Source organism: Aquarana catesbeiana, linkage group LG01, assembly GCF_042186555.1.
Source record: "Aquarana catesbeiana isolate 2022-GZ linkage group LG01, ASM4218655v1, whole genome shotgun sequence".
Taxonomy (NCBI): Eukaryota; Metazoa; Chordata; class Amphibia; order Anura; family Ranidae; genus Aquarana; species Aquarana catesbeiana.
In genome coordinates this window covers 241,379,368-241,523,546 of record NC_133324.1, presented here as the reverse complement: position 1 = coordinate 241,523,546, position 144,179 = coordinate 241,379,368, and the positions used below count along the sequence as shown (strand labels likewise).

Sequence of the window (144,179 nt, the reverse complement as noted above, 5' to 3'; positions counted from 1 at the left end):
CTTTAAGTAACTTTAAATTGATTGATTTTGCTGTACAATAAATTACAAAACGACTACAGGTGCCAAGCACTTATGACTGTGAAGCACAAAGCTAGATCAGTAAAGTCTGGAGTATCTAGACATACTACACCTGAAACTGCCACCGATTTGCTCTAAAAATTGCAAACTATGCTACTTGTATTTTGTACTTTTTTTTTTTTTGTAAAAAATGCATTTTTATTCTCTATTGCCTATTTTAAATCACCACTTTATCTTTCTTTCCAGACTGCAATAATGTTACAGACCAGTGCCTGACTTACTTTAAACGCTGTGGCAACATCTGTCTGATTGACCTCAGGTACTGCAAGCAGGTCACCAAGGAAAGCTGCGAACAGTTCATTGCCGAAATGTCAGTAATTGTACAGTTTGGACAAACAGAAGAAAAGCTTCTTCAAAAGATTAGCTAATGTAATAGGAAGAAAAAAACTTTCCTTCAAGCTGCACCTGAAAGACAATTTTGGCCTTAAAAGTAGAGAGGTTTGAGGTTCACCTCTGAAATGTCACATTTTCATCCAATGGTTTCTCCAGCACCACAAACACCAGCTGTTAAAGGTTGACACTGGAATAAGGGTTTGACCTTTTCAAGGACTTTTTTTTTTACTTTGACAAATCCAAGGGCATGCGCTTGGTAATGTTTATTGTATTGGCTCTTAAACTGTTCAACTTCCGAGCTTTGTGTGTCTTTAGAAGTGGACCATACAGAACACGGAAGCCTTCCAAAAGCTGGTGAAAAAAAATACTTTGTCATACATTATGCAGAAATATTTTTCTACACATCTATTTGAAAGTTATATTTGCAGTGTAGGATACCAGTGTTCTTTCCTGGGGGATATAAAATATAGGTATGAGAACTGCCAATCTTTCCATGTACAGTTACTGAAGGCAGTGGTACCTTATTAAGCCCACATTGTGACCACTTCTAAAGCATGTTTAAATTGGCTTTTTTTTTTATTTATTTTTTTTACATGAGACATGTGCATGCTGAGCAAACATGTATGTTTATTTGTTTGACACGCATCCTCTCTGCACACAAAGATCCAGCATCGCATGATGATTTGTGGCCTGTTGAACAAACTTCTTGTAATGCAGGGCAAACTGACCAGGCAGTCTCCACTAATGTGCCATTGGACAACCCGTCCAAAACGTAAGGCCCGACAGTAACATACTTGCCTTCAGAAGTGCCATTGTTGTAAGGTGTTTTTCTTGTAACCAGTTTAACTTCTAGTTTAACTGTTCACAGGACAGAAAAAACATGTTTTCCATCATTTCCTGGCTACAGATTGTTAAAAAAAAAAAAAATTAGAGCCAGATCAGGTACAAAGAAGAACTTGGGTCTCTTCAATCACCACTTGTAAATCTCCTTTAATAAAAGAGATGCCCCTTGCACTGGAAACTTAAGAATGGGGTCATCATTATAAAGGGAGATTGAACAGGTAAATGCATTTAGACCAATGCATTACAAGTCTATCCCACTCCTAACCCACGGAGTCAGATGTATACTTTTTTAATGTAAGTAATGTTGTTGGATTTAAAGTGTATCATGTTTATTTATGGACACATTTATTAAATTGTTTTACTAAATGTCTTTAGTCTTTTATTGTGAAACTGACATACAGGATGATGATTAAGGGCTTATGTTCGTAGATCTTGAGTACCAAGAGTTTAACACCTACTTTATTTCTGGCCAAAACGTAACCCTCCTCTAACCCATTCAGCATTATTTTTTTAAATATCTTGTGCATCTGTTTCTCTAGTGAACATAATTTGCAGGTGCTGGGGATTGGAAATCCAGCACTGCAGATGTGCTCACACAGTCAACCTGTCCCCTTGCACTGACATCATGACTTCAGTCCATCTTCTTGATCCTGAAATGTACCTGCCACTAGACAGCAATTGAAGTGTCTGTGTGTAGACTACACTGAAGAAGGACTCTGCCTCCTGTGCGCAAAAGAGAGAAGACTTGGGACTACAATACCACATGACCATCCTGACATGTCACATATCTAGCAACAGTATAGTTACTGTATAACAGTTAAAGGAGAGGTATAGGCAAAGCTTTTTTTTGTTATACTTCACCTATGAATCACAGGAGTGCAGTTCGTTCTGTACTCCTGTGACCCACTGTCGGCTGACATTGCAGACCTGGTCCAGGCTCTAAAAAGATCCTGACCATATGGTTGGGATCTGCCCAGAAGCCTGGACTGGCAGCTGGCTCAGCCTCTCAGCGATGCGCTGAGAGCCTAAGACCCCATACACACTATACAACTTCTGTTGTCTGTTTTTCTTTAGATTTATCAAAACCATGTAATGCAAGGGCCTGCCTGATTGCATACAAATTGAAACTCTTAAGGTTTGACCTCGTATTATGGTTTTGGTAAATCTAAAGGAAAAAATCTAAAGAAAATTATATAGTGTGTATCCAGCTTAAGCCAGCTGCTTCCGACTCCTCCACAGCCCAGCGCATCCAACCTTCCCAGGACAATAGCAAAAATTCCCAGCAAGATTTACCAGAAATGCTATTTTTAGAATTCTTCCAGGATAGCCATGTGAGGGATGATTTGTTCCACTTACTTTAGGAAGCATAAGCAAACACCCCTCCCACCCCCTAGGCCCTCAGGTGAGTTTGGAGTAGACTACCACCACAAGAAACAGAGTGAAAAAATGTAAAATACAAACCATAGAAGGATAGCCCAAGGGGTGGGAACTGGACAACTGTGTCTTGAAAGATTCCTAAAAATACCAGCCCAATCTTCTGCATTTGTCAGCAGTATACATTGCAGGTCTACATAATGAACAAGTGGATTACTTATCCAGAGTTAGCAGAGACCACCACAAGTGGGCCTACTTGCCAGAGATTGATCTCTTTGCGACCCCAAAGAATGCAAAGTTGATTTATGTTCAAGATTTCCATGTCCACATGCAGTCTGGTCAGACGCACAGAGGATGGAGTGGAACTTGGCCTATGCCTGTCCATCAACTCTCATAATCTTCATGATCTACTGGGAAAGAAGGTGCTAGTCCTAGCAATAATTCCAGATTGGCCAAAACCATCATGGTATCTGCTTCTGCTACAGCGGAGTGTCTGGAACCCTTTAACCTTACCAACCCTTCTGACTCAGGCCACATTTGCCATCCTGCTACAGAGAAGCTCCTTCTGTGGTGGACACACTTTTAAAATCCAGGAAAAATAGCACTATTTCAACAGTTTCAACTGTTTGAGGTTGCCCAAGGTTTTTCATCATTACACAATGTGCTAGAGTTTCTACAGAAAGGCATTGATAGGCGCCTCAGTACCTTTTAAAAGGGCACGTTTTGGCTATCTCTGCCTTCTCAACAACCTGGTGAGTATCAAACGAGTTGATGTGATCCAATCCTTTAAGGCAGAGTAAAGAGATTAAGACCACCAAGAAAACTCCTCTTTCTAAAAGCCAACACATCTTGGGGGAAAGGACCCCCCCTTTCTTCAGGGCGGTCACTGCATCCTACCCCCCCTTTCTTCAGGGCGGTCACTGCATCCTATTAAATGTATATTTGCAAAGTAGAGAGCTGACTGACAGCTGCTATTGCAGGTGCAGCTTTTAACCTACCTTCAAATTTGTGTTCCTTTGGACACTGGGCAGTCCTTTGTTCATTCTTTTTTTTTCAAATCTTACACTGAAGACTGCCTTCTAGTTGCAATGACTTCGGCAAGGAGGGTTTCAGAAAAAGCTGCTACTGGGGCTAAGGAGCCCTTCATCACTTTCTTTGCTAACAGGGTAGTTCTAGTTCCAATGTTAGAATTTACACCAAAGGTGACTTTGGACTTTTAGTTAAAGCAGGACATAATCCTTCCTAGTACTAGGAGCAAGTAAGCAGTGGGAAACTCCTTTCAGGTCATCTGATCAACTGTTTGTATTGCCAGCTGGTGCAAATAAAAGGGAAAAAGGCTTCCAGTTGGGTGATCACATCCTGATTGGCCAAGACAATCTCCATGGGAAACAGTTTCAAAGGTGTGGCAGTGCCAGATGGAGTAACAGCTTGTATGGTAACAGCAGATTGTGTCTCCAGAGATCATTTGTAGGGTGGTGTCAGGGCTGGGCTCAGCCCTTCCTTCTCTGAGCTGGTCGCCAGCTGTCAGCTAATTGCCAGCTCCTATCTCTCCACAGTGACTCACCTGTTGATGATATCCTGCTCGTCACTCCTGCCTACTTAAGCCATCCAGCCCAGATGATCTCTGCCTTCGCCTTGGTCAACATCACAGAGACTATCTCCTGCGTTCCTGTTAAAGGCTTGCTTGGCTGACATCGATCTTGCTTGCTGTTCCACTACGCTGATCTCTGGCTTCCTGACTTATTGGCTTGTCTGACTATCCTTTCCAGTTACCAAACTTTGGCTATGTTTTGACTAAGTTTTTTTTATTTACTTTTATTATTAAACAAGTGTGATTTAACTGTACTTCTGTCTCGGTCAGATTCATGGTTTCTGACAGGTGGCTTCTTGGTCTTTATACCATACCTTTTTAAGTGCATTATTGTGTTGAACCAGCTTCCCTTGCGACTGTTGCTTTTGGTCAGCGAGTACTTTCTTCTGTCACCTCTACTGCTTAAAATATTTGCATTCCCAGCCTATCTAGTTAAGTTGATAAACGAATGAATGCGGCGCTAGCAACTAGATTATAGATCAATAATGACAAACCTCGTTATTTTTGCATTGCTATTTATTTCATTTGATAATTTTATGTGTTTATTCTATTCACCCACAGACACGCATTGAGGTTTGTCATTATTGATCTATAATCTAGTTGCTAGTGCCGCATTCATTATCACATGTTGAAGTTTTAGCACTTTTTTATGCAGCAGCTGCAATAGCTTTAACCCCTTATCACTTTTGTTATTTATTCACTTCAGCGCCAGTTTTTGTTATACATAGCTTGTTAAGTTATTTCCTATGTGTATGCCGACATGTAGTCATCAGGAAATTTGGGAAATTGTTTTTACACCAACCATCAAAAACTATTTTTCCTCTTCCGTGAGCTCCATGGCAGCACAGTATCCCACCCCATTGAAGTCGGCTAGTGATGTAATGCTGTGTCTGGGGAGGCGTACAAATTTTTAGCTGGTCCTATGGAGTAGAGGAGGAGACTACCCATGTGCATGCTGCGATGGAGCCCATCTTGAAAGGAAAATTATGGCAAGTATGAAAAAAGTTTGATTTTACAGTGAGTACATAAATTGTATTATATATAGTTCACCTCTGTGAGCATCAAAACACCTCCCCATACGTTATGAATCAGAGAAGGTATACTCCATAGAAAAAGTACAGTGAGTCAGTGTTGTTAGCATAGGACAGGGAGTGTGTTACTCTCCCTGTCTTATGCTATGTAAAAATAAAAGGAAAAAAGCCTGAGCAAAGAAAATTAACACAACCACCGCATCTAAGGGCTTTTAAGCTGTAATAGATTCCATTTTTGCTCTTGGCTTTAGATACTATATCCCTACCTAAAATGATGGTGGTAGATTCCATTCTGTAAAAAAATAATAAAAGACCATTTCCTTTTATTTTATAAATAAGTACCACTATTTATGACCAATTTACTCCGCTGTGTTGGCCTCAACACGCATCTGGCAGACCCAAAAATATTACTCATAAATGGAATCTTATTAACATAATAAAGGAGAGCAACAGCAAGTGCTTAATTATGATTTGTACAGTAAGGAATCTGCATTGTTTTAGATAATCACAGGGTTTCCAAGCGATTTTGAAAGTATCTCTTCTTGAAGGGTATTGTATACATTTAGCCTTGCGTGCCACCATTTAAAGATTATGAATAGTTATATTGCCATTTTATCATCAATACCAACAGTAGTTGGTATGCACAGCTCCGTGTAGAATTTGAGAGGTGTGCTAGAAGGATCCCTTATTGCAAAAGAGACAAAGTACTGTATGTCTCTTCTGTAATTAAAAAAATTTTCTTCCTCAAGTACACATGATGAGAATATCGGATGAACGAGCAACTTTTTTTTTTTTTTTTCCATCAGTCTCATATCGAAAGTGAAGAGGCTACTAAACTTACCAAAATACTCGTACGACAGAATACAACTTCGGAAGTAATGCAACATGTTGTATCGTAATGTGTTCTTGCATTTATGAGCATGCATGGTCTTACTCTTCCCATTTTATTTTTCAGACGAATACTGTACTGATTAAAACGAAAATCATACAAGAAATTTTCGTGTTTGTTCCTTCAGATAAACGGTTGGCTCTTGAAAGCAGTGTTTCCAAAACGTCTTTCAGGACAGCACCCGAGAGATCATGGCTCCTCCTCCCACAGGAAACACCTAATCAATTAAGTCTTTAATTGGAGTCCTCCACGTTGCCTCGTCAGTTTTTTGTGTTTCCTCCAGCTGGAGGAACACCTCTGGTGGGAGCCATGATCTCTCAGGTTATTTCCTGGGAGACACAGGTTCTCACCTGTTAGCTCTTTTTTTGGCTAGGAGAGTGAGCCTCCCACTTGCCTCCCAGATGGACGGTCCCGTGGGCTCCCTCTCCTGTGCTCGGGGAGAGCCTGTACGCCTGGGGGTGCTGCTTCCAATTTTTTGCCAGACAGGCGGCCGTCCTCCGTTCCCTGCTGGCTGCATTGGAGGAACGAGCGGTGGTGGCCGCCATGTTTCTGGTGGCAGAGGAGCGCCTCAGCCACGTCCTGTAATGGGAAGAAACAGCACTTCCGGGTCGGCGCACGCGTCATTTCCGACCACAAAGCGGAGAGGGCAGGGTCACCTGGTGCCTTATTTCCGGTTCCAGGTCAGCGCAGCGGCGTTTTCGTATCTGGAACCGTTCGTTTCACCACGCGCCCGCAGACAGCTATGGATAGCGATGCAGCGGATAAGGGGGCTGGTCAAGGCACCAGCAAGACTAAGGTAAGGGACTGTGTCCTCTATTACCCTGGGCCGTTTTCTCCTGTGGGGGGTTACTCACCCTTAACTCCCCTTCCCCCACCACCCCCCTCCATATCCTTGGGAATGTATGTTGCAGTGGCTAGGTTTAGTATATCTGCCCTGCAACAGGGGATTTTTAGGTGGTGGTGGCTTGCTGGGCACATGGAAGTAAGATGTTATCTTCCTTAGTGCACCTGGGTGTCTTATTTGTGCTGTATTACAGCCTTTTAAGCGTGGTTCCTTGTCTCTTTTCTGTTTGTCCAGGCCAAGGGTTCTGCCCAACCAGTCAAGAAAAGGTGCCCTGTCTGCAAAGAGAAATTAAGCGATGTTTGGACCAAAACGCTTTGTGCAGAGTGCATTACAAAGTTGGTCAGAGAGGATACTCCATCCGTATGTGGCGATTTGGTTACAACAATAAAGGATGAGCTCCGGGCCACCTTTCAAGCTTTTAGGTCAAACCTAAGAGAGGAACCAGGTCCCTCTAGGGATTCTTCGGTTCCGCAGCCATCTTCAGAACCCCAGGGTGGCTCTTGAATAATTTTGGGGGGTCCGATATCCCAGGACACTTCCCAAGAGTCCGTTTCCCTCGCTCCAGATCAAACAGATTCTGAGGAGGAGGAAAATTAATCAGATGCTGCTTCTAAATACTAAATGTCGCTAGAAGAGGTGGGAGGACTCCTGAAAGTAATCCATGCCACTTTGGGGATAGAAGAGGAAAAGAAGGAACTCTCCCTGCATGACCGCATGTATGCTGGTTTAGGAGATTCAAAAGGCCGTTCTTTTCCAGTCCATTCAGTTATCACTGATATGATTAAAAAAGAGTGGCTGGAACCTGAGAAAAAGCCTTTCTTTTCCCGGGCTCACAAGAAAAGATTTCCATTTGAGAAAAGTCCGGATTCTATATGGAACAAGGTTCCAAAATTGGACTCCGTTTTTTCTCAGGTCTCTAAGTCTACGGACCTCGCCTTTGAGGATATGGGCACTCTGAAGGAGCCCATGGATAAAAGGATGGGCCTGCTTCTTAAAAGAACCTGGCAATCAGTGATGAACAATCTGAAACCGGCAATGGCAACAACCTGTGTGGCAAGGAACTTAGATCACTGGGTTAACCAGTTGAAGGCCCATGTCACAGCAGATTCCCCAAAACAGGAGATTCTAGACTCCTTTTCAACCCTGTCTGCAGCAATATCATATATTGCGGATGCGTCTGCGGAATCTATCTGCATGTCAGCCAGGTCAGCAGCTTTAACGAATTCTGCTAGAAGGGCCTTATGGCAGAAAACGTGGCCAAAAATAGACTGTGTGGTATTCCTTTTGCAGGTGATCTACTATTTGGTTCGGAGCTAGAGTCCATTCTTGACCGTACGGCTGATAAGAAGTCGTTTCCGGTTAAGAAAAAACAGGCGCAAACCCGTAAGCGTTTTTTTTGCCCCAAAAAGGTAAGCAGGAAGGAAAAACGCAGGGCAAGAAGAAGTCATGGCCTTCTCAGAAGCCCAAAGGTAGGGGTGGAGTGCTCTTCAATCTTCCTACGACCTCTGGAAAACCACAATGACTCCCTCAAGGTCGGGGGAAGACTCCAGGAGTTTCTTCTTCAGTGGAGAGCCATTTCTTCAAATCAGTTCATTGTAAATATGCTCTCCCAGGGGTATGTGATAGAATTCACGAAAGAACCTCCAAAAAGATTCTTGGTGACAAACGTCCCAAGGGATGCAGTCAAGGCTTTTGCCATGAAGTTCCTAATTCAGGAACTGAAAACTCAGAAAGTCATTGTTCCGGTCCCGGCAGGGGAGTTCTTCTAGGGGTTCTACTCACATGTTTTCCTCGTTCAGAAACCTTCAGGAAAGTTCCGTCTTATCCTGAATCTCAAAATGCTGAACAAATCAGTAGAGTACAGGTTTTGGACGGATTCCATATTTTCAGTAAGAAACCTCCTGTATCAAGGGTTCTACTCACATGTTTTCCTCGTTCAGAAACCTTCAGGAAAGTTCCGTCTTATCCTGAATCTCAAAATGCTGAACAAATCAGTAGAGTACAGAAGGTTTTGGACAGATTCCATATTTTCAGTAAGAAACTTCCTGTATCAAGGGTGCTATATGGCATCAATAGATTTACAAGATGCCTACCTCCACATTCCTATTGCCGCCAGGTCGCAGAAATATCTGAGGTTAGCACTGAAAGAAGGGAAGAAGGTGGTACATCTGCAATTCAGAGCACTCCCGTTTGGTCTGTCATCATCCCCAAGGGTGTTCACGAAAATAATGGCCGAAGCACTGGCGCTTCTGTGTCTAGAAGGGATCTCAGTTATTCCTTATCTGGATGACCTGCTGTTTTTTGCTCAGACCAGAGAAGGTCTTCAAGGAAACTTGCTCAGAGCCCGTGTTCACCTAGAATCCATAGGGTGGATTTTAAACCTTCAAAAATCAAATCTGATTCCCTCACAGGAAGTGTTATTCCTGGGTTTCCGTATCAACTCTTTGGAACAAAAAATTTTTCTTCCAGTGGAAAAACAGAAAAAGTTGGTACAAGTGGTGTCACTGCTACAGTCCAATCAGTTTCTGTCCATCAGGAAGGTCATGTCAGCATTGGGAACCCTGACCTCTTCCATACCAGCCGTCCAGTGGGCAAAGCTCCATTTCAGACCTCTGCAAAGTTTCCTGTTAAAAACCTGGAATCACCAGCAGGATTCACTAGTGAAGATCCCTACTTCAGTGAAAAGGAGTCTTTGGTGGTGGAAGGACCAGACAAGATATTCAGAGGGTCTGTTATGGTCCTTCCCAAACCAGGTGAGGTTGACAACCGATGCCAGTTCCTGGGGTTAGGGGGCTCATATGAACGGTCGGTGGGCCCAGGGCTTGTGGGCCACAAAAGATGCACTGAGGTCCTCAAATTGGAGGGAACTAAAAGCTATAGAGATAGCCTTACTGACCTTTGCGAAAGAAGTCCAGGAACAGCATACTCAGATCCTGTCAGACAACGCCGTGGCGGTGGCCTACATAAACAGACAGGGGGGAACCAGAAGCAAAGTTCTGCAAATCCTAGCAAAAGGCATTCTAAGTTGGGCAGAGCTCCATACTCTATCCTTATCCGCGGTCCATTTAAAAGGGACCCTAAACAGAGTTGCGGACTTCCTAAGCAGGAACCAGGTATTAGAAACGGAGTGGCAATTGAATACAGAAGTCTTCCATTTGATAGTGCAGAAATTGGGGCGCCCAAGAGTGGATCTCTTTGCGACCCAGGAAAACTCACAAGTGTCTTGTTTCTTCTCCCTGAACAGGAACGAGGCATCACTGGGAGTGGATGCTCTGGCGCACAATTGGAAATTTCACCTCTGTTACGCATTCCCCCGTTTCAGCTTATCCCTCTGGTCATAGCAAAACTCAGGAAGGAGGATACAACAATGATCCTCATCACTCCCTTCTGGCCCAAAAGGCCTTGGTTTTCATCCCTTCTTCAGATGCAACTAAAACCGTACTGGCACCTTCCGTTAAGGAAAGACCTTCTGTTACAAGGTCCTCTGCTTCAACAGGAAGTAGCAAAACTAAAACTGACGGCCTGGCTACTGAAGAACAGCTCTTGAAGAGAAAAGGTTTCTCGGATAGATTGGTGGCTACCCTCCTATCCAGCAGAAAGAAGGTTACAAGAGCAATATATTCCAAAGTTTGGAAAGTCTTCAACTCCTGGTGCACAGCATCTGACAGATCACCAAAACAAACTTCTTCTGTTCTTGAGTTCATGCAAGAAGGAGCGGACAAGGGCCTAGCGGTCAGCACCCTCAAGGTTCAAGTTGCTGCGCTGAGGGTATTTCTGGAAAAATCCATTTCATCAGAACCCTTAGTAATTAGATTCTTCAAAGCTCTCACCCGGTCTCGACCAGTGCTGATCAAAAGCTGTCCAGCATGGGACTTATCGGTTGTTCTTCAGGCCCTGACCAAGGAACCTTTTGAACCCATTAATTTAGCCTCCCTGAAATTAGTTACTTTGAAAACAGTTTTTTTAGTGGCTGTTACAACAGCTCAAAGAGTAAGTGAGCTGCAAGCCTTATCAATCAGGGAGCCTTTCTTTTCCATCTTTTCAGACCGAATTGTTCTGAAGACGGATCCTATTTTTTGCCGAAAGTCGCTTCGGTCCAGAATCGAACCCAGGAGATAATACTTCCTACCTTTTGTTCTAATCCATCGGGTAAGAAGAAAGAAGAATTCCATACCCTGGATGTTAAAAGAGCAGTCTTGAGTTACTTGGAAAACACTAAAGACTTTAGATGTTCAGATGCTCTATTTGTTTTATTTTCCGGTAATAAAAAAGGAAGACAAGCTTCTAGAGGAACCATTGCCAGATGGTTGAGAATGGCTATCTCAGAAGCCTATTCCTTTACAGGTCAAGAGAGTCCAGTGAATGTCCGGGCTCATTCTACAAGAGCTTTGGCGGTGAGTTGGGCAGAAAAGGCTGGCGCCACCCCCGAACAAATCTGTAAGGCAGCTACTTGGACAAGTCTGACAACCTTTGCCCATCATTATAGGTTAGACCTCATGATGGCTGGGGACCAGGCTTTTGGAAGAAAAGTCTTACAGGCTGTTGACCCACCCTAAATGAAGCAAGTCTCGATTATCCTCTCGGGTGCTGTCCTGAAAGACGTTTTGGAAAATTGCAAGTTAGACTTACCGGTAACTTGTTTTCCAATAGGCTTTCAGGACAGCAGTAACCCGCCCTTTTTTTATGCTAATGCTGTAATACTATGATATAACTGTCGCTTATGTGTTGCAGCTGGGGCTGGAGTTCTCTACAAACAACTGACGAGGCAACGTGGAGGAATCCAATTAAAGACTTAATTGATGAGGTGTTTCCTGTGGGAGGAGGAGTCATGATCTCTCGGGTGCTGTCCTGAAAGCCTATTGGAAAACAAGTTACCGGTAAGTCTAACTTTTTTTTTTTTTTTTTTTACATCTGACTTCATAATACGTGTGTACTAGGCTTTAGAGCAGGGATATGCAATTAGCAGACCTCCAGCTGTTTCAAAACTACAAGTCCCATCATGCCTCTGGGTGTCATGCTTGTAGTTGTCAGTCTTGCTATGCCTCATGGGACTTGTAGTTCTGCAACAGCTGGAGGTCCGCTAATTGCATATCCCTGCTTTAGAGAATTTTAAATGCTCCACTTTAAGATTTGAAAATCATCAGTAATGTAATGTGGATATTTACTTTAATAAATGTGTTTTTAGCTTTCCATTCCAGTAAATTTTTTATTTCTTAGAATGAGAGCATTCATTCCAGATTCATAAACACACACCAGCATGCAGTTGTCTGAACACTTCTCATGTATACATCCTAACTATATTACAAAACATCTCTAACAACATATCACTCAGAAGCTATACAGAAAACCATTTTTCCTTTTTTACACACTTTGAGCCCCAAGACGAAGAGCCAAATCACACACATTTTATTTGGTCTGGATATTTAAGATTTGAAGACGTGAACAGCCCGCACCACGTACTGTCGGCAGATTGGACACTCGCTCATCCTCTTGCCACATTTGGTACACGTTACCATATGGCCACACTCCAGGAGAACGCAATCGATTAAAGCATCCATGCAAATACGGCAGAGGTTATCGTCATTACCAGTCAGCTGCAGCCGATCTCGTTCTAAAAGAGACAGATATGTTAGAAATTGTATCCAGAAGGAGGTGGGGAGAGCTGCAAATATGAAAAATTATGATGGGCACAGAACCCATATTACTTCATGAACAGACTAGTGTTATAATGAGTAAGAGTATCCATGGGCATGAGAGAATGTTTTGTTCTTGCTAGGCAACCATCTCATGTCTGGGTGGTTCTGAAACCCTTCCCAACCAGTATTATCCCTCCCCCTTCCACTGTTGATTTTACACATGAAGACAAGCCCAGGGAAAAAAAAAAAAACAAACAAGAGAAGATACATCTCTCTCCTTTATATTTTCTATATCCCACAAAGTCCTGCAGCCAGCTGGTTTTGACAGTGCAGATTTACTTTATGGGGAAAACGAAAATGCAGATCTCTGGTGTTCAAGTTTTGTTAAGATAAAATGTAACTAACCTTGGTCAGGTCTGAATTCCAGATGTTCCACTGAAAAAGAAAAAAAAAATTTAAGATAACTACAAATATGATTATATAAATAACACCATACTTTTTTTAAAGCTGATTTTTATATAGAACGCACAAACTATATACAGATGTAGATTATGCACAGGATATTTTCAATTACACATGAAAGCCAATGCAAAAATTGTTCTGAAACAATACAAGTGCAGCTACTGGATAAGAATTCCTTCCTAGATGATTCTCTAGGTGGCAGCAGTGACAATGGATCAATTTGCTAATTCACTCACTCAGCCATACAGAACGTAGTGAGAATATAAATCTGCAGTAAAAAGCCAAATGTACTCTCCCCATAACTGGAGGTATATCTAAAGAGTGCCTTTAGCACACAGAGAGAAAAAGAAGTAGCAGAGGAAGGAACAGCTGTGCACAGGGTATCTCCTATGAGAAGTGTGCTCAAAGTTCTTTCCTATATGTGCCACTGCATCAGACTAGAGCAGCCTTTTTTTCAATCAGTGCCATAACAAAATGCCCAAAAATTGTCAATATGCTGGCAGGTGGATCAAGCCTGCCTTTTTATGTTACACAAGCCACGGATTGTTATTGTGCAGCTTTGGGCACGATATAGGCCAGCTGCCGGCGTTTTAACCACTTGCCGACCGCCTCACGCCGATGTACGTCGGCAGAATGGCACGGGCAGGCAGAATCACGTACCTGTACGTGATCTGCCTCTCGGTGCCCGAGGCGGTTGGCTTGTGTCTGGGAGCGATGAGAGGCGAGGGGGAGACCATCCATTCGTGGCCCCCCCCCCTCGCGATCGCTCCCAGCCAATCATGTTCTTCCTCTGGTGCTGTATGCTAAACAGCAGCAAAGGAAATGATGTCATCTCTCCTCGGCTCGGTATTTTCCGTTCCGGCGCCGAGGAGAGAAGACTTCATTGTGAGTGCACAACACACACAGATACACAGTAGAACATGCCAGGCACACATTACACCACCGATCCCCCCCCGATTACCCCCCAATCACACACCCCCCCGTCACACTAACACCAAGCAGTTTTTTTTTTTTCTGATTACTGCATGGTGTCAGTTTGTGACAGTTAGTGTGGTAGGGCAGTTAGTATTATCCCCCTTTAGGTCTAGGGTACCCCCCTAATAAAGTTTTAACCCATTGATCACCCCCCGTCGCCAGTGTCGCTAAGCGATAATTTTTCCGGTGACGCTAGTTAGGGAGGTAAATATTTAGGTTCGCCGTCAGCGTTTTATAGCGTCAGGGACCCCCATATACTATCTAATAAATGTTTTAACCCCTTGATTGCCCCTAGTTAACCCTTTCACCACTGATCACCGTATAACCGTTACGGGTGATGCTGGTTAGTTCGTTTATTTTTTATAGTGTTAGGGCACCCGCCGTTTATTACCTAATAAAGGTTTAGCCCCCTGATCGCCCGGCGGTGATATGCTTCGCCCCAGACAGCATCAGGTTAGCGCCAGTATCGCTAACACCCACGCACGCAGCATACGCCTCCCTTAGTGGTATAGTATCTGAACGGATCGATATCTGATCCGATCAGATCTATACTAGCGTCCCTAGCAGTTTAGGGTTCCCAAAAACTCAGTGCTAGCGGGATCAGCCCAGATACCTGCTAGCACCTGCGTTTTGCCCCTCCGCACGGCCTGGCCCAGCCCACCCAAGTGCAGTATCGATCGATCACTGTCACTTACAAAACACTAAACGCATAACTGCAGCGTTCGCAGAGTCAGGCCTGATCCCTGCGATCGCTAACAGTTTTTTTGGTAGCGTTTTGGTGAACTGGCAAGCACTAGCCCCAAGCAGCGTTAGGTTAGCGCCAGTACCGCTAACACCCACGCACGCACCGTACACCTCCCTTAGTGGTATAGTATCTGAACGGATCAATATGTGATCCGATCAGATCTATACTAGCGTCCCCAGCAGTTTAGGGTTCCCAAAAACGCAGTGTTAGCGGGATCAGATACCTGCTAGCACCTGCTAGCACCACCTCGAACCGGTTACAGTTATAAAAGTTAGTTACAAAAAAAGTGTAAAAAAACAAAACACAAAAAATATATAAAATAAAAAAAAATAGTTGTCGTTTTATTGTTCTCTCTCTATTGTTCTGTTCTTTTTTACTGTATTCTATTCTGTAATGTTTTATTGTTATTATGTTTTATCATGTTTGCTTTTCAGGTATGCAATTTTTTATACTTTACCGTTTACTGTGTTTTATTGTTAACCATTTTTTTGTCTGTAGGTACGCAAAAAAAAAAAAAAAAAAAAGAGTACCTGTCACTACCTATTGCTATGATAGGGGATATTTACATTCCCTGAGATAACAATAAAAATGATTAAAAAAAAAAAAAAAAAAAAAATGAAAGGAACAGTTTAAAAATTAGATAAAAAAGCAAAACAATAATAAAGGGAAAAAAAAAAAAAAAAAAGCACCCCTGTCCCCCCCTGCTCTCGCGCTAAGGCGAACGCAAGTGTCGGTCTGGCGTCAAATGTAAACAGCAATTGCACCATGCATGTGAGGTATCACCACGAAGGTCAGATCGAGGGCAGTAATTTTAGCAGTAGACCTCCTCTGTAAATCTAAAGTGGTAACCTGTAAAGGCTTTTAAAGGCTTTTAAAAATGTATTTATTTTGTTGCCACTGCACGTTTGTGCGCAATTTTAAAGCATGTCATGTTTGGTATCCGTGTACTCGGCCTAAGATCATCTTTTTTATTTCATCAAACATTTGGGCAATATAGTATGTTTTAGTGCATTCAAATTTTAAAAAGTGTGTTTTTCCCCCAAAAAATGCGTTGCTGCGCAAATACCGTGTGAAAAAAAAATGAAACACCCACCATTTAATCTGTAGGGCATTTGCTTTAAAAAATATATAATGTTTGGGGGTTCAAAGTAATTTTCTTGCAAAAAAAAATAATTTTTTCATGTAAACAAAAAGTGTCAGAAAGGGCTTTGTCTTCAAGTGGTTAGAAGAGTGGGTGATGTGTGACATAAGCTTCTAAATGTTGTGCATAAAATGCCAGGACAGTTCAAAACCCCCCCCCAAATGACCCAATTTTGGAAAGTAGACACCCCAAGCTATTTGCTGAGAGGCATGTCGAGTCCATGGAATATTTTATATTGTGACACAAGACAATTTTTTTTTTTTTTTTGCACAAAGTTGTCACTAAATGATATATTGCTCAAACATGCCATGGGAATATGTGAAATTACACCCCAAAATACATTCTGTTGCTTCTCCTGAGTACGGGGATACCACATGTGGGAGACTTTTTGGGAGCCTAGCCGCGCACGGGATCCCGAAAACCAAGCACCGCCTTCAGGCTTTCTAAGGGCGTAAATTTTTTATTTCACTCTTCACTGCCTATCACAGTTTCGGAGGCCATGGAATACCCAGGTGGCACAAACCCCCCCAAATGACCCTATTTTGGAAAGTAGACACCCCAAGCTATTTGCTGAGAGGTATAGTGAGTATTTTTCAGACCTCACTTTTTGTCACAAAGTTTTGAAAATTGAAAAAAGAAAAAAAAAATGTTTTTTTCTTGTCTTTCTTCATTTTCAAAAATGAATGAGAGCTGCAAAATACTCACCATGCCTCTCAGCAAATAGCTTGGGGTGTCTACTTTCCAAAATGGGGTCATTTGGGGGGGTTTTGTGCCATCTGGGCATTCCATGGCCTCCGAAACTGTGATAGGCAGTGAAGAGTGAAATCAAAAATTTACACCCTTCGAAATCCTGAAGGCGGTGATTGGTTTTCGGGGCCCTGTACGCAGTTAGGCTCCCAAAAAGTCCCACACATGTGGTATCTCCATACTCAGGAGAAGCAGCTGAATGTATTTTGGGGTGCAATTCCACATATGCCCATGGCCTGTGTGAGCAATATATCATTTAGTGACAACTTTTTGTAATTTTTTTTTTTTTTTTTCATTATTCAATCACTTGGGACAAAAAAAGTATTCAATGGGCTCAACATGCCTCTTAGCAATTTCCTTGGGGTGTCTACTTTCCAAAATGGGTCATTTGGGGGGGGGGGGGGGGGTTGTACTGCCCTGCCATTTTAGCACCTCAAGAAATGACATAGGCAGTCATAAACTAAAAGCTGTGTAAACAACATCAAAAGAAAGCTCTATTTGTGGGAAGAAAAGGACACAAATTTCGTTTGGTTACAGCATTGCATGACCGCGCAATTAGCAGTTAAAGCGAAGCAGTGCCAAACTGTAAAAAGTGCTCTGGTCAGGAAGGGGGTAAATCCTTCCGGGGCTGAAGTGGTTAACAACTGTCTCAACCAACCTCATCGGTTGATAAATAAGGAGCACGTCGGGTGCCTGCACAGCATCCTTGTTTGCTCCTTTTTTTTATCACTACTGGGGTCATGTTAGCTGCACAAGGAAGAAAAACCAAGAGAGAAAAGATCCATTGGAATACTAGTCAGTATCAGTGTACAAAAGGTATATTTTTATTGTAAAAATAAACCTCTAATATGTGTGCTACATGTGTGTATGCTGCCGCGTTACGTAAGTTTATTAGTTGTTTTTTTCACATTTTAAACTGGGGTGTCTCAAGATTAGGTGCATCATTTTAAACGGTGTCTGAACTGAAAAAAGGTTGAGAAACACTGGACTAAACCATCACTGTGGATAAACTGTACTACTGCTATCTCATTTAGATGCAAGTTTTAGCATGAACATTTTCTTACAAACATATGACTTTGCATAGCACAAAGCAGTTCCTCTTTTCTTTTTTTTCTTTATTTATTTTAGTTTAGTTTATTGAAATAAGGCTGATACATCAATACACGATATATAGAGATAGAATAAATCCTGACGGATAGACATGTGTGTTGATGTCAAAATAGAATAAAGGATACCATGTTTCTCCTAAGACTTTTGAGAGTGAGAGTGTGCAACCAAACCAAGAAAGGAAATGTAACAAAAGACACTGTGCAGTAATTGAGTGTATCAGAGTGTATTTTTTAAAAAATATTTTACCATTTAAATTAAAAATAATTGGATTTTTTATAACAGCTTACCTGTAAAATCCTTTTCTTTCGATGGATATCACGGGACACAGAGCCTCAGTAATTACTGATGGGTTATATAGGTATCACTGGTGATTGGACACTGGCACACCCTATCAGAAAGGTCAACCCCCTATATAATCCCTCCCCTTGCAGGGATACCTCAGTTTTGTAGCCAAGCAATATAGTGTATTAGAAGAGGGGCGGGACCTCTGTGTCCCGTGATGTCCATCGAAAGAAAAGGATTTTACAGGTAAGCTGTTATAAAAAATCCTATTTTCTTTCTCGAACATCACGGGACACAGAGCCTCAGTAATTACTGATGGGATGTCCCAGAGCAATGCTACCTGAGGGGGGGAATCACAACCAAGTAGGGTGCAATCAGACCTGAGGACCTTGTACCGCTGCCTGCAGCACACTACGCCCAAAGGCGATATCCTCATGCCTTCTCACATCCACTTGATAGAATCTGGTGAATGTATGGACTGAAGACCAGGTTGCGGCCTTGCAGATTTGAGCCATAGAGGCTCGGTGACGCACTGCCCAAGAAGCACCAATAGCCCTTGTGGAATGTGCCCTAATCTGAAACGGAGGAATCTTCTGTTTCAAACCGTAAGCCTGAATAATCAACTGTCGAATCCATTTAGAAATGGTAGCTCTTGACGCTGCCTGTCCTCTATTGGGACCGTCTGGCAGTACGAACAAAACATCCGTTTTGTGAATCTGAGCAGTTGCCTCCAGATAGGCCCTGACTGCTCTTACTACATCCAACGAATGTAGTGATCTCTCTTCCGGAGAACAGGGATCTGGAAAAAAGGAAGGCAGAACAATGTCCTGGTTTAAATGAAAATCTGAAACCACCTTCGGTAAAAAACTAGGATGAGGGCGCAGTACCACTCTATCCTTGTGTACAATCAAATAAGGCTCCTTACAGGAAAGGGCTGCTAATTCTGATACTCTTCTAGCAGAAGAAATGGCAACCAGAAAAATTAACTTCCTTGTCAACAAGACCAAAGAAATCTAACGTATTGGTTCAAAAGGCTGTTTCTGTAACACAGACAGAACCAAGTTCAAGTCCCAGGGGTTTAGGGGCGCCTTAACCGGAGGATTAAGACGCGTCACCCCCTGTATAAAGCTTCGGACCAAAGAATGCGAAGCAAGTGGCCGTTGAAATAATACTGATAAGGCCGAGATCTGGCCCTTGATGGTACTCAAGGCCAGCTTCATCTCTAAACCCAATTGTAGAAAATCCAGAATTCTACCTATCACATATCTTCTGGGATGCCAACCCCTGGATTCACACCAGGATATATAAGCTTTCCAGACTCTATGATAAATCATTCTACAAGCTGGCTTCCTTCCATTGATCAAGGTAGATATCACAGAACCTGAAAGCCCACGACTCTTCAGAATGTGGGTCTCAATAGCCAAACCGTCAAATTTAGTGTTTGTAAGGCAGGATGGAACACTGGACCTTGAGATAACAGGTCTGGGCGCACCGGTAGTGTCCACGGGGAACCCACCGTCAGCCTTACTATTTCCGCATACCACGTCCTTCTGGGCCAAGCAGGGGCCACAAGAAGTACTGACTTCCTTTCCTGCCTGATCCTGCGAAGGAGCCGTGGCAGTAGCAGAATAGGCTGGAATGCATAAATCAGTGAGAACCGATGCCACGGAATCACCAACGCATCTGTCCCGCATGCAAGAGGATCCTTAGTTCTTGCCACAAATCTGTCTATCTTTTTGTTGAATCGGGATGCAAAGAGATCTACATCTGGAACCCCCATCTTTAGGCATATGGCCCAAAAGACATCGGGATGCAGAGACCATTCCCCTGGAAGTAACTGCTGGTGACTTAAATAGTCCGCCTGCCAGTTCTCTATCCCCGGAATAAAGACTGCCGATATGCATGGCACATGCTTCTCTGCCCAGACTAAGATCTGGTTCACCTCCTTTTGAGCAGCTCGGCTCCGGGTGCCTCCCTGATGATTGACATAAGCCACTGCTGTGGCATTGTCGGACTGGATCCTGACCGGGCAACCCTGTAGCCTGATAGTCCAGGCCTTTAGGGCTAGATATACCGCACGGATCTCCAGAATGTTGATGGGTAAGGTCCTCTCTGTTTTGGACCATACCCCCTGAACCGCAGACTGTTCCAGAACTGCCCCCCAACCTGACAGACTGGCATCTGTTGTTACCACCGTCCAGGTAACCGGCAGAAAGGATTTCCCCTTCTGCAGGTTTTCGGGTCTGAGCCACCAATTGAGGCTCTGATGCACCGCATGAGACAGGTGCATCGGAAAGTCTAATGCCTGAACCTTCTTGTTCCAGGCCGACAGAATACTGTGTTGTAGCAGTCTTGAATGAAACTGAGCATAAGGAACTGCTTCGGATGAAGACACCATCTTTCCTAGCAGCCTCATACAGAGGCGGATAGAAGGACCATTTTTGGTCCTGACCGTCAGAATCAGCTCCCTTAAAGCAGCGATCTTTGCCTGAGGTAGAAATACTTTCTCCTGGCTTGTATCTATGGTCAGACCTAAATACTCCAGTCTTCTTACTGGTTTTAGGAAAGATTTTTCTAGGTTGAGGATCCAACCTAGGTGTTCCAGATACTTGACTGTGGTTCTCAAGTTCCCGTTCAAGGTGGCTACCAACCGGTCTATCAGGAGCAGGTCGTCTAGGTATGCTATGACAGCTATACCCTGAGCCCTTAATCTGGCCAGAGGAGGAGCCAAGACCTTCGTGAACACTCAAGGTGCAGTGGCTATCCCAAAGGGCAGAGCCACAAACTGGAAATGGCGCCCTCCTATCTCGAAGCGCAGAATCTTCTGATGAGCAGGAAAAATGGGCACATGCAGATATGCATCTCTGACTTCTATCGATGCCAGAAATTCTCCTCCCTGCAGGGTGGAGACTACTGTCCGAATTGATTCCATGCGGAAGGATTGAATCTTTAGGAATCTGTTCAGATCCCTTAAATCCAAAATGGGTCTGACTACCCCATTTGGTTTTTGGACCGTAAACAGGTCGGAATAGAAGCCCAATCCCTGGTCCTGTGCCGGAACCATCATAATGACCTCCTGCGACAAAAGTCGCTCTAATGTTAGAAGGAGCGACTGCTTCTTCTCTGGGTCTCTGGGGACACTTGATCTGAGGAACCAAGGAGAGGGAACTGCTTGAAACTCCAGCTTGTACCCTAAGGTTACTGTGGAGATTACCCATCTGTCCTGGAAGTCCTCCTGCCAGAGCTCTGAGAACTGTCACAGTCTTCACCCCACTCGAGCGAGTGGGGGCGCCCCTTCATGAAGAGGTCTTAGTGTTTGGTCTTGTAGGCTTCTTCCCCCAGGACTTCTTTTGTCCCTGGGGTTGACACTTGTTTCTGGGCCCAAACGGAGGAGCCCATCGAGACTGCCTGGAGGCTAAAGCCCCTGGCGCTGGGGAAAGAGTCAGTTTGAAAGAGGGATGCTTACTCTTCTTAACAGGTAAGAGAGTACTTTTCCCACAAGAGATTCTCTTGATATAGTCATCCAAGTCTTCTCCAAACAACCTTGCACCATGAAATGGAAACCCAGCCAGCAGATTCTTACATGGTGCTTCGGCTGACCAATTTTTGAGCCATAGGATTCTACGTATATGCACCAACCCCAGTGAAAGATGAGAGATTTGCACGATAGAATCCCTGATGGCGTCAACAACATAACATAAGGCCGCAGGAAGGTCAGCCAACCCCTGGGCCTGCTGTTCAGGTAATACTTTGATAACCTGCTTAACATCGCTGCAACTGCAGGTTGAGCCACTGAACCTGCCAAGGAGAAAACATCCTTCAATAGGGATTCCATCTTTTTATCTACAGGATCCCTGAGCATCTGAGCATTGTCTACAGGACAAGTCAGACTACTATTGACGGAGGAAATAGCCGCATCAATGGCCGGTATTCCCCACATGTTAATAAACTTTTCTTCCATTGGATAAAGTGTTGAAAACTTTTTCGGCGGAAAAAAAACGTTTATCTGGGTGATTCCACTCAGAATAAATGAGCTTTTCAAGTAAATTATGAACAGGAAAAGCCTGTGCTATATGAGGAGGTTTCAGTGACCCTAAAGAAGAAGAGGGTTCTTTAGTTGATTCAGATATGGGCAACTTAAATGTGGAGCGGACCAATCCAGTAAGGATCTGCACTAAGACTTTCTCCTCCTGGGAAGTCGCAGAGGGTCCCTCTCCATCTGAATCCTCCGAAGAGGAATCATCCGTCCCATCCCGATCCTCTGAAAGGGATTCCTCTCCTTTATCCCAGAGCTCCTTTTCCTGAGGGTCTTGGGAAACAGAGGAAGGCCTAGTGCGTTTTCTTCCACTGAGTGAAGATGTAATCACGGCCATTAATCTTTCCTCTAAACCATTAATAGCTGAGGAAAAAACCTACTGTGTAATGTATACAGGGGCTGAAGTGCCGGAGGCAGGTATAGCCCCTGACCCCAATGGCTCTCCCTGGCTAGCCATCCCTGGCCCCTTGGGGGGGAGGATGCTGCAGAAAGGGGGTCCTCAGAACCTGAACGAGATCCCATAGAGTCTCTGGTTCTTGGGGTGTTTGAACCTCTTCTACCCATAGTGCAAAGCTGCAATGTGGAGGTATCACAAAATGAACACTGACTGCTGAGTGATGTAGTCCGGCTAAAAGCCTTGCTACCCCAATGCCCAGTCTGGTGTTCCCTAGTAAATGCTGCCTAGGAGAATGCCTGTGTCCCACCTTACATGCGACCGTCAACTCTGTGTCCCTCCGAAGGCTGTGTGCACCTGTACAGAGTGCCTTTAATAGCCTGCAGCTGGCCTGTGTGGGCGTCTGAGCATGCTGTGCTGATGCACCGCCCCCCTCCCCCCCCCCCCGTATTTCAAAAAAACGAGCGCTTCCCGCGTTGGGCGACCCTCCGGACACAATATGGTGGAAAGGCTGGGGGAGGGGGAGGAAAGAGAGAGGCCGGCAGTGATGGGCCTGCACGTGTGTAACGGCGGCAAATGGGGGCGGTGATAGAGCGGTGTACAACCGCCTCACAGATACCTGCGGCCTCCCCCTAGCCTGGGGGAACATTCCTGAGGAGAAATCCCCCCATCCCATCCTACCTGGAGCCGGCCGGAGGAGCTTGTGCAGCGTGGAAACACAGAGACAGACATCAGCATGAGAAGGTATGTGCTCTTGGCAGCTCCTGGTGGTCACAATAGGCATAGCATGCATTTACCTTAAAGGAGAAATCCTACTAGAACTAAAAAATTCTGTGGAATCTCCTCTTACCTTATCCAGCCGTAGGGTTCTGTTATACAGACCCAATCTTCACCTCTCACGGTGGGCTCCGTTTGAAAAAAACGTCTGAGACTGGGGCCTCCTACGAATAGGGGGATCCACAGTTCTGGCCCTGTAAAGCACCCGGCTAGAAATTAAGCTAGAAAAAACATTTTCTAATCTGCGGGGTCCAGCTCTCTAAACAGAGAAGCGTTACAGGTAAAACCTCATTTCTTCGGACACGAGGCCCGGGTACCATCCAATTTGGCCTAGAAAGACACTTTGAATGAATCTGGTTCGCCTGGCCTGCCCCAGTATAGGATATAGGATAATCCCTTTGGAGCTCAGCACAGGACATCTTTACACATCCATCACCTAAGACACTGGCGTAAAAACTGAGGTATCCCTGCAAGGGGAGGGATTATATAGGGGGTTGAACTTTCTGATAGGGTGTGCCAGTGTCCAATCACCAGTGATACCTATATAACTTATCAGTAATTACTAAGGCTCTGTGTCCCGTGATGTTCGAGAAAGAAAAATAAATTTCAAACTTAGCAGGGCGACCTCAGGCCTCATATTTTATTCAATATACTATAAGAGTAAAATCTAATTTACTAAGCACTTCCAAGCATTCATTTTTAAAGAGTGTAGTGGAAAATCACAGTAACACCACTATTTTTCTGGCATAAAAGAAAAAACCTAAGAATATTTTATGGAATTTTGAGAAATGAAAGTATGGAATCTGTGACCAGAAGGGTCCAATTTTTTTCACAGGCCCAAACCATATGTAGCATATCATCATCTGCTTTTTGACATCTCTGACAAGTAGAAGCCTTTTGACTATTTTAGAGTGAGAAGAGGTAAAATAGGCTCTATGAAAGTAGCTTAATCCTCTTTTATTCTTTGCCTACAATAATTAATGCAGAGCTAAACTGAACAAAACACTAAATGCCCTCACGTACAGGACTTTCTGTTCTCCTCATTCTCTCTGTACAGTCGGTTGACTTTCTCCACGAGCTCCCACTTTTCACAGCAGCCTGAGTAGTTGACAAAGTTGCGAGCCAGGATTTCTTTCAGCTGTCGGATCGTAAGCGCCTCAATTTCATCCAGCGTTGATAAGTCAGACAGCGAGGCTCTCGCCTGTTTTCGTGGGGGATCATTAGCCTAAAGAGATGTAGCAAAGAAAAAATGTCTGGATAGCATGTATGTATGTACACTTTTCATATTCTGTTGCTACCTGCAATATCTAATGTTTATAGAGTTCCTTTCTGCCAGTGCCTACATCCCTGGTATATAATATAGGAAGATATACTGCTCTGAAAGACAGCCAAGGCCCTCCACTGCATTTCTTCAGAACCACAAATATGATCCTTTACACCCCTCCTTTAAGCCACTGACTTTCATGTGAGGGAAGAATAATTTCCCGCAAAAAAAAAAGGAGTATATATACAGTATCTCACAAAATTGATTACACCCCTCATATTTTTGTAAATATTTTATTATATCTTTTAATGTGACAACACTGAAGAAATAACACTTTGCTACAATGAAAACTAGCGAGTGTACAGCTTATATAGCAGTGTATATTTGCTGTCCCCTCAAAATAACTCAACACAACAATGTCCAAACCAATGGCAACAAAAGTGAGTACACCCCTAAGTGAAAATGTCCAAATTGGGCCCAAAGTGTCAATATTTTGTTTGTCCACCATTATTTTCCAGCACTGCCTTAACCCTCTTGGGCATGGAGTTCACCAGAGCTTCACAGGTTGCCCCTGGAATCCTCATCTACTCCTCCATGATGACATCACGGAGCTGGTGGATGTTAGAGACCTTGCGCTCCTCCACCTTCCGTTTGAGTATGCCCCACAGATGCTCAATAGGGTTTAGGTCTGGAGACATGCTTGGCCTGTCCATCACCTTTAGCAAGGCAGTGGTCGTCTTGGAAGTGTGTTTGGGGTCGTTATCATGCTGGAATACTGCCCTGTGGCCCAGTCTCCAAAGGGAGGGGATCATGCTCTTCTTCAGTATGTCACAGTACATGTTGGCATGGTTCCCTCAATGAACTGTAGCTCCCCAGTGCCAACAGCACTCATGCAGCCCCAGACCATGACACCCCCACCACCATGCTTGACTGTAGGCAAGGCACACTTGTCTTTGTACTCCTCACCTGGTTGCCGCCAAACACACTTGACACCATTTGAACCAAATAAGTTTATCTTGGTCTCATCAGACCACAGGACATGAATCCAGTAATCAATGTCTTTAGTCTGCTTGTCTTAAGCAAACTGTTTGCAAGCTTTCTTGTGCATCATCTTTAGAAGAGGCTTCCTTCTGGGACGACAGCAATGCAGACCAATTTGATGCAGTATGTGGTGTATGGTCTGAGCACTGACAAGCTGACCCCCCACCCCTTCAACCTCTGTAGCAATGCTCTTTGGTTGCCCAAAAACAACCTCTGGATATGATGCTGAGCATGTGCACTCAACTTCTTTGGTGAGGCCTGTTCTGAGTGGAACCTATCCTATTAAACCGCTGTATGGTCTTGGTCACCGTGCTGCAGCTCAGTTTCAGGGTCTTGGCAATCTTCTTATATTCTAGGCCATCTTTATGTAGAGCAACAATTCTTTTTTGTTCTTTATCATGAGGTGCCATGTTGAACTTCCAATGACCAGTATGAGAGAGTGAGAGCGATAAAACCAAATTTAACACACCTGCTCCCAATTCACACCCGAGACCTTGTTAACCTAACGAGTCACATGACACTGGGGAGGGAAAATGGCTGATTGGGCCCAATTTGGTCATTTTCACTTAGGGGTGTACTCACTTTTGTTGCCAGCGGTTTAGACATTAATGGCTACGTGTTGAGTTATTTTGAGGGGACAGCAAATTTACACTGTTTGCTACACTGTAAAGTAGTGAGTGTACAGCTTGTATAAGTGTCATTTCTTCAGTGTTGTCACATGAAAAGATATAATAAAATATTTACAAAAATGTGAGGGGTGTACTCACTTTTGTGAGATAAAATATATATATATATATATATATATATATATATATATATATATATATATATATATATATATATATATATATAAAATTATTCTCTCAGAGGGAATTGGGAATCTAGCTAGTTTTCACAAATAAGCTGCACTGTACAAGAGTTTACTACAAAGGGACCCTTCCTCAAATAACTTTTCCCACAGTCATACTAGTCTGAGCTTCTTTGTAGGTCAGTTAAAAGGTACTTACTTGAGTTTCCAGGGCTTCTGTATCTGACGCTACTGATATGTTTTCACTTGTTCCCTGAAAACACACACATAACAAACAAGTGACAATCAAATCCTTTTTATAGGTCTGTTAACTTTATAATCGACTGGCAATTTCCCATTCCACTTGTCTACAAACATTTAGTGGTTTCAGGTTCAGATGCTGCCTGTAGCACCACAGCCTATTTTCTAAAGCAGAAGATAGCTGGGAGGGTTATAAAGAATCCCATCACTCAATAATACAGCACAGGCAGATCGAATCACTAGAAACCACAGAAGGTGAAGAGATAATTACAGGCCTCTACATTAACAATTCAACTTCTTTCAGACAAAGAAGTCATACAGTCATATTTATGCCCTTATGCACTAGTATGAATAACACAGTGACATAACATGTCATGGATTCCAAACATATCCCTTTCGATTGTAATGCAGTCAGGGGGTGCATACAGTATGCTTATAGTGTCACATTACTACACTGCAGTAAATGAGCTTAAAAATAAGGTATCCCTTACCCCTGTAGCTATAGGCACTTTAGAGCACTTCCTCCTCATAGCAGAAGCACTGCAGTTACAGAGGAGAGTGAGGATTTCCTTTAATGTGGTTGCAAAGGCTCAAGTTTTTATGCGTGAAGGTAAAAAACCTTCTGTGGGCAGGAGCCCCCCCAATACTTCCCTGAGCCCCATCTCAATCCAGCAATGTGCACCAGATCAGCAGCTCTCTGGGCTCTTTGCCTCCTCATTGCCTGAGACAGCAGCGAGAAAGACTGGCTCCTACTACTGTCAATCACAGCCAGTGAGCAAATGAGGAGAGTGGGGAGGCGGGGCCAGGCCACGCTCTGTGTCTGAATGGACAGGCAGAGCAGTGGCTTGGGCGCTCCTATAGCAAGCGGCTAACTATGGGGGGCAGGAGAGAGGAGCCAGGATCGCCGGCTGGGGATCCGAAAGGAGGATTGGGGCTGCTCTGTGCAAATCCACTGCACAGAGCAGGTCCATATGTTTGTTATTAAAAAAAAATCTGCCTTTAATGTCACTTTAAAGCTCACTTACTGCGTCTTAGAGCAGGCCCTGCATAAAAAAGGCAGAGTCTGCTTATCTGGGAACTGGGAGCCCCCACCACTTCAGAAAAATGAACTAAAAGATATTTTAAAAACAAACCATTGAAAAACACTGCAGACCCCTGTTTTCAAGCCAACGTTCAAGGAAGGTGCCTCTTCTGTATTGCAGTGCACTCCTGCAGGATCCAGCTTTCCTAGGAGACATTGGTATGGCATAATGACATCACTGGTGCCTTCAGGAAGTGGTCAGAAGCTAAGGTCTGGAGGTATTTTTTTTTTACTGGTTTGTCATTTAAAGTGTATGTGAAACCAAGACATTTTTTTAAATAGAATATAGAAGGTTTAAAAACCTTTTAGACCCCTTTCACACTGAGGTGCTTTACAGGTGCTACAGCGCTAAAAATAGCGCCTGTAAAGAGCCTCTCCTCTCACTCCAGTGTAAAAGCCCGAGTGCTTTCACACTGAGGCGATGCGCTGGAAGGACACCAAAAAAAGTCCTGCAAGCCGCATCTTTGGAGCGGTGAAGGAGTACTGCTCCTGCCCATTGAACTGAATGGGCACCGCTGCAGCGGCGCTTTTCAGGTCGTTTTAACCGTTTTTCGGCCGCTAGCGAGGGTTAAAACCGCTCCGCTATCGGCCGAAAACCCCCCATTAAAAAGGCGTTAAAGCGCTGCTAAAAATAGCAGTGCTTTACCGGCTGACGCCCCAGTGTGAAAGGGGCCTTAGATTTATTTCTCTGTGTCCTGGTTCAGAAAATCAAGAGGAAGCAAGAAGAAATATCTCCAAAACAAGAGGAACTCCCCTCTTCAGCTAACCATACATGGAGCTGATAGAAGAAGCTGGGTGGAAAACTGTCAGCATGAAAAGCAGCTGCATCCAATCAGATGCAGCCACTGTTTGGGTATTCTGACAGCTGTGGGGCTGAATGAAAGAAATCGTACAGTGCGTGGTCCGATTAACCCTTCCAAAAAATATTGTAAAAAGTTCTGCATTCACTTTAATTAGTGTTTTTTTTAATTCTGGGGGTGGAATCTGTAATAAGTAGACCTTGATTTCCCCTGTGAAGTCCTTACTAGGAATAAGTAATTATTTATGCTATGAAACATGGAAATCACCTCAGCCCACATTAATGCTTCATTGTACCTTACAAGCCCTTCCTTTGTATAATTAAAAATGGTCAAGCAATAGATCCATTCATATCAAGAAGAGTGTATGCTTTATGTTTGTGTATAGAAACTGCTCAAAGGAGTTTATTACATTATTGCTCTATGCTCACCAGCCACTTTATTAGGTACACCTTGCTAATATCGGGTTGGACCTCCTTTTGCCTTCAGAACGGCCTTAATTCTTCGTGGCATAGATTCAACAAGATGTTGGAAACATTCCTCAGAGATCTTGGTCCATAGTGACATGATAGCATCACACAGTTGCTGCAAAATTTGTTGGCTGCACATCAATTATACGAATCTCCCGTTCCACTACATCCCAAAGGTGCTCTATTGGATTGAGATCTGGTGACTGTGGAGGCCATTGGAGTACAGTGAACTCATTGTCATGTTCAAGAAACCAGTGGTGAGATGATTTGAGCTTTGTGACATGGTGCATTATCCTGCTGGAAGAAGCCATCAGAAGATGGGTACACTGTAGTCATAAAGGGATGGACATGGTCAGCAACAATACTCAGGTAGGACGTGGCGTTTAAACGATGCTCAATTGGTACTAAGGGGCCCAAAGTGTGCCAAGAAAATATCCCCCACACCATTACACCACCACCACCAGCCTGAACCATTGATACAAGGCAGGATGGATCCATGCTTTCATTGTTTACTCCAAGTTCTGACTCTACTATCAGAATGTCACAGCTGAAATTGACTCATCAGACCAGACGTTTTTTCAACCTTCTATTGTCCAATTGTGGTGAGCCTGTGCGAATTGTAGCCTCAGTTTCCTGTTCTTAGCTGACAGGAGTGGCGCCCAGTGTGGTCTTCTGCTGCTGTAGCCCATCTGCTTTAAGGTTCGATGTGTTGTGAATTCAGAGATGATATTCTGCATACCTTGGTTGTAACGAGTGGTTGAGTTACTGTTGCCTTTCTATCATCTCAAACCAATCTGCTCATTCTCCTCTGACCTCAACAAGGCATTTTCATCCACACAACTGCCGCGCATTGGATATTTTCTCTTTTTTGGACCATTCTCTCTAAATCTAGAGATGGTTGTGTGGGTAAATCCCAGTAGATCAGCAGTTTAAGAAATACTCAGACCAGCCCGTTTGGCACCAACAACCGTGCCACGTTCAAAGTCACTTAAAGCCCATTTCTTCTTCATTCTGATGCTTAGTTTAAACTTCAACAAGTCTTCACCGCGTCTAGATGCCTAAATGCATTGAGTTGCTACCATGCGATTGGCTGATTAGCAATTCATGTTACCAAGCAATCGAACAGGTGTACCTAATAAAGTGGCCAGTGAGAGTATTTAAACAATATAGGCTGTAGCATATACAGGGTCAAATGTGAATAAAGATGTTATTGTATATGTTACAAGATACTGTACATCATACCACTGAATATTCAATATTGTGATTTTTTGACACAAGACTATCAAAAATCCCATAGAGTATTTAAAGGGGTTTCTTTAAAATGCATTATAGAACTGGGAACCTAAAGGTACAGAATTCACTGATTATATTGCTATTAACTATCAAATTTATAATTCATTTATAACAAATAATTGTTATAAAGTATCTTCAGTCAACTGATGTAGGAAACATAGCGGCAGAATCATACAAATGGTAAAGTGAAATATATACTGGAAATGTAAGGTACATGTTACATCTATACACAAACATTTCACTAAGTTAGACAACTCTTATTTGCAGAATTACTAGGTGAAAAAAGCCTAGAAAAAACAAATGCAGCCACCACATCTAAGGACTCTTGAGAACTGGTAAGCTGCAATATATTATATTTTTGTTGTTGGACTTGGATACACTTTTATAGTTTGACACTTGCCATCTGTCAACTGATCAACCTTACATGTGGTTTCCCAGGTTCTAAGAGTGCAGCATGTGAGGTCAGGCAGTTGACAAAAGAGCAACTATGAAACTTGGGAATGGATGAACCTGTATCCATTAAGCTTTAAAAGTTAAAGGGATTGTAAAGGCTTGTTTTTATTTCTTTCAAAATAACAAACATGTTATACTTACCTCCTCTGTGCAGTTAGTTTTGCACACAGCAGCCTGGATCCTCCTCTTCTCAGGTCCCTCTTTGCTGTTCCTGGCTCCTCCTCTTATAGAGTGACCCTCAGCCAGCAGCCTGCTACAGGGGACACCCGAGTGGAGTCAGAGCTCCGTGTATTGATTCAGACATGAAGCCCCGACCTGGCCCGCCCCTTTCTCCCCTGATTGGCTGACTGATTTTAATTGACAGCCGCGGGAGCCAATGGCAGCGCTGCTGTGGCTCAGCCAATCAGGAGGAGTCTCTGGGACAGCTGACACTCGTGGACATCGCTGGAGAGAGAAGGGGCATTTAGGTAAGCAATTAGGGGTGCTGGGGACACTGCTACACACAGGTTTTTATCTTAATGCATAGAATGCTTTAGGATAAAAAACATTCTGACTTTACAATTCCTTTAAAGTCCTGTCTAAAGATGAGAGTCACAAGACAGCTGGAATCTATTCTACGAGCCAGAGAACCATCATATAAGGCAGTCTCACTGGATAGGAGGATTGCAATTATCATGGCTTAGTCATAAAAGGCAAAGTCATTGAAATCTAATGAACACCAAGTCCTCACTGGCTCCAGTCCCAAATTATCAGGTGTCATGTGTTATGATTAAAGGGGTTATAAAGGCAGAAGGTTTTTTTTATCTTAAAGCAGTTGTATACCCGCACAAAAAAAAAAAAAAACCCTGTAAAGCAAAAATGCATAATGAGCTAGTATGCACTGCATACTAGCTCATTATGAAATACTTACCTTAGAACGAGGCGTCGGCATCTGATTCCGATCACCACCGAGGGAGCTGACATGTTACCCTCAGAGTGTCTTCCGGGTTCGCGGCTCCGACGCTGTGAGTAGCCTGAGCCACGCTGACATCACTCCCACGCATGCGCGCAGGAGTCTTGTTTCCGCTGACCTCAGTGGCTGCATGCAAAGTGAATATCTCCTAAACCGTACAGGTTTAGGAGAAATTCATTTTACCTACAGGTAAGGCCGATTATAGAGTTACCTGTAGGTACAAATGTAACAAAACAGTATACAACCAATTTAATGCATTCTATTCTATTATGATAAAAAGCCTTCTGTGTGCAGCAGCCCCCCTAATACTTACCTGAGCCCCATCTCTGTCCACGAATGTCTCAGCCGTCTGATTGGCTGAGACACAGCAGCGGCGCCATTGGCTCCCGCTGCTGTCGAATTCAGCTAGCCAATCAGGAGTGAGAAGGGCCGGGGCTCTGTGTTTGAATGGGCACACAGAGCTGTGACTCAGCTTGGGTGCCCCCATAACAAGCTTTTGGCTGTGGGGGCACTGAACAGGATAGAGGGGCCAGGAGCAGCAAAGAGGGACCCAAGAAGAGGAGGATCTGGGCTGCTCTGTGCAAATCCACTACAACAGAGCAGTTAAGTATAAAAAAACGAGCCTTTACAACAACCTTAAGTCTATTTTTGGGTGAAACGTGTCAGAGAGGGAGGATCCAGGAGGGGCTTTGTTCTAAAGCACCTGGTTCAATAAAAGGTGTAATTTTTATTGAATGCTGGACAAGCAGGCAGAGTGCAACTGTTTCTTTTCAAGAGAAAACCAGACCCTGATAAAAAAAAAAAAGGAAAGGACAGCAAACCTTCAGAGCTTGGTGACATCATTGTGGCCCCGGCCATTCATACAGCCGGAGCACGCATACCCAGAAGGAAGATTTGGTGAAGATAGAAGCGCCGGATAGCCGTGACAGCGCTGCAGGCAAATCTGTGCACACTAGCACATTATGTCATAACGCTGCAGGGGGCACGACTGTTTTTTTTTGTTTACTACCGCTTTAAGCTATGACAATAAAACCTAGGAGCTAATTTATTAATATGCACAGCTGCACCAGTTTAAGTAAATCTCCCCACTGTCTCCGTGCAAGGCAACAATACTCGCGCCTATACATCTGTCAAAATTAGGATGTGTGACTGTTTACATATATCCGCTGCTTCCCCATTCAGTAACAGACTGCTTACATGCAGCTCCAGTCACATAAACAAAACTGTTCATACTGTTCATGAGCTCTTAGGCATAGTGTATTAAAACATTGAAATAGAGTACTGGTTTACCTTATGCTCGCTTTCGATCCCCTGACATAAACTGAAGTAGCACGCTCAATAAAGGATAGTAAATGAAAACCTTCACAGACAAGGTAAGATTATAAAGCTTTCTTAAGCAAGTTTAAACACAGACTTAGTCAATTTAAAATGAAATAAAGGGGATTAATTCCATTTAATTCAGCTCCACATTTAAAGGATACGTTCACCTAAAAAAAAAAAAAAAAAAAAAAAAATAATAATAATAATAAATGCACATATTTTAGCAGGTAAAAAATGTGCATTTATTATTTTTTTTTATATTGCAGCCTGTAAAGCATTGCACCTGCGATCAGCAGATTGTGGATGCAATCCCTAGATTCTGCAGACTCTGAGTCAGCTGTCTGCTCATACCTCCCATACTGGTAGACAGTTACTGAATTGCAGGAAGAATCAATGAAATACAAGAGTGCTAACCAGCGCCCTCTTCGGTTAATTGAAAACTACAAGAGCTGCGACTGCTGGTGGTAACTACACGGCTGTGTTGGCAGAACCCTGCACAGCCGCGTAGTTTTCAAAAAGTGACAGCGGGTGTGGGGAGAAGGTCCCTTACCCACTCTCACACAGGGGGAGGTGGGAGTATAGGGGAATGTTACATGTTAGAACCCACATATGGGTGTAACATGTAACTAAAGGTGCCTTTAAACTGGTGCCCAAATACATAAATAACTCAAGAGCCAATCACCCAAATTAGAAGTTAGCAGTTGGGGGGGGGGGGGGGGGGCACACTAAAAGTATTTGTCAAAAATTGTAACATTATACCATAGAATGTAAATGAAAAAAGTTAAACTGAATCTGTGATTTACCCACACAAAATAACATTCACTTCAATTGCGGCTCCACCGGCAACATATTGCTTTTCCATTGCTACCCTTCTGTTCCCTGGCAGAGCTGGTGCTTGGCGATTGACCACCCAGGCACACAGTGCTGTCAAATGGTGTTGAGAGTCCTCAGCTCCGTGTACGCTCCAAGTAAAAACTTAGAGCTTATACAGGGACCTGGACTGGATCCCGGCAGGTGACAGCGGACATCTACCTCCCCCATAGAGAACAATGGGTGGTCCGATCGGGTCCACCTGAAAAAAACAGACAGGCGGACCTGATCAGTCCGCTGGTGTGAAAGGGGCCTAACTTTCAACAGCCAAAAGAAAACAGAGGGTAGGGGAACAAGGTTAGTATAAACGAATGGTATGGCCTGCCATAAATGGATTACTTTAAGGTGGTATTGAAATTATAAATCATTTATCCCCAATCATTCCCTTGGTCTCCTCACCACATAAGTGCTCAGTACCAGACCTCAGATCATTCCTTACCCCATTTTTTGGTGACCAATGCATGTGCTTTCCCAGCTTTTTTTTAACCTTGGATTTCTAGTGCCTTGTTTGAAGCACTGTACAGCTGCCCCCTGAGCATGCAAGGACTGCCTATAGATTAGTAGCAGTGAATAAAGCTATGGTAGAGTCCAGGATGGTCACAGCTAATCTGGGATCTGTTACTGTGCACTTATATGTACTGTGGGAATGGATGGTTTATAATTTCCCTTCTGCTTTAATGGTAACAGAATAGATAACTGGGCCCAGGGTACCTTGCAAATCTTGATCAAGCCAGCACACAAAAATGTCTCAAACTATCCCAACAGTTCATATTAAAGCTGGCCACACATTATACAATTTTCTTGTTCAATTTCCTTTAAATTTAGCTTCAACTATGTAGCGCAAGGTCCTGCCAGACTGCATACAAATTGAAAGTGTTTAGGTTTGACCTCATAGGATATGGCTTTGGTAACTCTAAAGGAAAATTGTACAAGACAATTGTAGAATATATGGCCAGCCTAGGCCAATGTTACTTAACTATAATTGCTCCATTATCAAGCTATTTTTATAATTATATAGATGAAACACTGGAACAGTTTCAAATAAAATGTTGCAGTTTACAATGCAGCTTTACATTAATCTGCAGACTAATTCATGATATGTTTTAATTTGTGAATGGTGCCATTTTTGATACACCCATGAAGTTGCAATCCCAAGTACCTGGGATGTAGAAGCACTTCCCATGCTCCCACTTCTATCAGATAGTTCTCCCTGAGGTGAGGATAAGGAAGATGAAGGCGCTGATAAAGCAGAAAAAAAAGAAAAGGCAGATGTCTGTGATCGTGCAGAGCTGTCCATATTAACATCCATCTCCTCTTCAGGACATGAGCCATGGTGGCAAAGCACCAGTTCCACCAAGTCTTCCTTCTCCCTGCAGCTGTCAGTGGGGATGTTTCTTAGAGTCAGATACTGTCGCAGATCCTTTACTTTTAGTTTCATTAATTGAGGCCTTTGAAATGCAGTTTCTTGTAGTAGATGACAGGTACTGCAACGCCTGAGGTTCTCGTGAAGTGTTGAGCAAACTGAACAGAAATCTTTCTTGCAGTAACAGCAGACATGCTGAAAAAAAAAATAGAAAAGCATTCCATCATAATGGGGATGTGAATGCCAAACTCAGAATATACATTACACTACATATAAACACAGATATATTAGAGGGTACATAAACCTCAACAATTAACCTCCTAAGAACAAGTGTCCTCTTTGGAAGGTCTTCTTTCACCTTCTGCTGCAGTGGCAATCATAACATTTAGGATTCCCTATCACTTTTCATTAAAATGACATTGGTCATCAGGACAAATAGGAGTGAATTAACTCAGGGGGACACAGACAGCAATAAAGGGTTGTTCCAACCCTTTCCTTCCCAATCCAAAATTGTTCAATAGACTTTAATAGGTGTAAAGACAAGTGCAGGGTAAAAACCTCATTTACACCTGCAGGTTTATAAAAAAAAAAAAAAAATATATGAATGCTGCGCTATCACCATTAGTTTATCTGTGAGTAATAAATAACCACGGTCTTTGAACTGATGTTGTATGTGTTTTCAGCAGAAAAAACAATCAATGGATAAAAAAAAAAAAAAAGATCACTCCTAGGTAAACTCTGCAAATGAATCCCTTTTGGGCAAACTCACTGTATTGACCCCCACAACATGCGCTCCAACAATAAACAAACTCCTTTCCTTCTTAATCAGGAAGGACTCTGGCTCTTGGAAAACCTCAGAAGCTCATTTATACCTGCGATTATTTGTGAACACTGATTGAGCCAAGGGCGGATCATCTGTCCTTAACCACAGGTAACCGCTGGATGTGCGAATAAATACAAAACAGCAGTGGACAGTCACCAGCTCTCTGCTCAGAGAGCCCAGAGATCCGAGTGATTGGTGGTGTTAGATCGCTCGGTTCTCAGTCTTAGAGCCGACGGGGGACAGATGCAGCATCGGACCCCCCCAGCTAAGTATGATTGTGAACCCCCCCCCCCAAAAAAAGACACTTTTCTTTTAAATGACTATTTGTGTGGTCTAATGGCATAACTGCCTCGAGAGTACTTGCTAAGTCACTGACCCAGACAAGCTATGCAGATCAGACACTCTCTCTTCCATTTAACTTTACTTACTGCATGCTTATTCTAGGCCAGTGACTCAGGAAGTACTGAAACCAGAGACTCTCAGGCAGCTAGCATTTTCACAAGGTGTTCAGCACTGGTATTCTACACATTTCAGGTTTTTTTTTTTTTTTTTTAAGCTTTTTCTGACAGGTGTTAATTGAGATGCATTCCCTATCTCAGCTGTTGGCTCCAAGACTGAACTGCTTTTAGATCAGTGGGTAATTCCTTGGAAAAGCATGTGATGCAGGTTTTAACACAACCAAATGGAGTTTTCAGCTTGGTAAACTGCAGAATCAAAAATGGTTTAGCTATTCCAATATACAGCCATGGACTTTAAAGGAAAAGTTCACCTTTGGAACATGTAACATGTCCCAGCTTTTGCCTCTCCTCCCCTTAAATCCCCTCCTCCCCTGTGAAAACGGGCGGAGGGATCTTCTCCCCACATCCGCTGTCACAATTTGAAAACAGCACAGACGTGCAGAGCTCCGCCCACATGGCTGCATCATTCAACAGTTTCCTGTGAATGAATGCCTACAAGCACCGTCAGCCATTGCAGCTGATGGCTTGTAGTTCTCAATGAGCTGTGGGGGCGCTGGTGAGCACTCTAGTAGTCCATTGATCTTCCTGCTTTCAAGTAACTAACTGCCCATACAAGGCACAGGCAGACAGCTATCATGGGTGCAATGCTCTGCAGGCTACTTAGAAAAATAAAAATATATAAATGTACATTTTTTTTTCACCTGCAAAAATATGTGCATGTAATTTTAAATTTCTTTTTAAAAGGTGAAGTTTAAGCCTTTAAGTGCACAAAGTATATATGAGTTCTTATGCATTATTAAAGTGTTGCCTAACCCATCACTCTGTTTGAAACTAACTAGCAAGGACACAGACCAAAAAAAAAAAAGAGTTTTTCTATACATTATACTTTAACTAGTGGTGCACATAAAATTAAAGTTTCAGTACTGAAACTGAAAATTCAGGATGCACTTGGCCGAAACCCAAATTGACAGTTTTTTTTTTTTTTATAAATAATTGTATTATATTCGACTTTTAAATGAATATAATGAATTTAAAATGAATATGAATTCATTGTTGGCCATTATCGGCACCTTTTGAAGCAGTGTTAAAAATCCTGCTTGCAGCATTTTTTGTCAGTTAAACAAACCGCACCAAAACCCACCTCCCATGGAAATGCATTGAAAACGCAGCAAGAATGCATCAAAAATGCACTTGTGTTGCGTTTTTGATGTATTTTTTGTATCACATGACCTATGAAAAACACATCATAAGCACAGCAAAATGGTAAAATTGCGGGCATTTTCGGCAGCCATTATTGGCACTTTTTTTTCCTTTCGACACAACGCTGAATGCTTTTACATGGGGCGAATTTCGTCCAAACAGGTTTGCCTGCTCAGCAGAGGAGCTCTCCACTGATCCCAGGTCCGTGTCCAGTCCGCTATGCAGAGCGGACACAGACACAGCCCGCTGTTCTCTATGGGATGGTTGGATAGACTGCATGTCTGTTTCCATCCTAATGTCATCTGATCCGTTCGATGGATGGCGACACATGTCCGCTGACATCCGCCGCCCCATAGAGAATAATGGGTGGTTCGATCAAGTCCGCCTAAAAAACAGACAGGCGGACCCAATTGGTCCCCTGGTGTGAAAGGGGCCTATTTTCAAAATTTTAAAATTTGGTGCATCACTAACTTTAACACTAAGTTTAGGAGAAAAACAGCCCACCCCTACTGTACATCTACTAGCAAAACCTTATATAGACAGTTGGTAAAAAAAAAAAGCCATTTGCTGCTAGTGCTGACAGAACAATACATTCTATTCTAAATTGTATTTAGAACAAATCTGAATGTTCTGTAATCTGGTGTGTTAGCTTCTTACCAGCTGTCCCATTTGGCTGTCACACATTCAGCCAATTACAGAATTGGGACAGTCATTCTGCTAACTGTGCATGAAGATTCTTTCCATGGTTTGGCCACTTTGTAGAAAGTTATTGAAAGTAAAAATCCTCTGCATTTAGGTTAAAGTTAGAGTTTCACCCATTTAAAAGTCAGCAGCTACAAAAAGTGTAGCTGCTGACTTTTATTAATCAGACACTCACCTGTCCCACGGTCCAGCGATGCGGGTGCAGGAAATCTCGCTCCTCTCTGAGGTTCCGGCATTCTAACTGTGGGCACCCGGTTGTGCCTTCACACTGCGCATGCGCGAGCTGCGCTGCGAACGGCCAGGCAATCTTCTGGGACCTGTGACGTGTCCCAGAAGATTGCAGGGAGGGAGGGGGGGAAGAGGTGAACTTCCTTCCGGCGCCGCAGAGCCAGGGGAGGAAGTGGGGGCTGGGTGCCCGTAAAAACAGGGTACCCGCTCCTCCCCAAAAAAATGACATGCCAAATGTGGCATGGCAGGGATCACCTGCACTTAAAGCAGATGTTCCATTTTTGGGTGGAACTCCGCTTTAATAAGTAAACCCTTTATCAAAAATTTGAAAAAAATTACATTTTGGATGAAAACTGCACCTTTGTCTTAAAAATCAACCTTGTATCGAGCTTAGCACACATTTTAATTCAGCAATACATCCACTATACCTTTTTTCTACAAAGATTTTCCCAGGGTCTGCCTAACTAAATAGTAACAACTAACTATTTTTTTTTTAAAGCCTGTGGTGTGTAAACACACTCCAGAAACTCCACCTGCTGCCAAAAAAAGTGCACACACATAAAGAGTGATACACAAAACGTACAACGGGTGTACACATAGTCCTCTGAAATCGAAGGACCTTGCCCTGATCCCCCTGGGCATTAGGCTCCAGACAGGGACAGGGGTACTTACACTTAGTCCATCTGGCCGAAACCAGATGGACCCCATTCTTTGGAGGGTCTGCCGAAACAGACTCACCCAAGTATTAGTTAGGGCTCCCCCCCCAAAGGGAGACCCCTAGAGAGAGGGCGAACTAAGCCAGAAGGCCATGTCCACCTCCTCCCAAGACTTTCAGGGCAGGCCCGAGGACCTACACCCTACCAGTCACGCGTGCAAAACCGTGTACAAACAAAAAGAAGACTAAAAAGTGACAAAGAGCAATAAATAAAGTTGGGGGGGGGGGGGGGAGTGGAGAGAGGAAGTGAAAGTGACCATTGTGCAATACAATGTTTGCCGCTTACATTATCACCAAGTTACTGTTTAGGTCCCTCTGTAGGAATTAGTGCACAGGTAGTACTAGCACAATTTTGTTAAATTATACCTAAAAATGAAAAGGAACTTATTTCCATTTTTAATAATGGGAGGGTTAAGACCAGTGTCAGGTGTGCATGTGTGTGTGTGTGTGTTTTTTTTTTTTTTTTCTTCTTCTTTTGCCATCTGTTTCTCATTAGGAAGATTTTCCTTCACTTTCTGCTCTGGAGACTCAAGGCAATATCCATCTTTCCTCTTTATATGGTAGGAAATCTCCTCTTAGCAGTTGTCATGGGAACAACCGTCACCATTGGAAGATTTCCCACCAATTCCTACTCTGGTGGCAACTCAAATTTTGGATTCACCCTCATTTTTATTCCTGGTGAAATGGGGGCAATTAGAAATCTCTCCAACAGGGCACTACAGTTAAAACCGGGCAGTGATTATAGTTTAGTTTTTAGTTATACTAGTTAGTTGCTATACACACACACGACACACACTCTGCTTCTACCTCCAAGAGCGGTGATTAACAGCAGCTCTGCCTCAGGAGCTGCTTGTCAATCCTTTCTTCTAGATCGAGGGACACAGAGGACCTAATATTCATGACTACTTGGGTTATGCCACCATCTTCAGGTAAATGGACCCGGGCAGAAAAAAAAAAAAAAGGCAGGAACCCAGGCATAACTCCCAGACAGCTAAGCTTTAATTTTGTAGAATGCAATGAAGCAATGAAACAGTCAAGATGGGAAGGATCTCAGTGTCCTTTGATGTACCCAAAGAAAAGGATTTTACAGGTAAACAAAAAACCCTACATAACTATTACCACTTAGCATGTCCCAGCACTGAAAATGACCAGTGGACAACATAGCAACAAGGCTAAACATACCCAAAAACAGAATAGGGGGAAACCCTCTACAAAGCCACCAGCAAGACCTTTTACCCACAACTGGAATCCACAGAGGCGTGAAAATCGACCAGGTAGAACTTGGTATTCAAAGCCAGGTAGATGCTTTACAAACTTTAAACAACAGAAGCTTGATGCTGAATTGCCTAAGAAGCACAGACACTCCTGGTGGAATGGGCTTTGACCAGAAAGGGAAGAACCTTGATACCATAAGCCTGAAAAATGAGCCGACAAACCCACCAAAAAAAAAAAAGTGGGCAGAGATAGTAGCCTGACCCTTGCGAGCACCCTCAGGAACATAAAAAAGGAAAAACAAAACAAAACAGGGAAATTAAGTGTCCAAAATGAAGCTGTAGACTTCAGATAAACTCAAACAGTTCCACTGATGGCAAGACCATGTAGACAGACAGACCAGGTTAGGATAAACCAGCTGAATCACCCAAAGTTTCAGGATGTTGATTGGCAACTTCTGCTCCAAGGATCATATTACCCAAGCCAACAGGTTCTCCAGAACATCCCCCTTGCCCAACAGGTTGGCATTTGTTGTCAGGATCTTCCAATTCATCAGGGGAAGAATTTTCTGGTATCCAGCATCTGTGTGGATATCCACCATTCCAGAGTTGACCTGGTCCTGGGAGTTAGATGCATTGGCAAATCCAAGGACCTCTGATGTTTGATCCATATTGACAGGATATGGAACTGAAGAGCTCTGAAGTGAAAATTGGCATTGGGGACCGCATTGAGGGAGACTAATCTTCCCCAGCACCTTCATGCAGACCTGATTTGAGAGATTTTCAAACAACCTCATGACGCCATCTGGGACCGAAGTGACAGGCATTTCTCCAGATGTCCAGACAAGAACTCTAGAGGTTGTGTCAGAACCATGGCCGCATTCTGAAGGATTGACACCCAACCGAACCTTTACAGGACCTGTAACATCTGCTGGATATTGGATGACAGCTTCTGAACCAATTGCACCCTTAGAAGCAGGTCAATCAAGTACCCTACAACAGGGATACCCATGGGTTCTAAACAACCCCAGAAAGGGAGTCTTCATCTTGACATGTTGGGGGCTGTGGACAGGCTGAAAGGCAATGCCTGAACTCGAAGTGGCAATCCTACTTGCAAATCGCAGAAACCCTTGGCGAAGCCAAAATTGGGATGTGTAAGTATGCATCCTTGATGTCTACTAATGCCAGGAAATGCCCTTGATGCAGCAAAGTAACCACAGATTAAGTGGATTCCATCCTGATTTTCTGCACTTTCAGGAACTTGTTAAGAACCTTGAGGTCTAGAATAGGCTGGACGTCTCTGAGAACTGTACCAAGGTTGAATAGAAGCCGTGATACCTCTCCCCCTCCAGTGTGGATTGGATGATCCCCTGGGACAGCAGGCTTTCCAGAGCTGCAAAGAAGATCATTCTTTTTTGTGGCTCTGAAGAAACCATTAGGTGCAAAAAGCATCAAGGGGGAAAGCAGATAACTCTAGTTTGTAACCTCTGGACTTTCTGAGTACAGATGGTCACGAAGGCATATAGACCTCTCCCTACCCGCACGAGTTGATTCACTATGAGTAGGTCTTTCCTCTGGGGCTGGAGGAGTTAGGAATCCAGTTCATCTTACAGACCTGGAATGCAGGCTTTGCTTAGTGCCAGATGCTTGTAATTTTATTTTAATAACCTACGGATAAAAACATCCAAGGCTAGTGCAACTGATGTTTTTTTGCAGAGAAGTTCTGCCAAACAACATCTGAGCCATAGGATCCTTCTCGTGTGGCTCTCAAAAAATCTTCTGGGAACCGCCAGATGGCAGGATCTCCTGGGTGTGACTCTCTGGAACAGATCATACACTTTGTAAACTCCCACCGCAGCCACTGAAGACTGCAGAGTCCCTCCCACCAGAGAGGATGTATTAAAGAGGGCCTCTAACCTTTCATCTGTAGCATCTTTATAGACCAAGAACATCACCCATCGTGTACTGTGCAGGGGGTCCTCTCTAACTGACAGATGGATTTAGGAGCCCACCCCTCATCTTTCCATTACAGCAGGCACGCCCCACAGAGCTCTTAGGAACTTGACTCCCCCACCAGGAGATCATTACCCTGGACCTCTACATCACCTTGCCAGCAAATTTACCTGGTACACTATATCCTGAAGACCACCACCCATAGGATCCAGTGCCCACTGGCAGCATTATAGGCTTTCCCCACTCTTGCATGCAGGGTTCAGGTACAGTCCCCTCTTGGTCTACTGGCTGTAGTGACTAATCCGGATAAAGCCCTAAAAATAGGCCAGGAAATGGGTGAACTAAAGCCCACAGAAGAAAGTTTCAGGGACATGTAGGTAGGCACATTCCTCACCTAAAGACAAACGCTTTCAACTGAGGCTTACTTGAGCTGGAAGGGGATTTGCCTGGTCAGGAATTCCTGCCATTTGGGCACTGTCCATGAAGTCCTCTGTGTCCTGTGATGTACAATTAACAAAAAGGTATAACAATTTTTTGTTTTTTTTTGCAGATCTAACAAAAATGTGCTAGTCTCATTAGAATACAGATTTTTAAAATAAAGTAGTTGTAGTAGTTGTCCTTTTGGAGGAAATTATTAAAGACCAATCTATCCAAACTTTAATAAAAGTTTTGGCTTGAGATTCAGAGTAGTTAAAACCCTTGTCAGGTTTTCATTATTATCTGCTCCTCCGTTTGAGAGATACCCTCTCAATTTGTCCAGGTAACCATTGTCACTGGGGCTAACGGTGAGGAAAAAAAAATTTGAGCTGCAACCAGAACAGAAATAGGGGGGAAATCTTGTTATGACGGAATTATCGTCACATTAGGAGAGATTTGCTCTCACTTTCTTTTGTGTCTAGAGAACAGGAAATCTCCCCAATGGAGCACATATGTAAAGGAAGACCAACAGGGATTTTCACTATTCCCCACTCTATCCAAAAACAAAAAGAAATGTTTTGGCTTTAGTCAAACTTCAAATATCTGAAATGATTGCTGTAGTTAATAGATCAAAAATATCTTTTTTGATAGTGATAGGTCTTGCCAGTAAATACTCGCCTCATATTTCGGCATACAACTGCAGTTCTGTAATTTGTTCCATTGTCCAGGTGCTGAAAAGGACGTTTAGAAGTTCTAAAACCTAACTCGTTTATTATGAAAACTCAACATGAATTTCTTTTGAGTGTGACTCTGCGGGGTACATTTGGAATAATGAAGAGTGGGATTTCAGACAAATGCACTATGCACAAAACAATATATAAAGTAGCAGGGGCGTGCAGCTGTTCCTACATGCCTCTTCATCTCACAGGAAGCCACAATCATTTCTACCTAATGGATGCATACAATCAAAGCTAAATCACCCTGTACGGAAAAGAAAAAGGGTTTATTTAGGGCTTTATTTTTTTCGATAATTGTCAGACACCAGACAAGTGTTGTTCAGGGACCTCCATAAAACAGATTGATTTTCAATGGAGGAAATGGCTGGTCATAATTTACTACAGCTTTCTGGTTTGTACTTATTGCAGAACCACTCTTGAAACATTTTCTCTCCTCCCTTGAAACACAAGACAAATAGTTTGCAGTTTTGCCATGATTTGTTTAGTACTGTGCAATAAACATGAAATATTTGATAAATTAACTTATCACCAAAAAACTTCAGAGATTTACAGAGTATGCACAAGTAGACTATTCACACCCAGTCCCAAAAATAAAGAAGCTGACCATTTAAATATAATTGTTTATTATGGATACTTATATAGTACCATCAATTCATGCTGCTCTTTACATATATTATACACTCACATCAGTCTCTGCCCTCCAGAAGCTTACAATCTCAGGTCCTTAACGCACATTCATACAGTGAGGGAAAAAAGTATTTGATCCCCTGCTGATTTTGTATGTTTGCCCACTGACAAAGAAATGATCAGTCTATAATTTTGATGGTAGGTTTATTTTACAGTGAGGGATAGAAGAACAAAAAAATCCAGAAAAACGCATTTCAAAAAAGTTTTAAATTGATTTGCATTTTAATGAGTGAAATAAGAATTTGAACCCTTTGCAAAACATGACTTAGTACTTGGTGGCAAAACCCATGTTGGCAATCACAGAAGTCAGACGTTTCTTGTAGTTGGCCACCAGGTTTGCACACATCTCAGGATGGATTTTGTCCCACTCCTCTTCGCAAATCCTCTCCAAGTCATTCAGGTTTTGAGATTGACATTTGGTAACTTGAACCTTCAGCTCCCTCCACATATTTTCTATGGGATTAAGGTCTGGAGACTGGCTAGGCCACTCCAGGACCTTAATGTGCTTCTTCTTGAGCCACTACTTTGTTGCCTTGGTCGTGTGTTTTGGGTCATTGTCATGCTGGAATACCCATCCACAACCCAATTTCCATGCCCTGGCTGAGGGAAGGAGGTTCTCACCCAAGATTTGAGGGTACATGGCCCCGTCCATCATCCCTTTGATTCGGTGAAGTTGTCCTGTCCCCTTAGCAGAAAAACACCCCCAAAGCATAATGTTTCCACCTCCATGTTTGACGGCGGGAATGGTGTTCTTGGGGTCATCGGCAGCATTCTTCCTCCTCCAAACACGGCGAGTTGAGCTGATGCCAAAGAGCTCGATTTTGATCTCATTTGACCTCAACACTTTCACCCAGTTCTCAAGTTCTCATCTGAATCATTTAGTTGTGCATTAGCAAACGTCAGACGGGCCTGTACATGTGCTTTCTTGAGCAGGAGGACCTTGTGAGCACTGCAGGATTTCAGTCCTTCACAGCATAGTGTTTTCTTGGTGACTATGGTCCCAGCTGTCTTGAGATCATTGACAAGATTCTCCCGTGTAGTCCTGGGCTGATTCCTCACTGTTGTCATGATCATGGTAACTCCACGAGGTGAGATCTTGCATGGAGCCCCAGACTGAGGGAGATTGACAGTTATTTTGTGTTTCTTCCATTTGCGAATAATTGTACCAACTGTTGTCACCCTCTCACCAAGCTGCTTGGCGATGGTCTTGTAGCCCATTTCAGCCTTGTGTAGGTCTACAATCTTGCAATCAGTGCCTACCACTGCCAGCAAGTGCCACCAATCAGTGCCCATTAGTGATGCCAGTCCGTGCTGGCTATCAGTCCTGCCTATCAGTTCTGTCCATCAATGCCCATTAGTGTTGCTTCTCAGTGCCACCCATCAATGCCCATCAGTACCGCCTATCCGTGCCCGCCTATCAGTGCCCACCAGTGCTGCCCATCAGTGCCCAGTGTTGCCAATCAGTGCCACCTATTAGTGACCATCAATGCTGCCTATCAGTGCTCATCAATGCCACATATCAGTGTCCATAAGTCCGGCATGTTAGTGCGTCCTCATCAGTGCCACCTAACCAGTGCCTATAAGTGTCACCTCATCAATGCCCACCAGTTCAGCCTATCAGTGCCGCCTTTATCAGCGCACATCAGTGAAGGAGAAAAATTACTTAATTACAAAATTTACTGACAGAAAGTAAAAAAAACATTTTTCAAATATTTTGGTCTTTTTTTTTTTGTAAAAAATAAAAAACTCTGCAGTGATTAAATACCACCAAAAGAAAGATCTATTTGTGTGAAGAAAATTATAAAAATTTCATCTGGGTACAGTGTAGCATGACCGCGCAATTGTCATTCAAAGTGCGATAGCGCTGAAAGCTGAAAAATGGCCTGGGCAGGAAGGGGGTTAAGTGCCCTGTAGGCAAGTGGTTAAAATATAAACCAATTTATAACTTTTTTGAAATGCGTTTTTCTGGATATTTTTGTTATTCTGTCCCTCACTGTTAAAATAAACCTACCATTAAAATTAAAGAAAGATAATTTCTTTGTCAGTGGGCAAACGTACAATATCAGCAGGGGATCAAATACTTTTTTCCCTCACTGTATATAGTGCCAAATTAGACAGAAGCCAATTAACCTACCAACATGTCTTTGGAATGTGGGAGGTAACAGGAGTACCTGAAGGTAACCCATGCAGGCACAGGGAGAACATGCAAACACCGTGCAGGTAGTGCCTTGGCTGGCATTTTTAACCGACGACCCTAGTGCAAGCCACTTACCTACTGTACTGCCTGCGATATCCAACGTATATCAAAAACCATATTTTTTGATAGAGTAGAAAAAGGCTAACACCTCTGTCAGGTTTTTTTTTCTTGGGATTTGTGTTGCATTCAAGAGATATGCCTTAACTTTCTGCTCTGGGGACAAAAATATGAAGCAAAATAAAATCTCCTTCTTAAAGCGGAGTTCCACCCAAAAATGGAACTTCTGCTTTAAAGAAGGTGACCCCCTGACATGCCACATTTGGCATGTCATTTGTTTGGGGGGGGGGGGGCGGAAAAACTCAAAAATGAGGGTTCCAGCTCCCACTTCCTCCCTGGGCTTCGAGGAGCTGGAACTCAGTCCACCTCTCCCCCCTCCCTCTGGGCAATCATCTGGGACACGTCACAGGTCTCAGATGATTGCCCGGCCAGTCACGGTGCAGCTCACGCATGCGCAGTGGGTGCCCGGTTGTGAAGCCACAGCCGGGCGCCCACAGTTACAATGCAGGCGCCGCAGAGAGGAGGGGGAGACGAGCAGGGCTTTGTACGCCTGCATCGCTGGACCTTGGGACAGGTAAGTGTCCCATTATTAAAAGTCAGCAGCTGCAGTATTTGTAGCTGCGGACTTTTAATTTTTTTTTAAGCAGAACTCCGCTTTAAGCTGGCCATACATGGGTCAAATTTCGTAAGAATTTTCTTTTAAAAATCATAACTAAGAATTTTCATTCAAACTTTGCACCATTAGTGGGCCACAGCAACGGCAGATTTTCGTGTGCCCATCGAATTTGAGTGTTCGGGCATGTTGGAAATATTATGAAAAACTAACGAATTTCTAATCAATGATGGAAGAATTGTGTGAGAAATATAATTGCAAAAGAAATGCACATGAGCTGTGACCTGGAAAAAAAAAGAAGATTCCCGGCCATGAAAATTCTTTTCTTTAGCAACACGAGGTGAAATTGAAGGCTTGGTTGGTCACTTCAAAATCAATGGTGGCACCATCGGATCACAAAATGTTTTTTCCTAACATCTTGTTCTGTTGACAACTGTAAACTTTTGGAATGTAGGGTCATTTCCCATCTCTATGACAATGGTTACCAGAACGAATAAAGAACATGAATCTCCTCAGCAGTGACACAGATAGCAATAAAATTCGGACAGAGGTTCAAACACTAGGGTCAATATGGGTATAAAAACAAAATCAATCTATAACCAAGAGTTTTCATTGTGGAGTGAGTGTCAGGACACACATTAATATGAAGAACTCCATATAGATGGTGTCCTTAGGAACACAGAAACACAGGACAGCATTATTAGCAAGAGTACAGTCAGTCTAATAGCAATCACATTTTGGTGTCAGAGTGAGACCGAGCTTCTTGGTACACCACTATCATAGGTGTGCACCAAGAACCTACTCCCATGGGTTCTAAACAAAGGGAAGATTCTGGTTCTCCAGGACAAATGGAGTGTCACAAGCACAACTACCACATATAAAGGCCCCAAAACCCATTCCACGTGTCAGCTTACATACTTTTACACCATCTGAAAATCTACCACTACAGTACGTAATTAGTTAACTCACCGGTGTTAAAATAGTCACTAAAGTATATGTAAACCCTCACATTGTAAAACTACCCATTCAGTTTAAAATAGAAATGAAAGGCAAAACATTTGGTTATACCGTAGATATAAAAACATTATAAATACCTTTTTCTTTCCCCTTTTTTTAATAAGTGATCATATTCCCTCTGTTCTCAGCTGCAGAAGAGCTGGGGAAGGAGAAATAGCAGCTCACTTATCTTCCCAGTGAATGGCTGCGTGGGGGGGGGGGTGTCAGGACACGTCTGATCATTGGAGGAGAGCAGGCACAGGAACTGATCACACTGTGCTCTCATTACAATCAAATGGCCACCTCTAACAGACCTTCGCAGCAAGGAGCACATGGAGGGGAGATGCATGTCAAACAGAACCAAATAAATTCCCAGCTCAACCTACCGACCAGCCTGCAACCAACCAAATCATTCTGTCTAATGCCCTGTACACACGGTCGCACATTGATCGGACATTCTGACATCAAAATCCATGGATTTTTTCCGACGGATTTTGGCTCAAACTTGTCTTGCATACACATGGTCACACAAGTTGTCGGAAAATCAGATTGTTCTGAACGCGGTGACGTAAAACACGTACGTCGGGACTATAAACGGGGCACTAGCCAATAGCTTTCGTCTCTTAATTTATTCTGAGCATGCATGGCACTTTGTGCGTCGGATTTCTGTACACACGATCGGAATTTCCGACAACGGATTTTGTTGTCGGAAAAATTTATAGCAAGCTCTCAAACTTTGTGTGTCGGAAATTCCTATGGAAAATGTGTGATAGAGCCCACACACGGTCGGAATTTCCAACAACAAGGTCCTATCACACATTTTCCATCGGAAAATCCTATCGTGTGTACAGGGCATAATGGTATGCATTAAAAACAGGGGTTTCGTTTGCACACATTTGCAAATACATGCATAAGCTGCAGAGTCACTCCACGGCACCCCAGTATTATCTGCAGTCCTAACTCTATACATTTTTGAGAGCCTCCAAAGTAGAAGCACATGCATAAAAATGGATAGATAGAGGGCAGGTGAGCCTGGAGGGAACCTACCCCTCCTTAAAGGCACAGAGACGCACTGGACACTCAGGACATTGCACACTGTGCTCTTTTGCTTAGTGTGGCCAGTTTTTAGTTAGGAAAGCAGAGGGACTGGCAGGAACACCAGGGATTTCACATAAAGGAAGTAATACAATGACAACAGAGTCATTTTTCATACATGTACATGGTACAGCAGGCACTTATCAGGAATATGAAATGTTGGGTTTACATATTCTTCATATATATATATATATATATATAGATATATATATATATATAGATATATATATATATATATATATATATATATATAAATTGAGGTGAGAAATCATCTTTTATTGCATACCATCTTTATGGCAATATACTGTACACAAATCTCAGGTCCTTGACTGGCTGCAGTCAGTTCAAACAATGGCTCGGTGTACATGTCATTTTGCATCAAACATGAGCTTACCTTCTTTCTAAAAACAGAAAAGCCCAGGCCACATGCTTTACACACAATGGTGGAGGATGAAGACGGATATGGTGAAAAATCTGTGTTCTGTGCAAATCTAAAGGGACCTGCTCCACCTCCAAATGCTGACTGCTGCCCTCGCACAGCACCAGTGCCCATGACTTCATTCAGCAGCCCGCAGCAAGACGCCCACATGGAGCTGGCCCCCGCCTGCAACAGCCAAAGACAAAAACAGGTGGTTATTGACAAAACTGTACATGTACAACATTATAAATATTATATTGGTTACTTCAATTCATGTTACAAATTAGCACTGTGGAGAATGCATACTATCAGAAAATGTTAATTCAAGAAAATAAAAAATAGAATTTTTAGAATCCAGGTTATTAAATTATGTTTGGTAGTTTTGCACACTGGGTGACCCCGCCCCTTTGTTAAATTTAGTGCCCCCTTACTGTGTATACTGCTCTTCTTCTATCCTCTCCTTGCACACACTGCGCCCCCCTCGCCCCCAAAGAAGACCGTCACATAGTTGTTAATTTCCTCCTTTTTTTTAAAATCTGTGCCACCCACATGACTATACAGTCACACATGTAGGTGTATACACTGGGCTAAAATGACAGCCCACTCCCTCCCTCCTTCTCCATGCCCACTAAACAGCTAAACACAATGGGGGTGGATTATTACACGTTAACTGATGGAGGCTTCACCAAACTGTAATTCTAAGCACATAACAAATAGTAGACACAGCCTGGAGGGGTATGAAATAGGCAGAGATGGGCAGAACCTTAGATAGCCCACACCATGTTTTTTGCACAAAATTAGTAAACATCTGAGTTCAAATACATATTTGCATGACAATTTAAAACATTTGCCGTATTTGATATTGTGCATAGAAAAACTAAATGCAGGCACCATATTTAAAGGAGGGGTAAGCTGCAATACAATAAAATACAATAAAAAATTACAATACAATTTCAGATTTAGGTTTATATATTATCACAAACAGTATTGCATTTGGTAGGGTTGCACCGTTACCAGTTTTTTACTGGCAAGTATGAGTACCGATACTTTTTGGAAAAAACGGTGTGGGGTCCCCCCAAAATCCATGCCAGACCCCTATCCGAGCATGCAGCCCGGCCGGTCAGGAAAGGGGGTGGGGACGAGCAAGCGCCCCCCCCCCCTCCTGAACCGTACCAGGCCGCATGCCCTCAACATGGTGGGGTGCGTGCTTTGGGGGAGGGGGGCGCCCTGCGGGCCCCCCCACCCCAAAGCACCTTGTCCCCATGTTGATGAGGACAATGGCCTCTTCCCGACAACCCTGGCGGCTGGCCGTTAGGAAGAGGTCTGCGGGCGGGGGGCTTATCGGAATCCGGGAGCCCCCTTTAATAAGGGGGCCCCCAGATCCCCACCCCCCCACCCTATGTGAATGAGTATGGGGTACTGTGACGTCATAAGGGGGCGGGGTCACCGCCTATATAAGTCATTGCGGAGCGCTCCACACAGCATTACAGCGTCACGTCAACATTTGAAGAAGAGAAGAGGGGAGAAGACGACGAAGAAGACCGGGCCACTGCTAGTAAAAGAGCGGAATATAGCGGAGGAGCCCGGCAGAAGAACCGGAGAGCGGGAGAAGAGGCCAGAGAGAGTCGGAAGAAGACCCCGGAGCTGTCTAATAAATTACTTGAAAAACCTGTCTAGTGTGTTTTTGTTATTGACACTTTTTCCCTAGGTGAATGGGCAGGGGTACGATGTACCCCATACTCATTCACATAGGGTGGGGGGCCGGGATCTGGGGCCCCTCTATTAAAGGGGGCTCCCGGATTCCGATAAGCTCCCCGCCCGCAGACCCCAACAACCAACGACCAGGGTTGTCGGGAAGAGGCCCTTGTCCTCATCAACATGGGGACAAGGTGCTTTGGGGTGGGGGGGCCCGCAGGGCGCCCCCCCTTCCCCAAAGCACCCACCCCCCCATGTTGAGGGCATGCGGCCTGGTACGGTTCAAGAGGGGGGGCACTCGCTCGTCCCCACACCCTTTCCTGACCGGCCGAGCTGCGTGCTCGGATAGGGGTCTGGTATGGATTTTGGGGGGACCCCACGCCGTTTTTTCAGCGTAGGGGGTTCCCCTTAAAATCCATACCAGACCTAAGGGCCTGGTATGCCCCGCGACGAGGGGCTCGCAAGGTGTCAATCTCGCTGATAAAAGCGTCGAGATTGACTTCCTTTTCTAGTCCCGTCGTACCTGAGTCACGTTCAAAATGAACGGACTTGTTTGTGTGTGGGCAAGTCCGTTCATTTGGAAAGTCCACTGTAACTCCGTCGGGAAATAGGTCCGCCGGAAAGTCCGGTCGTGTGTAGGCAAGGCCGTCCATAGTCCGGGCGTGTGTAGGCAAGTCTGTTCGTAAAAAAAGTGCAGCAGAAGTCTGTCAAAAGTCCGTTGAAAAGTCCGTCGGACCAGTCCAGTTGATAAGTCCGACCATGTGTACGTTGCATTAGAGATGGTGTTGCTGGAGTCACGCATGTGTGGCAATCCTCTCAGACTGCCTTTCCTATGCACTTATTCATGGTTATTTTGTGGGTGTGGCACACAATCTAAAAGTAGAACTATAGGCAAAACTTTTTTTTGCATTTTGGAAAGAACAAAGGAGGGTTATAACCCATGTCATTTTTTTCCCCATCTGTGTCCCACTGCAGATTTATTTTCACTTCCTGTCTCAAAGCCAAACAGGAAGTGAGAAGAAATTACTGCAAATAAATAGAATTCCTTGGGGATCCCCAGGTCACCAGAACCAGTGTCCCCATTGGAAGATTTACCCTCTGTTACTTTTCTGGGGACAACCTGAAATGTGGGATTTTCTTTTACTTTCAATGATAATGGTAAACAGGACAAACAGAGAGGGGGAATATCCCTAACAGGGGTGCAGACAGCAGTAAAAACCTTACAGGTGTTCTAATCCCTCTGCACTCTATCCAAAACAAAACAAAAAAAGTTTTAGCTTTAGTTTTATACTTTAAATACACAAACTGAGCCGGCTTTTGTTGGTATGGTTAAAAGTGGGGGTTGGTTCCTAAATTTCATATTGAAAAATCGGATAACCAAAGTGTGTGAGCTACAGCAACACAGGGAATTTTGTCAAAATTGATGGCAAAATGAATGCAGCCTACCCAAAAATATTGGAGGAAAATTAGCATTTATCAGCCCAAAAGCTGTGCATAGAAGGTACTTTAAATTTTCTAACATGACAATGCTCCGAGCACAGATCATCCTTTCTCCTGGTATAGTGGATCAGGGATCTGACAGTTCTTTACACATTTTATGTCCCAAGGATATTTTTGTGTAGCATTACATTATTTCAGATTTTCAAAGAATCCGACCTGGAAAGTGTGCAGATGGAAGTTGCTGAGAGACATGCAACTTCAGAGGGTCTGGCATTTTTGTTTTAAAAACACCTTCATGTACAATATTTTTTGTCATAAACACTAAACTCATGAACACGCCTGGAACAAAAGCCTGCATCAAAGACTTCAGTGTGACATTTATAATCAGCTATTTCTCCAGCTAACCGTTTTCTGCATTTCTTTGTTGTCAACATTGCTATGATAAAAATAGGAAAGGCTCCTTGACACCACTTTAGATACATCTGATTATTTCCATGGAGCAATCAGCAGTCCCTTTGGAGAATAAAGTTGCCTCCCATAAAGCATAAGATGCACATCATATGACACCTAATAGAAAGCAACACTATACACAAACATGGAGGCTGTAAAACAGGTCTGCAGAAGTAGTAATAAACACAGAGCCTGCTAGATTGGTGCTGTAGAAGCCATAATCAGTTTAATACTAATGGACTTCACACTGCCTCTAGTGGCCTGCTGTCAAACTTTGCAAGAAACTAAAGCTTAAAAGGTTAAAAAGTTCACTTTTTAGAAAAGAAAAAAAAATGCGCATTTATTATTTTGGAGCTTGTAAAGCATTGCACCAGCAATCAGTAGTTTGCTGGTACCATGCAGGTCTCCTGCAGATCTGCCAGTGTATCTGTGTCTGCACATCCCAGGCAAGCAGATACAATCTGACAGGCAGAGAGAGAATGAACTACCAGTGTGCCCCACAGCGGCGTGGTAGTTCATTGAAAATTACAAGATGACAGGGGCAAGAGTTGCCGGACCTTGTAGTTTTCCATTCACAGGACACTGTGAATGAGTGATGCGCCTGGCTGGGTGGGGGTGGGGGGTGAAAGATCCCCGCTAGCTGTCAAATTGGGGGAATCCGGGAGGTGAGGGGGTCACTTGATGGCTGTGTTAGTTCTCTTTTTTAGGCTTTCTTTCCTTTATTTTCACCTGGTGATCCTGCCAGTAAGTCTGTTTTTCTGGTACAATGATTTTTATTGAAATATAAAAAAGAGAGAACAGTCGTAAGATTCCCACGCAGGGGATATGAACAATAGACACAATGTATAAATTCACGAAAAAAACACGGAAAAAAAAAATGTGCCAGGGAATGTAGGACTATTAACTATTATTATTAACTTACTATTAACCAACAATGATGTTCCGACCAGAGTGCCTGAGTCCTAGGGCTCAGGGGCTGGGGTGGGTGAGGGGAGCGGACCTGCCCGCTCATAATTAGCGTAAACAGGACCAAAATTAAACAAAAAAAGGGAATAAAAAAAAAAAATTCATTGAGGAAGAGGGTGAGAGAAAAGGGGGTAGTGGCAGGGTGATGAGTGGAGTGAGGAAAGAGAGGAAGTATAGTAAGAGAGGAAAGGGGGAGGCAAGCGAGGAAAGAAAGGGAAGTTCCCCCAGGCTGGTGAAGGTGCAAAGGGGTTGTAAACCCTCAAGGTTTTACACCTTAATGCATTAAGGTGAAAAACCTTCTGTAGTAGCAGCCCCCCCGTTTTACTTACCTGAACCCGATCATACCAGCAAAGGGGATGAGCACAGCAGCTCCAGCAGCTGTCTCGGTTCCTCATTGTATAAATTGATAGCAGCAGGGGCCATTGGCTCCCGGTCCTGCCAATCAAATCCAGTGACACAGGGGGCGGGGCCAAGTCCTGCTGTCTGTGTCAATGGATGCAGCAGCAGGACTCGGGAGCGCACCCGCACGAGTGCGGCTTTCCATGGGGGCACTCGAGTAGAGGAGGAGCCAGGAGCGCCGCTGGGGGACCCCAGAGGAGGAGGATCGGGCCTGCTCTGTGCACAAAACCTATGCACAGAGGAGGTAAGTGTAACATGTTTTTTATTTAGAAAAAAAAAACCAAAAAAAACCCCAAAAACCTTTGCAACCCCCTTAATAAGAGAGGCCTAAGTTGGTTGTGTCAGAAACCATGAAATCAGCCCGAGACAGAAGTACAGTTAAATCACACTTGTTTAATAATAAAAGTAAAAAGAACAAACATACTCAAAACATAGCCAAAGTTCAGTAACCGGAATGGATAGTAAGCCAAGCCAGGAGTCAGGGATCAAAGTAGTGGAACAGCAAGCAGGATCTGTAGCAAGAAGGGATGTGAGCAAAGCCAGTCTTTAAACAGGAACGCAGGAGATGGTTTCTTGTGATGTGACCAAGGCGAAGGCTCCTCTGGACTGGACAGCTTAAGTAGGCAGGACTGACGAGCAGGATCATCAACAGCTGGGTAACAATGGAGAGAGATGGAAGCTGGCAATCAGCCGACAGCTGAGCGGCCAGCTCAAAGAAGGAAGGGCTGAGCCCAGCCTTGACAGTCAGGTGCAGGGTTGGAAGACCGTATGACCACTACGGGGCCCACACCTTGGGAACGTAGCATGAGTGTCGTGGAGGGTACTGGTAATCTTTTCATTTATCATAAGGGTCTTCATTCACCTCTGCAAACAAAACAGCTAGCCTTTTTTAGGCCCTAGCTATTGCACACTTGGCTGTAATAAATGGGTAAGTGGCCAGTTTCTGCTGGTAGGAGAAGAGGCCCAGGATCAGACAATAGAACCAGGTTTGACATCCTTGTGGATAGATACATGGAAGAGAGTGAAGCGAGTGAACAGGAGTCCCAAGACCCTTGACCAAAATCCCCCAAGGCTGGGGCAGGCCCACCAAATATGGATTTTGGCTCTTTGCTGACCACTCCCCCGCAAGCATCTATCACCATAGGATGGGTTTGACCTAGCAATGCGAGCTGGGACCCAGTACCAGTGAAGGCTGCCTTCAGTGTGGCCGTGTTAATGGTGCACTTTACTATACCAGGCTTTGTTCCAATCTGCAAGGTCAATAGGGGATAAGTCTCGCTCCCACTTAAGCACATAGGATAGAAAGGCAGGAGCACTGCTAGTGTTGAAGGAGGAATATATCATAAAAATGATGACGGGGTCTCCTGGAGAGCGCAAGCAAGAGTGTTGGAAAGCTGTTTTTTGATATGGGAAAGTGTTGTGGAATCGAAGAAAAGTTATCCAGTGTCGCAGTTGAATATAGCAAAAAAATTCAACCAAGGGAGCTTTGTGGGTCTCTTGAATCTAAGTTCATGTAGGGAAGGTGCGAGATCCGAGGAAGTGTCGGACCCTTTGAGAACCTATGAGCGGACCACCACGAGAATACATGGGGTCGTTCAAGAGAGGGAGGAGAGGGAGAAATGGAGACATGAGCTTGCCGGAGTACCATACTAAGCCCCAAAGCTTCAGGCTATGTGCCATTAAAGGACTGACAGAAGGGGAATGCAGTTTAGGGGGAGCCACAGTAAGGCAGAGACGGGGACTGGCGCACAGTTGGGGATCTCCAAAAGGAACTGAGTGGGATGTCAGATGTAGCGTGGAACACCAAGCCCACCTCGCAACATGTGGGCATATTTCCTGTTGTTTTTCAATAAAACAAGCTCTCTTTTTCAATAAAACAAGCATTTACAGGGTTGAGAGAAACCATTTTTACTACAGACAGGGGTGCTTACAATGATTAGTTTTTATTTATTTATTCATTTATGTGAAACCTTTATCCCAAGAGGCACATAACCAGCTGCTGTAACCTCTGATAAAGTATTAGCTGGCGTTTGGCTTCAATTTGTTATTGTTTTTAAATCTGCTAGTACATCTAACAAATTGATAAAGCTACGACATCTAATGATTGGTTTTGGGTTTAATGCTTCTTTAACTCCAGCAGCCACACACCAATAAAGATACTTAAAGTGTAACTAAAGACAAAACTTTTTTTTTTAGTTTTGGATTGGGAATAGAGTGATTAGAACACCTATTAGGTTTTAATTGCTGTCTGTGCCCCCATTAGGGAGATTCACTCTCTGTATTTGGTCTGTTTATCATTATCATCAAAAGTGAAAAGAAAAAAAAATTCAAAATTTTGGGATAATATCAGAACACAAATGGAGTGGAAATTGTCCAATAGGGACACTAGTTCTGGTGACACACAAGGATTGCCTCACTTTAGAGGAATTTACTCTCACTTCCTGTTTTGGATATGGGACAGGAAGGGAAGGAAAATCTCCCCAATGGGACACAGATGGCATAAAGAAAAACACTCCCTAATGCCCTGTACACATGCCGTCGGAATAAACTCCGAAGGTTTCTCCGACGGAATTCCACTCAAGCGGTCTTGCCTACACGTGGTCACACAAAAGTCTGACCGTCCAGAACGCGGTGACGTACAACACGTACGACAGGACTAGAAAAAGGAAGTGCAATAGCTAGTAGCCAATAGCTTCCGTCTCGTACTTGCTTCAGAGCATGCGTCGTTTTTGGTCCGTCGGAACAGCGTACAGACGAGCAGTTTTCCCGATAGGAATTGGTTCTGTCGGAAATATTTAGAACATGTTCCATTTCTAGGACTGTCAGAATTTAAAAAAAAAAAAGTCAGATGAGGCACACACACGATCGGAACAGACGATGAAAAGCTTCCGTCGGACTTTTTCTGTCGGACATTCCGCTCATGTGTACACGGCATTACTCTATCCAAAATGGAAAAAAAAAAAAGTTGATTTTACGTACACTTATATAATTTTCCCCACATATTTGTTCTTTTACCCAAATAGTCTTAAAGTGGTAGTAAAGTCTTTTTTTTTATTTGTACCTACAGGTAAGCCTTTAATAAGGCTTACCTGTACGTACAGTGACAATCTTCTAAACTTGCACTGTTTAGGAGATATTCACACTGCATGCAGCCGATGACATCAACGGCACATGCGTTCTGAAGAGACGGCATACCCGAGCCATCCCTTCAGAACTCCGTGGCTCCCACCCGGGAGTGACGTCTTTGCGTTTCGGCCAATTGGACGGCTGGAGCACTCGAACCCGGAAGGAAAACCGAGTGAAGATGGAAGCCCAGGCAGTGGTGACAGCGCCGTTGGAGGGCTTAATTCTAAGGTAAGTATTTTATAATGTGCGATGCATACTAGCTGTAAAAAAACTCCCTGATCTCTCCACTTCCTGTGAACCCCTCTCTGCGCTGACCACGAAAATTAGGGCTGCTGAGCCCTGACCACCGTGGTCAGAGTACATCCCTTCGTCATCTGCAGTCCTGCTCTGTTCTCCTCTCCTTTCTCTCCCTCACCCCTTCCTCCCTGCCTTTCAGCTCTGTGTGTCTCTGTAACACTTTAAAGTGTTAGTTCACCTTTACAAAGAGAGTTTAAATGGTGGAATAACATCAGAAATAGAGTTAAATAATGAACACAGGGTTTGTTTTTTCTGAGAAAATTGGGTTATACTCCCATATCAGGAGCAATTGGACACTGGCAAACAAACAAATATTGGCTAGCCAGATATACTGTAACTCTTCCCACTACAATCTTGCTTCAGCTTTGCAGAAAAGCAATACAACCAGTAGATCACAACACAGACGGATGGGACTGATGTTATAACAGATTTTACAGTAAATACAAAAATCCTGTTTTCATTCTTGTTCATTAAAGTAGTTAGATTTGAATTATTCAGAGACAATGTAAAGCAGTCCACTGACGGGTGGTCAAAAGTCACAAAACACAAACAGGTCCACATAACAAAACAGTAAAAATGGGGGCAGCTTCCTGTAGAACCTTACGCTTGAAACTGACATCAGATGAGGCCTGAATATCTCCAGTACCCGGTAAAACTTAGAAGACATACTGTATGTAAAGAAGGCCAGGTGGCGCCCTTGTAAATCTGGGAAACAGGTGCTCGATGCTTAACTGCTTAGGAATCAAAGGTCCAGTAGAGTGCATCTTTGTAGGAAAGGGCGTGACCTTGTCATTAAAATGGATGTAAAGGCTGAAGGTTTTTTACCTCCCTAATACTCACCTGAGCCCCCTCTCGATCCAGCGATGTGCATGGGAGCCTCAGCTGCCCCAGGTCTCTCTCTTCATTGGCTGAGACATGGCAGCGGGAACGATTAGCTCCCACTGCTGTCAATCACAGCCAGTGAGCCAATGAGGAGAGCAGGGGTGGGGCTGAGCCACAGCTCTATGGGTTTTATTAGACGCATAGAGCAGGCCCCAGAAAGTGAGCGCACATATCTGTGCTGCTATAGCAAGCGGCTTGCTATTGGGGCACTGGTCAAGGGGGAGGACCAGAAGCACTGGTGGGGGACCCGAGAAGAAGAGGATCTGCAAAACCATTACACAGAGCAGGTAGGTAAGACATATTTGTTATTTTAAAAAACAATATATGCCTTTAATATCACTTTAAGGCCATATGCTTGTAGAATGATCTGTTTTGAGCCACCAAGAGGCTTGTTCACCTTTGCAGGCTCCATCAAAAATGACAAAATAAAAGGGTCAGTTTTTCTAATAGAAGCAGTGACTGAAAGGTAAGCCTGCACAGCACATACTACATCCAGACAGTGAAGGGAAATGTCCAAATGATATACTGGAGCTGAAGAGAACAAATGAAGCACAATGTCCTGGTTGAGGTAAAAGGCTAAAACCACCTTGTGTAAGACCAGATAGGGTGTGATGGTAGAGTCAAGTGAAGCAACCTGGTGAATTAGGGTAGAAAGGGGGAATATCCTTGATGTGTACAAAAGGCAGTCTTTGAAGAGACCAGAGCACCAGATTAAAATCTCACAGGGTCACAGTTGACTTTACAGTAGACGTCACATGAGAGACATCCTGTACAAACACCTTGACCAATGAATGGGAGGCTAACAGACTTTGAAATAAAACTGAGGGACGAGATTTGCCACTTGATGTTACAGAGGGCCAAATCCTGATCTAGGACCTATTGCAGAACGGCCAGGATTCTTTTCTCTGGCTATCTCTTGGGGTGAAATCTTCCTTCCCCGTATCATGCAAAGTAAGCCTTTCATGTGCGATGGTAGACCTTGTGGGAGGTAAACTTCCTAGATTTTATCAACGTAGGAATTAAAGAATCAGAGAGACCCTTTCTCTCAAGACCTGGGTTTCAACAGCCGAGCCTTTAAAGCCAATGACCATGAAGCAGGGTGGTAAACCGGTCCTTGGGATAAGAGATCTGGTCAAACTGGAAGAGCCCACTGGGTGTTTGCCAGTATTCTGATCAGGTCAGAGTACCACATCTAAATGGGCCAGTTCACAGCTATGAGTATCACCAGAATGTCCTCCATCTAACTCCAGCAACACAGAAAAGGAAGGAGTTTCAGAGGAGGAAAGATGTAGATCAGGATGTACTGATCCCATGGAGACATCAGAGCATCCACTGCTTCCACCAAAGGATCTCTGCATCTGTAGACACCTGTCCAACCTGGAGGCCATGAGGTTCACATCCTGTGACAGAGGTCTTGAAAAATTTTCCTGGTGTAGGACTATTCCTCCAGGTCCAGGCAATGCTGGATGAGGTATTCTGCCTGCCAACAGTCCAAGACTTGAATGTGAATGCCGGATGAGGCTAGAACGTGGATTTCTGTCCAGACTAGAATCCATTCTATCTTTCTCCAAGACAGTGGAAGGAAAGATTTTCCCAACTTCAGAGCTGGATTCCTGATCTACCAGACCAGAGATATCCAAGTCTTTGGTGTCAGAAAAGGGTTGCTTTGTCAAGACACTGAGCCAAATTAACCTAAGACAAGAGAATGTTGTGGTGTAGAGATCTGGGGTGGAACTGAGCAAATGGCACTGCCTGCCATTAAGCCCAGAACTCTCATGCAGAAACACACAGGTGGATGACTCTGGGACTGTATAGTTTAAGTCTGTGAGCGGAAGTTCAAAAGCTTTTCTTGGCAAAAAAAAACTCTAGTATGGGCTATATCTAGGATGAGAAACCAGGTTCTAGTATACTTTTCCCAACGCATACGTCCCTGTAAAAATGTAAATGGATGCTGCAGCAACCATCGGCAGGAAACAAAGACAATCAGCACGAAAGAATGTCACCAGCACAAAACGATCTCCAAAATGGGTCCAAAGCTTCAATCAGCGATCACATCATTACAGCAGAAGCAATATTTCAGAGCCTCTCAGGACCCCTTTATCAGGCATGCCTAATGAAGGAGTCCTGCAAGGCACTGAAATGTTGCTTCTGCTGTATTGATGTGATCATTGATTAAAAGCGTTGGACCCATACTGGAGATCTATGGTATGGTGGGGACATTCTTTCACTAGGATGGGAGCCAGATACTCCAAGCAATGTGTCAGATCCAGCGCTAACATTTGAAGGTTCAGGATCCAACAAAACCTTTAAGGTCTGAACTATCCACAAGATACTGTTGGCAATGGTCAGTATTTGTTTGGGGGAAGAAAGACAAGGTGAAGGCCACAGGTGGGTTTGCATTAGAGTTAACCTGCTGACTTGCCCATTAACGGAAAGGACACAACCACCCCACGTCCTGCAAGGTCTTATGGTGACAGACTGATCTCAATGACAGACTGCTGCACCATAGGAATAAATGCAATTTGTCAAAGTATGCTCAGACTTGCACCAGCCAAGAGAGTTTTCAGCAATGGCTGTGAGGTTTCCCAGTGGCCACACAGCGTAGATCTGCCATGATCATGGGCAGGTAAGTATAGGATCTGGGAGGGAGGTAAGCAAGACCTCACATACACAAACCTTTTACATTTAACACAGAAAAAAAAAATCAGTAAGTGTAAACAAACGTTGTACTTCCTTGATCCATTTTGCCTGCGATTAATGTACTTGTTTTTACGCGCATTCAGCTGCTTAAAGTGGTTGTAACCCTTACTCAATATAAGTACATTTTTCAATGTGGAAAGGTTAGCCTGTATAAACTATAAGTTGCTTCTTAAAAAACAAAGAAGCCCCCCCCCCCCCCAAAAAACCCTTTCCTTTGTCGCTTTCTCCGGGTTCAATAGTGCCGGTCATGTGATCACTGTAGCTTCTACAACAATGCACAGACCTGCTGTTGGGCATGTCCGATGTTGAGGGCATTGCATCATTACAGGAAGTGATGTTGCCTCTGAGCGTCTGCGTTTCCATGAGAATGGAACGCCATCCAGCCCGCCGCCAAATCTCACCTCCTCCTTCCCAGCCAAGTGGTGTGGCTGTGTTCTGACTGTAATCTTGCATAGCACGCCTGTATCTTCAAAATGATGACACAAGATGTAAACTGACCACGCTAGCATGGACCAGCAGCCATGCTAGCGTGGTCAGTTTACTCTAAGAAGGGGCACAGGCAGGATCAACCAGGTAAAACAAGACATCAGCAGGCATAAATGTATTAATGACATGACAGATCACATTTAAAACACATTAAAGAGACCAAACAAGTAGAAATGTATGGAGGAATCCTCCCCACTGTGCCATTGCATTCTGATAGTGGGACTTCTCTGCTCTCAAAATAGACTGATCAATGGCTGCAGCCACTGGAGTTCTCCAACAAGACCATTCAACAGAAGGCTTAACAGCTTAAAGGCCAAGTTCACCTTTGGAACATGTTACATGTTCCACCTGTACTAAGGATGGACCATGTAACATGTTCCAGCTCCTGCCTCATCTCCCCTCTCCCTGTGACAGCAGGTGGGAAATCTTCTCCCCGTACCCGCTGTCACAATTTAAAAACAGCACAGAGTTCTGTAAATGAATGAACTACAAGTGCCGCCGTCCACCGTGGCCGACAAGTTGTAGTTCTCAGTGAACTGAGGGTGCTGGTGAGCTTTCTCATAGTTCATGGTTTCTTCCTGCAATTTAGTAACTGCCCACCTGTATCAGAAGTACAGGCAGACGGTGTGCTGAGAGTCTGCCGAATCTTGGCATTGCACCCCTGATCTACTGATCGCAGGTGCAATGCTTTACAGGCTCCAGTGTAAAAAAATAATCAATGCACATTTTGTTTTACCTGCAAAAACATGTGCAGTTGTTCATTAATAATATATAATAATACTTTAACTGTGTATCCAAGAATGCCACACAAATGTGTAACATTATATTTGTTTTTTAGCATGTTCTCTTTAAAAAGACCCTCTCACCACCTGTTACCCTGACAACCTGTATTAAATGTGCTTATATCAGTGCTGCAGTAATTTCAGATCCACTATGCAAAGACATCAGTGTTGCAATTCTGCCAAAATACCAACATCGGGTCCTAAAATTTCTGAGCTGACTGCAGCCGTCCTATTACTCCTCCCATACATAATCACAGTACTTAGGAGCCAGAGCTGTGGATGGCCTAGAAGTCTGATGATTCCATGTTTCCAATCAGCCCCGAAAAAACTGAATGGTTCCCCCCATCCATGCACTGATCATTTCATTATTTATCACAGGTAATATAGTGCCGTCAACTTACGCAGCGCTTTACTTATATATTATACATTCACATCAGTCCCTGCCCTTAAGGAGCTTACAATCTAAGGACCCTAACTCACATTCACACATACACATACTAATGCCAATTTAGACAGGAGCCAATTAGCCTACCAGCATGTCTTTGGAGTGTAGGAGGAAATCAGAGTACCCGGAGGAAACCCACACAGGCACAGAGAGAACATGCAAACTCTGTGCAGATAGTGCCATAGTTGGGATGCAAACCGACAACCCTAGTGGTGACAGGCAGAAGTGCTAACCACTTAGCTATCGTGCTGCCCTGATCCGTTTCTTTTCCAATCAGCCCCAAAAAACTGAACGCATTCCCCCGTCCACAGAAGCAAGGTGTATGGAGAAATCCTCCCCGCTGAGCTACTGTATAATGACAGAGAGGACTCTCTGCTATCAGAATACACTTATCCAACAAACATTTTTCAAAATGGCAATGAGAAGAAGACCAGGCATGGCCACAGACTGCCGAACAGCATGCTCTGAGGACTCAGGGTACAGTAAGATCGGCTTGCTCCTCATTTTACAAGATATTCAGATACTGAAGATTATCCGAAGTGCATGGACTTGGCACTATTGATAATGCAGGAGCCGTACCTGCTATACACAAGCTTTTCCCTCTCCCTCTCTCCATTTATACTGCAGCAGTATATCAGCACTATGGATGGCATGCAATGAACAGTGTATTTTATCCCACTAGTGTTTTCACATCGGCTTTTCTGCTCACAATACTGCCAGCTACATACTGGCTTTACCAACTATCATCTGTCAAGTGCGATTTAATGCTTGGCCATATACAGGACTTTGCGGCCCAGGCTGCTGCATGAATTAAGGGCTATTAGCTCTATTTACCCAAGTGTTGCATAGGTATGTGATCTATGCAGTAGGAGAATAAGGAGGACCCCCGGGGAGGTTTGTGTGAGCTACACACTTCAATACTATGTTGCATTGCACCGATCTGTGTATTTCACATAGATACATTTTAGTACGGATGTTTTTTTTTTTAAATCTGATTCTTTTTATTAACAAAATGAAAAACATTTCCAATGAACAAAAAAGAAAAAATAACATATGATGTTGTAGAGGACATAGAATTGTTTTGGTGATGTAACATAGGTTGTGATATACTGTGTTGTTACTATTACTATACTCATTATTTAATTGATACATTAAATACATGCTTTTACACCTACTCAAATAATCCTAGTTTTTTTTATGTCATTAACTGCTTGGTCACTCCCTGTGGGAGCTTTATACTGTAAGGGGGTGTCTGCGTCTTTTCTTTTTTGTATATGGCAACAGATGGGTGGAGATTCAGACGGTCCCTGCTGAACCAGACGAATTTCGATCCATCTGAGGTTCTGTTATCTATGAGCATAATGGTGCCAAGATCTGTACTGCCAACCTGTGTTTATCGAGCGATGACTGGTTCTCTTTAAATGACAAAGTAGCCATTGCTGATTAGATATAAACATATGTGTGTGTGTGTGTGTGTATATATTTGTGTGTATATATGCATCTATATATTTGTGTGTATATATATATCTATATATTTGTGTGTGTGTGTGTATATATATATCTATATATTTGTGTGTGTTTGTGTGTGTGTGTCCATATATATATATTTGTGTGTATATATATATATATATATCTATATATTTGTGTGTGTGTGTGTGTGTGTGTGTGTGTGTGTGTGTGTGTGTATATATATACATATACACACACACACACACATTTGTTTTTGAGTGTATCATATATAGATAGAGATGGAGAGATATTTGTGTGTCTATGTGTACACAACACACACACACACAATCATGTCATACATGGACTTGCTCAGTACAGACAGCTCAGTCCCTATTGGTAGCAGATGGGTGTCTGTAATGAGCTGTGCCCGGCCTGATTCTGGAGTCACACTTGGAGATGACATATGTAACAACATGACAACACACAGCCTGCGCCGGTCCTTATCATCATCATCCTCTTCCTCCTCCTCCTCCTCCTCATCACAGAAGCCCCTGCACATCTCCTCCAGCAGCCCCGTTACCTTCATGACCCCGTCCGCTCTTCTCTCTCCCTCCGCCCCGACCTCTGACAGACAACCATCAGTCGCCGCCGCCGCCGCTAATGTAAATTCCAGTGATAGATGACATCACCGTCACGTGACCGGGCCTCTATGTGACATCACCGCGCCATGTGATCCCATGCCCTGGAAAGAGTGGGAAGCCTGAACTCGTAGGGAGGGTGCTCCTTGTGTGAGCTCCTCATGAGGCACCCTGGAGTGTGCCTGTAATGACCAGAGAAGGGGGAGTGCTCTCCTAGGAGCAGACAGACCCTTGTCAATGTCAGCAATGGCTACAGAAAGTAATGGTGTGTCAGTGGTCTGAGGGTGTCACTACCATGTACTGTGATAGCAAATACATTAGCCCCTTTAAAGCAGAACTAAGGCTAGGTTCACACTAGAAAGTGGTGTGGGAAATCCATGTTCTGTGCCAGTTTCCCACACCACATTCCAACCGCACTGCCCTTGTGATCTTCAGCGGTTGTGTTGGTCCCTTGGTGATTTTTACCTACCTATAATAAGTCTTTCCTGTAGGTAAAATAAATATCTCCTAGGACAGGGGTGTCCAATCTTTTTTCCAAGAGGGCCAGATTTGATGAATAGAACATGCTTGAGGGCCGACCATTTTGCCTGACATTCTTAAACCATTAAAATTTGGTCTAAGTGTGTCCATCCGAGCACTAATACACGGCCCAACAAGAATTCTCTTGCCTTTGTGCTGTGTGTGGTGAATAGATGAGCTTGGGCGTGTTATTTGGATATACCGGATTTAATCTGCTTATAACACGCACCTTCACTTTAAAAATGAAGTTTCAGGAAAAAAAATCTTAAATTTTAAATAAAGAACTGTGAAGCAAAATAAGGGTCAGTGCCCATCAATGCAGCCTAATCAGTGCCCATCTGCGGCCCCCACTCCATTGCCATGAATGTGGCCCCCACTGTATTGACATGAATGCAGCCCCCACCGTATTGACATGAATGCAGCCCCCACCGTATTGACATGAATGCAGCCCCCACCACATTAACATGAATGCAGCCCCCACCACATTAACATGAATGCAGCCCCCACCGTATTGACATGAATGCAGCCCCCACCGTATTGACATGAATGCAGCCCCCACCACATTCACATGAATGCAGCCCCCACCACATTCACATGAATGCAGCCCCCACCGTATTGACATGAATGCAGCCCCCACCGTATTGACATGAATGCAGCCCCCACCGTATTGACATGAATGCAGCCCCCACCGTATTGACATGAATGCAGCCCCCACCGTATTGACATGAATGCAGCCCCCACCACATTCACATGAATGCAGCCCCCACCGTATTGACATGAATGCAGCCCCCACCGTATTGACATGAATGCAGCCCCCACCGTATTGACATGAATGCAGCCCCCACCGTATTGACATGAATGCAGCCCCCACCACATTGACATGAATGCAGCCCCCACCGTATTGACATGAATGCAGCCCCCACCGTATTGACATGAATGCAGCCCCCACCGTATTGACATGAATGCAGCCCCCACCGTATTGACATGAATGCAGCCCCCACCACATTCACATGAATGCAGCCCCCACCGTATTGACATGAATGCAGCCCCCACCGTATTGACATGAATGCAGCCCCCACCGTATTGACATGAATGCAGCCCCCACCGTATTGACATGAATGCAGCCCCCACCGTATTGACATGAATGCAGCCCCCACCGTATTGACATGAATGCAGCCCCCACCGTATTGACATGAATGCAGCCCCCACAGTATTGACATGAATGCAGCCCCCACCACATTCACATGAATGCAGCCCCCACCGTATTGACATGAATGCAGCCCCCACCGTATTGACATGAATGCAGCCCCCACCACATTCACATGAATGCAGCCCCCACATTGACATGAATGCAGCCCCCACCACATTCACATGAATGCAGCCCCCACATTGACATGAATGCAGCCCCCACCACATTCACATGAATGCAGCCCCCACCACATTGACATAAATACGGCAGCCCCCACCACATTGACATGAATGCAGACTCACCATTGCTGTCAGTGCAGCCTGATTCATGTCCATCTGCAGCCTTGGAGGAGACAGGGAGGGGGCGGGACGAGCGCCAACAGATATACAGGAGAAATTCCTGTTTACACGGCGGCCTCTTTAATTGAAAGTCCCGCCTCCTATGATGGACAAAACAATTGTCCAATGGCAGCGCAGGAGACGGGACTTCCTTTTACACAGGACGCCGTGTAAACAGGAAATTCTCCTGTATCCTGTACGGCGCTTGTCCCGCCCCCTCCAAGGCAGCCAGCATATCTATCTTTTATGGCCCCCGGCGCTCGGGGATTCGTTGGGGGCCACAAAAGATATATATGTCAAAATTACCAGGCGGGCCGTCCGAAACCGGACCGCGGGCCGCGATTGGCCCGCGGGCCGGACTTTGGACATGCCTGTCCTAGGAGATCTTCACCCTGCATGCCGCCTCTGACATCAGCAGCACATGTGCTCTGAAGGTCTGGCTTACCGCGCCGGAACTTCAGAGCTTCTTGCTGGTTTTCTGTCAAAACAACCAAAATCTCCAACCACGTTACTTCTGGTGACTCTCCAGCGGTAATTGCAGATTTCGACGACTTGGCTGTTTTCACAGAACACTGGCAGCATATACACTACGGTACACGATATAATGAGCAAACATTGTTAGTCCACCCGCTAGTTACCAACAACATGGCAGCCTCCAAGGCGGTGACAGCTTTTTTATTCCATACCTGTGAAAACAGCCAACTCGTCGTGCACAGTAGTGTATACGCTGCCGGTGTTCTGTGAAATCAGTCAACTCATCGTGTACCTACCGTAGTGTATACGCTGCCGGTGTTCTGTGAAATCAGTCAACTCATCGTGTACCTACCGTAGTGTATACGCTGCCGGTGTTCTGTGAAAACAGCCAACTCATCGTGTACCTACCGTAGTGTATACGCTGCCGGTGTTCTGTGAAAACAGTCAACTCATCGTGTACCTACCGTAGTGTATACGCTGCCGGAGTTCTGTGAAAACAGTCAACTCATCGTGTACCTACCGTAGTGTATACGCTGCCGGTGTTCTGTGAAAACAGCCAACTCATCATGTACCTACGGTAGTGTATATGCTGCCGGTGTTCTGTGAAAACAGCCAACTCATCGTGTACCTACCATAGTGCATACGCTGCCGGTGTTCTGTGAAAACAGCCAACTCATCGTGTACCTACGGTAGTGTATACGCTGCCGGTGTTCTGTGAAAACAGCCAACTCATCGTGTACCTACGGTAGTGTATATGCTGCCGGTGTTCTGTGAAAACAGCCAACTCATCCTGTACGTATGGTAGTGTATATGCTGCCGATGCCAACCCATCGTGTACCTACCATAGTGTATACGCTGCCGGTGTTCTGTGAAAACAGCCAACTCATCGTGTACCTACGGTAGTGTATACGCTGCCGGTGCCAACTCATCGTGTACCTACCGTAGTGTATACGCTGCCGGTGTTCTGCGAAAACAGCCAACTCATCGTGTACCTACCGTAGTGTATACGCTGCCGGTGTTCTGTGAAAACAGTCAACTCATCGTGTACCTACGGTAGTGTATACGCTGCCGGTGTTCTGCGAAAACAGTCAACTAATCGTGTACCTACCGTAGTGTATATGCTGCCAGTGTTCTGTGAAAACAGTCAACTCATCGTGTACCTACCGTAGTGTATATGCTGCCGGTGTTCTGCGAAAACAGTCAACTCATTGTGTACCTACCGTAGTGTATATGCTGCCGGTGTTCTGCGAAAACAGTCAACTAATCGTGTACCTACCGTAGTGTATATGCTGCCGGTGTTCTGTGAAAACAGTCAACTCATCGTGTACCTACCGTAGTGTATACGCTGCCGGTGTTCTGTGAATACAGTCAACTCATCATGTACCTACCGTAGTGTATACGCTGCCGGTGTTCTGCGAAAACAGCCAACTCATCGTGTACCTACCGAAGTGTATGCGCTGCCGGTGTTCTGCGAAAACAGTCAACTAATTGTGTACCTACCGTAGTGTATATGCTGCCGGTGTTCTGTGAAAACAGCCAACTCATCGTGTACCTACCGTAGTGTATACGCTGCTGGTGTTCTGTGAAAACAGTCAACTCATCATGTACCTACCATAGTGTATACGCTGCCGGTGTTCTGTGAAAACAGCCAACTCATCGTGTACCTACCATAGTGTATACGCTGCCGGTGTTCTGTGAAAACAGCCAAGTCATTGTGTATACCTACCGTAGTGTATACGCTGCCGGTGTTCTGTGAAAACAGCCAACTCATCGTGTACCTACGGTAGTGTATACGCTGCCGGTGTTCTGTGAAAACAGCCAACTCATCGTGTACCTACCGTAGTGTATACGCTGCCGGTGTTCTGTGAAAACAGCCAACTCATCGTGTACCTACGGTAGTGTATACGCTGCCGGTGTTCTGTGAAAACAGCCAACTCATCGTGTACCTACCATAGTGTATACGTTGCCGGTGTTCTGTGAAAACAGCCAACTCATCGTGTACCTACGGTAGTGTATATGCTGCCGGTGTTCTGTGAAAACAGCCAACTCATCGTGTACCTACGGTAGTGTATATGCTGCCGGTGTTCTGTGAAAACAGCCAACTCATCGTGTACCTACGGTAGTGTATATGCTGCCGGTGTTCTGTGAAAACAGCCAACTCATCGTGTACCTACGGTAGTGTATATGCTGCCGGTGTTCTGTGAAAACAGCCAACTCATCGTGTACCTACCGTAGTGTATACGCTGCCGGTGTTCTGTGAAAACAGCCAACTCGTCGTGTACCTACCTTAGTGTATACGCTGCCGGTGTTCTGTGAAAACAGCCAACTCATTGTGTACCTACCGTAGTGTATACGCTGCCGGTGTTCTGTGAAAACAGCCAACTCATCGTGTACCTACGGTAGTGTATACGCTGCCGGTGTTCTGTGAAAACAGCCAACTCATCGTGTACCTACGGTAGTGTATACGCTGCCGGTGTTCTGTGAAAACAGCCAACTCATCGTGTACCTACCATAGTGTATACGCTGCCGGTGTTCTGTGAAAACAGCCAACTCATCATGTACCTACCGTAGTGTATACGCTGCCGGTGTTCTGTGAAAACAGCCAACTCATCGTGTACCTACCTTAGTGTATACGCTGCCGGTGTTCTGTGAAAACAGCCAACTCATCGTGTACCTACCGTAGTGTATACACTGCCGGTGTTCTGTGAAAACAGCCAACTCATCGTGTACCTACGGTAGTGTATATGCTGCCGGTGTTCTGTGAAAACAGCCAACTCATCGTGTACCTACCGTAGTGTATACGCTGCCGGTGTTCTGTGAAAACAGCCAACTCATCGTGTACCTACCGTAGTGTATACGCTGCCGGTGTTCTGTGAAAACAGCCAACTCATCGTGTACCTACGGTAGTGTATACGCTGCCGGTGTTCTGTGAAAACAGCCAACTCATCGTGTACCTACCATAGTGTATACGTTGCCGGTGTTCTGTGAAAACAGCCAACTCATCGTGTACCTACGGTAGTGTATATGCTGCCGGTGTTCTGTGAAAACAGCCAACTCATCGTGTACCTACCGTAGTGTATAGGCTGCCGGTGTTCTGTGAAAACAGCCAACTCATCGTGTACCTACGGTAGTGTATATGCTGCCGGTGTTCTGTGAAAACAGCCAACTCATCGTGTACCTACCTTAGTGTATACGCTGCCGGTGTTCTGTGAAAACAGCCAACTCATTGTGTACCTACCGTAGTGTATACGCTGCCGGTGTTCTGTGAAAACAGCCAACTCATCGTGTACCTACGGTAGTGTATACGCTGCCGGTGTTCTGTGAAAACAGCCAACTCATCGTGTACCTACGGTAGTGTATACGCTGCCGGTGTTCTGTGAAAACAGCCAACTCATCATGTACCTACGGTAGTGTATATGCTGCCGGTGTTCTGTGAAAACAGCCAACTCATCGTGTACCTACCATAGTGCATACGCTGCCGGTGTTCTGTGAAAACAGCCAACTCATCGTGTACCTACGGTAGTGTATACGCTGCCGGTGTTCTGTGAAAACAGCCAACTCATCGTGTACCTACGGTAGTGTATATGCTGCCGGTGTTCTGTGAAAACAGCCAACTCATCCTGTACGTATGGTAGTGTATATGCTGCCGATGCCAACCCATCGTGTACCTACCATAGTGTATACGCTGCCGGTGTTCTGTGAAAACAGCCAACTCATCGTGTACCTACGGTAGTGTATACGCTGCCGGTGCCAACTCATCGTGTACCTACCGTAGTGTATACGCTGCCGGTGTTCTGCGAAAACAGCCAACTCATCGTGTACCTACCGTAGTGTATACGCTGCCGGTGTTCTGTGAAAACAGTCAACTCATCGTGTACCTACGGTAGTGTATACGCTGCCGGTGTTCTGCGAAAACAGTCAACTAATCGTGTACCTACCGTAGTGTATATGCTGCCAGTGTTCTGTGAAAACAGTCAACTCATCGTGTACCTACCGTAGTGTATATGCTGCCGGTGTTCTGCGAAAACAGTCAACTCATTGTGTACCTACCGTAGTGTATATGCTGCCGGTGTTCTGCGAAAACAGTCAACTAATCGTGTACCTACCGTAGTGTATATGCTGCCGGTGTTCTGTGAAAACAGTCAACTCATCGTGTACCTACCGTAGTGTATACGCTGCCGGTGTTCTGTGAATACAGTCAACTCATCATGTACCTACCGTAGTGTATACGCTGCCGGTGTTCTGCGAAAACAGCCAACTCATCGTGTACCTACCGAAGTGTATGCGCTGCCGGTGTTCTGCGAAAACAGTCAACTAATTGTGTACCTACCGTAGTGTATATGCTGCCGGTGTTCTGTGAAAACAGCCAACTCATCGTGTACCTACCGTAGTGTATACGCTGCTGGTGTTCTGTGAAAACAGTCAACTCATCATGTACCTACCATAGTGTATACGCTGCCGGTGTTCTGTGAAAACAGCCAACTCATCGTGTACCTACCATAGTGTATACGCTGCCGGTGTTCTGTGAAAACAGCCAAGTCATTGTGTATACCTACCGTAGTGTATACGCTGCCGGTGTTCTGTGAAAACAGCCAACTCATCGTGTACCTACGGTAGTGTATACGCTGCCGGTGTTCTGTGAAAACAGCCAACTCATCGTGTACCTACCGTAGTGTATACGCTGCCGGTGTTCTGTGAAAACAGCCAACTCATCGTGTACCTACGGTAGTGTATACGCTGCCGGTGTTCTGTGAAAACAGCCAACTCATCGTGTACCTACCATAGTGTATACGTTGCCGGTGTTCTGTGAAAACAGCCAACTCATCGTGTACCTACGGTAGTGTATATGCTGCCGGTGTTCTGTGAAAACAGCCAACTCATCGTGTACCTACGGTAGTGTATATGCTGCCGGTGTTCTGTGAAAACAGCCAACTCATCGTGTACCTACGGTAGTGTATATGCTGCCGGTGTTCTGTGAAAACAGCCAACTCATCGTGTACCTACGGTAGTGTATATGCTGCCGGTGTTCTGTGAAAACAGCCAACTCATCGTGTACCTACCGTAGTGTATACGCTGCCGGTGTTCTGTGAAAACAGCCAACTCGTCGTGTACCTACCTTAGTGTATACGCTGCCGGTGTTCTGTGAAAACAGCCAACTCATTGTGTACCTACCGTAGTGTATACGCTGCCGGTGTTCTGTGAAAACAGCCAACTCATCGTGTACCTACGGTAGTGTATACGCTGCCAGTGTTCTGTGAAAACAGCCAACTCATCGTGTACCTACGGTAGTGTATACGCTGCCGGTGTTCTGTGAAAACAGCCAACTCATCGTGTACCTACCATAGTGTATACGCTGCCGGTGTTCTGTGAAAACAGCCAACTCATCATGTACCTACCGTAGTGTATACGCTGCCGGTGTTCTGTGAAAACAGCCAACTCATCGTGTACCTACCTTAGTGTATACGCTGCCGGTGTTCTGTGAAAACAGCCAACTCATCGTGTACCTACCGTAGTGTATACACTGCCGGTGTTCTGTGAAAACAGCCAACTCATCGTGTACCTACGGTAGTGTATATGCTGCCGGTGTTCTGTGAAAACAGCCAACTCATCGTGTACCTACCGTAGTGTATACGCTGCCGGTGTTCTGTGAAAACAGCCAACTCATCGTGTACCTACCGTAGTGTATACGCTGCCGGTGTTCTGTGAAAACAGCCAACTCATCGTGTACCTACGGTAGTGTATACGCTGCCGGTGTTCTGTGAAAACAGCCAACTCATCGTGTACCTACCATAGTGTATACGTTGCCGGTGTTCTGTGAAAACAGCCAACTCATCGTGTACCTACGGTAGTGTATATGCTGCCGGTGTTCTGTGAAAACAGCCAACTCATCGTGTACCTACCGTAGTGTATAGGCTGCCGGTGTTCTGTGAAAACAGCCAACTCATCGTGTACCTACGGTAGTGTATATGCTGCCGGTGTTCTGTGAAAACAGCCAACTCATCGTGTACCTACCTTAGTGTATACGCTGCCGGTGTTCTGTGAAAACAGCCAACTCATTGTGTACCTACCGTAGTGTATACGCTGCCGGTGTTCTGTGAAAACAGCCAACTCATCGTGTACCTACGGTAGTGTATACCCTGCCGGTGTTCTGTGAAAACAGCCAACTCATCGTGTACCTACGGTAGTGTATACGCTGCCGGTGTTCTGTGAAAACAGCCAACTCATCGTGTACCTACCATAGTGTATACGCTGCCGGTGTTCTGTGAAAACAGCCAACTCATCGTGTACCTACGGTAGTGTATACGCTGCCGGTGTTCTGTGAAAACAGCCAACTCATCATGTACCTACCGTAGTGTATACGCTGCCGGTGTTCTGTGAAAACAGCCAACTCATCGTGTACCTACCGTAGTGTATACGCTGCCGGTGTTCTGTGAAAACAGCCAACTCATCGTGTACCTACGGTAGTGTATATGCTGCCGGTGTTCTGTGAAAACAGCCAACTCATCGTGTACCTACCGTAGTGTATACGCTGCCGGTGTTCTGTGAAAACAGCCAACTCATCGTGTACCTACGGTAGTGTATATGCTGCCGGTGTTCTGTGAAAACAGCCAACTCATCATGTACCTACCGTAGTGTATACGCTGCCGGTGTTCTGTGAAAACAGCCAACTCATCGTGTACCTATCTTAGTGTATACGCTGCCGGTGTTCTGTGAAAACAGCCAACTCATCGTGTACCTACCGTAGTGTATACGCTGCCGGTGTTCTGTGAAAACAGCCAACTCATCGTGTACCTACGGTAGTGTATATGCTGCCGGTGTTCTGTGAAAACAGCCAACTCATCGTGTACCTACCGTAGTGTATATGCTGCCGGTGTTCTGTGAAAACAGCCAACTCATTGTGTACCTACGGTAGTGTATATGCTGCCGGTGTTCTGTGAAAACAGCCAACTCATCGTGTACCTACCGTAGTGTATACGCTGCCGGTGTTCTGTGAAAACAGCCAAGTCATCGAAATCTGCAATTACTGGTGCTGGAGAGTCACCGGAAGTGACATAATTGGAGATTTTGACAGAACATCGCAACCCGGCTACTCACAGCGCCGGAGCACACGATCCCAGAAGAAAGGACGGGAGAAGATGGCAGCCTAGGTTTACAACCTCTAATGACATATATTAGAAAATCAAAGACACGATTTCTTTTACAAAAGATTTATGGAGAATTTCAGTGGTATAGAGTTTGTGTAGGTTCAATAGACACTCATAGGGCTAGGCCGGAAAGAGAGCAGGTTAAAAAAAAAAATGGACTACATATATCAATCGGGCAAGATAAAACAGTTCCATGACCAAAATAGGAACTAAAGCCTCGTACACACGATTGGATTTTCCGAAGGGAATTGTGTGATGACAAGCTGTTGGCGGAAAATCCGACCGTTTGTACGCTCCATCGGACAATTGTTGTCGGATTTTCCGCGGACAAATGATGGATGGCATGCTTTCAAATTTTCCACGGACAAATGTCTGTTGTCAGATTTTCCGAGCATGTGTACACAAGTCCGTTGGACAAAAGTCCAAGATACAAACATGCATGCTTGGAAGCAAGGATGAGCCAGATGCGGTCGGTCTTGTAAAGTAGTGTTCATAATGGAGAATTAACATTTGTGACGCGGCAAATTATGAAATGTCGAAATGCAGCGCACATTCTCTTCTTCTTTAATGGGATAATAATGAAGCTGCTTTGCTGGTGACACTGATGGAGTTATTGCAAACTTATTTTAAAAGGCTTTTATTTTCTAGTGATATCAAGAATAATATTTTTTTTTGGGCAAGTTACCACACCACCATTATCCCGTAGTTTTTAAGATCAAAGATACAACTATGTTGGTGTCCCTTGTTAATTTTACATTGTATTTTTTTTTTTATGTAACTGCCTACTCCCAAACTGTCATTTGAAGTAAAACACATAGCCAAGGATTATTCTATACAATTCTTTTATTGTGCATTAAAAAAAGAAAACAAATAAAATCAGACATGCTATCTGCCAATGGAACTTAACCAAAAAAGTGCATTCTATGCATCCAACAATATAGAAAATATAACAAATCATTATTATTCAACCAAAAAATAAAATAAAAGCCTCATGCATGTGTCCCGCTTCTTAATATAGGGGGTCAATAATGCCAAGAGTTGGTGAAAGCAGGGGTCTGTCATCCGGAGCTAATTCCGAAAATCATCTGGATTATTCTCCTGGAGCTCCCGCAGCAAAGGCATATGACATCATTGGTCACGATTAATAAAACAACCAATTTTTGGTCCAAGAAATCCTCCTGTTCCTGGACTGGACTTAGGTCAAAGCAATAACTCCAAGGCCAATAATAAATAACACGTTATATCCTCCAATTCCTCAACATGTCTGGTTGACGAACGGCCGTTCAGAAACTAACTGAAAAGCACGAAATGAAAAGCGCGAAATAAAAAGCGTGAATCAACACTCACCAAACTTCTACTAACACGAAATTAGCAGAAGAGCCCAAAGGGTGGCGCAAAAGAGCTGAAAAAACACGTAGTATGTCACTACGTTCATGTTTGTTGGCTGCCAATTCCTTGCCGTTTGTATGCAAGACAAAATCCAGGCACACGCCTTCGGACAAAACTCCACGGTTTTGTCAGCGGAAAATCAGATCGTGTGTACGAGGCTTTACAGAAAACAAAAAAAGTTTTGCCTTTAGTAATAATTTAAAGTATTACTAAAGTCCCATTTTTTTCTTTAAAAATAACAAACATGTTATATTTACCTGCTCTCTGAAATGTTTTTGCACAGAGCAGCCTGGAATCCTCCTCTTCTTGGGTCCCTCTTTAGTGCTCCTGGCCCCTCCCTCTTGCCGAGTGCCCACACAGCAAGCAGCTTGCTATGGGGGCACCTGAGCTGAGACGCAGATCCCTGTATCCATTCAGACACAGAGCCACGGTTCGGCCCTGCTCCCTCTCTCTCCTGATTGGCTAACTGACTTTGATTGACAGCAGTGGGAGCTAATGGCGCCACTGCTGTGTCTTGGGAGAGTCCCGGACAGCCAAGGCATTCGTGCACATCGCTGGATAGCGATGGGGCTCAGGTAAGTATTAGGGGGGCTGCTGCACGGAGAATGTTTTTTATCTCAATGCATAGAATGCATTAAAGTGAAAAACCTTCTGTTACTCGGCAGCCCCCTGAGCCCTGTGTTTCCCAGGACAGGATCGAGCACACAAGCTCCGGCCAGTGTCTTGTGTCCTGATTGGATAGATTGATAGCAGCGCAGCCATTGGCTCCACCTGCTGTCAATCAAATCCAATGACGCAGGCGCCGGGGGGGCGGGGCCGAGTCCTTTCTGTGTCAATAGACACAGAGGCAAGACTCTGGAGCCTGCCTGCACAGGTGTCCACGAAGGGGAGCGATTCGCCGATGGGGCACTTGAGAAGTGGAGGAGCCAGGAGTGCCTCTGAGGGACCCCAGAAGAGGAGAATTGGGGCCACTCTGTGCAAAACTAACTGCCAAGCGGAGGTAAGTATGACATGTTTGTTTTTTGTTTTTTTAAACCCTGAACCTTTGCAACACCTTTAAGAGAAAAAAACCTTCTGCCTATACAACCACTTTAAAGCAGAACTAAAGTCAGGAATATTCACCTATTCTCCAACAGATCTAAAACCTAAGGTCCCTCTTCTCCCCAATTTCTTTCGGGTACCACTCTTCAGCTGCCTTGATTGGCCGGTGCGGAATGAAGTCAATCCCATGTATGCACTTGAGTCATTCATCCTGGCACAAATGTAAACTGAGCTGTGCATATGCAATCCCAGTATACATTTAGCAGAGAAGTGCGAACAGGCAGTAAAGAGCCTGCCTGATTGCAATTTTTTTAAGCCTTTAGTTCTGCTTTAAGGGCCAGTTCACACCATAGAAACATGTTCTGGATGCTTTTCTCCATGCACGTTTTTGATGCGTTTGTGGTGCATTTTTAATGCGTTCCAATGCATTTTTTCAACCATTTTCATAACCTTAAATAAGGACATGTGTGTTCCAATGAGTTTTTGGTGCGTTGCAGTGAGTTTTTTTTTTTTTCTGGAACTGGACCGCACTGCACTGATGTGAACTATGCCATTGAAAACCATATAACCTACTTTCCATGCGTTTTTGATGCAAACCCACTGGACTGCATGTGGCCCTAATGCCACGTTCACACGATCGGAATTTCAGCCTGCAAAAGGCCGATGAAAGTTTTTCGTCAGAAAATGCGACCGTGTGTATGCTCCATTGGTCTTTTGCTGGCGGAATTCCAGCCAGCAAAAGATTGAAAGCATACTCTCAATTTGTCGGTCGGGAAAAGTTCCTATCCGAAAATGCGTTTGTCTGTGGCAATTCCGACGCGCAAAATCCCTACGCATGCTCGGAAACAATTCGACGCATGCTCGGAAGCATTGAACTTAATTTTCTCGGCACGTCGTAATGTTGTACTTTACCGCGTTCTTGGCGGTCGTAATTTCAGCAAACTTTTGCGTGACCTTGTGTATGCAAGCCAAGCTTGAGCAGAATCCTGTCGGAAAAGCCGTCATATGATTTTTCCGACGAGAAATCCGCTCGTGTGTACGCGGCATAAGGGCACGGCCTGCTTTTCAGCTGACAGATGGAGGTTGGAACCTGATAGGAAAGTTGAGGCACTAGTTCCCCATCAGATTTGCCTCTTCTTGTGATTACCAGCAGGCAGATTCTATAGCCAATAGCATGCTCTCTATTGGCTAGGGATCTGCCTGCTGTTAATCCTAAGAGGAGCGGAGATGATCAGGAACTAGTGCCTCAGCTTCCTCATATGCTCAAGTGGGCTGAGATTCGAAGAATTTGGAGGCCAAGTCGACACCTCTAACTTGTTGTTGTGTTCCTCAAACCATTCTTTAATTTATCAGACCAGGCCATCTTCAACTGATAGGAAAGTTGAGGCACTAGTTCCCCATCAGATTTGCCTCTTCTTGTGATTACCAGCAGGCAGATTCTATAGCCAATAGCATGCTCTCTATTGGCTAGGGATCTGCCTGCTGTTAATCCTAAGAGGAGCGGAGATGATCAGGAACTAGTGCCTCAGCTTCCTCATATGGCTCCACCTACCCAATTTCAAAACTCTTCAGGAGCTGCACTGTCTATGTGACAGCTGCAGCAAGAGGTTGAGTGTCCATATAGAGAGTTAGGTCTCATTGCACTCCCTAGATTCATTTGTCTGTTTATACATGAATGCTTGTCATGTTTGCGCATTAATCTGTCCCTTGTGCTGACATTTGTTATGCGGAGGCACCTTGGAATTCTAAAGATTGCCTAAGACACTCTTTATGAATTCCCTGTATACACAAATCAGGCATAACATTCTCACCACCCACTATAACCCATCAAGGCATGAACTCTACTAGCCCTCTGAAGGTATACTGTGATATCTGGCACCAAGCCGTCAGTAATGCTCCGTACACACGGTCGGATTTTCCGATGGAAAATGTCCTGTCGGAGCGTGTTGTCGGAAATTCCGACCGTGTGTGGGCTCCATCGGACATTTTCCATCGGATTTTCCGACACACAAAGTTGGAGAGCAGGAGATAAAATTTTCCGACAACAAAATCCGTTGTCGGAAATTCCGATCGTGTGTACACAAATCCGACGGACAAAGTGCCACGCATGCTCAGAATAAATAAAAAGATGAAAGCTATAGGCCACTGCCCCGTTTATAGTCCCGACGTACGTGTTTTACGTCACCGCGTTCAGAACGATCGGATTTTCCGACAACTTTGTGTGACCGTGTGTATGCAAGACAAGTTTGAGCCAACATCCGTCGGAAAAAATCCTAGGATTTTGTTGTCGGAATGTCCGAACAAAGTCCGACCGTGTGTTCGGGGCATTAGTCCTGTAAGTTGTGAGGGATCTGTTTTTCCAGCACATACCACAGATGCTCAAGTGGGCAGAGATTCGAAGAATTTGGAGGCCAAGTCAACACCTCTAACTTGTTGTTGTGTTCCTCAAACCATTCTTTAATTTATCAGACCAGGCCATCTTCTTCCATTGCTCCTGTGGTCTGGTTCTGATGCTCACATGCTCATTTTAGGCACTTTTGACTGTGGACATGGGTCAGCATGAGCATCCCTACTGGTCTGCAGTTATGCAGCCCCATACACAACAAACTGCGATGCACTGTGTGTTCTGATACCTTTCTACTGGGACCAGCAATTTGATCAACAGTAACTCTTCTATAGGATTGGATTACACGGACCAACCTTTGCGCCCCATGTGTATCATTGAGCTTTAACCCTGTCTCAGGTTTTCTTTCCTTCAACCATTTTTGGTTGGTCCTGAGCGTTGCAGACTGGGAACATCCTACAAGAACTGTAGTTTTGGAGATGTTCTGCCCCAGTTGTCTAGCTGTTACAATTTGGCCCCTGTTAAAGTCGCTCAGATCTTTGTTTCCCCTTTTTTTTCTGCTTCCAAGACATCAATTTCAGGTACAACATGTTCACTTTAACATTAATGCTATGGCTGATCAGTGTATGTCAGTGGCGGTTGGTGCTCCATTATTTGGGGGGGCGACAAGCAAACCACACGCCACCCCCCTGTTTGGTCGCTCCATCAGTCAAACCCCCACCCCCTTGACGATCACCTGTCCATCTGCCCACCTGCCCCACACTTACCCCATCTAGGTTGCGGCCAGCTTCGGCAGCCTCCCCTGCAGCCAATGCGGTCGCTTCACCTCTCAGCCAATTGGGTCTTAAGTCCCGCTTCCTGATTAGCCGGGAGGGTAATAAAAGGAAGATAAAAGCGAATATTAATTTGCTATTGTCACACAACTGGGTGGGCTCAGTACTCTGCGCCCCAAGCCCACCCTTTTTTTAAGCCAATTAGAGCCTCAGGCTCTAATCATGTGCTTCAATGAAAAAAAAAAAACATTGAAATCCATGCGTCCGGCACCCTGCATGTAGATTAGGGGAGCGTCCGCCACTGGTGTATGTTCTCCTCTGCATTGCACAGTACACCTCGGGGGAGATTTACTAAAACTGGAGAGTGCAAAATCTGATGCAGCTCTGCATGGTAGCCAATCAGTTTCTAACTTCAGCTTGTTCAATTAAAGGGGTTGTAAACCCTCGAGTTTTTTCACCTTAATGCATCCTATGCATTAAGGTGAAAACCCTTCTGTCATGCAGCAGCCCCCCAGACCCCCGCGTTTTACTTACCTGAACCCGATCTTTCTCGCCCCGGGGACGAGCACACCAGCTCTAGCTAGTGTGTCTTGTCCTGATTGGATAGATTGATAGCACCACGCTATCTGTCAATCAAATCCATTGCCAATGTCTGTGTCAATAGACGCAGCAGCAGGACACGGGAGTGCGCCCACATGTGTGTCCCGAAGAAGAGCGCTTTTCTGACGGGGCACTTGAGAAGAGGAGGAGCCATGAGCACCGCTGAGGGACCCCAGAAGAGGAGGATCGGGGCCACTCTGTGCAAAACTAACTGCACAGAGGAAGTTTGACATGTTTGTTATTAAAAAAAAAAAAAAAAAAAAGAGGGTTTAGTAAACCTTTAACGCGTAAATTAAATTAAATTATAGAGTAAACATTCCCCTCTGGGTGATCTATGTACATTGCAAGGATTTTAACAAACTTTGTTGCAGAGTCCTACCTTTTGTTATTTTGAAGAAATCCCTGTATGTGTTTGTCTGTGTCCATACAGAAAGTGAATCTAACGGGAGTGGTTTTTATAATTATCAAATTGCTGCAGCACCTGCAGGGCTCTAATGAGGAAAAGTGCAGGGTCTTCATCCCTTTAGATGTGATTTCCTATTGGGAGTATCTCACCAAAAAGGCCATTTTTGTTGCAGGGGATGCCTGAAATCTGACTTGTATCTTAATGCAGACTTCTGGGAAAATCAGTGAGCCAATCACACTATCAGGAAATTATGTTTCTGGGGGGCATTCTGTACACAGCACCTCCAGGTAGCCACATTGCATTGCATTTACATAAAATTATAGAGCTGCAGATTAAAAAGGATAGGTCATTTTTAACATTTAAAGCGGAGTTCCACCCAAAAGTGGAACTTCTGCTTATCTGATTCCTCCCCCGCTCCGGTGCCACATTTGTCACCTTTTGGGGGGGGAGCGGATACCTGTTTTTTACAGGTACCCTGTCCCCGCAGCTCCATCCCCCCTCCCCTTCAGTCAGACCAGTGAGAAGGCAGCGCAGTAGGGACCCAGTCATGAACACTGCCGGGTTCTCTTACCTGCAATAGCGTCAGGATCACCTGACCAGCTGATGTAGCTGTGGTGCTGACATCGCTGGACTCCTGGACAGGTAAGTGTCTTAATGTTAAAAGTCAGCAGCTACAGTATGTGTAGCTGCTGACTTTTAATACTTAAATGTAGGGTGGCACAGTGGTGTAGTGGATAACACTTTCACCTAGCAGTAAGAAGGGTTATTGGTTCGAATCCCAACCATGACACTACCTGCCTGGAGTTTGCATGTTCTCCCTGTGCCTGCGTGGGTTTCCTCCGGGTACTCCGGTTTTCTCCCACACTCCAAAGACATGCTGGTAGGTTAATTGGCTTCTGTTTAAACTGTCCCTAGTATGTATGAATGTGAGTTAGGGACCTTAGATTGTAAGCTCCTTGAGGGTAGGGACTGATGTGACTGTACAATGTATATGTAAAGAGCTGTTTAAATTGACAGCGCTATATAAGTAACTAAAATAAATAAAATGGGAAGGCGGAACTCTGCTTTAATCACAATATGACTTCTGTTGCAATTTATATAAACTATATATATTTTTTTTATATTTGCTGTTTTTCCCCACATAAGTGGAGTTATCCTTAAAGCTTTGACCAAAAAACCCCTTGAAGTGGATTGGTTTCTATGCACAGCTGCACCAGATTTTGCACTCTCCAGTTTTAGTAACTGAACCCCACCATGTTTTCTTCTGCACCCTATATTGCATTCACTATCCTCCCCTGCACCAGATACACATTACTGCAACTGCTATAAGTCTTATTTCACTTTATGTCCTCCCCCACACCCTAGCACACTACATTGCAATACGCTTCCGGTTCTAGAACACGCCCTCATAAACTTGCCCCACCCCTCCATGTAACCTTTCATGTGATAGGACACCTGAAGTCCAGACACTTTTCTGGAACGATGCAGTTCCGGCTTCCGCCGTGTTCCTATTGGTCGGTGGGATGACGCGGGATGTTGTAAAGGCATAGGGCTGTGTAGGATAAAGAGGCGGCGGGGCCGTGTGTGTCTCTGTGGAAAACATGGCCAGTGTACATGAGAGCCTTTACTTCAACCCCATGATGACCAATGGAGTGGTGCATGCCAATGTGTTTGGTATTAAGGACTGGGTGACGCCGTACAAGATCTCTGTGCTGGTACTGCTGAGTGAGATGACCAAGAACATGGAGATCAGTGCGCTGGAGAAGAGGAGGCTCAATAAGCACATCTTGCCCCTTCTCCAGGTGAGCACACATCATCGGACATCTTCATTCCAACCTATATACTAGAAAGAACTGCTTTCAGACATATCCTATACATAGAGGGAGGACCATGCAGCCAACATAGGCCGTGGCCTGGAATGACATCCACAGATAATGTTATAGATCTTCTCATCAGAAGGTCGGTGGTCAATGGGTGTAAAAAACAAAACAAAGCAAAAAACTTTGGGTCTGTGGTGGGGGGGAGAGAATAATGCCTATCATGAAACGGGATAATAACCCATCATTGTAGTGACAGAGGAAAATTGGACCTTAATGCTGTAGCAATTGTTAGTGGAAGCAATAGTGCCCAGTCATTGGTGTCTGTGGGAGTAATTGTTCCCCAGTGTTTATCTCAGAGGGAGAAAAAGTGGTGTGTTAGTGGAAGGAATAAGTGCCCCCCCCCCCCTGTCACGTCAGTGGAAGGAATACGTGCCCCCCCCCCCCCTGTCACGTCAGTGGAAGGAATACGTGCCCCCCCCCCCCCCCCGTCACGTCAGTGGAAGGAATACGTGCCCCCCCCCCCTGTCACGTCAGTGGAAGGAATACGTGCCCCCCGTCACATCAGTGGAAGGAATAAGTGCCCCCCCCGTCACATCAGTGGAAGGAATAAGTGCCCCCCCTCCCTGTCACATCAGTGGAAGGAATAAGTGCCCCCCCCCCCGTCACATCAGTGGAAGGAATAAGTGCCCCCCCTCCCTGTCACATCAGTGGAAGGTATAAGTGCCCCCCCTGTCACATCAGTGGAAGGAATAAGTGCCCCTCCTCCCTGTCACATCAGTGGAAGGTATAAGTGCCCCCCCTCCCTGTCACATCAGTGGAAGGAATAAGTGCCCCCCCCCCCCGTCACATCAGTGGAAGGAATAAGTGCCCCCCCCCCGTCACATCAGTGGAAGGAATAAGTGCCCCCCCTCCCTGTCACATCAGTGGAAGGAATAAGTGCCCCTCCTCCCTGTCACATCAGTGGAAGGTATAAGTGCCCCCCCTCCCTGTCACATCAGTGGAAGGAATAAGTGCCCCCCCTCCCTGTCACATCAGTGGAAGGAATAAGTGCCCCCCCTCCCTGTCACATCAGTGGAAGGAATAAGTGCCCCCCCCCTCCCTGTCACATCAGTGGAAGGAATAAGTGCCCCCCCCTCCCTGTCACATCAGTGGAAGGAATAAGTGCCCCCCCTCCCTGTCACATCAGTGGAAGGAATAAGTGCCCCCCCTCCCTGTCACATCAGTGGAAGGAATAAGTGCCCCCCCTCCCTGTCACATCAGTGGAAGGAATAAGTGCCCCCCCCCCCTCCCTGTCACATCAGTGGAAATAATAAGTGCCCCCCCTCCCTGTCACATCAGTGGAAGGAATAAGTGCCCCCCCTCCCTGTCACATCAGTGGAAGGAATAAGTGCCCCCCCTCCCTGTCACGTCAGTGGAAGGAATAAGTGCCCCCCCCTCCCTGTCACGTCAGTGGAAGGAATAAGTGCCCCCCCTCTCCCTGTCACGTCAGTGGAAGGAATAAGTGCCCCCCCCCCTCCCTGTCACGTCAGTGGAAGGAATAAGTGCCCCCCCCCCCCTGTCACGTCAGTGGAAGGAATAAGTGCCCCCCCCCCGTCACGTCAGTGGAAGGAATAAGTGCCCCCCCCTCCCTGTCACGTCAGTGGAAGGAATAAGTGCCCCCCCCTCCCTGTCACGTCAGTGGAAGGAATAAGTGCCCCCCCTCCCTGTCACATCAGTGGAAGGAATAAGTGCCCCCCCCTCCCTGTCACATCAGTGGAAGGAATAAGTGCCCCCCCCTCCCTGTCACATCAGTGGAAGGAATAAGTGCCCCCCCTCCCTGTCACATCAGTGGAAGGAATAAGTGCCCCCCCTCCCTGTCACATCAGTGGAAGGAATAAGTGCCCCCCCCTCCCTGTCACATCAGTGGAAGGAATAAGTGCCCCCCCCTCCCTGTCACATCAGTGGAAGGAATAAGTGCCCCCCCCCCTCCCTGTCACATCAGTGGAAGGAATAAGTGCCCCCCCCCCCTCCCTGTCACATCAGTGGAAGGAATAAGTGCCCCCCCCTCCCTGTCACATCAGTGGAAGGAATAAGTGCCCCCCCCTCCCTTTCACGTCAGTGGAAGGAATAAGTGTCCCCCCTCCCTATCACGTCAGTGGAAGGAATAAGTGTCCCCCCTCCCTGTCACGTCAGTGGAAGGAATAAGTGTCCCCCCTCCCTGTCACGTCAGTGGAAGGAATAAGTGTCCCCCCTCCCTGTCACGTCAGTGGAAGGAATAAGTGCCCCCCCTCCCTGTTGCCAGTGGGAGGAATAAGTGCCCCCCCTCCCTGTTGCCAGTGGGAGGAATAAGTGCCCCCCCTCCCTGTTGCCAGTGGGAGGAATAAGTGCCCCCCCTCCCTGTTGCCAGTGGGAGGAATAAGTGCCCCCCCTCCCTGTTGCCAGTGGGAGGAATAAGTGCCCCCCCTCCCTGTTGCCAGTGGGAGGAATAAGTGCCCCCCCTCCCTGTTGCCAGTGGGAGGAATAAGTGCCCCCCCTCCCTGTTGCCAGTGGGAGGAATAAGTGCCCCCCCTCCCTGTTGCCAGTGGGAGGAATAAGTGCCCCCCCTCCCTGTTGCCAGTGGGAGGAATAAGTGCCCCCCCTCCCTGTTGCTGGTGCCAGTGGGAGGAATAAGTGCCCCCTGTTGCTGGTGCCAGTGGGAGGAATAAGTGCCCCCTGTTGCTGGTGCCAGTGGGAGGAATAAGTGCCCCCTGTTGCTGGTGCCAGTGGGAGGAATAAGTGCCCCCTGTTGCTGGTGCCAGTGGGAGGAATAAGTGCCCCCTGTTGCTGGTGCCAGTGGGAGGAATAAGTGCCCCCTGTTGCTGGTGCCAGTGGGAGGAATAAGTGCCCCCTGTTGCTGGTGCCAGTGGGAGGAATAAGTGCCCCCCCCTCCCTGTCGCTGGTGCCAGTGGGAGGAATAAGTGCCCCCCCTCCCTGTCGCTGGTGCCAGTGGGAGGAATAAGTGCCCCCCCCTCCCTGTCGCTGGTGCCAGTGGGAGGAATAAGTGCCCCCCCCTCCCTGTCGCTGGTGCCAGTGGGAGGAATAAGTGCCCCCCCCTCCCTGTCGCTGGTGCCAGTGGGAGGAATAAGTGCCCCCCCCCTCCCTGTCGCTGGTGCCAGTGGGAGGAATAAGTGCCCCCCCCTCCCTGTCGCTGGTGCCAGTGGGAGGAATAAGTGCCCCCCCTCCCTGTCGCTGGTGCCAGTGGGAGGAATAAGTGCCCCCCCCTCCCTGTCGCTGGTGCCAGTGGGAGGAATAAGTGCCCCCTGTTGCTGGTGCCAGTGGGAGGAATAAGTGCCCCCCCTCCCTGTCGCTGGTGCCAGTGGGAGGAATAAGTGCCCCCCCTCCCTGTCGCTGGTGCCAGTGGGAGGAATAAGTGCCCCCCCCTCCCTGTCGCTGGTGCCTGTAGGAGGAATAAGTGCCCCCCCTCCCTGTCGCTGGTGCCAGTGGGAGGAATAAGTGCCCCCTGTTGCTGGTGCCAGTGGGAGGAATAAGTGCCCCCTGTTGCTGGTGCCAGTGGGAGGAATAAGTGCCCCCTGTTGCTGGTGCCAGTGGGAGGAATAAGTGCCCCCTGTTGCTGGTGCCAGTGGGAGGAATAAGTGCCCCCTGTTGCTGGTGCCAGTGGGAGGAATAAGTGCCCCCTGTTGCTGGTGCCAGTGGGAGGAATAAGTGCCCCCTGTTGCTGGTGCCAGTGGGAGGAATAAGTGCCCCCTGTTGCTGGTGCCAGTGGGAGGAATAAGTGCCCCCTGTTGCTGGTGCCAGTGGGAGGAATAAGTGCCCCCTGTTGCTGGTGCCAGTGGGAGGAATAAGTGCCCCCTGTTGCTGGTGCCAGTGGGAGGAATAAGTGCCCCCTGTTGCTGGTGCCAGTGGGAGGAATAAGTGCCCCCTGTTGCTGGTGCCAGTGGGAGGAATAAGTGCCCCCTGTTGCTGGTGCCAGTGGGAGGAATAAGTGCCCCCTGTTGCTGGTGCCAGTGGGAGGAATAAGTGCCCCCTGTTGCTGGTGCCAGTGGGAGGAATAAGTGCCCCCTGTCGCTGGTGCCAGTGGGAGGAATAAGTGCCCCCCCTCCCTGTCGCTGGTGCCAGTGGGAGGAATAAGTGCCCCCCCCCTCCCTGTCGCTGGTGCCAGTGGGAGGAATAAGTGCCCCCCCCTCCCTGTCGCTGGTGCCAGTGGGAGGAATAAGTGCCCCCCCCTCCCTGTCGCTGGTGCCAGTGGGAGGAATAAGTGCCCCCCCCTCCCTGTCGCTGGTGCCAGTGGGAGGAATAAGTGCCCCCCCCTCCCTGTCGCTGGTGCCAGTGGGAGGAATAAGTGCCCCCCCTCCCTGTCGCTGGTGCCAGTGGGAGGAATAAGTGCCCCCCCTCCCTGTCGCTGGTGCCAGTGGGAGGAATAAGTGCCCCCTGTTGCTGGTGCCAGTGGGAGGAATAAGTGCCCCCCCTCCCTGTCGCTGGTGCCAGTGGGAGGAATAAGTGCCCCCCCTCCCTGTCGCTGGTGCCAGTGGGAGGAATAAGTGCCCCCCCCTCCCTGTCGCTGGTGCCTGTAGGAGGAATAAGTGCCCCCCCTCCCTGTCGCTGGTGCCAGTGGGAGGAATAAGTGCCCCCCCCTCCCTGTCGCTGGTGCCAGTGGGAGGAATAAGTGCCCCCCCCTCCCTGTCGCTGGTGCCAGTGGGAGGAATAAGTGCCCCCCCCTCCCTGTCGCTGGTGCCAGTGGGAGGAATAAGTGCCCCCCCCTCCCTGTCGCTGGTGCCAGTGGGAGGAATAAGTGCCCCCCCCTCCCTGTCGCTGGTGCCAGTGGGAGGAATAAGTGCCCCCCCCTCCCTGTCGCTGGTGCCAGTGGGAGGAATAAGTGCCCCCCCCTCCCTGTCGCTGGTGCCAGTGGGAGGAATAAGTGCCCCACCACCAATGCGCCCCCCCCCCGCCGTGGTGCTGGTGCCAGTGTGAGTAATATGTGCCGCCCTGGTGCCAGTGGGAGGAATATGTGCCCCCCCTGTCGCTGGTGCCAGTGGGAGGAATAAGTGCCCCCCCTCCCTGTCGGTGCCAGTGGGAGGAATAAGTGCCCCCCCCCTCCCTGTCGCTGGTGCCAGTGGGAGGAATAAGTGCCCCCTGTTGCTGGTGCCAGTGGGAGGAATAAGTGCCCCCCCTCCCTGTCGCTGGTGCCAGTGGGAGGAATAAATGCCCCCCCTCCCTGTCGCTGGTGCCAGTGGGAGGAATAAGTGCCCCCCCCTCCCTGTCGCTGATGCCAGTGGGAGGAATAAGTGCCCCCCCTCCCTGTCGCTGGTGCCAGTGGGAGGAATATGTGCCCCCCCTGTCGCTGGTGCCAGTGGGAGGAATAAGTGCCCCCCCTCCCTGTCGGTGCCAGTGGGAGGAATAAGTGCCCCCCCCTCCCTGTCGCTGGTGCCAGTGGGAGGAATAAGTGCCCCCTGTTGCTGGTGCCAGTGGGAGGAATAAGTGCCCCCCCTCCCTGTCGCTGGTGCCAGTGGGAGGAATAAGTGCCCCCCCTCCCTGTCGCTGGTGCCAGTGGGAGGAATAAGTGCCCCCCCCTCCCTGTCGCTGGTGCCAGTGGGAGGAATAAGTGCCCCCCCTCCCTGTCGCTGGTGCCAGTGGGAGGAATAAGTGCCCCCCCCTCCCTGTCGCTGGTGCCAGTGGGAGGAATAAGTGCCCCCCCCTCCCTGTCGCTGGTGCCAGTGGGAGGAATAAGTGCCCCCCCTCCCTGTCGCTGGTGCCAGTGGGAGGAATAAGTGCCCCCCCTCCCTGTCGCTGGTGCCAGTGGGAGGAATAAGTGCCCCCCCCCGGTCACTGGTGCCAGTGGGAGAAATAAGTGCCCCACCACCAACGCGCCCCCCCCCGCCGTGGTGCTGGTGCCAGTGTGAGTAATATGTGCCGCCCTGGTGCCAGTGGGAGGAATATGTGCCCCCCCCGTCACTGGTGCCAGTGGGAGGAATATGTGCCCCCAGTCGCTGGTGCCAGTGGGAGGTATAAGTGCCCCTCTCCAATCGCTGGTGCCAGTGGGAGGAATATGTGCCCCTTGTTGCGTAAGTGGAAGAAATGGCGGCATTTTGTTGGTGTCTGTGCTAGGAATAGTGCCCCATCATTGGTTTCAGTGGGAAAAAAATGTTCCTTGATGTTTGTTTCAGAAGGATGAATAGTTGTGTCAGTGGTAGGAATAGTGTTCAATCATCGCTATCAACTAGAGTAATAATGCCCCATTAATAGTGTCAGTGGGAGGAGTTGTGCCCCTTCATTGGAGGAAATTGCTCCTAGTGTTTTTTTTTTTTTTTTTTCAGAGGGAGAAATAGTGCCCCATCAATGGTGTTAAAGGAATACTGCCGCAAGGACTTCATGCTTTCTGCAGCCCACATTTGCGGATCGCTTTTCTAGACTGCCACCATGTCTGCCAGTGCAGTCTGATTGGCTCCTTGATGCATTTGTACTTCATATATGTAGCGGACTCCCAGAGGCCTAGTGGGGACTCCCAGAGGCCTAGTGGTGACCCCCAAAGTCAGGGAGAGCTGACATTCCTCCTCAGGGTGCAGGTTACTAGGCGTGGTGGGTGTAGTGCAAGATGGAAAGATGCGTGCCAGTCACTGTTAAAAATGAACAAAGTTTTATTTTCTTAACAGGAACAGGGGGAGAGAGGGGTAGGACACTCTTAGGCAAATGTCCTGTTCCCTACCCCTGCTGATTGGCTGGCTGAGAAAAGCATATTCGCTCATTACCTGAATTCACTGTACTCTTATCATTCTAATGCTAAAGGCAACAGTGCCACCCATTGACAGAAGAGAAAATCGCAGTTCAACTCAAGCTTAGGAGAAAACCATTTGATCAAACTACAAATTAGCCAGGCTTGTTACCACCTAGCAAAACTAAATTTACTAGCAACACTGTACAGGACAAGACTTCCAATGCAATATTCCCAACGCATGCATTTCTGTAGAGATGGGTGCTGAAGTGACCACTGGCTGGAACCGTGTATAGTCAAAGAAGGTAATGTCACCAGCACACCAGGATCCCCAAAAATGGGTCAGAAACTTTAATTGCAGCAGAAAGCGATGTTTCTTTAAGCGTCTTCCAGGATAGCCCATGAGACCTAGGGCTCCTCCTACCAGGACAGGAAACACGTTACCCCCACCAGATAAAAGGGCTGTCCTCCAGGCCCCATGTCAGTTATTAGTGTTTCCTCTGGACGGAGGGTAACATGTTCCTGCAACTTGGTCCCCTAGGTCTCATGAGCAGGGGCTCTAATGGCTGTTTGGGGTGTATCACTGACCTTTCGCCTCTGCCAGAAGTAGCATCTCTGCTGGGGAAGCTGATTGTACTACTGTTCCCTGTTCTCAGTGCTTGGAGAGGGCCAAGACCGAGGTGATGTCGGGCCCCATAGCTCGGGTTGCATAGTAGCGCGGTGGTATCCTTTCCCCGCTGACAGCGTGGCTTGTATGTGCAAGGGAAAGAGGAAGCTGCAGAGCTCGAGGGGGTGGAGCTACTGCGCTCCAAGCTGGCCCACAGGAAGTATCCAGCGAGGGTCACTTCCGGGGCATATGACGTCATCATCGGGCACCGGAGACGCTTTGTTCCCGGTCTCCATAAACGGTGCAAACGGGATGCTGGTTGCTGGTATTTGAATGGTGAAGAAGCAGCAGAGGCTGTGGTCTACCAGAGGGGCAGGATGGATCCTTCTGCAGTACCTGCACAGGTAGTGGATGCAGTCCCCAACACCAGCACCTCACGGATAAACCTGGAGTTTTTTTCACCCTCTTGCTATCCTTGTGAGTGTTTCCTCCTCCCTCCCTCCTCTTCCCTTAAGATTACATTATGGGTCATTTATTTTGTCTTGCAGACCAAGACTCAGGACAATGCCCAAGCGCAGCCACCAAAAAGGAAATGTGCAGAAACAAATTGAGCTCCGCATGGAGCAAAGCAGTTTGTCGCTCCTGTATAGAAGGCCTGGTAATGGATGACCCGGTAGCCTCCTGTCAGAAAATGCTGACTTCTGTTAGAGATGAGCTTGCGTCGTCTACCTTTAGCTCATTTAAAACTCTAATTGACCTGCTTCAGGCTCCCGCAGAGGGTCCATCTCCAATTAGGGCTTCAGTCGGTAGTGCACCGCAGCAGATTGCGGAGTGTGAAGACTCTGAGGCTGAAGCTAGTTCTACCCGTTCTTCCCTCCATGTGCTCCTTGCTGTGAAGGCCAGTTAAAGGTGGCGGAAGAATCAGGGCCAGATACAGGGCCCAAAGATAGAGAATACACAAAGGGCTCGAGGTTTAAGTTATCTTTAGAAGATGTTGATGACTTATTAAAGCCTATCTATACAACACTTGAGTTTGAAGAGGAGGAGGTACAATTGTCTAAACACGATCTTATGTACAAAGGTTTGCATAATAAAGCCTAGCGTTTTTCCAGTGCATAGTTCCCTTCTTGATACTATCAAACTGGAGTGGGAAAATACAGAGAGAAAACCTTTCTTTTCTGGTAACCTAAAAGGAGGTTTCCATTTGATGAGGACACAGCGCAGCCATGGAACAAGAATCCTAAGTTAGACGCACCTCTTTCAAAGGTTTCAAGAAACTCAGACCTAGCGTTTGATGATATGGGCACGCTTAGGAACCCGATGGACAAAAGAGGGGATATACTTCTCCACAGAGCCTGGGATTCAGCTGTTGGGAATCTTAAACCAGCTCTGCCTCCACATGTGTAGCCAGAAATTTGGAAGTATGGTTGACACAAATACAAACACGTTGGCAGGTACCTCTAGAGAGCAGATTCTGAAGTCTTTCCCTCTCTTTCGTGCAGTGGGGTTTTTAGCTGATTCTTCCGCAGAGTCAGTAAGAATGTCATCCAGGACTTCGGCCTTAGTGAATTCGGCCAGAAGAAGCCTATGGCTTAAAACCTGGTCAGGTGATGCAGCCTCAAAGTTGCGCCTATGTGGACTTTCCTTAACAGGTGATCATCTTTTTGGCCCAGGTCTACAGGAGGCCCTGGAACGCACGGCTGATAGAAAAAAAGGCCCTTCCAGAAAATAAGAAAAAAAGCAGAGTTTTTTTGTGGCCAAAGTAGGCAGCAAGGTCCTAGAGAAAAGGACAATAGGCCCAAAAAACATTGGACAGGGCACAAGGGCAGATGTAGAGGGGGTGTCTTGTTTAACCCTCCTCAACAACCCGCCAAGCCACAGTGACTCGTGTTTCCCAGTGGGAGGAAGATTGAGGGCCTTTCTCCCACAGTGGGCAGCAGTCACCTCAAGCCCATTCATCCTGGGCCTAGTGACCAATGGGTACAGGTTGGAATTCTCTTGCCAACCACCAGAGCGATTTTTGGTCACCTTCCCTCCCCAAGATCGGGGAAAAGCGAGGGCCCTGGGTCTCCAAATTGGAGGCTTGTTAGATCAAAAAGTCCTGATCCCTGTTCCCCCGGTCAGATCAGGGCAAGGGGTTTTATTCACATATATTTGTCATCAGAAATCCATCAGGAAAATATTGGCTTATCATGAACCTTCAGTCTCTAAACCGTTCAATCAGATACAAGCACTTTTGTATGGAGACGGTGTTCACAATCAAAAACCTGCTTTACCCAAGCTGCTTCATGACCTCTTTGGCAACAAAAAACTGGCCACTGCCCCCACCTATAACTGGTCTTCACAGCAAGGAGCACATGGAGGGCCATATACTGTACATGTAAGACAAAAACAATTCCATAGCTCAACTCGCCAACCAGTCTGCTGACCAACCAAATTAACCTGTCTAACCGTCTGTTAAAAGCAGGGGTTTAGTTAGCACACATTTGCAAATGCATGTGAAAGCTGCAAGGCCTCGTCGTGGCACCCTGTGCTGCTTGCAGTCCTAACACTACAAATTTATAAGAGTCTCCACAGTGGAAGCACATGCATGGAATGGATAGATGTGCGGCAGGTGAGCCTGGAGGCATCCCAGGCCTCCTTAAAGGCCACTTTGGATTTGAGGGATGCTTATCTGCACATCCCTATCTATCCAGACTTCCAAAGATTCTTGAGACTAGCAGTCAAGATGGGAACAGAGATTCGGCACTTTCAGTTTCAAGCCCTCCCCTTCGGTCTGTCCTCAGCCCCACGCATTTTTATAAAAGTGATGGGGGAGGCGCTGGCTCCACTAAGGTTAAAGGCGATAACTATTATCCCTTACCTGGATGACCTCCTAGCGGTGGCAGTCATGCCAGAAGTTATTAGTGGATCTCCAGACTGTACAAGACTTCCTTCGTTCCCTAGGCTGGTTAATAAACAAAGAGAAGTCTTCCTTTATCCTGGCCCAGAAAGTGACATATCTGGGGTACGACTTTTGCTCAGTAGACCAAAAAAGTTTTTCTCCCGCAGGAGAAGGTCTCAAAAATGATGCAAACAATGTCAGCCTTACAGACCAATCAATCGGTCTCGCTGAGAGATTTCAAGAGCAGTGGGTCTGATGACCTTGTGCTTTCCCGCAGTGCCATGGGCAAGATTTCATCAACGCCCATTGCAGCTGTTTCTACTAAGGAACTGGGACGGAGACGCAGGTTCCCTGGAATCAAGGGTCTTGTTACCTGCCAGGGTAAAAAGAAGCTTGTGGTGGTGGAGGACAAGCTTGCACCTAACAAGAGGTCTACCATGGTCCATTCCTATATCCCAGAGAATCACTACAGATGCGAGTTGCTGAGGTGGGCTTCCCATCACCAGGAACACAGTGGCACAGGGAGAATGGTCCTCGAAGGAAGCAAGAGCTTCATCGAATCAGAGAGAGCTTCTAGCGGTTCAGAGAGCCTTGCAGACATTTCAGACGGAAATCAGGGGTCACAATCTCCAGATACTATCAGACAATATTGCGACTGTTGCGTACCTCAACAAACAGGGAGGTACGAGGAGTCGGGTACTTCACTCTATTGCCCAGGAGATTTTATCATGGGCAGGAGGGAATCTAGCCTCAATTACAACAGTACACACAAAACTGTCTGGCAGATTATCTCAGCCGCTAGATCGAGACAATTGGACCCTTCATCCCGAAGTCTTTGCAGATCCCACCGACAGATGGGGATGTCCCGAAGCAGACCTGTTCACAAATCAGAACAATCGCAAGACAGAGAAGTTCTTTTCTCTGAACCCAGCAGATCGATTATTGGGGATCGATGCTCTGACAAATCCGTTACCATTCGGCCTCTGTTATGCCTTCCCGCCGATCAGACTTATTCTAGAAGTCCTCCCGGAAGTTTCTTCTAGAAGAAACTGATCCTCATCGCCCCTTTCTGGCCCAAGAGGTCATGGTTTTCCCTGCTACAGACTCTGGTCTCGGAGCCTCCACTGAGTCTTCAGAAGAGAGAAGACTTACTATCGCAGGGTCCAGTGTCACACCCTCAAGTGGTTTCCTTAAACTTGATGGCTTGGTATCTGAAGAAAAGATACTAAGCGCCCAGGGGTTCTCCAACAAAGTTGTCAAGACTGGTAAATTGCAGAAAACCAGTCACTAGAGACATATATTCCAAGGTTTGGAAACAATTTAACTCATGGTTATCTGAAAATCAAAGATTAACTCATGATGTTCCTTCAATTTTGGAATTTTTTTCAAGAGGGTGTCGACAAAGGTCTTTCAGTTAGTACCTTTTAAAGGTACAGGCGGCAGCTATCAGTATTTTTCTCCAGTTTTCTCTCCTGGAAAATCCCACTATAGCTATATTTTTCAAATCAATTTCTAGGGCCAGGCCAGTAGTGGTTAGAAGTTGTCCAACCTGGGACCTGTCTCTGGTGCTTCAAACTCTGGTAGAATTTCCTTTTTGAGCCCCTAGAGGATATTTCAGTTAAGTTACTTACATTGAAAACAACAATTTTTCTTGTAGCAATTACCTCAGCTCGTAGAGTAAGTGAGTTACAGGCCGTAACAGTTACAAGGAACCATTCCTCACAATTTTTGAGGATCGAGTTGTTTTGAGAACTGATCCAGGTTTTTTGCCTAAGGTGGCTAGTACATTCCACAAATCTCAGGACATTGTTCTGCCAACCTTTTGTAGTACGCCTCAGAGCGATCAAGAAAGAAAGTTTTAGTTTTTTTAGACGTGAGAAGGATTCTCCTCGGCGATCGTGAGGTCACCAAGACCTTTAGAAAAACTGATGCCTTGTTTGTCCTCTTTTCAGGAGCACACAAGGGAAATGGTGCATCTAAAACCACATTGGCTAGATGGATAAAGCAAGCTGTCTCTGAAACTTACAAAATTAGGCCTTTTGTTACTGCACACTTAACAAAAGCCTTGTCTGCGTCTTGGGCTGAGAGGGCTGGTGCCTCACCTGAACAAATTTGCAGAGCTGCCACATGGTCCAGTTATTCGACCTTCATTAAACAATATCGCCTCGATCTCCTATCTGCTCAGGGGCAGGCGTGTGGTCGTAAAGGTCCTTCAGGCAGTTGTCCCTCCCTAGACTGGTAAGTTCTGGCTCATGGGCTGTCCTGGAAGACGCTTAGAGAAAAGCTGAGTTAGACTTACCGGTAACTCCTTTTCTGAGAGTCTTCCAGGACAGCCGGATTCCCACCCGGTTTTGTCTGAATTTATGTGTATTATGCATATGTTTTGCAGGGATGTCCTACGGTTCTTGAGAAGACTGACATGGGGCCTGAAGGACTGCCCTTTTTATCTGGTGGGGGTAACGTGTTTACTGTCCTGGTAGGAGGAGCCCTAGGTCTTATGGGCTGTCCTGGAAGACTCTCAGAAAAGGCGTTACCGGTAAGTCTAACTCAGCTTTTCGGATGCCTGATGAAAGGGTCCTGTGTGACTCAGAAACATTGCTTTCTGCTGTAATTATGTGATCGCCGATTAAAGTTTTGGACCCATTTTTGGGGATCCAAGTGTGCTGGTGACATTAATTTCTCTGTTTAGGACAAGGGTGCCATATAGTGTTTACCTATCCTCGTTCTTTACACCTAGACCAGAACTGCTAGCAGAGAAGGGTGACCATTTGAAGTGCTCTAATCATCAGCCCAAGGTGTATGAAAAGTGCAGAACCTCCAAAATACTGTGCTCTTCAAGGCATAAGAGGTGTGCTGTGTTGGGCAGTTCTTTCATTTTAAATAGGATTTGAATACACGAAAATTTAGTTCCTGCTCTAGCTGTTGAAGTGCAGCCCACCACAACACAGATTATTTGCGGCTGTGCACTAGAAATGTTAATTTGGGTGCAATTAATGATGTAATGCATTGTAATGTGTGTTGTGGTGTAAACAAGCCCTCACACAGAGAGGGTAATATGTCTCTTAAAATTCCTTGCCACAGCCTATCAATCAAATTGAGATGCTTTTGAGATCATTCAGAGTTCCTTTCCATGTGCATTTGATCTGTAGTTTTTCCTTCTGTATTGTATTTGACCCCCATTTTTCTCTTTTGCAGGGTCCTGATATGTCGCTGTCCAAACTGCTGAAAATTATTGAAGACTGCTGTCCAAATATGGCAAGTTCAGTGCAAATCAGGTACACTATTACAAAGTAACAAATCTAGCAGTTGCTTTGTGGAGAAAAATTGTATAGAGCTTTAAAAGTTAGTCTTGACATGGACATTTTGTTGTGTTGAACAATATCTGACCGGTATTATACCATGGTCTCTTAAATGCCTCTGTTTGCATGTTCCCTACAGGATAAAGCTGATGGCTGAAGGAGAGTTAAAAGACATGGAACAGTTCTTTGATGAACTCTCTGATTCATTCTCAGGAACAGAGCCTGATGTGCACAAAACAAGTGTTGTTGGTAGGTCCAATAGAATTAAAGTGATTGCAAACAATACTAAATAGGGGGCACATGTTTTATAAGTAAGCTGGCACAATCATGGTCAGTTACCCCAAAAAGCATGCACCACAATGCGCCTGGACACCATCTGTACTGTTGTACTGCTGTACACCAGACTGTCATTTATAGTGCCCTTCTACCTTTGATACCAGGTAGTCAGCTTATCTTTAAAGTAGACCTCCAGAAAGGGTTTTTGTTTTTTAATGTGTTGGGTACCAAAAGTTGCCTGTAATGAGGTGCATTCAGGATTGCTACCTACCTACAGTTTCACTGATGCTATACCTCCAGCATTGTGACAGAAGAGCTGCAGCATTCCTACCCAGAAATCACTCACCACCCCTTCTCTCCTTGTCCATTTACAGAATGCTTTGGGAGATTTATTTAAAACTGGCGCAGCTGTGCAGAGTAATCAATCGGCTTCTAATTTCAGCTTGTTTAATTCAGCTTTGACAATAAGCCCCCGTTCACATCGGTGCGATTTGACATGTCAAATCGCAGCCTATTGCCGGCAATGGCACTGTCCCATTCGGTGCGACACTGCACCGATTTCCAGAAGTAGTTCCTGCACTACTTTTGGGGGCGATTTTTTTTAATAGACATCTGTGCATGAATCGGCACGATTTCAAACCTGCCTTCAGTGTGAGCTTACCCTTCAACCTAGAAGCTGATAGTAAATCTCCCTGTTTGTTTTTTGTGAATTATCTGCAGAACACAAAGGGAATGGACATGAGAGAGGAGGGATAGCTAGTGTGGCTTTTTGGGTACAAGAACTGCCATTTAAACAAAAAGTTTCCTGTGGACTTCAAAGGTGGAGCTTGTTTACTGGCTCTTTACAATTGAATAATGGTTGCTGGTTTAAACGATCTCCTGAACTATTCACTAAAGCTTAGAGCTACACTCAAAATCAAATATTATATTGCAACTTAAAATAGAGAAAAAAAAAAAAAAATTATAGATAGATAGAGATATATATATATATATATATATATATATATATATATATATATATATATATATATATATATAATAATTTTCTCTATCTCACTTTTTTTGTACTTCGTAATCCTGAAAATGGCACACTTCTTGTCCTTTCATGGCCACACTTACTTCTCTACTATATTTTTGGAGGCAGCCATGGTTATGACACAGGTTTGACTTCAAACATGTATGGCTTATTTCCATTACATGGTAAATTGATGAAAGATAAAGAATGTTTTTCCTGTTTTTGGGTCACAGGAAGTGATAAAGACACTGCATTTCTGGCAAGATCAACAAATATTTTTTTTCTTAAAGTAGAAAGCCAGGATGTACCTAACTAATCTTAGGTACACCTCCCCCCCCCCCACCTCCTAACAACTATATTAACTGAGCTGGGTAAGAAAAATGCGTATACATACCCGTTTTCAGGCCAGTCTGATCTGGTCATGTGATCTTCCGTGTCAGCCAGCGCAGCGGACTGGTTTTGCCTGGTTTGGTGACGTCATCCATAGGTTTACTATGGCCCATCCGTTGTTAGGACTCTTTCCTCTACCCTGAAGCTGACACAGGGAAATCTGATCACGTGTCCGGAGAAGCCTGAAAATAGGTATGCTAAGCTGTGTCAGAACATTCTGCATAAGTATTAGGGGGTGGGAGGGAGCATTTTCAAGATTATTTAGGTACATCCCAGAAGTCTACTTCAACCTGCTGAAAATGTTCCTACCCTGAAAATCAAAACTAAAAGGGAAGAGAGACAAGTGTGTTACAATGCTCCTCTATACCTGAAGTACCAGGTATATCTGTTTGCTTCTGATGGCAGATAAAGCAGTGGGAAACAAATAGAAAGTGTGGTTAGGCTGCTTCAGGTGCCCACATTAAAGTGAATGTTGCTTTCCCTTGCATGGGAAAAACATTGAATCACTGTACAGTTGCAGGCAAGGAAAGTGTTGGGGAGCAATAAGGTAGCTGATATACTAATCCAGATACTCCATGCAAGTTATTGTGTAATGAACACCCATTGAAGCCATGGCTGTTACTATTGTATATAAAACGTGCTTTATGTTAAGTTTCATCTTCAAAACCATTTTGATGTATATAATTCCTGTTTATAGGGCTGTTCCTTCGTCACATGATCTTGGCCTACAACAAACTTTCCTTCAGTCAGGTATACAAGCTGCATACCTCATTGCATCGTTACTACCACAATGATAAGGCCAAGACTTTACCAAAGCCAGAAAATGAGGAGGCGGAAATGGATCTCTGTAACAGTGATGAAGAGGGTGAAGAAGTAGATGAAGGTGGAAAGATGTCAAAAGAAGACCTTGATTTTGCTATTGGGTAATCTTTTAAAATATATGTATGTCACTTTTCTTTGTGGTGGGGGGGGTTATTGGGGAGGATATTTTAGATCGCATCACATTGTGTCTGCTCATGCCATGAGCAAATCAAGAAGAGCAAAGAGACCCAGCGATCAAAAAAAAATAATTGTCAGAAATGTCCGGCCGTAGCATCCAGAATCAAACACATCAATGTTATAATAGGCGCGTGCTTTCCTCAGTAATGGAAATTATCCTTGTGCGAGTGTATCCATACAGGGTCTAAAGTCCCATGGTAGAAGAATATAATTATTGAGGCAGTAAAGGTTCCATGGTACAATTCCAACAAAAATGCCTAATGAAAATTTAATTAAAATCTATTGACAGGATAAAATTTGAAAGCTAGAGCAGTCCTTTTGAATGCCCTAAAAACATTAGGAGGGAAGTGGTTCTTTGCAGAGTTGTGAATAAACCAACGCAGACTTGGAAGTGAGCGATCAAACCTTTTTATTCCTTTACAGGGTGGGCAATCGTACACTATTCTGCATTTGCACATCAGGCATAGATAATATTTCTAGTTTGCTTTTGGTCCTAGGCATAGTTATGCTTTTCTCTAATACACCTCTACTAAGGCTTAGGCTTTATTCAAGAAGTCCAGACAAAGACCAAAAAACAGTGGCTATATGTTCTTTTTGGATGCGTCCTTTGGCAGTAGATTCTATGATCCACATTGGATTTTGTCCTGCAGTAATCCTAAAAGGCAAAGCTAACCATTGCAGGTGGTGTGTTCTGTGTCAAATGTGGCTAACGCCTTAATTTTTTTCACAGCTTAACTAACATTGTACTGTTGCCTGCCTGTAGGGTTTTTGCATTCTAAAATGCTTAACAGATGTTTTGTGCATTGGTACAGATGTGATGGGACACTGACAGATGTCTGACTGACAGATTTGTCCACTCAGAACGACGGTTGGGAGCTTCGTCGTTCTGAGTGGACGTACTCATACATCCCTTGGAATGGGGGCCCGCTCACGGCTGTGCTATTCTGTGATCACAGCCAAGACGGGATCGCGATATGGGCGATTGGCCCTCCCGATCACGTGACGGCTGTGTCCAATCGCAGCCTTCACAGTGTAAACCGAGACACGTGTCTCTGTGACAGTTCTCCCCACTGAGCTCAGTGGGGGGGGGGGGGGGGGGGGGGCGGGTAATCTGCAGCCTCTGTGACAGCTCTATGTGTAAGGATGATTTTACACACAGACCTGTCACAGATCCCCACACACAGTACACCAAACACCACTGTCTTTGTCACTGTCCCCATCACATCTGTATTAGTGCACAAAATATCTGTCAGTGTCCCCATGAACATCTGTACAAAGTGCAAAACATATCTGCAATAGTGTTCCATTGTGACATCAACCTCTGTCAGTGACCCCCGGTGAACAATCAACATCTGTCATAGTGTACAAGTGCACAAAAAAATTTTTTAGTGTACCAATGTCCCACCAATAAACCTTTAAAGCGCCCCACTTTTTGATGGAGACATGAGGTGTAGCGAAGGGTAATGGTCCGGGTAGTATACAGTAGGTAGAAGAGCAAGAGGATAGCCACAGGATTAAGTGAAGCGAATATTTCTCAAGCAGAGCTCCTGAGTTGCGCTCCTCACACCATGCTGGTCCAGGCTACGCTCCGGCTGTCTGTTTTCATCCAATCTCCCTTATAGAGGAGAGCGGGGCTCTGACAGGTCAATCTCTGCACAGTGAGCGGAGAAGGACCTGTCATCACCCATATGAAAGGGCTCTTTAGGGTCTCAAGAAATTTGAGAGGCCGTCAGTACATCATGTGTGATCAATTTTCAGTGATTGGTACCATAGCTTGTAGACTATAACTTTCACACAGACCAAATAATATACACTGGTTTGGGTTATTTTTACAAAAGAAATGTAGCAGTATAAATTTTGGTAAAAATTTCTGAAGAAAAATTACTTTTGCAAAATTTTGTAACAAACTAAGAAAAACTTTTTTTTTTTTTTCTGTATTTCATTTGTAGCGCAAAAATAAACACCAGTGGTGAATAAATACCAAAGAAAGCTATATTTGTGCAAAAAAAAATAGATAATTTTGAGTTAGGTACAGTGTTGCATGACTGAGTAATTTCTCATTAAATGCCCGTAGCATGAGAAGTGGCAGTAAAAAAAATTGGCTGCGCTCACCTCGGGTCAAAACTGCCCATGCACAGCTCCAGAGATGGCTGAGACAATCTGGTCCTGTCTGCCCCTGCATCTGTGACAATTGCTCTACCCACCACTTGTTTCAGCCAATCTGCAGTCACGACTCTACTGTATCCCTTCCCCTTCCGCAGCTCGCCACATCTGAAATTAAGATGCTGGAAATGGGGATGTATTGTATCGGGGCAGGTGGCAGTCTGAGCTGTTCCCTGCGCTTTACTGAAGTAGGAGATGCCCGAGAGCCGAGATAACCGATTCCGTTTGCATCTGTGAGATATGCTCTCACGTCTCAGCCAATTGGCAGTCACAGCTTTACTATATCCCGCAGCTCGCCACATTTGAAATCAAGATGCGGACCAGCTGGAAGTTGGGATGTATTGTATCAGGGCGGGCGGGAGTCTGAACTGTTTCCTGGGCTTTACTGAAGTAAGTGAATAGGGCAAAAAGATTGAAGTGCCAGCAGATGTGGGTTGGGAAGGGGGAGCAGTGAGCAGTCTCTTTATTCTGTTTTCTTTTTCATCTGAGTCAAATATAAAAATGAATGTAAAGCTTTGGTGAAAGTTGGGTGGATTGGCTGAAAAACAAAATACACACATCAAAATTTTACTGGTTTAGCAGTGATGGGCCGAATTTCGACATACGGGCAGGCTGGTTGTGCAAAGGTTGATCTAGTCGACTTCTGTGCGAACAGCCTGTCCGTTTTTTCTTCTGAATGATCATTGCTACTGGCTATAGCCAGCAACACTGATCAGTGTGTTCTGATAATAAAATCAAAACCACCTCCTGCACTTGAGTGTGGTGCTTAAGAGCTCAATACACTGGCCACTTCCCCAGCTTCCAAATAAAGTGCTGACGTGCCTTGCTGCCCCTATTAGGCTTGTGGTTCTCCTATCTTGCAACACTTCAAAACAACAAACGGAGGACACACCGGCCTAGCGCATTGCTGTCAAACAGTTTTATTCAATAAATAAAACAAGTGATACGTTCATTTTGTGTGTGTGTGTGTGTGTGTGTGTGTGTGTGTGTGTGTGTGTGTGTGTGAATATATCTTAAATAACAGATGAGACTGCCTCCAGATTCACACATAGCATGGGAAGACCATTCAGCGTCCCATGCGGCTTGCGCGTTTTTAAGGGTTAACCCTTTTCTTCAGAGCATGCTCCTGTGAACTGATGCTCTTGCAGTGAAGTGCATGTGTTCAAAAGTCAGAAATTTGGCTAGTGTGTATCCTCTGTCTGTGGACATTAAGAGGGTAATACTAGGTGATGCTCTGGCAGGTTCCTGTGTGTGATGCCATACATCTCTCTGCTCTTTATCTGTGTCTATATAATATTTACATTAGCATTGTATTTAACAAAAAAGACGTAATTGACTTTATTCTTAATGGCAGAGAATTGTTTTTGTACACAACAGAGAAGAAGATCTGGCATGCAGTGGACCGTTGTCTCAAAAACAGGCAGAATATTTCCTTTCTCAGCAGGTATGGTGTAAAAGGAATGCCTGTCAAAATTAGTCTGTCTCCTTTTGTGAACCATTCTGAAAAATTTTTTTCAGTGGTCATGCAGCCTGTCCCCCCCCCCCCCCCCCCCTCTTCGGTGGTTACATTAATAGCACAACTTTTTTTGAGTATATCTCCTTAAACTTTAGGTTTCTTCATATCATCTGAACTCCAGGTATGGCTATTTTTGCATAGTTACATTGGTCTAGCTTGGACCAGTGTAACTATCCATGTGCCATACCCGGCCAATCCCTGCGGAAGCTGACAATCACTATAGTAGTCACCACTAGAGGTCGCTTGCTTGGCACAGAAAACACTTAGAATTTTCTCAAATTGTTGAACATTCTCTGAATGAGATGAGAAGTGAGGCAGTGACTTCATGATCTCCACTTATTCCAATCGGAGAATGCTTTGCATTCATTAAGGCAAACCAAAATGTTCTGTGACGGCATAGACTCACAATTCCAGCTGGAGTACACTGATCAAAGTTGGTTGCTCGCTTGGCACCTTGTCCATAGAGAACATCCTGCGTTCTTTTTGTAGTATACAATGTGTTCTGTTACTATAAGAATTGTGGATGAACCTCATGACCCCCCCCCCCACTCCAGTCACAGAATACCTTGCATCCTGTGAAAAGATGCAATACATTTTCTCAACAGGCGAAGTGATGAGTGTGAACTGCTATAACTGCTCTCCAGCTGAAACTGTGTGCCTCAGCGTTGGATGTTTGATGCTTTACTATACTGTACAAGGTGTACACAATGCTGCAGCTTTCACAGATGACACACTTCATTTGGACTAATTTTTATTTGTATTGTACACCTGCCCACATGTTGTTGTTGACGAAGTTAAGCTTTAACATTTGTCACAGTGTACTTCTAAGTAGAACTTATCTTTCCTGACTTATGATAGGCTGTCCCAGAAATGCCTGGATACGAGAGGATTTTCACTTGTGGAAAAAAAGTCCTGGAGGAGTTTTAGATCCTACATTCTGAAATGCACGTGGCCTCTATTTTCCTCTGTGCTTCTATCCTTTACATTGGCTTCAAGCTAGAAAATATTAGACTGTTATTAGCTATGGGAATGTACAGATGGGTTTACATGTGCTGGAAGGAATCGGGGAATCTTCTCTCAGAAGTATAAAGTCACCATGTCACAAAAATATTGGTTGCTGATGGACATCATGTGAATATACCTACATGAATACTGGACAGTTCTGATTTGGACATAGCTCAGGCACCCCCACCCCCAATGCATTCCTTTATTCAAATAATTTCTGTTCAGTGTTTTAACATGGTTTACAAACCAAAACCTACTTTTTCTGATCCCAGCAAATAAATCCACCATTGTTATTGGACTATAACTATGGTGGGTAATCTGACTGGCCAATAGAAATTTGTGGCAGATAGGAGAGGCAGGAAGCTTGCGCAATGCCAGGAAGTGCAAGAGCTTTGTCCAATCAGACCAGCTTGGAATTTGGTAGAGGGGAGGAACTGAAGGCAGTTGTGGGTCTGTGCAGACACCAGCACTTTATACTCATCAGCATCCTTCTTTTTAACAAAAACAAAAGTGACAGTTCTATTGAGCAGGGTGCGTGGCAAAGTGAATCGCTCAGAAACCTTTCGCTGTAGCCTTGAAATAACAAAGTTAATTGGTATATGCATGGCCATGCTTCCCAGCAATCGCTTATCGTTCCTTGCAATATCCACTCACCAGTATTTGTTTTCTAGGCCTCATTTCTGAAGAATGATGAAAGTAAGGCGCTGTCACCAGTCTTGCTACAGAAAGAGCTAAATAACTTGCTGAAGTTCAATCCAGACTTTGCAGAAGCTGTAAGTCCTGTATTTTTGTGTGTTGTGATTATATAAATGAAACACCAAGTATAAAGAAAAGTTGCTCATGTCAAGCTGTTGGTTCCTGCAGCCAAAAGCTTGATATATTTTCAGATGAAAAATCCACTTCCAAGAAAATATTTTCTACTTGAAGCATTTTTCTGTCTTCCGATATTTAACGTGGGTTTTTTTGTTTTTTTTTCTTATCTTATCTTTCAGCATTATTTAAGCTATTTAAATAGCTTGCGCGTCCAAGATGTATTTAGTTCAACACACAGCTTGCTGCATTACTTTGACCGCTTGATTCTCACTGGCGCAGAGAGTAAAAGTAATGGGGATGAAGGTTATGGGAGGAGCCTGCGGTATGCAGCACTCAACCTGGCTTCCCTCCATTGTCGCTTCGGGCACTAGTATGTATCTTTTATATTATTATTATTTATACTATGTACATTGGTTAGGCTTTTTTTTTTTTTTTACAGTGCAGAATTGAAGAAAAGAAAAGCCATTTTAATAATTTTTTAAATGATTGTACAGTGATTTGTGCCATAATCAGTGTTAATGTAACATTAAACTGGCCAGGTTATAGAATAAAATGATAAAATAAATCTATATAATATTTTTTGTTTTTGTTTTTTTTTTTTTTTAGAAAAGATTATCAAAAGAAAATTCTTTCAGAATTCGACCCATGTATAGCTGGCCTAACACTGATCAAAGTTTAAAAAAAAAGTGCAGTACTTTTTTACTTTTCAAAAGAAATTAAATCTGATCCAAAGGGGTGTACACGTGATGGAACTGTAAAGATGAAGTGGTTAGGATATCGTTCAATAACTTTTTTTTTTTTCCTAACTGTTAGGCCTCATGCACACAGGGTGTTTTTACAGCCACTTTTAGCAGCGTCAGGTGGTTTTTTTCTTTTTTTTATAGCTTATAAACACCTGATGTTTCTATGTGTCCATGCACACATAGGGTTTAGGAGCTGTAAGTGGTGCAGGCGTTTTTCAAGCTGCAAAAAAAACCCAGGGCCAGTGCGTTCTGGAGCAGTAGTGTTACAGCTGTAAAAATGCCTGAAGCTGCTAATGCTTTATACAGCGCTAAGACGCGCTTTCTAAGAGAAATGCTGCAAAATGCTAAACTTGCATTAACGTCAATGCAAAACTCTTTTAAAAGCGCATGTTTTTTACTGCCACTTTTTCCTGGTGTCGGTACCTGGCTTTACAACTCGTGTGTTTTTTTTTTTTTTTTTGTTTTTTTTTTTTTGTTTTTTTTACGTCCTGTGTGCATGAGGCCTTAATGTGTATTTAAACCCAAACAGGTAAATCAAATATGTTACTGTAAACGTTTCTAAACGCCTTTCTGTATATATCCTGCTTTCGGTTAAACTATACCTGGCAATTCTACCAGCAAAGTGTATCCGCAGGCAGCTCGTTTAGTAGGGTGAATATTCTAGCTATAGAGTTGTGCTGTGCATATTGTAGTATTTGTCACATCCCTGCTTATTTCATTCAATTTAGTCATCAAGCAGAGCTTGCTCTCCAGGAAGCTATAAGGATAGCACAAGAATCAAGTGACCATGTCTGCCTGCAGCACTGTCTGGTAAGTTAAGATTCATATTTTCAATAATATTGGTGCTTATTTTGTGCTTAAAGCGGACCTTCGGTCCTTTTTTTTTTTTTTTTCCAACTTTCCATCTATTAAATCTTCTGCCCTTGTTTTAACTTTGGATCGTAAAACATTTTTTTTCTTTCTCGAACATCAGGGGACACAGAGCCACAGTAATAACTGATGGGTTATGTAGGTACCTTTTTAGGTATTGGACACTGGTCACACCCTAAGCAGGACGTTCAACCCCCAATATAATCCCTCCCCTTCCAGGGATACCTCAGTTTTTAAGCCAGTGTCTTAGGTGTTGGATGTGAAAAGATGTCCTGTGCTGAAGCTCCAAAGGGAATATCCTGATATCCTATACTGGGGCAAGCCAAGCGAACCGGATCCATTCAAAGTGTCCTTTCATGACCGAATTGGATGGTACCCGGGCCTCGTGTCCGAAGAAACGAGGTTTTACCTGTAACGCTTCTCTTTTTAGAGAGCTGGACCCCGCAGATCAGAAAATGGCTTTAAATCTCCTAATTTCTGGCTGGGTGCTTTACAGGGCCAGAACTGCAGGATCCTCCTATTTGTAGGGGGCCCCAGTATCTGACGTTTTTTTTTTAAACGGAGCCCACCGTGAGAGGTGAAGATTGGGTCTGTGTATACAGCACCCTGCGGCTGGATAAGGTAAGAGGAGATTCCACAGAATTTTGAATTCTAGTAGGTTTTCTCCTTTAAGGTAAATGCATGCTATGCTTATTGTGACCACTGGGGGCTGCCAAGAGCACATACCTTCTCATGCTGATTTCTGTCTCAGCGTTCGACGCTGTACAAGCTCCTCCGACCGGCTCCAGGTAGGATGGGATGGGGGTTTTTCTCCTCTGGGTTATTCCCCCCAGGCTAGGGGGAGGCCGCAAGTGGGCTGTAAGGCGGTTTTACACCGCACCGTTACCGCCGCCGCCAGGCCGCCATTGCAGGTATGCAGGCCCCATTGCTGCCGGTCTCTCTCCTTCCTCCTCCACCCCCAGCCTTCCTCCATGCTTATTCGGAAGAGTCAGGCTCGCGCGGGAAGCACACGTTTTTTGAAAAAGACGAGGGGGGGCGGGGCGTCAGCGTGCTTAGACGCCCACAGTGCCAGAAGCATGGCCATTTAAAGCACACTTTACAGGTGCTCTGAGCCTTGCAGGGACACAGAGCTGACAGTCGCATGTAAGGTGGGACACAGGCATTCTCCTAGGCTGCATTTACTAAGGTAACACCGGACTGGGCATTTGGTAGCAAGGCTTTTGCCAGACTACATCGCTCAGCAGTCAGTGTTCATTTTGGATACCTCACACCTTGTTGCTTTGCACTATGGGTAGAAGAGGTTCAAGTACCCCCAGAACCAGAGACACTAGGGGATCTCGTTCAGGTTCTGAGGACCCCCTGTCTGCTACATCCTCCCCCCCCTGAGGGGCCAGGGACGGCTGGCCAGGGAGAGCCGTTGGGGTCAGGGGCTGTACCTGCTTCCGGCACTTCAGCCCCTGTATACATTACACAAGAGTTTTTTTCCTCAACCATTACTGGATTAGAGGAAAGATTAATAGCCGTGATTACAGCTTCACTCAGTGGAAGAAAACTCCTCTGTTTCCCAAGACCCTCAGGCAGAGGAGCTCTGGGATAAAGGAGACGAATCCCTTTCAGAGGATCAGGATGGGACGTATGATTCCTCTTCGGAGGAATCAGGTGGAGAGGGACCCTCTTCGGCTTCCCAAGAGGAGAAAGTCTTAGTACAGATCCTTACTGGATTGGTCCGCTCCACATTTAAGTTGCCCGTACCTGAATCTGTTAAGGAATCCTCTTCTTCTTTGGGGTCGCTGAAACCCTCTCAAACAGCACATGCTTTTCCTGTTCATAAGTTACTAGAAAAGCTCCTTTTATTCTGAGTGGGATCACCCAGATAAGCGATTTCTTCCGCCGAAAAAGTTTATCCTATGGAAGAAAAATTTACTAAGATGTGGGGAATGCCGGCCATTGATGTGGCCATTTCCTCTGTAAATAATAGTCTGACTTGTCCTGTAGACAACGCTCAGATGCTCAGGGATCCTGTGGATAAAAAGATGGAATCCTTATTAAAGGATGTTTTTTCCTTAGCAGGATCAGTGGCCCAACCTGCAGTAGCAGCAATTGGAGTCTGTCAATACTTAAGAGACCATGTTAAGGAGGTCATCAAAGTTTTACCTGAACAACAGGCCCTGCTAACCTTCCAGCGGCCTTATGTTATGTTGTTGACGCCATCAGAGATTCTATCATGCAAACCTCTCGCCTTTCACTTGGGTTGGTGCATATGCGTAGAATCTTATGCTTGAAAAATTGGTCAGCCGAAGCACCATGTAAGAAGCTCTTGGCTGGGTTTCCTTTTCGTGGTGCAAGGTTGTTTGGAGAAGACTTGGATAACTATATCAAGAGAATCTCTTGTGGGAAAAGCACTCTTACCTGTTAAGAAGAAGAGTAAGCGTCCCTCTTTCAAACGGACTCTTTCCCCAGCGCCAGGGGCATCGGCCTCCAGGCAGTCACGACGGCGTCCTCCGTCTGGGGCAAGAAACAAGAGTCAACCCCAGGGACAAAAGAAGTCATGGGGGAAGAAGTCTTCTAGACAAAACACTAAGGCCTCTTCATGAAGCGGCGCCCCTGCTCACTCGAGTGGGGGGAAGACTGCTACAGTTCTCAAGGCTCTGGCAAGAGGACTTCCAGGACAGATGGGTAATCTCCACTGTAACCTTAGGGTACAGTCTGGAGTTCCAAGAATTTCCCTCTCCTCGTTTCCTCAGATCAAGTGTTCCCAGAGACCCAGAGAAGAAGCAGTCGCTCCTTCTAGCGTTAGAGCGACTTTTGTCGCAAGAGGTCATTATGGTGGTTCCCACAAAGGATCGAGGATTGGGCTTCTATTCCAACCTTTTTACGGTCCAAAAACCAAATGGGGATGTCAGACCCATTCTGGATTTAAGGGATCTGAATCGATTCCTAAGGATACAGTCCTTCCGCATAGAATCAATTCGGACAGTAGTCTCCATCCTGCAGGGAGGAGAATTTTTGGCATCGATAGACATCAGAGATGCATACCTACATGTGCCCATTTTTCCTGCTCATCAGAGGTTTCTGCGCTTCGAGATAGGAGGGCGCCATTTCCAGTTTGTGGCTCTTCCTTTTGGGATAGCCACTGCACCTTGCGTGTTCACAAAGATCTTGGCTTCTCCTCTGGCCAGATTAAGGGCTCAGGGTATAACCGGTCGGTAGCCTCCTTGAATGGGAACTTGAGGACCACGGTCAAGTATCTGGAACATCTAGGTTGGATCCTAAACCTAGAAAAGTCTTTCCTAAAGCCAGTAAGAAGACTGGAGTATTTAGGTCTTATCATAGATACAAGCCAGGAGAAAGTATTTTTTCCTCAGGCAAAGATCACTGCTTTTAAGAGAGCTGATTCTGATAGTCAGAACCAAGAAGGGGCCTTCGGTCTGCCTTTGTATGAGGCTGCTAGGAAAGATGGTGTCTTCATTCGAAGCAGTTCCCTATGCTCAGTTCCATTCAAGACTACTGCAACACAGTATTTTGTCGGCCTGGAACAAGAAGGTTCAGGCATTAGACTTTCCGATGCACCTGTCGCATGCAGTGCATCAGAGCCTCAATTGGTGGCTCATACCTGAAAACCTGCAGAAGGGAAAATCCTTTCTACCAGTTACCTGGACGGTGGTAACAACAGATGCCAGTCTGTCGGGTTGAGGCGCAGTTCTGGAACAGTCTGCGATCCAGGGGCTATGGTCCAAGACAGAGACCTTACCCATCAACATTCTGGAGACCTGTGCGGTATACCTAGCCCTAAGAGCCTGGACTATCAGGCTACAGGGTTGCCCAGTAAGGATCCAGTCCGACAATGCCACAGCAGTGGCTTATGTCAATCATCAGGGAGGCACCCGGAGCCGAGCTGCTCAAAAGGAGGTGAACCAGATCTTAGTCTGGGCAGAGATGCATGTGCCATGCATATCGGCAGTTTTCATTCCAGGAATAGAGAACTGGCAGGCGGACTATCTAAGCCGCCAGCAGTTACTCCCAGGGGAATGGTCTCTGCATCCCGACGTCTTTTTGGCCATATGCCAAAGATGGGGGCGTCCCAGGTGTAGATCTCTTTGCATCCCGATTCAACAAAAAGATCCTGGCAAGGACAAGGGATCCTCTTGCATGCGGGACGGATGCGTTGGTGATTCTGTGGAATCAGTTCTCACTGATTTATGCATTCCTGCCTATTCTGCTACTGCCACGACTCCTTCGCAGCATCAGGCAAGAAAGGAAGTCAGTACTTCTGGTGGCCCCCGCTTGGCCCAGAAGGACTTGGTATGCATAAATAGTAAGGATGACGGTGGGTTCCCCGTGGACCCTACCAGTACGCCCAGACCTGTTATCTCAAGGTCCAGTGTTCCATCCTGCCTTATAAACGCTAAATTTGACGGTTTGGTTATTGAGACCCACGTTCTGAAGAGTCGTGGGCTTTCAGGTCCAGTCATATCTACCTTGATCAATGCAAGGAAACCAGCTTCGAGAATGATTTATCATAGAGTCTGGAAAGCCTATGTATCCTGGTGTGAATCCAGGGGTTGGCATCCCAGAAAATATGTGATAGGTAGAATTCTTGATTTTCTACAATTAGGATTAGAGATGAAGCTGGCCTTGAGTACCATCAAGGGCCAAGTCTCGGCCTTATCAGTACTGTTTCAACGGCCACTTGCTTCGCATTCTTTGGTCCGGAACTTTATGCCGGGGGTGATGCATCTTAATCCTCCGATTAGGGCGCCCCTAAACCCCTGGGACTTGAACTTGGTTCTGTTGGTGTTACAGAAACAGCCTTTTGACCCAATACATCAGATTCCTTTGGTCTTGCTGACGAGGAAATACATTTTTCTGGTAGCCATCTCTTCTGCTAGAGTATCAGAATTAGCTCTTTCCTGTAAGGAGCCTTATTTGATTGTACACAAGGATAGAGTGGTACTGCGCCCTCATCCTAGTTTTTTACCGAAGGTGGTTTCAGATTTTCATCTAAACCAAGACATTGTTCTGCCTTCCTTTTTTTTTTTAAAGATCCCTGCTCTCCGGAAGAGAGGTCACTACATTCTTTGGATGTAGTAAGAGCAGTCAAGACCTATCTGGAAGCAACTGTTCAGATTCGCAAAACGGGTGTTTTGTTCGTGCTGCCAGAGAGTCCCAATAGAGGACAGGCAGCGTCAAAAGCTACCATTTCTAAATGGATTCGCCAATTGATTATTCAAGCTTACGGTTTGAAACAGAAGATTCCTCCGTTTCAGATCAAGGCACATTCCACAAGGGCTATTGGTGCTTCTTGGGCAGTGCATCACCAGGCCTCTATGGCTCAGATCTGCAAGGCCGCAACCTGGTCTTCAGTTCATACATTCACCAGATTTAATCAGGTGGATGTGAGAAAACATGAGGATATCGCCTTTGGGCGTAGTGTGCTGCAGACAGCAGTACAGGGTCCTCAGGTCTGATTGCACCCTACTTGGTTGTGCTCCCCCCCTCCCCCCCCCCTCAGTTGGCATTGCTTTGGGACATCCCATCAGTTATTACTGTGGCTCTGTGTCCCGTGATGTTCGAGAAAGAAAATAGGATTTTTTATAACAGCTTACCTGTAAAATCCTTTTATTTCGATGGACATCACGGGACACAGAGGTCCCGCCCCTCTTCTAATACACTTATATTGCTTTGCTACAAAACTGCGGTATCTCTGGAAGGGATTATATAGGGGTTTGACTTCCTGCATAGGGTGTGACCAGTGTTCAAACCCTAAAGGTACCTACATAACCCATCAGTTATTACTGTGGCTCTGTGTCCCGTGATGTCCATAGAAAGAAAAGTATTTTACAGGTAAGCTGTTATAAAAAATCCTATTTTTTTTTTTTTTTCTGCCAGTAAATGCCTTATACAGCCCACTTCATGTTTCTTGTCTAGTCATTAGCCTAGACTTATGACATCATGCACAGATCTCTTTCTCTCACGCTTGAGAGTTTGCAAGGAAGGGAGGGGGGATGAGTCATAAAAGGGCCAATGAAAGCTGCAGAGCTGGAGGTGTGTCTCTGTGTAAATCCAGGAAGTGAATGGGCAGCAGCTTCAGCTGCCCACAGCTAACATGGATGCAGCCAGACTCAGTAGAGGGAGATTTCTGCAGCGGATTTGGCAAGTACAGAATCGCAGTATATATAAAATGCAAAGTGGTTGGAGGGAAGCTTCAGAATGGCAAAGATGTTTTTATTACAAATTATCTGAGCAGACTGCAGTTCTTCTTTTAAAGTCCACAATAGGCAGAAGAAGGCAGTCAAATATGTAGGCCAGACCTTAATGGGGTAATTAGGTGTCTAAACATTTATTCACATTAAAAGCCTTTTTTGTTTTACCCAGGAATACCTGAGTAGTGCCACCGTTCACATTTTAATGGTAAAAGAAGCTGTGCTACTTATGCTTCTGGAGCAGACTTCTCAATGGGAAAACAAAAGCAATTTGAGATTCTCCAATTAATTTCCCCCCTCATGGCATGCCTCTGCAAGTGGTGGTTACTGTTGGCCTATAGATTTTCTCAGTGCAGGCATAAATGAAAGCTTGGGTTACTAACTGTCCGTGTACACCTAATAATGAAAAGATATACTCAAAAGCCAACTTAACATTTTTAACTCCTTTTGCAGAAAACTCCAATTTACGCAGCCTTAGTTGCTGGTCATGTGATTTATAGGTTTAAGAACTTGATCGTGTGCCTCAAGAGATAGAGGGATATGCGGTATATACTGTGCGTGTATGTGTGTTTAGAGCTGCCCCCCCCCCCCCCCCATCTTAACACAGCATTTCCTCATTCAGTGCAGAGAGTTCTCTGCTCAAGCCGACAGCTGTCAATAAAAAAAAAAACAAGCAGTCTGCCAAGTTTGTCACAGCAATTGCTCAGGAGATGAAGAGAAACATTGTAACATTTCCTTCTTTTAGATCAAAGGAACGAACTTCTGTCTGTAGATGAGGGCAGTTTAACCACCAAAAGACTAATCCTTCTTCTGACACTTGTTGCTTATAAGTTAAAATCTGTATTTTTTGCTAGAAAATTACTTAGAATACATATATCTCTATCATTTACCCTAGAGAATAACATGGCGGTTGTTACAATATTTTATGTGACACTGTATTTGCGCAGCAGTCTTTCAAACGCAATATTTTTGGCAAAAAAACACTAACCACTTCCGGACCTGCTCACCATGATATACGTCAGCACTTTGAAGAGGGATATCGTTGGTATGGCAGCAGCTAGCTGCCATCACCCCGCTATTCCCTTCTTCAGTGAGCGGTCCGGTTTCAGATAAAAATGGTCTCAGTGGCGGATTTGCCGCAAGATAGCTTTTATCAGCGGCGGGAGAGGGCACCCGCCGCTCTCTGCTGCTTACCGGAGCCGCCGGCAGAGGCGATCGGATCCTTCTCCCTGTTAGCTATGGAGATAAGTAAGGGGAAGATAGCCCCCATCTTCCCCTCACTCATCTGCCCAAATGCGGTGTGACAAAAAGTATTGCAATGACTGCCATTTTATTCTCTAGGGTGTTAGAACCCCCAAACCATATATTTTTTTTTTTTTCCTTCTCAGTAATTTTCTTGGAAAAAAAAGTTTTTAACGTGTAAACACCAAATCTCAGAAAGAGGCTCGGTCCTTAAGTGGTTAATGATTTAAAAAAAAAAAAACTAAACAGTAAAGTTGGCCCATATTTTTTTTTTTTTTTTTTTTTTGTATAATGTGAGATAATGTTACGCTGCGATTGTAAGAGAATCGTGATCTTTATTCTAAGCAAAATAATCGTGATTCTCATTTTAACCAGAATCGTGCAGCTGTGTGTATGTATGTATTTGTTCTGATTTATTCTCTATGGAACAAAGTACATGTCGTACTTTTGTCCCATGTTGCTAGGTGCTTTTAAGCTTAGCTATGAGGTCCCATCTGTACCCTCTCTCTTGCTGCGGATGATCTTGCAACAGCTAGGAAGGACACAAACACTTATCTCAACTCTGGGCACTTTCCCAAGACACGCTGCAGCAAAAGGAATACAGAGGCTGACACGTCCCCCCTCCAAAGCAGCTGGGGAAAGAAGCCAATGGAGCGATGTCTGTGCTCCTCTGGTTTCAGTGGAGTGCAGGGGAAACATCAGGGCACCAGAAGACCTCTGATGTCTCATTAAAGGTAATGAGGTTGATTTAATAAAGACAAATATACTGTGCACTTGCTCCAGAGCTTAGTAAATGAGGTAAAGCTTCACAAAGAATACTCATGCCGTGAGATGCGCACATGGATGTGTCCACACAAAATGTGGCTCCAGGATGGTACCGGGGCCTCGCATACAAGAACAAGGTTTTGCCTGTAATGCTCCTCTTTAAAGGCTAAACCCTAGGAACCATGACTCTTTGTGGTCTTGCTACATTACCTAAAGCTGTCCTGAGGGGTGCTATACATGGTCCAAAGGAGTGGAACCCCTATTAAAAGGACCCCAATCTTTAAAGGTTTAAACACGCTGCCCGCCATGTTGGGTGAAGTTTGGATCTGTCTGTTTACTCAGCAGTATCCTGCAGCGAGGAAAAGGTAAGAGGAAAGCATAGGAACTGCAAAGTCCACCTATGACTTTTCATTCAATTATATTGTAAAATGCCTTAAAAACTCCTCTAGAGGGAGTAATAGTGTATAGACCCTGTTTAAATCTGTGTTAATACAGCGTGTTTCAGCAGCTGTGGGGGGGGGGTTCTCCTCTCCCCCTAAATGGGGAAACTGAGTGGATAGGGATACATGTTATGTTTAAACAAGCATAAATCTGAACAGCTGATAAAAAGGCTGTGTAAATCCCCTCCCCCTGAGGTGACTCTTGCTGAAGCACAGGAAAGGGTGTTGCGCATAGACAATCAGGCTCACACCTGAAAAAGCTTAAAGCTGATACTCTGGGAAAAGACAGTCTATCAGAGCAGCTGAAGCAAGGCTGCCACAGGACACAGAAGCGCTGGTGCATGTGAGGGGTTTACATAGGCAGTACAGGAAAAAACGTATTGTTTAGCATTAGATCATTCTATGCTACCACTGTTTTTCCTACTATTGTTCAAATAGGGCAGCTCTTAGAGTGCTTTTTGTGATTTGCACTATGGCTTCAAGGCTTACTACTAAGGCATCAAAACCACCCCCAGGCGCTGGGAACTCCAGACATGCCTCCACATTATCATCCTCTCCAGAGATACCTGACATGGCAAGCCAGGGTGAGTCATTGGAAGCAATTGGTGGTGCAACTGCTTCTCACACTTTAGCCCCTGTATACGTGACTGAAGATGCATCTTCCTCTGCCCTGCAGGGCTTAGAAGGAAGATTAGCGGCTTTTAATTACATCCTCCATTAAAGGGGATAAGAAGCGTGCTAGATCCCTCTCTCCCACTCCAAACCCCTTACAGGGGAACAGTGGGGACAGGATGAGGTATTACCCTCAAACGATCGGGGAAAAAAAAAAATTACTCCTCTGCGGAGGAAACAGTTGAAGTTTCAGCTTCACAATCTGAGGTACAAATCCTTATGGACATGGTTCGCTCCACTTTCATGCTGCCCCTAACAGAGTCAGCTGAAAGTCTGGTTTCTTCTTTTGGGTTCCTTGAAACCTTCACAACCAGTGCATGCGTTTCCAGTCCACACATTACTAGAGAAGCTTATTTATACCGAATGGTATCATCCGGATAAGCATTTTCTCCCTCAAATAGATTCTCAGTTCTCTATCCTTGAGGGAAAGTGGAAAGTTCCAGCAGTAGATGCTACGATTTCCAGTGTGAATAAAAGTTTAACTTGTCCAGTGGACAATGCACAAATGCTAGAGGATCCAACAAATAAAAAGTTGGAATTCCTGTTTTTAAAATCCTTTTTTTTTTTTCTTTAGCAGGTCTTTCTCTCCTGCGCCAAGCGCATCCACCTCTAGGCAGTGGCGACGGCTTCCACCGTCAGATTCCAGAGGAAAATCGCAGGGTCAGGCCCAGGCTCAAAGGAAGACCTGGAGCCGCAAGACTACAAAGCAGAATACTAAGACCTCTTCATGAAGTGGCGTCTCCCCTCACCAAGGTGGGGGGAAGACTTCTGCATTTCGCAGAAGTCTGGCAGAGGGAAACTCAGGACAGATGGGCTCTCTCCACAGTGACTCTAGGATACAAGCTAGAGTTTCAGGAGTTTCCACCATCTCACTTTCTGAGATCAAACATTCCCAAGGATCCAGGGAAAAGACAATCCCTGTTTCAAGCATTAGACCGATTATTGACTCAAGGGGTAATCTTAGAGATCCCCACAGAAGAACAAGGTTTAGGTTTCTATTCAAACCTGTTTTACGGTACCAAAACCGAATGGAGATGTCAGACCCATTCTGGATCTAAAAAATCTAAATCGGTTCCTAAAAATTTGCTCAAAATATTTCCCGCTCACCAAAGGTTTCTGCGATTCGAAGTTGAACGACGGCACTTTCAGTTTGGAGCCTTACCCTTCGGGCTAGCCACAGCACCACGGGTACTGGCCCCACCTCTAGCCAGGTTGAGGGCACAGGGCATAACAGTGTTAGCGTACCTAGACGATCTATTGTTAATAGACCAATCAGTGACTCGCTTAAGGCAAAGCGTACGCATTACAACCAGTTACCTGGAAAGTCTCGGTTGGATCCTTAACCTAGAGAAGTCTTCCTTAAAACCAGTAAGAAGGCTGGCTTACTTAGGCCTGATCATAGATACAGCCCAGAAAAGGGTGTTCTTGCCTCAAGCAAAGATCAGCTCCATACAAGAGCTGGTACGGATGGTCAGGTCAAAAGCAAGTCCTTCAATTCGCCTTTGCATGAGGTTGTTAGGAAAGATGGTAGCTTCATTCGAAGCGGTCCCCTATGCCCAGTTCCATTCAAGACTGTTGCAAAACAGAATCCTCTCTGCTTGGAACAAGACGATCCAAGCTTTGGACTTGCCAATGCGGCTGACTCCAAGAGTGTCTCAAAGCCTCAGTTGGTGGTTACAAAGCCAGAATTTGCTGAAGGGGAAATCCTTCAGACCAATAATCTGGAAAGTAGTAACGACAGATGCCAGTCTCTGCTGGGGAGCGGTACTAGAGGAGACGACTGTCCAGGGACAGTGGTCAAAACTCGAAAGAGCCCTGCCCATCAACATCCTAGAGATTCGGGCAGTGTATCTGGCTCTGAAAACCTGGACCTCCAGGTTAAAGAATTGTCCAGTCCAGATTCAATCCAACCATGCCACGGCTGTGGCCTATATCAATCATCAAGGGGGCACCAAGAGTCTCTCAGCTCAGACAGAGGTGAACCATATCCTAACTTGGGCAGAAAGGAATGTCCCATCCCTATCGGCAGTTTTTATTCCTGGAGTCGAAAATTGCGGACTATCTAAGTCACCAGCAGTTATTCCCAGGGGAATGGTCTCTTCACCCCGAAGTGTTTCGGGCTGTTTGCCAAAGATGGGGGACTCTGGACATCTTCTAGCATCCAGATTCAACATAAGGTTAGTCAACTTTGTGTCCAGAACAAGGGATCCACTCCCCACGGAGTTACCAGCGCATCTGTTCCATATGCATCAGTTTTCACTGATCTACGCTTTTCCCCCGATTCAGTTGCTGCCTCGACTTTGCAGGATCAAGCTGGAAAGAAAGCTGGTAATTCTGGTGGCACCAGCATGGCCCAGAAGGTCATGGTACGCAGAGATCGTAAAGATGGCAGTGGAGGGTCCTTGGCCTCTCCCACTAAGGCCAGACTTGCTATCACAGGGGCCGATATTCCATCCTACTATACAAATGCTAAATTTAACGGCTTGGCTATTGAAACCCACATTCTGAAGACGCGTGGGCTTTCCAGGTCAGTTATCTCAACTTTAATCAATGCAAGGATACCAGTTTCCAGAGCTGTATATTATAGAGTTTGGAAAGCTTACGTTTCCTGGTGTAAATCCAAGGGTTGGCACCCTCGGAGATATATTATAGGCAGAATCCTTGCCTTTCTACAGTTGGGCGTAGAGATGAAGTTGGCCCTAAGTATTATTAAGGACCAAGTCTCAGCCTTATCGGTTTTATTTCAAAGACCGCTTGCTACGCATTTATACAAGGGGTGATGCGGATTAATCCGCCAGTTAAATCACCTTTAACCCCTTGGGATTTTAATTTAGTTTTGTCAGTGTTACAAAAACCGCCATTTGAACCATTACAGCATATTTCCTTAGTCCTTCTGACTAGGAAGCTGATATTTTTGGTTGCTATATCCTCAGCAAGGAGGGTTTCAGAATTGGCTGCTCTTTCTTGTAAAGAGCCATATTTGATTATTCATGAGGACAGAGTGGGGTTGCGCCCTTGTCCAGGCTTTTTGCCAAAAGTGGTTTCAGGCTTTCATCTGAATGGAGATATTGTCCTGCCATCGTTTTTCCCAAAACAATGTTCCACGGGAAAAAAGTCACTACATTGTCTTGATGTAGTGAGAGCAGTGAAAATCTATTTAAAGAAAACTGCTCAGATTCGTAAGACTGATGTCTTATTTATTTTGCCAGAGGGTCCTAAAAAAGGACAGGCAGCGTTGAAATCCACTGTTGCTAAGTGGATTCAGCAAGTTATAATTCAAACTTATGATTTAAGGGGTAAGATTCCCCCTATTCAAGTTAAGGCACACTCTACCAGAGCGGTTAGTGCTTCTTGGGCAGTGCGTCACCAGGCCTCCTTTGCTCAGATCTGCAAGGCCGCAACTTGGTCTTCGGTCCATACATTCACAAAATTTTACCAAGTGGATGTAAGAAAGAATGAAGATATCACCTTCGGGCGCAGTGTGCTGCAGGCAGCAGTAGTCCTCAAGGTCTGGGGGTGCCCTACGGGTTGTCTCTCCCTCCCCTCAAGTAGCATTGCAATGGGACATCCCAATAAGTAAATACTTAAGGCTCTGTGTCCTATGATGTACGATAAAAAAATAGGATTTTTAAAACAGCTTACCTTTTCTTAGAGTACATCATAGGACACAGAGGTCCCGTCCATCTTTTTATGGGGTGTAAGTATATTGCTTGGCTCCAAAAACTGAGGACTCCTGGAAGGAGGAGGGGTTACATAGGGAATCAACTTCCTGTATTGGGTGTGCCAGTGTCAACACCTGAAGGTAGCTATAACCCACTAAGTAAATACTTAAGGCTCTGTGTTCTATGATGTACTCCAAGAAAAGGATTTTACAGGTAAGCTGTTTTAAAAATCCTATTTTTTGCTTTCCATGATTGGACGATAGAGATCAGCAGAGCTTCCTCTCAGATCTAGAGCAAATACACCTGCAGTGCACAGTATATTTACCTTTAGTAAATCAACCTCAATGGGTCACAGTAAACATTCTATCACATAGGGAGAAGTTTAAAAAAAGAAAAAAACTTTTTTTGAGCCACCCTGCCTTTTAATGTTCTCGCACACGTTGAGGGAGCCTGTATATGAAAATAATTACGCTACACATGTTGCATAGCACTACACACACCAGAGTAAGGGTCCTTTTACACGGGCTTGTCCATGTATGGGCTCCTTGCTCAAACTGTGCGGCGACGGACCTGTCAAAGCCCTGCTGTCCTCTATGGAGATCGGATGAAAACGGACCGCCTGTGCGTTTTTTCATTCAATCTGATCCTCCAGACGGATGGAAAAATAGGTTTTCCATCCATCTGGATTTCATGGACAGGATCGGATCAGATATCAGCGGACATGTCACCGCTGACATCCGCCGCTCCATACAGGTGCATGGAACGTCCGATAGGGTCCGCCTGAAAAGTTGACAGGCGGACCTGATTGGAGCGCTCATGTGAAAGGGGCCTTAGAGCAGTAATTCTAGGGTCATGATTTACTCTAAACTGATGATCTGTAAGTGCTTTTAAAGCATCACCTATAGAAAATTTTGGATACCGAAGTTTGTCGTCGTCTCACAGACACACGCAACTATAAGGCTTTACTTTTTTTTTTTTTTTTTTAGGAAAATCTGAGAGAGAATTTTTTATTTATTTTCCATAAATGCCGTTATTTTAGTGTGCAGTGGAAACCGTGTTTTGGGGGTTTTGTTTTTTTTTGCATGCAACACAAAACCAAAATGGTAATCCTTAAAGCGGGAGTCCCGCGAAAAAAATTTTTTTTAGATGTCAGCAGCTGTCCCAGGGTTTAGCGATGTCGGCACCCGAGAGCAAACCTTCCCTCGATCCTCGGGTGCTGCTGCGGCCATTCTCATTGAGGGAATCAGGAAGTGAAGCGTTGCGACTTCACTTCCCAATTCCCTACTGCGCATGCGCGAGTCGCGCTGCGCTTTCTCAATGGTCCCCGCTATCTCCTGGGACCTGTGTCTTTCCCAGGAGACAGCGGGGGAGTGCGGGAGGGGGCGTGACTCCCATGGGAGTCTATTCCCGGAAGTGGGTGCAGATACCTGTCTTAGACAGGTATCTGCACCCCCCTCCCCCCTGAAAGGTGCCAAATGTGACACCGGAGGGGGGGAGGAATCCGATGAGCGGAAGTTCCACTTTTGGGTGGAACTCCGCTTTAACTTGTTTCACTGAGGAAGTTGGACTTCATCAAACCTCTAGGAGTGTCTAATCATGTATGATGTGGGTTTTTTTTTTTCTTTCAGATTTGGCTGTATATCCTGAAGAACAGAAAGGGGGAAGACAGCAGTGTCTTATTGGAGCACTCTATAAAGAAAGCTGTCCACTTTGCACTGCCGGTAAGCTGCTTAATACGGTTGGTGGCCATGCTGGTAAATGCAGGTATAAGTAAATCCATATTATTGTTAATCTTACACCCAGCACTATGTTTAAAAGGGTAATGGGACCTTGTCAAACCATGCTAATTTATTCAGTTGGGTATTGTAATTGTGACTTTATGTATACTAGATGTTATAGCCCAACTTGGGGCTTGGCCTCTAAAAGTAACCCCCACCACAGAGTCCCAATATGACATGTTACCATAATAAGTTTATTATATTAACATACCAGGTCCTAATACTCCTAAGTTTTCTGGCAATGGGCAGAGATCGGGAATGACTCTTTAAAAAATGTGCCCGATGTTGTGTTTTTAAAAAGATGTAGTCAAATATAAGGAAAATGAGTCCATGTCCCCCTTTCATCCTTTCATAATGAATTTAACACTTCCTTTTTTTTTTTTTTTTTTTTTTTTTTTTTTTTTTTTGAGTGTAACTTGCTTTCCAGGGACTCTCACTCCTTATTGGCTGTTTGGTTCCTGCTGCTGTCAATCACATCCAGTGAGCCAGCTTGGGAGGGTCTGGGGTCAAGTTGCAGCTCTGTGTGTGACTAGACAGGCAGACGCAGCTTGGAAGCAAGGCTGCTTGGGTGCCCCCAGAGCAAGCTGCTTGCACTGGGGGCACTTGGCAGAAGGGAGGGACTTGAGGAGGATCAAGGCTGCTCTGTGCAAAACCATTCCACAGAGCAGGTAAGTATAACATGACTGTTATTTGGGGAAAAAAAAAAAAAAGACTTTAATATCACTTGAATCTCAGGTAGAGGAAGCAAAATATTTTTATCATGTGTGCTTTTCCTTTAAATCCAGTTTTCTTGAAGGCTCTAAACTGTTTGGGCATTCTCCTGTGTATTCTCTGCTCTGAACTAGTACATATTCTCTGTCTTTGCAGTATTTGGCCTCTCTTGGCATTCAGTCTTTAGTTCAGCAAAGAGCTATAGCCGGCAAGACTGCAGATAAATTGATGGATGCCTTGAAAGATTCTGACCTCCTTCACTGGAAGCACAGTTTATCAGATCTAATTGACATCAGCCTTGCTCAGAAGACTGCGATATGGAGACTCTATGGTCAGAGGTATGACTGCCCTATAGAATTGTTACGATACTTTTTATGTAAGTTAGGTGGCAAGGCTGAATGAATTAGCAGTTCAAGCATATGGAAAATCAAGCTGTGCCATAACTGAATCTACACACAGTCATCTAATGACTGATTGTCTTGTCTGCAACAGTCCTGACATTAGCTCGAATGTAAGTGGAATGAAACGTGGTCAAATTTGGTCAGTTGTAAACCATGAAAGCTGAATGTGTGGCCTTCCAAAGCCAAAGTCACATGGTCATGTTAAGGGAAATCTGTACAGAAATGAAAGCTGATATCTCGGCAAAACGGTCTAATACATACTGTAGATGTGTATTCATACTTGCATTTTGGTTTCCTTTGTATTTCTGACAGATCTGTGCAGTAATCCAAAATAAGGCAACTTCTGCACTTTTGTCACCGTTCTGGAGTTTCTGGTCACTGCTGCTGACACAAGGTCCTTTAGCACCCAGGGTGAAGATGCCAAAGTGCCCTCTACCCCAATTTCTATATTTTTAGTCGCACAGTGATGGTTTCAACTGTAAATCACTGCTTAGTCTCCCGTACTGGTGATCATGCTACTTAGTTTGTACTTTAGTTGGGTAGGTAGTAGGGATGCACCCGGGCATATGCCTGAGTATCACAGGTAATCGGTGCGGTGGTGGGGGCAGTTAAAAGCACCGATCTCCCTGTATAGCTTTTCTGACAGCTGCTTCTCCTTCCCTCCCTCCCGCGGCTGTCGGGTGCTTTATTGAAAGCTACACAGGGAGATAGGTGCTTTTAACTGCTGCACTGATCACCCCTGACTGTCCCTGTGTCCTCCTCTCCGGGTCCCTGGCTCCCCATGTTCTCCGGTCCCCCTCCCCTTGTCCAAGATCTGTCAGGATGGAGAGCGGAGGAAGGAGCCGGTAAATCTGTCATTTACAGACTCCTTCAATTTCTGAATGAACAGTCAGTGATCACTGAGCATCGTAAACTGTGTTTTATGATGCTTCAGTTTATGAATGGAGAGGAACCTCTCATCTGTCCATTCATGTTCAGTGCAGCTGAGGCTGCAGAGAAAGGGACTGGGAAATCTGTTACCTCAGTCCCTTTCCCTGTCTGAAAGGGGAGATATCGGGGGTCCATTTAGACCCCTGATATCTCACCAAAAGCCCCCCCAACAGGGCTGATTAAATAAAAAATTGTAATAAATGTGAAATTGTAAACCACAAAAAATAAAAAAAACACAGACACCGTCCACTACCCCCCTAAAAAAGAAAAAGCAAAAAACAAATATATAAATTGTAAAGAAACATTTTAAAAAAATGTAAATAAACTGACACAGTCCATGCCTCATCCAAGCCACTGTCACACGACATTAAAAAAAAGTATTGGTAATCGGTATCGGCGAGTACTTGGGGGAAGGGGGGGAGAGTATCAGTACTTGTACTCTGTCTTAAAAAGTGGTGTTTGTGCAACCCTAGTAGGTAGGTAATAATTATAATGGCTTTAAAGTGACTTTATCAGGAAAAAAAAAACAATCTGGACTAGCTGTCCTGGAACTTAAAAAAAAAAAAAAGTCTCTGCAAAAGAAGATGCATTATGCTCTTTACCGGCTGAGGATTGCTGTGTTGAATGGGAGGGAATGTCGGAGGCATGCCAGATAGGTGAGAATAAAAACTCTTCTATTGCATTCCAGTTAAATTTTTAACCTGTTAGGGTTGCTTTAAAATCTCCAAAGGTATCTAAAGTAAAGAAAACCTGCCTCTTGACATGATAGAAAAGTTTGCAATTAGTCTATAGGTATTAAAATTCTGCACAACCGTGACTTTATAAGTAAACTTTTTCTGCAAGTGTGTGCATTTTCTGCTTTCCAATTTCATCCTTGCCTAACACCCAGGCATATGCTACTGCTCAGTTCTACTAAGCATATTGTCAGATTAGATTGCTGTAGCAAATTTAGAAAAGGGGGAAAAAGATTTGGACTATATAAGCCAAACACGGAGTAAAGAGGTTATCTATAAAATCATAGAATTTAATTTGTATAACGAGTTTAGAAGAGCTCATACAAAATGTATGTATATTAATGACTAAAAACCAATTATAAAGCAGTGCTTGTAAGATTCACTGTATATGTTCATACACTGTTAGATGTTAATATGCTTTACAAATTTCAATGCTGAAAAAGGTCTTCATGTGTCGACGCGTTTTGCCAGAATTGGCTTCATCAGGACTCATGAAAACAATACAGCAATCATCTCAGCACCAACATACAGAACACCCCCCTGGGTGGGCACTGGAGCATCAAGGGGAACTTAGTCAGGTACAGGACCACCTGAGGTGAGTCATTAGGGCTCATGCATATAGGCATCCCAAGTACATCCACATAGGCAAAAGTCCAAAGAGGATTTAGTTGGATCTATATCTCAAAAGAGCCAGCTAGTAGTTCAAAGGATCAAATTCATTTACAAGATATTAAAGACCAAAATCAGTCCAGATACCACTGAAGGGTCAAAGGACCAACAGACTTAAAAGCGAGGCAGTACCGGGCCACCTGGATGCCTACAATACTGGATGCATTGCGGATATATTACATGGACTCCCCTTGGTTTATCTGTGTATGCATATGAATATGTCCAACCTGGGATCTAGAAGGGACCTCACTTTTTAGTTTGTTGGTCCTTTTTGACTCTTCAGCATTATCTAGCCTGATTTTGGTCTTTAACATCTTGTGAATGGATTTGATCTTTCAAACTACTAGCTAGGCCTTTTGAGTTATAGATCCCACTATCTGCCACTGGACTTTTCTGGTACAATTTTTTATAAAAATACATGTAGGCAGGGGTAATATCTTGTGCAACTAAACATTTTTAGCAGAGCAAAATGACAACTGACTGACCTCACGGATGGAACCATACGTACACAGAATTTGCCTAAGCCCAAAGGCCTAGGGGCATACCATGAGGAGACGAGGGGCAAGCTGGTCACCAAAGACCAGGAGAGAAAAAAAAGGGGGGAAAAATAAAAAAGGGGAGGGGGGAGGAGAAGGAACTAGACCACTGGGGGGGGGTTGGATATGGGAATAGTTCTCAAAGAGAGAAGTTGCGAATTAGAGAAAAGGATAGGGAAAGGGGATCTGCAGGCTTGGATGGTATCATCCATTATAGGATACCCAGACTGGTGGTTGGATGCAGGGTGGGGAGGGCATACGTCCACCAGGGATTCCACACTTTCAGAAATTTTAGCGTGGGAGTCGGCTACTGGACATTTTTCATCAATCATCATGATGGTCAGGTTGCTCTTCACCACTGCAAACGATACAGAAGGTGTATTCCAGGCTTTAGTGATAATGCATTTAGAAGCTATGAATAGGTAAGTGGCAAGCTTCTGCTGATATGCGAGTAGGCCCTGAATTGGACAGTGCAGTAGGGCAAGTTTAGTGTCTTTACAGATAGGTTTATGAAATGAGGCGTATAGGAGCCTGAAGACTCTAGACTAAAATCCTGTTAGACGTGGGCAGGACCACCAGATGTGGAGTACATCACCACATTGGCCGCAGCCCCTGATGCGCCTGTCGCTGTATGATGGGTTTCCATCATAGTCAGGTTGAAAGAACATTTAGCTATGGCAGACCAGGCCTTGTTGCATTCTTTGAGGTCGCTAGAGGTCACCAGTTCTCGATCCCGACTTGATCTGTAGGAGGTTGAGGGGGAGGTCAATAGCATTCAGGAGTGAATAGATCAGAGACTTAGTATTGAGAAATTTGTTATTGATGTGTGTTTGTCGTAGCAGTTCAGTCACTATTTTTGCACTCAATTGCTTATTTGGTGTCACTTGCTTTTGTAGGATAGCGCAGTAATGTTACACTTCTTATATAGATCAGAGAGAGTGCCCAGGGCACCAGGAGAGTGTTGACAGGTATGTTTGAAAGCCGTGGATTGAAAGGGATAGGGGGAATTGCCTCTCAAGGAGGGCACCCAATGACTGAGTCGTACATGGGGAAAAAATTCAGCAGGCGGGGTCCCATGAGTGTCCTGAATGGAAGATCGCGAGGGAAAGATGCGAGACGTGAGAAAGTGACGGACCTGCGTCAAGCCGTGAGACGACGACCAGGAAAATGCTCCCGGTTGTTCCAGGCCTGGAGGGTAAAGAAGATTGTTGAGAAGAGGGAGGAAGGGGGGACATGAGGTTACCCGAATACCAGACCGAGTCCCAGATTCTTAAACTATGGAGCATAAGAGGGCTAAGAGGAGACTGTGGGGGAGCAACAGAAGGCTGTCCTTGAACTTTTGTCTCTACCTGGATCTACATGGGGTGCCTATATGTATGAGCCCTAATGAATCACCTTGGGTGATTCTGTATCTGATTGGGTTCCCCTTTATTTTCTGGTGTCCACCCAGCGGGTTGTTCTGTATATTGGTGCTTTTAATGATGAGATCATTGCTGTATTGTTTTTATGATCCTGATGAAGCCAATACTGGTGGAACGTGTTGATACAGGAAGTCTTCTCTTTTTTTTTTTTTTCTTTAGCACTGAACTTTGTAAAGCCTATTAACATCTATTGGTGTATGAACATATACAGTAAATCTTACTGCACTGCTTTATAATTAGTTTTTATTCAGTAAGATACGTACATTTTGTATGAACTTTTTTAACTTTTGTTATACAACAAAATTTTATATGATTTTATAAATAACCTTTTCACTCTGTGTTTTGGTCTATATAGTGCGAATCCTTTTTTTTTTTTTTTCCTTTCTATACAATACGGATGATGGCCATGAGTGTTGCAAATGTACACACATACAGAAAGATGTTCAGACGTACAGTCAGTCATTCTAGCAGCACTTCAGCTGGCTTATTGACATTCAGAATCTGCAACCTACCCTAACCTGGCAAGAGAAGTTAAGCCTGTCATTAAAATCTGCCCTCACTGTGGCGCTATCTTTGGTAATACACTTCACCCTTGCTGTCTGACTGGGAATACAGCATTGCTACACTGGGGGTTTTTACCAGTGCTGCTGCCCAGCTAGTCTTCCACAAAGGGAGAAGGGCTTGTATAAAAGCAGCATTTTTCAACCAGGGTGCCTTCTGGATTCTTTAGGGGTGCCTTGGCAAAATGTCTAAAAATTTGCCATAAAATAGTATACAAGCCAGCAGGTGGATGAAGCCACAGGTGTGCACCATTACAACCTTCAAGCCACCAGTATCCTAACAACGCCATCAGTTAATAAGGTGGACATTGGGCGCCTGCACAGCATCCTTGTTTGCCCCTCTCTGTCTGAGGCCATGTTAGCTGGGCGAGGCAAAGAAATATTGGAATACTAGTGTGCAAAGGTGTGTTTGCTTTAGAACCGAGGTCTCCTAAGTGAGACCTGTGGACCAGGTGTGGCCTCTTACTTGCCTTTATCTGGCCCTTGGGGCACTATTCCTTCCACTGATACGAGGCACTAGTCTTTTCACTGATAGATGGGACATGATTCCTTCATCTGACTCGAAGGATGTCAATTTTTTTTTTTTCCCACTGACCACCAAGCCTATGGCATTTACTCCCACCAATGCCAGAGCATTTTCTACTCCTGTTGGCCATAGTCCGGCCCCCCTGATATTTGAAGGGCAGTAAATTGGCCCTTTGTTTCAAAAGTTTGGAGACCCCTGCTTTAGAAGAATAAATAATCTCTAACGTTGGGTGTCCTATATGTGTGGATGTTGCTGCGTTATGTAAAACTATTAGTTTAGTCCTTTACATTTTAGATCACTCTAGACATCACTAACTACAGTGGAAAATCTACAACCTGCATTTGTCTTGGATCCATCAGTGTTTCAGCTCAGCGCTTCAATTAACTATTTTGATCACACATGACTTGCACTAGCTGCTGAAGGTTTGTTTTTTTTCTCGCCTATACCCATAGCTACCATCTATCCCTGGCTGTCTACACCAATGTGATAGATGTATAGATAGATTTTTATATATCTCTCTATCTATTTAGAATAGTCAAAACATATTGTGGACCACTATGGAAACTCTTCAGAACTAAATTGTGGAATTCATTTATCGAATTTCAGTCAGAAGACTTTGTCCATTACATCCAGATTCTTCCCTTCATCCTCTTGGTTCAGGGTAAAATAGGATTAAAATAGATAAGCAGATTATCTGTAGACTGGGTGATTTTTTTATTTATTTATTTTTTCTTATATGCCTTTTCTCTCAGTTCACAATGGGCTGCTAAGTTGTTTACATGTGTGGCCAAAGCATGTGTACCACAAATGTAGTGTATTGCAGCTTACCAATCCATTAGATGTGGTGATGACTGTATCCGTGTTTTTTTTTTTTTTTATTTTTTATTTATTTTTTATTTATTTTATCCCTCTGTTTTCACCTGGTAATCTGGCCAGTAACACCAACATTCCTTCTGTATGAGAATACTCCCACTCTGGATCAATGAAAACATGGGCACCTTTGGACAGCAGATAGTCTGTGGGGCAGGGAGTGTTGGATGTTCTAGCAGATTTAAATACACTAACAAATTGAAGACAAACTCCACCTAATGCTTTATAAGCAGTTACAGCCAACATATTTTTTTTCCCATTTGGGATAAAGGTTTTATAAACATATGAATGCTAATCCTTGTAAGCACTCCTTCCTAGTGTTAAATGGGTTGTCTCTTCTCTGTAGCTGATACATTCTGCTTGTTCTTTTGAAAAACACTTATTGGCTGGAGCATCAGATGAAAATTAAAGGAAATAAAAGCCTAAAAGTGGAAAATGCATGCAGCCTTCATCTAAAAATTGTAAGCTGCGACAAAATGTTTGCTTTTGGGTTCAATACTACTTTAATAATATCAATGCTGAAAGAATTGTAGAAGCTGCCATTGTAGATTTACTTCTAAAACTGCTAGTTGAATGTTTGTATTTGGCTTCAATACTTATTGACCTGGTGTAAGCATGGAGAAAGTAAAGTTGAACCACTTGATCTGCATACTTAATCCAAGTGATCCATGGTATAGAACTATTGGATAACGATGAAGGGCAGAGTAGCATTTTTAAAAGGAAATGTTGAGATTGGGACCCTCCATATCTCTCTCTGTACAATAAGCCTTGAAAGTGATATTTTCTCTGTTACAGCACCATGGCATTGCAGCAGGCACAGATGCTCCTTACTATGAACAGCCTGGATGCTGTTAATGTGAGCGTCCAGCAGAACAATACTGAGCCGTTTGCTGTAGTTTTGTGTCATCTTGCAGAACTCCATGCTGAGCAGGTGAGTTTCAGACTTGAACCTATATTATAAAGTAAGATCATCTTTGTATACAGTGACAGGGAAATCCCAAACTCTTGGGGTTTCTTTAACATTTGGTCTACTGAAGCCAATTGAAAAATAGATGTATTTATTATACAACCATGCAGGGAGAGCAACACAAGACAATGTTTTGGATTCAAAAGCATGCTCTGACTAGCTGAAGGCTTCTAATACAATTTCATATGTCCTAAGATGGGTGGGACCTTGCTATCTAACTGCTTTGAAGTTTCATCCTTCTTTCTGATGGAATTGTTTTAAATAATGAATGATAATTCATAGGGGCTTGTTAAGCTCGGTGTGTAGCTCACACTGCGGGTTGCACGAAAAAAGAACTCCCAGATCTATCTTGTCTGTGATGTAAAAAAATGAGACAAACATAAATTATTTTAGAATTTTTTCCACCTTTTTATTGTGACCTGTAAAACTCAATTGAAAAACAAACTGAAATCTTTTAGGGGGGAGAGTAAAAATACAAAACTAAAATAATGTGGTTGCGTAAGTGTGCACACCCTCTTATAACTGGGGATGTAGCTGTGTTCAGAATTAAGCAAACTCATGTTAAATAGGAGTCGGTACACGCCTGCCATCATTTAAAGTGCCTCCGATGAACCCCAAATTTCAGCTGTTCCAGTAGGTCTTTCCTGACATCTTGTTAATCGAATCCTACAGCAAAAGCCATGGTCTGCAGAGAGCTTCCAAAGCATCAGAGGGATCTCATTGTTTAAAAGGGATCAGTCAGGAGAAGGGTACAAAATAATTTCCCAGGCATTAGATATACCATGGAACACAGTGAAGACAGTCATCATCAAGTTGAGAAAATATGGCACAACAGTGACATTACCAAGAACTGTGAGTCCCCCCAAAATTGATGAAAAGACCAGAAGAAAACTGGTCAGGGAGGCAGCCAAGAGACCTACAGTAACATTAAAGGAGCTGCAGGAATATCTGCCAAGTACTGGCTGTGTGGTACATGTGACAACAATCTCCCGTATTCTTCATATATCTAGGCTATGGGGTAGAGTGGCAAGACGGAAGCCCTTTTCTTATGAAGATAAACATCCAAGCCTGGCTAAATTTTGCAAAAACACATCTGAAGTCATGTGGGAAAATGTGTTCTGGTCTGATGAACCCAAGGTTGAACTTTTTGGCCATAAAGATATGTTTGGTGCAAAAACAACACTGTACATCACCAAAAGAACACCATACCCACAGTGAAGCATGGTGGTAGCAGCATCATGCTTTGTGGGTGTTTTTCTTCAGCTGGAACAGGGGCCTTAATCAAGGTAGAGGGAATTATGAACCGTTCCAAATACCAGTCAATATTGGCACAAAACCTCCAGGCTTCTGCTAGAAAGCTGAACATGAAGAGGAACTTCATCTTTCAGCATGACAACGACCCAAAGCATACATCCAAATCAATAAAGGAATGGATTCGCCAGAAGATGAAAGTTTTGGAATGGCCCAGACCCGAATCCGATTGAAAATCTGTGGGGTGATTTGAAGAGGGCTGTGCACAAGAGATGCCCTCCCTATCTGAGTGCTGTAATAAGATCAAAATGTGCTTCAGCAAAGTATTTAAGGGTGTGCACCATAATATTTTTTAGTTTTTTGGTTTTACTTTTCTCCACCTAAAAGATTTCAGTTTGTTGTTCAACCGAGTTGTACAGTTTATAGGTCTCATTAAAGGTGGAAAAAGTTCTGAAATTCTTTCTTTCTTTCTTTTTTTTCTTTTTTTCTTCATCACAGAAACCTGACATTTTAACAGGGTTGTGTAGACTTTTTATATCCACTTTATATAATGGCCAGCAGTCTCTTGGCATCAACTCCTTCAGTTGCAATTTGAGTTTCCTTGCATGAACTGCCATTACAATTCAAATCCAATCAGGGCTTTGCTAGTGTACCTCAGCTTATTATCATGTTGCTTTTTATACTCCTTTTCTATTCAACTTACTCTCAGACAGATGGCCTCATATTGTCCTCAAGCACACTTGATATGATGCAGAATGTATAGTTGGCTCAGTGACTGTGTGCCGCCCAGGCCTTATAATGGAAAGCAATCCGAAACCATACCGCTTCCACCACCGTTCTTCACGTTCTGTCATGAGGTCCTGCCCCTGAAATAATGTCTTCAGTTTGTGGCAAACATGTCCATAGTTATTATGACCAAACAATTTTACCTTTTGGTTAATGAATCTTCAACACATTGTTCCAGAAGGCCTAGTCTTTGCCTCTATGTTCAGCTAAACTTGCTCTAATGTTAGGGATTTTATTTATTTATTTATTTTTTTTTTTTTGACAGCAAAGGCTTTTTCTTAATACACCTCTCATGCAGGTTGAATTGATGCAACCTCTTTTTGGTTGTATTTGCATGCTCTTTGACATAACCTATAGTTTACCTGAACACCCTGTAATAAAATGTTGGGGTTCTTTTAGCATCAGTCTGTCAGCTCTTGGGTTAGATTTGCTTTGGCTGACTGAAATTAGCAGTTGTTTGAAATCTACACCACTTGTAGATTTTTTTTTTCTTTTTTCTTGTTCTTTTTTCTTGTTCTTTTTTCTTGTTCTTTTCTGTTCTCTTCTGTTCTTTTTCTGTTCTGTTCTTTTTCTTTTCTGTTCTGTTTTTTTCTTTAGTGCTATTTCAGACAGGCAACCAAAAACTGGCAGCTTAGCCAGCAGTTAAAGCCCACCCCACTAAAGTAGTGAGTGCTTTTTGGGCTTTGTCATTGGGCGTGTGAGTCTCTGATCTGTAAGGTTGCAACGTGGTTTTCTGTTTTGTATGTTCTCCAAATTTTGCTAGGTTAATGTAATGGTCTCTGCAGATTCTAATTTTGGCCAAAAAGCTCTGCAAACAGTGATGGATTTTTTTTGGACGCTGCTACAACTGAAGTATGCAATGGGAGGACTTATAGCCTAGTGACCATTCTCTGATAGGCGGAAGAATTGGTTGGCTGCTTATTACCATAAAGCTGTGTCCCTCAATGGACTAAAAGAAAAGGTTTTCACATTGGGTACAAAAATCCTATATTTTGCACTTGGCGAAAAAACATAACAAAACACTTTGTTTCACAGACAAGTTCAATGGTAGGGTATATTAAGTATAGTTGCTTACATTTTACAGGGCTGTTTTTCTGCTGCTTCTGAGATCTTGAAACATTTAAAGGAGAGATTTCCCCCTGGCTGCCAGCATGCAAAGGTAAGCACAGTGTTTGCTTTAAACCTTTACTATAGCTATAATTCTATAAGCTCACCTCATGTAACACCCCGGGCACCTGTTGTCACAGCGATCCAGAGATTCTTTCCCTGCACCACTGTCACATTTTTTTTTTAAAAAAACCTCGGTCATGCAGGGCTCCTACCTAGCCACATAATTTATTCAGTGTTCTGTAAATGGGGAGAACTACAAGTACCAACAGCCTTTGTGGCTGTCGGCTTGTAGTTCTCAATGAACTACCAGGCCCTGATGAGCACTCTTGACAGTTCATTGATGTCCTTGTGTAACTTCCAGCTCATACAAGGTACAAGCAGACCGCTTACACTGACAGTCTGCAGGAGCCTTGCATTGCACCTACAATCTGCTGATCGTGGGTGCAATGCTTTGCAGGCTCCAAGTAAAAAAAATATATATAAATGCACATTTTTTTATTTTATTTTTTTTTCCTGCAAATAGTTGTGCATTTATTATTTTATTTATTTATTTTTTTACAAAGGTAAACTTTTATCCTTTTTTAAACCTTTTCTTTTTTTTTTTTTTCTTCAATAATTTCTTTAACCCTTTTGCAACCACCCAACATATGTGCAACGGCAAAAGGTGGACTTTAACACACACGCTGCACATATACCTTAATGGGCAACCAATGTTCATGTGCTCAGCACCTAAAGAGCTCTTGGCCTGGAGTTTCAGTAGCTGATGGGAATTGTATTTCTCCCCCGGCCCCTCACTCCCTAAATGGTTACCTGAGTCTAATTTCTGTCCAGCGCTGCTGTCTGCGGTGTTGGTCTCTGGTCCACTTCTCTCAGGACACAGAGGCAGCAACGGAAACCATTGGCTCCTGCTGTTGTCAATCAAATCCTGTGAGTAAGGGGTGGGGCTGAGCCGCATTCTGTGTGTCTATGGATGCACATAGCCTGGCTTGGGAGCGGGCCTCTGGTGTGCCCCCATATCAAGCAGCTTGTTATGGGGGCATTAACAGAAGAGGAGGAGCTGAGGGCACCAAAGGGAGACCCTAGAAGAGGAGATTCAGAGCTGCTCTGTGTAGTCCGATTGCACAGAGCAGGTAAGTATAACATTTGTTATTTTAGAAAAAATAATAATTTTACAACCACTTTAAGCCCATTGTACTTATTTGATTGCCAACTCTATTGTGTTTAACTTGTTCTCTTCCAGCTTTGGATGTTGTTTGATCAGAAAATCCAGTTTAATCGAGCTATGAATGATGGGAAGTATCACCTGACCGAGTCACTTGTGACAGGAATTACTGCTCTTGACAGTGTGGAAGGATTATACAGGTTTGAGGGGCAGCTTGTCTATGCTATTCTAGTTGTGGCTATTTTTAGTGTAAGGAAGACAAAAATTTCCCTACCTATTCTACAAAATTAGCTATGCAAATTGTCAGATAAAATGAATAGCGTTGGTCCCCTCCATTACTATTCCTCCTTTAAAGTGTTCTCTTCTAATGAGGCTCCCCATAGACCATAATGTAAATGTGATCTAGTACATATGACTGTTGGGTATCTTAGATTATATGTTGGATGTTTTACCTTTTCTTGTTAACATATCCTGCTTCTGAGTTGTCTAATAGTTGTGAGCCCTGATAAATAATCTTGGCTGTATGTAAGAAAACCTTTCTGTGGACCAAATTTTTATTTTTATTTTTTTATTTGCAGGAAAGCAGTTGTTCTCAAAGCTCAAAACCAAACAGCAGAAGCTCATAAAATTCTGCAGGTGCTTTTAACTTACTGCCAGAAAGTAAAGAACATAGAGATGGTTATAAGGTAAGTAGGAGCTGCTGAGTCATTTCATCATGGTATTTGAATGTCATTCTGTGCTGCAAATGTACTCATCTTTATCATTTTTAAAGCTCCTGGTGTAATTTTAAAAAGCTACTAAACAATATCCTTATTCTCCCCCAAAAATATATATATATACATCCACTACCTAATGACCCTGTAATCTTTTTCATGAAATTTGTTTCTAGCTATGTTTTTCTGCCTCCCTGTAACATACGCTGAGAGGTCCCCAACCTCTCCTTTTCCCCCTTTTGCTTCCGTTCTTTTGGAAAGTGCAGTGCATGTTAGCTGCTGTCCTGCCCACTACAAATCCCATAGTTTCTAGTTCATCACAGGAGCAAGCAAGATGGTGGCTACCATACTACACAAAGTGGGCCATGGAGAATGACCATAGCCAGCCTCTAACTGGAAGTCTGTTCACAGTAACATAAAAAGGAATTTGTAGGTTTTGTGGAGGCTGGGAGCAATAGATTATTATTTATTTTTTTGAGTTAATACATACTTGAATAGAATTTATTTTTTTGTTTTTTTAACCCGAGTTTTAAAGGGGTTGTAAAGGTAAGTGTTTTTCACTTTAATGCATTCATGCAACCCCCCCATTTTACTTACCCGAACCCTCGAACTTGTCTCCCTGTCTGGGGTTCTCGGCTGTTGATTGGATAGATTGATAGCAGCGCAGCCATTGGCTATGTTTGGCCATATTGTCTATGGACGCCGAATGCTGGGCTCGGGAGCGCGCCCGCAAGGTAACCCCCCCGGTAGAACGCTTCTCCCAGGGGGTTATCTGAAGCGGGAAGGAGCCGAGAGAGCCGCCGAGGGACTCCAGAAGGCCAGGATCGGGGCCACTCTGTGCAAAACAAGCTGCATAGTGGAGGCAAGTATGACATGTTTGTTTAGTAAAAAAAAAAAAATTTTTTAAATAACTTTAGTGTCGCTTTAAGGAGGTTATCACCTTTTTTTTTTTTTTTTTTTTTTTTTTTTTTTTCCTCATATAAGATTTTAATTATTTTTAAGTTGTTCTAGATCAGAAGTAGGCAACCTTTTGAGAACTGGCGATCTACCTAAGCAACATGGAAGAGAACAAAATTCACCGTGGTGCAGCTATTAATTTTTTTTTTTTTTTTTTTTTTAATTAACTAGCAAGGCCCCAATAAAAAGAAAATGTATAAGAAAATATAAACAAATGTAACTGTGTAAAAAAAAAAAAAAATATATTATATATATATATATATATATATATATATATATATATATATATATATATATATATATATATATATATATATATATATATATATATATATATATATATATATTCAGCCTGCCCCGGTCTGGTCATGAGATCTTCCTTGTGTCAGCCAGCGGCTGCTGCAGAGGAGACTGCACTTGACAATGACTGGTAAAACCTGGAGCGGTGATTTCACACACAGGTTCCCATGTCCCAGCTGTTATTGGTGCTCCCTCCTCTCCCCTACATACACCACAGGCTCACACAGGTGAGAAAATGTGACCAGATTGGTCCCCCCCCTGTCAGAACGCAATAGCTAAGCGGGGAGATCACTGTACTAGCATTGCATAGTTAGTACAGCGAGCTCCTCCGGGTTTTTTTTTTTTTTTTTTTCGTTCAGCCTTCTGGGTTGAACAAAATAGCTCCTAGTGTGTACGAGGCTTTACAATGTCTACACTTTTTTTTTTTTTTTTTTTTTTTTTTTTTTCTTTTCACCAGCCCTTTTTGTAAACACAACTGTTCCCCAGCATAGTAAGCATTATAGGCATATAATGGTGCAGACTGCAGTTTCCAGCCACATAGGTTAAAGTGGTTGTAAAGGCTATACTTTTTTATTTTAAGGGGGAAAAAAAAAGAACACGTTCTACTTATCTGCTCTGTAAAATGGTATTACACAGAACAGCCCTGAATCTCCTTTTATGAAGTTCCCCACTGGCGCTCTAGGCTCCTCCTATTTGCCAGGTGCTACCATAGGAAGCCGCTTCCTATAGTGGCACACCTGTGTGCTAGTTTCCAAGCCAGGCTTTGTGCATCCATAGGATTTACTCACTGGGCACAGCGCTGTATCGAAATAGGACTCAATATAACTGTGATGAGGTGATCACGTCAAACATTCATAGGAGGCTTCGGAACTGTCTCATCCAGTCAGCACCTGTGTGCAGTAGGGGGTGGGCTATGACTGAGCTCTCGGTCACAATCGTGCTACGTCACTTCGATTTCAAAGTAGTACTACTTCAGGTGCTACTTTGAAGACATCTGTGACTTCAAAGTAGCACAGATGTCTTTGCAAGTTGTACCTGAACTTGCAAAAAGTAGTGCAGGAACTACTGTCAAAATCAGTGCAACCCCAATGTGACCGCCTTCATTGCAGAAAATGGGGTGCGACTTGATTTGAAACAATCAAATCGCATGACAAGTCGCACCGGTTAGATCGGGGGCTGACTAGGAGGTCACAATCTGCTCCTGAATTTAAAATGGTGGCATGTGAATAAAGGCAATTGTGAGGACTTTGGTTGTAGCAAGACAGAATTGCACCTTTTGGGCTGGTAAGTATATGGTTTTTATTAAAGTCAGCAGCTTTAAACAGAATATTCTTCCCATTTTTTTTTTTTTGTTTTTCATTTTATATTTTTTTTTTATGTGTTGTCAAAACGCCAATAACCCTATTTTTGTTAGCTGAAATTTCGATGCATCACTACTCTTAGCTGTGGACAGCAGCTTACACATCATAGCTCAATGCACTGCCTTATTCTGTTAGCCCATTGGTGTCCAAAATGATGAATAAATGTTCGGAGACGTACATAATGCATGTGCAAACCATCCTCAATATCGCATTCTCTGCTTCCTCAAATTGATAAGCTTTTGGCCTACAGGTGAGGTGATCCGCTATTACATACATACAATGGTTATATGTGAATCTGATGCATACTCTTGAACTATGTGAGCCATTTTGTTTTCCTTGTGAGTGTTCTGCACTTTTCTAAGACCATGACCTATAGTATTGCACAATGGCAGAAAGGATGAAGTTGTGTTTGTTTTCCAGGGTCCTTCTGTCCCTAGCAGAGCTGTACTGGAGATCCTTCTGTCACCCAGTGGCACTGCCTTTGCTGCTACAAGCTCTTGCTCTCTCCAGGGAATACCGCCTCCAGTATCTGGCATCCGAGACGGTGCTGAATTTGGCTTTCTCACAAGTAAGGCCAACAAACTTACTGTATTTTCAAATTATCCTAAGAGCAGATCAAATGTTCAGACCCTTATATTCACACATGTTTAGTGTTTTCTAAAGATACCCAAAGCCAAGTAGTTGCATATACTTTATGTCTTGAGCTGTGCACAGACAAATCCAACTGAGGATAAGACAATTTGAGAGCTCTGCACAGCATGGAGCCTGTTGTGATCTAAAGAGCAGAAGCAGATCAGTGCTTCTTGCACCAAATTTTTCACCTGGAAAACCTTGATTTGTGAGAAAAAGACTGTGCTATCTATGGCTTTCCTCAGCAAGAACAAATTTTTCGATTTCCACTGCACCTGGCTGAAACAGGCTTGAGAAACTTTCACAGAAGACCAGTCCTTCCATTCAGCCAAACCACATTAAGCTGTCAGTTTATCTGTCAGTGTACCCCTAGTTATTTGGCAAATGAGCATCAAAACGCTTATGTGGAAATAGTCTTTTTTCAATAAAGGTGTGGTTTAGAAGCTATGGAAAGATTCTGCAGAATCCTAACTTATGTACAGTATTAAACCATTTGACCTTAAAATGTGTGCATTATGTGATGTTATGTTAAAAAAAAAAATCCTGTTCAAATGGTTGGTTGCTATAACACCAGCTAATTTTCTTGTGTAATAAATACGTTTGATAGTGTTTTTTTTTTTTTTGTTTTTTTTTAAGCTAATGCTTGGAATCCCAGAGCAAGCCCTGAACATTCTGCACATGGCAATAGAGCCTATTCTGGCTCATGGAGCAGTACTAGATAAGGGACGGGCTATGTTCCTTGTTGCAAAGTGTCAAGTGGCATCAGCAGCATCATACAGTCCTCAGAAGAAAACAGAAGGTAATCATTCTTCGACTCTTGTCATGTAAGAAAAGGTAGTAAAGGTAAAAAGTAAAGGCAATATTTGCGTTCTTTGCTCTAACCACAGCCTCAGCAGCACTCGGTCTCAGCCTTGCCATCTCTGCACCCAGGTCTGCTGTTAGAAATCATGGGGCCCTGTACAGCCTACCTGACAGGGCCCCCCCATCTGATAGGACATGGGGCCTGAGCCCGACCATTGCTCCCCTAGCCCGCAGGCAGCAAGCAGAGAAAAAGGAGGCAGCATGGACTGTGTGCCTTGGAGAAATAAGGATGTGGCAAAACTGCACTAACAGTGGGAGGGCAGGTATCAGGTGTATGTATAGAATTTACAAAATGCAGGTGTCAAGAATATGTAATGTGCAGAGATAAGGACTATGTATCTTACACAGTGTAGTTTCAGGAGTATGTACTGTACAGTTTGCAGGAGTTTGGGGTATGTACATAGTGCAGGGGTCAGGAGTGTTTAATATACAGAGTATAGAGGTCAGGTGTGGGTAATGCAGGGGTCTGGGATATGTAATGTACAGAATGCAGTGGTTAGGAGCGGGTAATGGCAAAGGCAGCAAATGGGGGTATACAAAAATATCCCCCCCACCCCCACCATCACTTTCAGTGGCCAAATGCATCCCACTCCACTGAATGAGGACACATCTCAACCATGTACAACAAACACAGTTGCAGCGAGGTGGTGCAGATTTTTAGGGAATAAATCAGATGGCGAGGAGACGATATAATGCTTCCTTGCCGCGTGTCAAACACCCTCTGAAAGGTGACTGTGGTTCACTCTTCAGCGAGCAAACTAGTGTAGCCTAATCTACAGCAATGCCCCTCAGATGTGTCACTCCAAATGTGCTTGGTATTACACAAGAGTTCACTCTCTTCACTCCCAGCCAGCCGCGGTGTATTCGTATTGAAGAGGCCGGGTTTCAACTGTGTAGCGTGCTGCGGTCGGAATAATCTGCCTATTCCTGAAAGTGAAGAAATAGTCCGCTTACTGTCCCCCAACACCCACTGAACACAGGGGGCCCGGAGACGTTTGTTTTCTAAATGGCTGCACATCAGGGGATTACTTTTATTGGTGGACAGGATTTGGGAGTCCCCGCCCGCTCTTCCTCTCGCCCCCCCCGCTGGGTTGGCAGATCCAGGCCCGCTACCGGAGGCCTAGTGGTCACCCCCCCCTTTTCAGCAGCCCTGTCTGCACCACGATCTGAGCCATTGTTGGTTCATCTCTGCACTTACGGCCTTCAGCCTCACTGCTGCCGCCAGCTGTCCTGTTTCTTGTGTCTTAGGCCCCTTTCACGCTATCGGGCCGCTCAGAGCCACCTGTCCGTTTTTCAGGCGGCTCCCAGCGGGCCACTTATTGACCTCTACGGGCAGGTGTATATCAGGGGAGATGTGTCTGCTGATATCCACCTGCCGTTCAAAAATTACCGAGAGGGGATTGGCGTTTAAAGGTGCAAACGATCAATAGAAATTAATATTACAAAAATTATAAATTTTATTAACCAGACAAATTTAAAAAGAGAGAGATAATTTTATATATATAAAAAAAGCATAATAAAGCTCAGTGGTCACAATACAAAAATTAGCATTATAATATTGTTCGTCTAATCGCACTCTCACCCCTTTTTTAAATGATCACGGTTCCAAAGAATCCTCAGGGCCCGCTAAGAGGTCCAATGAAGTGTCTGCCAAAAAATGAGGGGGGGAACAATAACCCTGTAATCACACCTGCAAAATCCATATGGTTGAAGTCTATCAATCTTGGTATCGCCTAAGTCGATCGTTTGCAACTTGGTCCGATTCAACTGAAACCTACCCTGTTATAGTGAGAAGTTAACGAATTGATGGAAAGTATTGCTAGATGTTTGTTTCTGGCCAGATTGGTGTACAGTTACAACCATCTTGCACAATCTGTGTGGTTACAAAACAACTGCACAGACACATAAGACAACATATATTTTACAGTTTGTCATCTTCCTAAAACATATAAATGCTAAATAAAGGAATGATGGACTTTATAGGCACATATAAAGTGTACATTTTAATAATTCACATAAAGTACATACATATACAACAAAGTATTATATTAAAGCAATATGGGACAGTGTTCAATCCCAGAGCTGACACTATAGATAGAAATACTTCCTGTGTGGCAATATGAAGAAAATGCCCACACTGATGTAAATCCCAAAGTCCTCATAGGTTAAAAAGAATTGCTCGCTCTACAGGTTTCGTGACCTGTTGTCAGGAGCTTCAGTAATTCTATCTGGAGAGATATACTCAAGTTAAAATACAGTACAACTTTAACATAGTGATACAGATGTGTGTATGTACAGTGGGACAAAAAAGTATTTAGTCAGCCACCAATTGTGCAAGTTCTCCCACTTACAAAGATGAGAGAGGCCTGTAATTGTCATCATAGGTATACCTCAACTATGAGAGACAAAATGTGGAAACAAATCCAGACAATCGCATTGTCTGATTTTTGAAAGAATTTATTTGCAAATTATGGTGGAAAATAAGTATTTGGTCACCTACAAACAAGCAAGATTTCTGGCTCTCACAGATCTTTATCTTCTTCTTTAAGAGGCTCCTCTTTCCTCCACTCAATGCCCCAGTGTGGGCATTTTCTTCATATTGCCACACAGGAAGTATTTCTATAGTGTCACCTCTGGGATTAAACCATGTGTCCCATATTGCTTTAATATAAGACTTTGTTGTATATGTAAGTACTTTATGTGAATTATTAAAATGTTATACTTTTTTATATGTGCCTATAAAGTCCATTATTCCTTATTTTTAAGGCAATGCAATCAACCTAATCTCTTCCTAAAACCACAACTGAAGTAAAAAAAGCCTGTCCCCTGCCAGCACACTGAAGAGAGAGATCCTTGTTAAGAAGCAGTTGTCTCCTTCCTGAGGTCTGACACTCCCCTGTGATTCAGAGTTCCAATTCTGCAGGAAGCATGAGCTCTGTGGATTGCTAAACTATAGATCTGACTAAGAAGGGGGCTTGTTGGACTTCTGCAGGGAGACCCCTGCTTCCACATAGCGAGGATCCTTTGCACATGCTGTCTTGGGGTACTGGCTTTTCTGCTGAGGCTGCTTTCTGAAGAAAAATACGTAATAATGAACCTGTAATCTTTTTAGCTAGTTGAAACTGAAAGTTCAGTTGGGTTTAATGGGGATCATATCTGGAAGAGCAGAAATTGCCTCTTACAATAGGTTCACACCTATACATGTGCTGCTCCTCACATTTTCACGGGCACAACAGCCTATTTATTTGAATGGGTTGTTGTACCTGCGGACAATGCAGGAAAAATGTCCCTGCACTATTTGCACCCACATCAGTGTGAACCTAGCCTAGTTGTTTCTGCAAATGTTTTGTGTTTAATCCTTTCTTTCTTTTTCTTTTTTTTTTGTCACCATTTTACACAGCCCTGGAATCAGCTATTTTAAATTTGAATGAAGCTAAAACTTACTTTGGAATGGTTGACTGCAAGGAACAGATTCGGGACATTCTATACTTGCAAGCCAGACTGTACAACAGCTTAGGAAGAGTCCAAGAGAGGAATAAATGCTCCATGCTTTTCCGACAGATACATCAGGAACTTCCGTCTCATGGAGTGTCATTGTTACTTCGCCTATAGAAGGTTTGCGTGCTAGCTCGAAGATGTTTAGAGCTATGTCACATTGCTGGTATGTCATAGGTGACCAAGAGTATACCGAAGAGTCCCTCACAGAAAGTAAAACAGACTGGTAAGCCTACCATTTGGTAAAATGATCCTAAACGCATTAGAGGTTAAAAATGGCAGGCTTTGTATACTACTACTTCTTTTTTTTTTTTTATTTTATGGTCAGGGCTGCCCCCCCCCCCCCCCCCCCCAGTTATTTTTAATGTTCTATTTTATATTATGTACTCTTCTAGCCAGCCAGCAGATAAAGCTCTAGTCTCCTTTTCACTCACTGGCATCGTATCCTTTTCAGCTGTGCTGAAAAAGCCCCCTGTTTACAGACCTCAATAATTTACCAGAGTACTGACTTATCCCCTATAAGCTGAGCCCGAGGTTTTGGGCAAAAGAAGCCTCAAAGTATACACTGCTCTGCTGTCTCTTTAGCTAAACAATAGTGCTTGGGTTATCTGGCATGAAGCGAAGCTTTGTATTATCTTTCCTTACACACACTAGGAATGGTAAGTTCTGTCCCCTGAATACAAGTGCGTCTGTGTGTGTGTGTATGTATATATATATATATTATCATGCAGATTTTTCAACCCTTTCTGCAGCACTTGACTGATTACAAAAAAAAAAAAAAAAGGAAACCAAGAGAAGCAGAGGTGCTGACTCAGCTCTGTAGTAATGTTTGGAGACTACTTGTACATGATTTACTTTCGGTTTCCCTTCTATTTCAGTAGCAAATCCCCCTTTGGCTGGGAAAAAAAGCACATTCAAGGCAGTATCCTCTCCTAAATGCCTAGCAGCCTCTGCTCTACTGCCCTCTGAAAAATAATCCATGTGTGAAGATATATTTCTGACTGCTTTTAGGTACCATCCTAATTCTGCCCTGATCACAAATGGTTTGTAGTGTATTGTAAATATCAGTGTGTACCTGTTTGCATATTCTGTTGAACACTGTTTTGTAATTAAATTATTTTTGCATTACTGTTGTATTCATATATGTTTTCTTTGTTACATAAAGTGTCACATCAGAAGATCTGTAGTGTTTGGTTTTCAGTTTTTAAGACTGCAAATTCCCTTCTTAAGTTACCCTGCAATTCAGGGAGAAAGATTAGGTTAGATGAAACAATAGTGTAATATTAGGATAGGACAAAGTTGGGTTAGTACAAATAGGAATTGATATGACTGTGATTCACCTGTTGCTTCTGAGTATATTCTGAATGACATGCATGCGTGTATAAATGATTGACAGATGTCAGCAGAGCAACCAGTGGTTACAATGTGCAAACAGAGCAGGGGTGCTCAACCTGTGGCCCTCGGAGCCCTCTGATTTGGCCCTCGGAGCCCTTGGATTTGGCCCTTGACTTGAAACTGAATGCAGGAGTTCTAGTGTGCTTTCAGAAAGTGCACCACACCTGCAAGAGAGAATAGAAGTCTATGGCAAAGCGCAACTAACCCTCAGGAAAGCCGCGGGTGCACTGAGCTGCACCTGCGGTGTGGGTAAATTGCAGTGCATC

General features: G+C 44.6%; 3 protein-coding genes across 8 annotated transcripts in view; 2 read left to right on the top strand and 1 right to left on the bottom strand.

Moving 5' to 3' along the window:
- The window catches only part of KDM2B (lysine demethylase 2B), a 209,119-nt gene extending 207,499 nt beyond the window's left edge, over positions 1–1,620 (top strand). For all 5 annotated transcript variants that reach the window (XM_073626678.1, XM_073626654.1, XM_073626645.1 and 2 more), the window contains one exon: positions 265–1,620. In XM_073626678.1, the coding sequence (XP_073482779.1) occupies positions 265–446 (182 nt within the window). In that variant the 3' untranslated portion in view covers positions 447–1,620. The remainder of the gene's footprint in view (positions 1–264) is intronic.
- Positions 1,621–12,372: 10,752 nt separating this feature from the next.
- RNF34 (ring finger protein 34) lies at positions 12,373–65,597 on the bottom strand. Of its 2 annotated transcripts, XM_073626638.1 has the most exons (8): positions 65,445–65,597; positions 49,724–49,933; positions 42,956–43,027; positions 35,037–35,435; positions 26,601–26,654; positions 24,312–24,513; positions 13,025–13,054; positions 12,373–12,594 (listed from the first exon to the last, which is right to left on the bottom strand). In XM_073626638.1, exons 1-8 carry the CDS (start codon positions 65,448–65,450, stop codon positions 12,407–12,409), a joined length of 1,161 nt encoding a protein of 386 aa, XP_073482739.1. In that variant the 5' UTR covers positions 65,451–65,597; the 3' UTR covers positions 12,373–12,406. The 2 variants fall into 2 exon arrangements, with proteins under 2 accessions (XP_073482739.1, XP_073482745.1); XM_073626644.1 differs by lacking the exon at positions 42,956–43,027.
- A 17,611-nt stretch (positions 65,598–83,208) lies between these two features.
- On the top strand, positions 83,209–143,698 carry ANAPC5 (anaphase promoting complex subunit 5). The gene is made up of 17 exons (XM_073626623.1): positions 83,209–83,522; positions 96,912–96,991; positions 97,155–97,264; positions 99,394–99,619; positions 103,236–103,302; positions 105,051–105,152; positions 105,372–105,562; positions 106,664–106,745; positions 121,418–121,510; positions 122,435–122,616; positions 129,721–129,856; positions 133,014–133,088; positions 134,280–134,401; positions 134,780–134,887; positions 137,953–138,100; positions 138,799–138,961; positions 142,424–143,698. Exons 1-17 carry the CDS (start codon positions 83,322–83,324, stop codon positions 142,633–142,635), a joined length of 2,298 nt encoding a protein of 765 aa, XP_073482724.1. The 5' UTR covers positions 83,209–83,321; the 3' UTR covers positions 142,636–143,698.
- Positions 143,699–144,179: the final 481 nt, after the last annotated feature.

Bases quoted from the DNA above. Each gene is read 5' to 3' on its own strand.
- RNF34 (XM_073626638.1), bottom strand. The intron at 26,655-35,036 runs GTACTTGGGATT...GTGTGTTTTCAG, and splicing joins GAAGTGCTTCTACATCCCAG to GGAACAAGTGAAAACATATC. The intron at 13,055-24,311 runs GTACGTGAGGGC...TTTCTTTTTCAG, and splicing joins TGAGGAGAACAGAAAGTCCT to TGGAACATCTGGAATTCAGA.
- ANAPC5 (XM_073626623.1), top strand. From the start codon at position 83,322: ATGGCCAGTGTACATGAGAGCCTTTACTTCAACCCCATGATGACCAAT. The intron at 97,265-99,393 runs GTAGGTCCAATA...TCCTGTTTATAG, and splicing joins GCACAAAACAAGTGTTGTTG to GGCTGTTCCTTCGTCACATG. The intron at 103,303-105,050 runs GTATGGTGTAAA...TTTGTTTTCTAG, and splicing joins AATATTTCCTTTCTCAGCAG to GCCTCATTTCTGAAGAATGA.